At 38.8% G+C, this 144,179-nt stretch overlaps 1 long non-coding RNA gene across 1 annotated transcript; it reads left to right on the forward strand.

The window, feature by feature from the left end:
• Nucleotides 1-28,213: 28,213 nt before the first annotated feature.
• Nucleotides 28,214-96,961, forward strand: LOC309438302. The gene is made up of 3 exons (XR_014183751.1): nucleotides 28,214-28,291; nucleotides 91,370-91,430; nucleotides 96,693-96,961. It is a non-coding gene; the product is annotated as an uncharacterized lncRNA (long non-coding RNA).
• Nucleotides 96,962-144,179: the final 47,218 nt, after the last annotated feature.

Here is a 144,179-nt window from a genome sequence, read left to right on the forward strand (position 1 = left end):
CTTTGGTAAATGCCATAAAATGCAATTCTTCTCTACCACACCTTCATCATAAAAACCTGGCTTCTTATTTGGTGATATGTTGCAGCAGAGAGCCTTGTAACATTACCAGTAGGAGTCAGTGAGATATTGAGGTCATCCCTCACTGTAAATTATTAGACTGTTTTAATGGTCAAATATTTATCAGTACAGCATTTACAGTCTAGGGAGGGACTAAAGGTTTTCTATGCATCCTCTGCTTTAGTCATTTTTTTTTTAATGAGGAGAAACTTAAATCTCAAGTTTATCAACACAAAACCTAATGGTAAGCACCTCCAAAGAAGTCTTTTTCCATCACTACACTTAGTATGCTTACAAAAATATATTTTGAAAGTCCTTCACTTGGGAAACTAACAGATCAGCTTGGGTAACCTTGCTGTGGAGGTTTATTACAGTGTTTCTGCCTCCAACTGTCCACTTCATGCTTATGTCAGAAACTATTAAATGATGCTTATTTTTATGGCTGAAGTGGTTTATGTCACTTCATGTTTTTCCCAACTCCTCACTTGACAATAGGATGATAAACTCTGGTAAGTGGCAGAACAAACAGCTAGGGTCTTACACATCTTAAACTGCCACAGTGTATAAAATTCTCCAGACTTGCAAAAATTATATATTTGTCTTCCACAAAGCCACCCTCATCTGCTGTACAAAGAGGAATAACAAGTTGAGCCTTTTAGCTTGAAGCGAGCTGCTGTGAGTTTGGTTTGTTTTGGTTCAGAAAATGGAGAAACCAGTGAAGTAACAGACCTGCCTGAACAGCAGCAGTACTTGCTAGTGTGACACAGAAGTTTAGGTCAGGATCTCGCACGCGTGGAACAGTAGAAGCAGGAAATCCTCCCTAAAACATGATGGATTTCTGGTGGCTGAATGAAACCAGCTCTCTGTGTAACCTAAGCTTTCCTAACTCTATGAATTGCAATAAAACTGTATTCCAAAAAATGTATTGCAATTACACATGGGCGTGGCTCCACAGTAAGTCTTGTTTTTCCCTCATTAAGAATTCTGATCCAGAAGCAGGAACTGGCTTCATTTGGCTCTGAGGGAGTTTTTCCCACCACTGTTTATTCTGTTATCCCATGATCCTAGCTACCCTGGAAGTCAGAGCATAGTGTAATTTATCAAAACAAAACAGCATGGATTTCAGTTTTCCAGGCTTAAGTTTGTTGCAGTTCAGTAGCTGGTACTTGAGATGTGACTGAAGCAGAGGTGGGCAGACCATTACAATTGGGAAAGAGTAAGATGCTCTCTACAGCACAAGTAAACTCTGGGCAAAATGCTGAACTCAGTTGAAAGTTTACTGCCTTCATTCTGTTTTTATGCTCCACAGGGTTTGATTAGCTCCATAGAGAAAAATTTAAATTGTTATTGCTTTGTATCCCCAGAGTTACTGTTTACACAGCAAAACAAAGGTGCGATTGCAGCATGAACTAAAGCATAAGCCCTCTGGGCATGAAGGTTACTACATGGCATTTGCAGTCAGTGCTAACATCTATTCCAGCACGTCCTCATTGTTATCATTACTTCTGTGAGCTGTTTTGATTGGTTTTGGTCTATCTGTTGGTGCTGGAGTTGCCCAATATGGCAAAACAGAGGCATTTTCTTGCTTAGACCTGTCCTAAGGAAATTTAATCTGGACCAGACAGCATCACTGTGTGGGTTTCATCTCACCTAATTTTAGCTCTTTAATAGTTAGGCAGCAAGTTGAACAAGTCAACTAATAGTCACTGGAGAGGGATGCCCATCTCCAGAGAATGACTTGTCCTGGCCTGTGTCTATGGTGAATCATTTTTTATAGGCATCCGTCTCTCCCTGTTGATTGTTAAGGACTCTAGATGACTAACTTAGATGATGACTGTAATTTTTCAGTAGCAGAGGTTTTGTAAGATGAATTGCTCAAAATAATTTATATCCAGGCAAGACATGGTTCCCATCTCAAGATACACAGCATGTAGGCAATGCGTGACATGCAGTGTCTACAGAAATGGCTACAGGAGCTGTGAACACAAAGAGTGTGATATGCTCTTCATGCCTTCTTTAACCTGCCTAGAGAACAGGGCTCATCTTATGTTTTCATTCTCCTTTTTTGTATAATCAACCTTAAGCTGCCTGTTTCCCAATGGGTCTTTATGAACCACACACAAAAGGGAATGATATCTCTGCTCTTCATTCATTCTTATACAGTGCTCTGCAAGCCAGAGAGAGAGGCTTAAACACACATTCAAGTCATCAAGAATTAAAGTTTGGGGCCTAGTCCATCTTGGCATAAGAGCTGCAAATAAGAAGAGGACAGTTCTTGCCCCAGGGACTTAAAGGAATTTGACAATAGATGGCTAAAGTATTCTGGATATGACCAAGGTATGAAATGGACCAGTCCTAGTGAGCAGATTCACACCAGGCCCAAACTTAATTTTATTTGACTAATGCCAGGCTGGCTCAATTATGTTGACTCACAGTGTTTTCTTGTAGCATGAACAGAAAGAACCAACCTAATGTTTAGAAATGTCTGACTTCTCCAGACTTGTTAGAAACGTAGCTTATTTCTGTTCTGAGGAGATGGGAAAAACAAAAAACAGCCCTCCAACCCGGCATGTAATGCTGCTATTCAGCAACAAGCAATAATTTCCCCATTGCTTCAACGATCTTTTGTCATGCTTTTTTTTTTTTTTTTTCTTTCTTCCAGCTAGCTCAGATGCTTAACATGGGAAAGCTGAATTTTTTGTACACTCTGAGTTCTTTTATGAAAACTTTCTGATACATGAAAGGATTTAGTTTCAAAACACCGATTTTGTAGGCAGCTAACAAAGATGTCTTTTTTCTCTGCTTTTTCTTGGAATTGTTTCTTAGAAAAAAATCACAGAAGTGGGTTGATTTTTACATAAAATCTGCTACTTGTAGGAGACCTTTACATGCTTAACAATTTAAAATAAATATTGCAACTTTTGACACACTACACAGAGAATGCCCTTCACATGAAAATCACCATTCAAATGCCATATAGTCTTTGTATCATGATAATCTCCTGCATAAAACTGAACAGTCATAAAAATAATCATTTAAGCAAAAAGTTGCTATTTCATCTGGCAGTACAGTTATTGTAATAATAGCATATCTGAGATATGAGTGACTTTAAGAAAGGGGGAGACAAAAAAAAAACAACCAACTTTAAAGCAGCCAGCATCTATTTCCACTAAGCTACTAAATCACATCTTATTTCAGACCAAGGTACATGTTTAAATTTCCATCTAAATTCTAATCCAGTGGCTTTAAGCTAAGCTAGTATCTGCTGCTAAACTGGATCTGCTCTTGGATAAGGTTCCAGCAATGCTTTTTTCTTAATCGTGCCAAGCCACTTGGCAAACTGTGTCCATACAGACCCAGGGCACAGAAGTCTTTCTGCTGCTTCAGGTTCGTGTATCTTTTCATCTTTCTCCTTGTGTTGGTGACACAAGATCTCTGGATAAAATAATCTGTTTTAAAGCATGCATTATCATTGCAGCACTATAACATTGCTAATATTAGTAGAATAACAGCATACTTTTAAATGATTAATATTCAAGCACACTGTTAAATACCATATAAGAGTACACACCCAGAGGGTGGGTATTCACCATACCTAACTTTATACACTTTTTATTGGAAGTTTAGTTCAGTGCTTAGTCTGTCTTTGTAGTGACACGTGAGAGACACTTCTAAAGGTTAACTTTAGGTGAAGCGTCTTGATTTCTAGAGGTGCCTTTGTGTCTCCATCAACTATCCAAGAAGTCTGTATTGTTTCATGCTTTAACCAGGATGAATCTAAGTTAAAATGCATTTTCAGCTTGCACTTTCGAGTCCCCTAATTTGTGAATGCCAGGCTTCACAACCCCAATGAGATCTTTTTTTTTAGACTGTATTTTCAGATATCAGTTACACATTAAAAAAACCCGAACAAACGTGGATGGGTCAGTCATGTGTAATATATGTTGTTACAGATTTCCATGATGAGTTTTCCCCCACACACTCATTCCTTCAACAGCCTCCATGCCTCTGATCTCCAACAGCCTGATCCCATTCCACTGCTAACCATGCTTTCTCCCTATATCTCTCTCCCCATGACAAACAGTCCCTGACAAACCTTAGGGATGATGCTGGACATGTGCCTTTTCAGGAGGCTGAAATGTTCAGCTGCTGTTTATACCTCCTGAAAAGGCTCATGTCCAGCATCTTCCCTAAGGTTTGTCAGGGATTGTTCATCATAACAGTTAACTTGTTACTTTGAGCTCCTTTTTCCTTATACCCCATAACCTTCTCCCCCTTCCCTAGTCACCACAGCATCCATCAGTTCTCATCTGCATCCCTCCAGTCCTTCAATGTCAGGATACTTATGCTGAGAGGTGGAAATTTGTTACCTCTCTTAAGAGAGAGAAAGCAGGGCAACCAGAACAGTAGAGCAGCTGAATTTTGGGCTCTGTATGGGAAAACAGAGATGGGTTTCTTTTGTGTAGCGATTGCTGTAGAGTATTGCAAATGTCTGTATTTACAAAATGCTTCGAAGTTTGGAATTTGTTTACCTATTCCTCAAGCTTGAATTTCCTTTATCCCCAAGTTTTAATTAAGTTGAGGATACATCTCATAACTTTCCCAATCCTGAAGTGAAGGGTTGTAAATACGTACAGTTTGTGTTTTGTCCCGATCTAACCAAATATTTTAATTTAACCCTAAGCAGTTTGAGAAGGTAGTAACACAATTTTAGTTTGGGATACTGAGAAAGGCTTCCAAGCATTAGATAAATGTATATCTTCTCTGTTATTAAGTGATAGCTAAATAACTACAAGTAAGCAGACTATTTGTATGAGAACAAAATATCAGAGTGCAGTACAACGACTATCTGCAGAAACACAAAGAGCTGAAGGAGAAGATTTGAGGACTTGTGCCTGAATCCTTGATATCAATGCATACCTTTAACGCCCATCTAAGAAATATAAAGTTTCTAAATCAGGATAATTCTACCAAACTTTTTTATAGTTAAGACCTTCAATTTTTAGATGAAAACCTGGTGGGAAGAGAAGAAAGCTTGCATAGCTTTTATTCTCTTTGAAGTATAAACTTCACAGGTCAAATAAGGATTTTGCCCTCTTTCAGTTTAGGTGCATGCAAACACAAACAGTGGCAGATGGACAACAACATCATTCCATTGTATTTGTACATTGTGCTTATAAACATGATCAAACTTATCCAGAAAGTTTTCTTAAACAGGGAATCTCCCTGCTGAGCAGTAGATTTCCCTGACCCCTCAAATAACTCTACATTGAAGCAAATAAACTTTAACTATAAAACTTTCCAAACACAATATTTTGATTTATATTTCTCTTTGCCTTCCTGGTGGTACAGAGAAGATCTATACAGTCCGGATGAAGTCCCACTCAGGGGCTTGGTCGAGCCACTATAAAACTGCTGCCAAAATATCCGGTCATTTATTTAACTTAAAACATGCTAGAAAAGTTGACTGCTGAGCACCAAGAGGCCCAAAATATTCCTACTCAATGGATCATGGATTTCCCTATGTCACATATCTTACCATTTTAGTGCAGTACCATATGTTCCCATACAATTTTGTAATGTACCCCATATGTTTGCTTTCCTTGATGAAAACCAAGGAGGCAGCAAATTATCTGCAACACTGACACACAAATTGTGATTCTTTTTTAGTTCTGAGCTTAAGTTAATTTATTTTACTTTTTATATTTGGCCAGGTAAGTGCTCTGCAGTGAATGCCCATGTTACATGAAAAATTGCGAAAAACTGTTCAGTGAATGAGTGTGCATGAATGTTCCTAACTAACAAGGGTCACAACAGAATCTATTTCATTTTTAAACTGTGGATGGTATTTACAAAAAAATATAATCTAAAACTTCTATAACTGTTCAGCTCCATTCTGCAAAACATTAAGAGAAAACAAACTGAGGATCTAGTTTGTCCTGGTAAGCAGAGCTATGTCAGAGGTGAATTTGGCCAAAACAGAGATCTGCCTCTCAGCTGTGAACGTGGAAATAAATTTGAGTGTTTACTGACAAAACTCTGACAAGGTTTGAGATGAAAAGGACAAACTGAATGCAGCGAGGAATGGTTAAGAGTTACTCAAGCCACAACTTTCTCCGCCTCTGTGTGTATGCATGTGCCTTAGTGTTTTTATGTGAAAATAACTACAAAGCTTTAGTCTTAAGCGGGGTTTCTGATAGCACAATATCTTAAGCTTAATGTGGCCCAACTAACTAACTACACATGGATCAGTGACATAGATGTGACGTTCTTTCTTTTGAGACAGAAAAGATTGACTAAAGATCAAGATGATTTGTTTAAGTCTTATGCTGTGTTGCAGAATGCTTTATTGACTGTTGTGACTTTTTTTTTTTTTCTTTTCATTGCATACAGGATGATTGTTATTGTTTAAACAGCTACTAGCATTTTTTATAATTACAAATTATGGTACAGATCTTCTACTAAGGGACGTTTGGAAAAATTAACCTACGTAATATAAATATGTGAACTCCAGCCATATTTCACGCCTATGTGGACACTTGTTCTGGTAATGAAAATGTCATTCATTCAGTTTAACTTAAGTAGCTTCCAAAATAAATTAAAAGAAATTGTATTAAAGCCACCAGTTCACCAGGAGGAGATCCACAAAGAGACCTAAGGCAGATCAGCAAGTCCACACAGAAAGCCAATTCAGCATAATTTTTATGATGTCTGGAATTTACAGTCACAGCAACAGTAAGTATAGTCCCAGCAGATCTAAATCTTTCCCTTTCTATGTCCTGAAAATCAGGTAAAATAAGGGTTAACAAGAAAGTCTTAATCCAGCTGATAACTTGGATGTTTTTGAAAGCTTTTTTGCTATGCAACTTCCAAACACTGTACTCTTTTGTCTCAAGCACTGCAGGCAAAAGAAGATGGAATTAAACTGAATATTCACAGCATTTTTGGAGCTAATGCACAATGTAAATGCTACTTAGCAAGTTTTTGTTTGTTTTGTTTGTTTGTTTGTTTTTAACATATTTGAGTAGTTAATGAATGGTTCCAGACTGAGCTCCTTCTTGTGCAGTTTAGCAGGATGTATGGATGCCATGGTGAGGACTTCCCCTGAGGCCCATTACTTCCTGATCTCTGCTATCAGATCAGATTTATGATATGGATAAAGAAGAGTCTGGGTCCATTTGAGGTTTACTGCTGATTGACCATTAAAACTGCTAAAGTGATTTCTAGCAACAGAGAACATTATATTGGAGATCGGGATTATGCAGGACCATTGTATCTCGGGGAAGTGTTTATACTTTTTAAGGTCTACCACCTTTATGGTTTACTGTACTTCAGAGCAAAGACCTTCTCTGGCTCCAGCAGGATTTTCATAGTTGAAACATGTGCCTGAAAATACTAGAAATGCATCAAACGTTTTGTGAAGACATGTTAATCCAAAAGTAAAAGAAATCAAAAGATACAGCTGAATCCTTTCTGCTTTAAACTCAGCAGTCCTTGGAGGCTGTGTGTCAAGCTCAATGGAGGCAAGGTTAATGGACAGAATGGAGTTATACTGCAATTTATTCTGTGTGTTCATTTTATACTCCCTTCAAAAGGGCACAATGGCCATTTATTATTAGTCCAGAAATGGGAAATTGCACTTTTTGCTATTGTAAGGGAGGATTTGTTTCTGCTGTTGTTCTTTGGGTTTTAGCTTCAACTCCTTTCACTAATTTAGCTTCATTCATCTTTCACAGATTTATGTTTTTAATGTCTTTGTGTGGTTTTGATATCACCCACGTACACTCTTTATGCTGCATTCAGGGTTTAAAACAAAAATCTGGGAAACGATCTCATGTTTCTGCACTGACAGAGCCTTAATTTTAGACCATTACTATTACGAAATGAGGTCTGCATACATCATAGTCTATTTTGAATAGTTTGCCATTTATATGCTCTTTCATGGTGTATATCAAAGTATGTGATCTAAACCCTGGGTGGGGTGAGCACCTTGGAGTCAGATGAGCACTGAAATACCTAAGTGCTTTGAGTGTTCAGAACCAAACTATTCGAAAAGCAAGCTTTCCAGTCTATTTCTGCTTTAGTTTGGCCTGGAAATACTGCATCACCAACACTGGAAACAATAGTTCCTTACTCCATCTTGCCAGTGGGAGCGCACCTGTCAAAACTGGTCCTGGCCAGGCCTAGATCATTCTCTAGCACTGTAAATGAAATTAGAGAAAATGTACATCAAAAGTAATGAAAAAAAGCTGTGGGAGGCCCTCTGAAGATGATGTGGATTTTTACTATCAGTGGGCAAGTTTCTGAAAGCAGTCAAGTGACTTCAAAATGTAATCATTAAGGTGATTTTGAAAAAGTTACCCAGTATCAGGAAAGTTACAATCCTGTTGTTTCTTAGTATTGTGTTTTTAACATGTTGCTGTGGAAAACATAAAACAATAAATAGAAAGCTAAAAATCAGTTAAAACTAAAAATTATTTTGCTCAGGTTAAGTTCTAGTTTTTGGCAACTATTCGGTCTACTAAAATCAAGCCGCCTAGTTTTATTTGAGAATTGGATACTACTACTGTTAGTCTTCAAAATAAGGTAAGAAATGGGTGAATGGCTGATAAATCAATGGATCATTCCCACTTGATTCAGGTTTCTTCTGGTACTGCATGAGTTAGGGCTATGGGTGTTCTTTTCACTGAACAAGTCTGGAATGGTTGGTCCCATCAGGCAGAGATTCTAATTCTTGATTAGTATAACTTCAATGAGATATTACATCAAGAGAGTTTCTATTAGGTATAAAGGCAAGAGTCAAAGCCCATGTCCTCAAAATAAAGGTGAGTGAGAATAACAGAAATTGTACCATTACCTCAGTTTTAGTGTTTAGTCTTCCACTAGTTTATACCCCACCGTATAAAGGCAACTCAAAATTAATACTGGTTTTATTGTAACTGTGATGGTTCAGAAGCTGCTTCACAGGCATTTCAGCAACCTATGGTAGAGAGGCTGAACATATATGTATGTAGTCAAGGATAGGGACTATTCTATCCATATTTAATCTATGTTATAATACATGGTAAGCTTGCTTCCCGCTATCCCCTGACATCCTCTTGTTGTGATAACTTGGCTATAAGAAGATGTCTGGGGATTTCTCTATACTTGAGAAGAGTTGGTTGGGAAAGCTGTAATACAATAACTATGCCAAAAAGTGTCCTTAGAGGGGACATTCCTTAGGCCTGGAGGAGATCTTTTGTTAGCATCCTCAAAGAGAATTATCTATAATAACAGAAAGTCCCCTTGCTGCAGTGGTAAAAATGGTTTACTGTTTTTCTGCAAACACAGTTACATCACACAAGGACTATGACTTTTTTGTGTTCATAGCTGATTCATTTATACCTGACATATGTTTCAAATCTGTTAATTCTGTCACCAAAATCTTACTTTCTTGTCTTTTCAATCATCTCTTTGCTCGAACTTGTATTCTTTAGTGGACAGTTTATCCCTGTGCCAGATGTCACTGTGGGAATAAAGAGCACGAGACTCTGCAAATGCCAGTAACACAAAGAGTCATGAAGATAATCACAGTATCCTCGTGCTTGAGGGAAGCACCACTTCAAAAGTAGTACAAACTCAGTGTTGTCTTTTCCCTCTTTTATGGTAAGACCTACTACTATATACACTATAATTATGTAAGTATTTAGAGGTTTTTTCATCTTTCTACTGCTATCTGGGTAAGAATCTATCCCAATGCAGCAGATCTTGCATGTAATCAGAAAGGAACTGAGATATAGGGTTATTCTGTCATTTTGGGGATCAAATAATAGGCTCACAACATGGTTTTTAACCCGTTTCCTTTAAAGCATAAGGTCTACAATGATGGAAATTTAGTTCATCTACTGACCATAAACAATAGGATAATTAATTAAATACTTCAGCTTTGAAAATGAATCCTTATGATCTAAAGAATTATGAGTTGGATTATAATCACTCTTTGAACCATTTAATGGACTTGGATGTAACTACTGCCTCATAAGCCATGGAGCATGTTATTACTGAGTTTTTATTATATAGCTTTTGTCACATAACTACAGAAAGATTGCTCAGGGACACATGCTTCATAAAACTGAATGAAACAAAATATTTATTTTCATTTTCTTATGTATTTTTATTGTTCGATATTTTCTCCATCAAACTGTTTGCAGGTTCTAAGGCAGGAGAATTGTTTAAGTGCACTTGGAAAGGAGATTTCTTTGCAGGTTACATGAAAAAGAGCTTACAACAATGGCTCCATTTATTTCTAGACTAGGCAAAAGAGAAAGCACACGATAAGGTTTGTATTAGTAAAACTATAAATTCCACAAGTGAAATTAACTTTATCTCTTAGGTATTTCACCTGAAGGCCTGAGATTTTTTTTTGTATGTGCAAATTCCCCTACATTCTGCAATTATCTTCTCTTGCAACAAACTAAAACCAGGTCTGATTTCTCATTAGTACTATGTTTTTTTCCACCAGTCTGGTGCAGGGAAAAGTCTTAATAGAAAATGCAAATGTGGTGGTTGATATAACTTATATCCACTTAAACAGCTCTTAGCACAACCAGTACGATATAAAGCATTCAATGTTAATGAGTTTCAGGCCAGGCACAGACAGAGATTCCAGTAGTTATCACTGCCTTAATTGGATATTCTTCTTGATTCTACGTGCCTCTCCCCAGGGGTGTAGCAACTAAGGCCAAGTTTATTCTCAGATCGCTTTACTTGTAGGCTGGCTGGTAGGTAAGGCATTCTTCGTGTGGGCGCGGTTAGCCTGGCATTGTTGTGCCACAGAAACACACCCTCCCCTGAAAAAAGAAGACACAGAGTTTGCTGGCATAACTGTCTGAATATGAGGAGTTTCTGTCAGCGCAGCTGTGCCAGCCAGGGATCAAACCAACACACCTGTGGCAAAAAGTCAATTGGGGAGACAGAGCTTGGGAAGGGTGTAATTTGGTCCCTATGCTGGGAACAATGCACAGCACTCACTCCCTGGGAAGAGGAATTAAACGTATGCAGTATTATTTCAGATAATTCCCTGTTCTTTTTCCATATATAGCACCTCTCCCAAATGACTCCTCATTGTAATAAAATAAATGTATTGTATTTTATCTGATGTTTTCTCTCCTGTTCTCAGCCACCTCCCTATCTTGTATTCTTTCATCCGTGTGACTCATCTTCTTTCCTTTAAAAAAGCAAGCATGTCAGGGCATTCAAGATATAGTGGAGAAAGTAAGAAGCTAGTGAATTTATTTGATCTTTCTTCCAGTATTTATGTTGAGTTAAAAAAATAAAAACCAACCAAAAAAAAATAGAGTGAGCAATTGTTTGTTAAAAGGAAAAATTCTGGATGAAACATCTCCCATTCCTTAAATGGAATCAGAATGGAGACTTTTGGAAACTTGGGAAAATTAGATTTACAGTGCCATTATGCCCTCATTTTCTAGTGGGATTTCAAATACATTTGCTGAATTTGATTATGAAAAACTTGTATTGATGCAATAAGCTACCTAGGAACCTCAGCCACAGTTCAGAGCACATTGTGAGGCTCATAGAGACCAAACGGAAAAATATTTTGTAACCTACGTACGTTATAAAATGAATGGAAAATCAGAGACAATACAGATAAAAACAGAGCAGAACACAAGGCAACTGGTGATCAGCATTTTTTACAATTTCAAAAAGAAATAGGTGAACCTGCCTTGTGAGAGGAGATTGAAAGGAGAAAGGCTTGTTTTACCCAGCAAAGTCAAGGTTGATTGTACTATTCATAGATAAGTTTTGGAGATGGAAAAATATCAGAGAAAGAGAAGAACTGTTGAAATTTAAAGATACTTCGAAGCAAAATGCACACAATTTCATACTAAAAAAATGTTAGCTAGAAGAAGGCTTGTATCTCTTAGAAGCACAGAAATGGCCTTGCAACATGAGAGGTAAGAGGAAAGAAATTAAATGCTTCAAGACGGAATAAGAGGCATTTACAGCAGGATAGGGAGGATCCGAGAGTTTGTGTCGACAAATTGGCATTGGAGACTCTGGCTTTTTAACTTGCTGATACCTGCAAAAGGGGCTGGAGGAAGACTTGATTGCTGTTTGTTGACCCTGTCTGCTTGCACTTCCATTCATATTATATTTTATTAGCTCTGTGCTTCAGGGCCTCTGCCATGTAAGTGCAAGAACGAGGAAGAATGTCCTCTTTTTCCCCCCTTCAGTGCAAAACATGGCTTCTGGGAAAGATGGGGTTTCACTTCTCATATGTCAGCGATCAGTGGGAAGTCCTTGAGAGACTTTGGTCGTTTTGGCTCATGTGCCTTAATCATGTCCTCAAGGCTAAAACTAGGCATTATATTTCAGGGTTTGTACTGTATTTTCTGTTAAACCACTAATGGATTGGGCTTTGGATTTTGATGGAGGAATTGCCTTCATCTGTTCTATTTTCATCTGACAAACCCCCTGCCTATAACAGGGACCTCAGACACATTTCCCCCAATTTTGCCTGGTCTCTTCCTTTGGGACAGGGTAGTTTTGGCGGCCTTTTTTATGTGAACTTGTCTAATAATGTTCCAGATATTTCAGTGTATTTTGTGGTTTCTGCTATATGGGATCATGCAGTGCAGAGCTCTCTGGACTCTGTTGAATGTGAAGTAGTTGGCTGGCGGCAATTGCAAAGGATTTATCTTTTTAGGATCTGCAAAGAGACAGTGAAGTAACTCTTTGGGTTCTTTTTATCATGGGGGAAGGGAGGACAGGAGAAGGGCATGAAAATGCTTGTCTAAAAAAACCTGCATGTTAATGCTGTAGGCTGACTTCCCAGAGGCAATGTTTTGGTAATTAGAAAGCCTGTATCCTTGGCTTTCCAGGGCATTACCTTCAGTGGTCTGCAAGTACAACAGAAACAGTTTTTGTGTGGTGGAGGAAGGGAATGATTGGGGAAAAGGATGTGAAGCACTGTATCTTCAAAGAGCACACCATGGGGCGGGCCATCCTTGGAGAGATTTGCTGTGAGAATGAGAATAAAGCATCCAGGCATGGGGAAAATCTGGATTTTTGCTCCCAGAGCTCAGAAAATCGTAGGTACCTGTGTTCAGACCAGCAACCACTGCAGGCACTGACAGCAGAAAAGGATGATTTTCTGTCCATATATGGAAGCTGCGTGATGTTTCCTTGAAATTATTTTACTGCTGCCCTTCGCAAGAGGTAAAATGGGTTTAATAATCATAGGAAGAACTACTAAATATTTCTGTGGCAAAGTCCACGACACCTCCATTGACGCCATATAAATTGAAGTATTTATCTGATGGACAGATGAAGGCAGATTGAGAGGTGATCAGGAGTTCACAGGCCTGGTAAGGTAGGCTATACAGGATGCAAGCTAATGTCATCAAATCTCCTGTGCTTTTTTTACTCCGCCTTTCAGGCAAAGGTTTTACCGTAGTACAGATAAAACTCACACACACACAAAAAAAACCAAAACACAAACAAACAATTGGAAGTATAACATAATTCCACTAAAAGTTTCAGTTTTGGCAAAAGAGTTTTCTTTTGGAGATGCATATATTTTGTTTAAAAACTTTCAATTATAGCTACTTATGAGACCTTTTACTTGAGGCAGGCAATCTGCTGGGCTTCAAGGATAATATTGCTGGTCTGCCACTGAACACAGATAAGACATGGCCATCCTTTGGCATGCAGGTAGGGGTTTCCCAGACCTACCCTAGGGATTCAACAGCTCTTTTCCAACAGAGACTCTTCCAAACAAAGCAGCCTGGCTGAATACACCATCATTTTTGGTTAAGGTTTTACCTCATTGGACCATTCCCATCTAGAGCTTATTTCAGTGCTGGATCAAACTTGATAAAATTCCCAATGAATGTGCAAAAGGCAGTTAGGAAATAACTTATCGAAAGTTTCCTCTCAATTTTGTTTCAATTTCAAATTATTGTAGTGTGTTATCTAACTGCAGACATTCTCATTTTCAAAATGAAATTCCATCTCTTATTTGAGTTCTGCTCAGTTTTTTAACTCAGATATACCTCATGATACTGAGTAAAACAGATTAGCTGTGAGTAAAAGAGATTACATTCAAGTTCTGTCTTTTATTGGCCTTAAATCGGTGTCTTTCAAGTTCCTTCCTCTTCCTCCCTGGTAAGAGAAATGGAAAACCTGTTGACTTTGTCTTTGCTATTAATTGTTTGATATAGCCTCCCAGATTTCAAATGAAGTTGTTGCTACACATAATATTACGTCTTGATACCTGGACATTAATCCATTATTTGTGAGAGAGAAGGCATCTGTTTTATACATTTTAAAACCTGTTGAAAAATGTGTCATAGAAAGTGAAAGGAAGATGCATAAAACTATGGTATGTTCACAGTATAAAGCTGTCCTGAAACAATGCTTTTCTTCTAAGTTCTGCTGACAAATACAAGACTTCTGTGTGTGAAGAGCTTTCAGGACTGAAAACTACAACTTGCAGAATGAGTAACAGGTAATCACGGGAATCCTGACAGTCATTAGAAATAACTTACTCATGAGGGTAAAACAGCCAGTTCATTTGTTGATCCTTAAAAATAACTAAAAGGCATGTAAGCCAGAGATCTGGTTAATGTAGTTACTATCAAAAGGGCAAGATTAATCCTCTGTACTGGAAGCAGATACTCACTTTTTTTTTCTTTTTCCAGTCAATGTATGTGATCACTATGGCACAATAATATTGTCATGTCATTACTAAGCATTTCCCAACAAAACACAATTTACTCTTGAACTTGTGTTCATTTATATTTGACAACTGAGATGTTTCCTTCTTTTCTTTTTCTTTATAGAGGGAAAAATTCCAACTCTGTTGGAAAGTGTTTTTCATATGTTTTTCATCAGAGACCAACAATTATTGTTTATGACCTTGGATTTTAATTGTAAATTCAAAACCATCATTTTGGAAACTTTATGAGCCTGGAAATAGACCTTGTGTAAATTTTCTTTGCTTGGAATCAGAACACTTATTGCACCAGCAGCCGATGCTTGGTCCTACATATGTATAACCTTAAGCGTTTAGCTTCATGCTGAAAATATAATCAAGTAACCTGCTAACTTTCAAGATATCATTATTATAGCCTTGATTGTATACACATCGTTTGGCTGAGGAAAGGAGTCTTTTGAAAGTTCTTGAAAGTCACTCAAGTGATTTCTTCCATTCCCTCCTGGCCAAAGAGCTGGGTGTTGACTCAATGATAGGGTTTGGGATTGTGCAGTTATGCACTGGATTGTAAAAACATTTAACTTACAAGAAATTAAGCCAAATTACAGAAAAATCAAATCACATAGCATCTGTAAATGCAGTCCTCATAGAAAAGAAATCCTCTGTCCCCAAACTAACATTACTGTTGTAAGCCAACAGAAGCATGTGGTTATAGGCTGTGCTATAGGAGAACTGAGGTCCCACCACAGACTTCCTATATAATTTCAACAAGTCACTTTTTAATGTCTCTCTGCCTCAAATCTCCATCTTTAAGGGGTGAACCACAATACTTGGATTGTTTTGCCTGTGTAGCTTTTTGTGGCACAGACTGTCTCTAGCTGATAGCACAGCACTTAGTACAGTGGAGCTATGACCAAATGATGCTTCTCTAGAGACTTCTGCAAAAAGTGTGGCACACACTTGCCATGGCAGAGTACATGTTCTTAGCCAGATAGCCAGAATCTGGAGCTTTAGTAATGACATGTATCTATAGTAATGCCATGATGGATGTTTTCTCTCACCATCTCTGTACAGAGCAGACTGACAGTATTTTGCAAGCTTCTTTCACTCTTCTGGTTGCCCTTTTGCGGGAGTTAAAGGGTCCTCTCAGTCTGAAGGCTCATTGCACATGAAAAGGCCAGAGGCTAATAACAGCATCTTGAGGTCCCTGCTGTGACCAGCGGAGACCTTCAGATGGAATAATTTTAATGAACTTCACGTGTTTGTAGTGTTGACATTTACTTGAGAGCTAGTTTCCTTGACTCCTTTTATAGTCATTGCAGACAAACAGACACTTCCAAGAAGGATTCATCTGCCCTATTTTAGGTTACTATTTTAGGGTGAGATAAATCATCCCCTGCAGTTTCCTATTTATTTTCATTAACTACAAAGAGAGCCCAAACAATTACCTCATGTGTAGTCTTCTACCCTGTAGTTCTGGCCTTCAGCTTGTGCTCATACAGCATCTATGGATGTCACCTTCCCAACAAAGTCAGTAGCATTGTCTCCATTTTATTTTTTTGTCAGTGGGGAAACTGAGGAGCAGTGATGTGACCCCAGTGTTCAAGGTCATCAAACAGTCCTATATTAACCCAGTGTTTGATACACTGAGTAACAGTGCAGACCCAGAACTGCTGTTTTGTAAAGCTTGGCACCACTCAGTTCAGGCACTCCGTGTTTAAAACTGCCAAATACTTGGATCTAGAGATCCTGCTACTCTAAACTAGAAACACCAGTTACACCTCATAGCTGATGTTGATCAATAGTACAATGACTTTGAAATTTTGAAGAAATTTTGAAGAAAAATAAATCACCAAAGGCACCACAGTAACAGCTATAAATAAGTACCACCTGAACTCTGTAATTTTTAGACATTTGGCACCTGGCATTGAGTGAGAGCTCTTCCGAGTAATTTCTAAACCAAATAAAAAGCCTGCTGTATCTGTAATACCTGGGTATCACAGCTCTTAAGACAGGTAGTTCTCATGGATTCAACTTATTTTGAATTGCCAGGGGATAAACAGAAGGATTAGTAAAGATGGTATAATGTGGCATGTGTAAAATAAAAATATGTTAAATAATTGAATAACTGTTAATAAGTAATCAGCTAGCTTGTCAGTAGCATGCTAGCTAGCTGCTGAGTAACTGGCTGCCTAAAGTATGTTGTCCATTCCTTGCAACAAGTTGGATCAGAGCAGCCTGTGGGAAGTGCACTTTCATGTGGTTTCTCTGAATTGCTTGAATGGATGTGACTATTTTAATCATTTGGCGAGATCTGTCTGGGGGATGAGATAAAACACACAAAATCTTTGCCACCTATTACATGGCTGTATCAGAGCATGATTCTAATCACTGGCAGACTGTGTCCCTTTGTGCAGGCTGTTAGTGACAAGTACCAGCATTGTGAAAGGGTTAGGTGATGTAAGATCCAGTTCTAGGCGTTTGCACGCTTGACAAGTTTCTGAGGGCCAAATACTAAGTCTAATATGGATAGATAGACCTCAGAAGGTAATATCACAAATAAACTAATGTAGGAGTCTAGTGTGGATTTTTTTTCCAACTTGGTTCCGTGTCTTCATGTTGTCTGTGTCTCTCTGTGTCAGACTCTCTAATCTCCCATAACAAATTCAAGACCTTGTCCAGCATAAAATAAATGCACCAAAGGAGTAAACTTTACAAAATATTACAAGTTGTTTAACACTAGAATGGCCAAGAGAAAAGAGAGTTGCTGTGAGAGCATAATCTGAAGGAAAAGATAGAGAAGACACACAAACTCTTATATTACCAAACTGAACAAATTAATTTGAATGGGCAATCAAACATCAGGCATAAATCTTCAGGAAACTAGGCACTGTTAGTATCACAGAACCACTTGTTTAAATCTTCAGCAAGGAAAGGAATGAAGAAGAGACGAGAAGAGAACAAGTTGGGAAATGAGGCAGAGTAGTGTCAAAAGGCATTCTGGATGCATAATGCCTATTATTAACATGAATTTCACTTTTTGTCTAACTCCATTAATGATATGTGCTATGTAAATCAGGGAAGAATCTTGCTTCCTATATCTTTACAAAGCTAATTTCTTCTCATTCTTGAAGAATGATGTAATCGAATATGAGATTTTGTATTAGAAAACCCCATGTCGGGATAGGGAAAGGGGAGGGCACTAAGCTTCTATACAGATTTTGTTTCTGATTCAACAACAGACCATGCCAGTGTAAGCTTTTTAATGGGCACTAGTATTCTTGTAATCATGAATCATAAGTAGTTTTGCCTCATTGTAGGGAGAACAAAAGCTGATAGCCTGATGTTGATCTGGGATGTAATTACACAATGAAGACAGTTGAGCCTATATTGAGACTCTATGACTTGTCATTTACTCTTACTCCCAAGTCTTCTCTGCAGCTACCACAACCATGTATATGCACATATTTCTTCAAGTAAACTCTCAAGTAATAATATCAATACAATAAATTTTGCAAAGTTGAGTTTCCAAGAGTTAATGGCAGAATTAAAGTGTTTTGTATGTCTTTAATCAAGTCCCCAGATCTGTATGTTTGATGACACTAATTGCTCAGAGCAACTTTGGCTCACTTAATGTGTACACTTGCTTATTCACTCTGGCTAATAATTCTTTAATCTTATTCTCGTTACTTAATGAATTTATATATATATATATATATTTAAAAATCTGATTTTCCTGTGGTTTCCTCTTTTGTGCTCATCACTATTTGACAATGTTCCCAGATTTCTAATACAATATTAGTCTTCATGGTTGGTTGACCTTGGATGGCTGCCAGGTGCCACCAAGCAGCTCTATCACTCCCCCTCCTTAACTGGACAGGGGAAAAAAATATGACAAAAAGCTTGAGGGTCAAGATAAGGACAGGGAGATCACTTAGCAATTGCCACCACAGGCAAAACAGATTCAGCTTGGGGAAATTAATTTAATTTATTGCCAATCAAACAGAGTAGGATAACGAAAAATAGGAACAAATCTAAAAATAACTTCCCCTCACCTCTCCCTTTCTTTCCAGACTTAACCTCACCCCCAGCTCTTCTATCATTTTATTTGAGTGGTGGAGGGGGAAAGACAATGGGTAATGCAGTCAGTTCATAACACTTTGCTTCTGCCACACCTTCCTCATCACACTCTTCCCCTGTTCCAGAATGGTGGGAGACAGTCCTTTACAAACTTCTCCAATGATAACGGATATTGGGTTTTATTTTTATATGGGTTATTTACAGAACTCTTAGTAAGCACAGGGCTTCATTCATGGTTTACATGGTACAAGCAACTGAAAAAAGCAATAAGTTGTTTCCCAGCATCATATACATCAGGCTCCTGGGTCTGCTTTTACATCCAAGCACATAGTCATATCTATTTGGTTTTTCACTGAAAAGTGGCGGCCAGTGTAAACTGTGTCTTTTCTTAAATATCTGTCCTTTGAACTTTAGTTGCAGGATAACTGTCTCTTGGAAGCCTGTTTGACTGGATCCTGTCCATTGCCTTATTGTCCAAAATTAGTTTATTTGGAAATACTAATTTGTCATACAAATACAGTAAGTTTAAAGTGGAAGCATATGCTCAGGTAAACAGATACAAGAATAACTAAAAAATACTATCGCAGCAACAGGAATAAGAATAGGTATTAGGAATTGAAAAAAACCATACTACAGTTACGTAGCTGCTACTGTCATGTAGAGATTTCAGAGGTAAGGTTTTTTACTAAAAAAACCCAAACTTTTCCAGAAAAGGTCATTAAAAAATAAGGTTATCGAAACCCTTAAGTCTGCCCTGCAGTAACTCCATCTAATGACCAAAGGATTCAGACAGATTTTAGTGTAGGCAGCCTCAGATGAAATGAGAACAACTTCCATAAGCACATTCATTAGGCAAGAAGAGCCAACATGCAAACTAAAAAAAGGTATATGGAAGAATCACAAGGAAGTCTGGGCAGAAAGCCTGCTGATGTTTCCCTTACTGGGAGTGTGAATTCCCTGGAGACACTGCAATGTGAATGTGTTGCACAGACAAGAGAAAGGCATGAGCCCAGCTCCATATAAGTTTCCAGCAGAGGAGCCCTTGCTTGGCCCGGCTGATGGGCAGCAGCAGCCTGGCACTGTGCACCAGCTGCGGCCACACTCGTCCCACAGCAGCAGCTAAATTTTGGCTGAGCAGCAAGCAGTGTGCTGGGACCATGCTGGGGCACAATGCTTCCTTCTTCAAGCACCACTGGGGCTTCTGGGACTCCTGTGCTGCCCTGGTTGGGTCCAGGGTCATCAGCTCACATGAAGGGAACTGTCTTTGCCTGTTGCCCCCCCAATTGGCCCATGTCATGGCCCCCCATTACCAGGTGCGAGAGGCCAGGCTGCCACGCAGCACCCCCTGCAAGCCCCCTGGGGCTCATCAGCCCTGGTTCCCATGTGCTGAGATGGGGTCATTTATCTTTGCCGCTATTTGGTTTTCTCACTTTCAGTGAGGAGAGCAGCTGGGGTAGTCAGCATCTGCAGAATCTAATAAATGCTAAGAGATACCAGGGGATGCGCCTGCTCTGAGAAGCTGAACAGATGTGCTAAAATTGAGCTGTATCCCCAGAAGGCTTTTCATGTTGATTTGTTTATTTTTTGGACAATATCAGTCAGACTGAATTGTGCTATCTGGATTTTATGTTCCTGGGAACCAGTTTCATTCACAGAGCTTATGCCAAAAAAATAAAAGTTATCTAAATCTAAAGATGATTTCTAGAAACTGCAAAGGCTAGAAGATATCTGAGCTCTGCCTTCTCTTCCAAGAGGAGGAAATAGAGCTTGAGGCTTTGGAAATACTGGGTCCACTTCAGAACTCATTCACTGGAAACTCATTAACCAGACTCAGATAGCAATATCAAGACAAGTCAAAAAGATGGAAAGGCAGGCTTACTGTTGTGATAATCTGGTACATGAGCCATGAGGTGCACATTGTACAGATATCAGAGGACAAAAAAAAATCTCTGGCCTGTGGGCTGATAGTCTCAGAAATTTAATGAAATGTGTAGTCTTTATCAGTTTAACAGAGATAATGGGAAAAAAGAACACCAACAATGCTGAGCACTACACATTTCTTGTGGAAGTTCACTCAGAAGGAAAGTGGCCAAAAGGCAAAATTTGAACAACACTGGAGACATCCAAGTGACAAAGACTGCAAATCAACTCTATTACACACCATAATCTCTTTAACTGCAACCAATATCCTAAAAAATGGGGTTGTACCCAGATGGCCTACTTAGCTCTTTGCTTTTCCAGTCATCCAAATCTCTGCTTATTTGAGTATTTTGATAGTCTTATGGATTGTATTTTACTGTAACTTGGTTAGGCTTCAGAAAACAGACATATTATAATGGTATGAAAACAGCAATTTGATTTTTTCATAAATGTATCTGAGACCCTTTCTTATATACCAGAAACCAGAAGTATTTGCCGAGGTAACATGTTTGGATGGAAGTATATCTGACTAAAGTCCTCTGTGCGTAAATTGAGACACTTCTGTATGGTAACACATTACATATTATAAACTAGAAAATAATAGATATTAATAATTGACACAGCTTCTGTCAGTTTTATGAAAGAGTAAAAATCTTGGATATAGAAAATTATTTATTCTTTCAGGACTAGAAGAATCACTTTCTTTTGCAGAACTGAGCACATGAATGGGACTTGGGAAGATTTTTTCATAATTCCCTCTTTCATGTGCTGTGCAGAGTTGTCTTTGTTCATTAAGGTTAGTGGGATGGTACAGATTAAACCTAAAGGTAACCAAAAGTTACACTTCTGTTCTGGCCCAGTTGTTTAGCTTGTACATCACACCACTTTGAAGGAACAGTATTACATGTATCTATTATGGAACCAGTTCATTTCTCAAGTATCTTACCTTTTCTCTAGTGTAAATCTACTTGGTTATTCTAGAAAAGGTACAAATTACAGATATAAGCTGCAAACACAAGTTACAACTAAATACAGAAAACTTTCCCTTTCCCTTTCCCTTTCCCTTCTTAGCACTTCCAGCACTTCTCAGTGACAACAAACAGCAGGACAAGGGGTAATGGGTTCAAACAGGAACACAAGAGGTTCTACTTAAATTTGAGAAGAAACTTCTCAGTGAGGGTGACAGAGCACTGGAACAGGCTGCCCAGGGGGGTTGTGGAGTCTCCTTCTCTGGAGACATTCAAAACCCACCTGGACACCTTCCTGTGTAGCCTCATCTGGGTGTTCCTGCTCTGGCAGGGGGATTGGACTAGATGATATTTCGAGGTCCCGTCCAATCCCTAACATTCCGTGATTCTGTGATTTTTTTTTCAGGCTTAAAAGGAAGTATTTGTGGTATTGATCTCCGTCTTTAAGGCTGAGTTTCCTGCACAGCTTTTATTGATCTTAGGGACAGACAGAGAGGGAGATTCCTTGTATGATTTTAATTCCTTGAAAGTTCTTGATTCAGTGGTCACTGAGCACAAGAGTTCTCCCATGTCATCTGCTGATAGATTGCATGTTCCTAGATATTTATTATACCTTGGAGATTACAGTCCTAGTACTCATAGACCCAGAGTTTTTGAATTCAAACTATCTATTTGCAAGTAAAATCATACCAGCAGTAAAAAAAATGTAAAATCAGAAATTCAAACTGAATTTCCAGTAAGTGCAAATAACTACAGTGAACTTTCTTTCCTAAGGCAGTTCCAACGAGGTATTCAGAAGGTGTCTAATGGCAGATATCAAATAATAATTTTAAAGAAGTCTTCTACTTTAAAGAAGCAATCAAATATAAAGTGACTCAGAAATTTTCAATGCTATTTAGCTGGTTTTGGTGTGCCACTTTTCGAGTCATGCAGTCTGAGATACTTGAAAGGAATCTATATTCTCAGGAAAAGATGTTCAGTCCTATTTCAGGAACAAGTTACCTTTAAGATGTATCCAGGAAAGAAGTATTGAAATTTGAAATTAGTGGATTGCTTTACAGGACCCTTAGTCTTGCCAGAAGGAATGGAAAAATCAAGAAAATACATTTCCAGAACTTTCCATCTTTTCTTTAAGATGAATAAAGAGCTCGTTCTTAGTTCTTCAAAATCTCTTTAGATTATCTATGATGTAAATTAGAAAAAAACAGGATTTTCTAGTTATAATATTTATACAGAGCTGCCTATAAGGTAACTCAAAGAATTCAGCCATCTGAGAGAAACCTGAGAAACCTGAAAATCCTGAGATGAACCTTACTGTAAGTGGGTCTGGCAAAGCTGAAAAACATCTTCATGCCTAGAGAATCTACCATCAAAGGGATGGCCTCTTTCAGAAATGCTTATCAAGGATGTTGCTGGGCATCATTCTCATCTTGTTTGAATAATCAGCTTGTAAAAAACCAAACCTGCAAAACATGGATACAGAATTAGGCTGTAGATCAGGATTAACTCCATCCACCGAAGTCACAAGTTTTAAAGCAATGAAGATCTGTCAAACCCGTGTGCCGTGTTACCCATTACCAACAGCTTTCAAAGTATGCTTTCTGAATGCATTCAAACTACCTGGTGCTCGCCAGATAAAAGTTTTCTTATAAACTGGAACAGTGGTGGGGTGTTACTGCTACTCTAACACCTCATGACACCAGTTCTTTTTACTCTGCATTGTACGCTACATTTGCAATGTACTGGATGTACTATCAGCACATTCCAGTAATTTGGTGGCACAGCCAAAACTGAGAGAGAAAAGAAATTGTAGTTATCAAAAGAGGCAACAGTTTGAATCTGTTAGTTAACTTATGGCTCAGGATGTTTCTAGACAGGAATGCTGGCACCAGTTCCCTAAAAACTAGTGTGGCTCTGCCAACACTGTGCAAGTGGTGCATGAAATTTTAGTGTGAGGGCTGTTCAAAGTAAGCTTTTGATTCAGGATTAGGAACAGTGAATGCTAAACCATGGGACACCCCTGCAGTGTGCCCTACTCCACACTCAGAATTGCATTCCAGTTAAACAGAGGTCTGGGTCAAGAAAACATGGCCTACATGATGTCATCTCTTTCTGACATGATCTTGAAATGACCTTGTTTCTTTGAGGCAAGGGTGAATATATCTTTTCTCAGTGACACACAGTACTTACCTTTGTACTTGTATTGTCAAGCTGGCTGGGCTGTGCTCACTTTCCATGCAGACTGAAAATGACAACAGCAAGTAAAGTCTTACACTTTCAAGACACGTCTCCTCTTGAGGCATCTTCCAGAAATAAAATCTAAGCCTATTGAAAGGAAGGATTTCTATCAAGAGTCTCATTCATTCTATCAAACTTCATATTATAATTCGATACTCTCCAGTTGATCAGCAAAACTGCTGTAAGTAGGGTATGCAATGATTTGGGATGCTAGCAAAATATTGCCCTGGAGACCAAATCTGAGAATCTCTTTTTTTCTTTCCTAATTCAAAGGCATCTCAGAGTTTTTCTGTCTCTTTCTATGAAGGAGCTTAACACCGACTTTCTCTGCTAAGGCTGCTTTATTCTTACAGGCGCAATGAAAATTTCTTTGCTTATGGGTGGAAAAAGGAGGCATTCCAAAATGTTTACCAAAGAATAGCTGTTTACAAAGCTAGCATCTTGCTTTTTGTCTTGGGTAACTTAGCATCCATAAATGGCAAGAAGATTGTTCTGGTACTTCAAGTCCCTCTGCATTATTCATTAGGGAAGCTCAAGCTGAATAACTTTCTCTGTGACAAAGCTGTTGCTAAGCTTAAAGTTTGGGAGATCTAGAAATGCAATTTTGCTTATCCTTCTCCCCAGGAAACTCTTCTACTCACATGATGTGAGGATACTGTGACTTGGCAAAATCACACTTTCTGCTACTTCCTGGATACTGGACAACAGGACAACTATGTGAAATGAACAGAAGATTTATTAACCCTGACAGTTCGGCAATGAATCAAAATGAAAGGAAGAGGAGTCAGAGAGGGAGGAAAGGACGCGAGGATAAAACTAGTTCTCCATGGCATCCTAAATATGGCATGACATGCCTTTTCTCAGAATGAACAAGAAGAGAAAACCATATGTATATATACATTTTGTAACACATATGCCAGCTTGAATGACACATGCAACTTCACCTCTGCCAAATAAAGGTCTGTCTTCTATTTTTATTATAGGATAAGCAACAACATTCAAGATATTAATTGCTTTTTTTCAGTCACTTGTCTACAGATTGACTGAGTGCATGATTTCCTCTGTTGCAATTTCACTTTGAGGAAAGGGGGATTTCACTTTTGGATAGCAAAAGGAAACTTCTGTGTTCTAAAAGAGTGGAAAGGACTGAGGTTCAAACATGAACTACAGCTTTTGCTGATGGGTAGCTTTTGGTCACAGTGTTAGCAGTGTGATCATGAGAGCAAGCTCTCCCAGCATGGGGACTTTGGCAAGGGATGAAGGGTGAACTCAGCTGGGGAGGCATACAAGAAAGGTGAAAGGAAAAAAAAAATCTGGAAACAGATCTGCAAGTAAGAAATGTTACAGAAGCTTAAAACATCTCTGCAAGATTATAAAAAAGAGAACAAGACTCTCTGTCTCTGTGCATCAGTCCTTCAAGAAATTCCTAGACATGCATAGAAGAAACAGTCTGAAATTAAGTCCAGCACCACTGTATTGAAAGAAAGCACAGTAAACAGTGAGTTAATTTGGCTGCAGTGATATGGAACATTTGCCAAAGTACTACTCTTGTGCATTTTTCTAAGCTCTGACTCTCCAAGGGTGTTCTACCTCCTTTCCAACTTACACTGCAACGCTGAGAAATGACTTGTTGTTTCAAAAGCTCCCTTCAAAGGTTAGGGGCTCTTGGAAATGTACTTATTCTGGCATTCTCAGCAGAAAAAACATGGGCTGAGTGAGCACAAAGACTACCTGTTCATCTCTATAAGTGGTTTCTCTGTGGCTGTGTGGAAATACACTGGCAGGTTGTTAGGAAGAAAGCTTGCACGACTTTTCCCTTCACTAGACTGCTTCTGCAGATAAAGCAATCAGATCTGCTTTCAGTGTTGTCAGTCCAGGACTGGACCAGTCTGTGAACAATGACTTTGGAGATCAGGGGAAATCATGCTCATACTACTACTCAGATGTACCTTTTATGAGGCTTACATATGCTGTAACTTTGTTTAAAAACCAAACATTTCAAAATCCTTGTTGTCTGATTTTCATAACGTTGTGATATATTTTTGTTTGTTTTCTTCTCTGTTCTTCTTAGCCACCGTCCACTCTCCCCCCTGTTAATTTTCCCATGGATCTTTTGAGAAACAGCTTATGAAATTCTGATGGGAGATAAAATTAACCTTTTTCAGTCAGATATTTTCCAGTATAGCTACTTTTTTCCATACAGACACTTTCATGCAGCTAACTCAAATTTGCAGAATAGTATGCATGAGCATACACCACATATGTTAAAATAACAACTTATTACTTTGTTTTGGGGGTCAATTCTGGTCAGTTAAAACTAAACATTTTTGTGCTAGAACAATGATTCAATAATTGCAGTTATCTATCTTACAATAGGTATGAAATTATTAATTATTTTGACTTAATTGAACACAGAAGATACGCAAGTTCTCTGTCAATGGTTATTATAATTAGTATTACATTTTGTATAAAAAATTGAGATAATAGTGAAAAATTAACAAACTAAATCTACAAAATTTTTAATCCTGTGCTGATTTATCTCTGTTTATAACCACTGACTTCCTTTACAGCACAGTGCAATTCTCAGTAGACTGTGATTTTTATATTCACTTGTTCTACAAGTTGCCTACAGTACGTTCCCATTTATCTTAAGTATCCACATGTTCCTGACACGTAACCATATGCTGAGTACCTGCATAGCTGACTGTATAAAATAGGTGTGTCCCAGGAATAACGGTGTACACTTAAGTAAATTTATTTTGGAAGCTATGTTTGGCATTCAGTACTGCACATTGTACATTTCACCTCAATGTCTGCAATTCATGGGCATTTCTTAAAAACACTTTGTTAAATAATCCATCCATATGCATTTGTTCTTTGAGTCTAAGTGACTGTAGGTGACTATTAGTACTACACAGCTAGTAGAATGCATTATAATCAGTTCAGAAGAACTTTAAAACGTGTGTTTTGTCTTTTAGGCTTACAATGACATAAGAAAACTGATCATGACATGTGAATTTAAAGGTCATACTGACAGCACTGAAAACCCAGCATTGGAAGGAAAATGGGTCACACATCCAATCCATTTGGGACCATTATTCTAGCATAATTTAAGAACAGACGAGACAATCATCACCAGAAGGCCCGAAGTTGGAATTCATGTGTTTGGCCTCCCCCGACAAACCATAATGTCACTAAGGACTGGAGGAAAAGAGTTGTTTGCGTAGGACTGCTTCTAAACAGAATGCTTTTCAAACTTTTCCATGCAGCATCAGCTGTTTTTAAATGATAATATTTTATCTTCCACTAATCCACTTAAGGCAAGACATAACATTCTTGTTCTGTTATTTTACTGGAATTCTTATTTGTTCTAATTTATTTTGATGTCCCCACATCACTTCTTTAATCAAATTTCAGTCTGAACGGCAGCGCAGTAACTGGTTTATAGTAATGGAAGTGGCTTGTGCCAAATTAGAAAAAGCACATTGTTGTTATTTTTGCAAAGCTGAACTTGTTAGGGAAATTACAGGGGTAATGCTATGACAAAATCAACCACTGAACCATCATTCTTCTAGGTCCAATACTAAGACACTTTATATGGGCATACAAGGTCCAAAAACTGTTTAAAAACCTCAGTGAGAAAGAGCCAAGAGAAAATCAACATAGAGCAACGAAAATCCCTGAAGAACGAGATTGTACTTCCATGTGTCCTCTATAGGAAATTTCTTTTGTAAGTTTTTGAAGCTTACAACAGGCAAGGGATAGAGATGTTTTGACATTGCAGGACCACAGCAGTGGCACTTGTCCCTATTCATCAGTTTATTGTGGTCAGCCTGTAACCCCCTCATGTTCTTTTAGAAAGTGTAAATCATCCTAATCCAAAAAGAGCAAGGGTACTTTATCACATTATTTCTTTGAAGACTTGAGATCGTATTAAAATGCTATGTTCATAACGTGATTCAAGATGTTTCCAGGAGGCCATATAGGAATTCTCACTATTTTTATCCATATGTGAAGTTCTGGTTATGGCTGCATTTGAAGATTGTTCATGGTGACACGTCAAAATGAAAGGCCAGATAGTGATATTTTCCACAGAAACCAGAAAAAGGAACACTGTGAGGAATATTTTGTGCTCTGTTTTAACAATGACAGCTAGACATTGGAGCTGACAGCTAGACACCCTGAGAAAATGTCAAAAACAGAGGCTAAAATTTGAGTTTGTATGGAAACAACTAGGGGAGACTACCACAGAGGAGAAGAGGAGACAAGGAAGGACAAGAGAAGACACAGACATTAAAGGAAGAGAAAAAATGTGAGTAACACGAAGGACCTTAAGGAAAAACTGGGAGTAGAAGAGCAACTAGGAAAGGAAGGAAGCATAAAATCCAAGAAAGAAGATGAGCTAGAAAAGGAGCACTGTTGATGTTAACAATGACAGTTGCCAGGTCAGGAACAGAGAAGGGGCACTAGTGCTTCTGAGCTTTGGTTTGTTAGAGACTTTAGGGAGCAAAAATTTGAGAGACTACCCGACCAGGAAGTATCTAGGATTGAAGAATTCCAGACACTGACATTGAGATGAAAGCTGAAAAAATAAAAGATTATGGAGTTTAAAGCTGATGAGGGAAGTTGAATTAAAGGTAACATTTCTAAGATGTAACAGAGTAATGGACTACTGTTGTGTGATAGAGAAAAGTGGGAGGAGAGTCAAGGTTAAGGGGAAGAACATAGGACTGTTGGGAAAAATGTGATACTGTACCTGTCTGTTATTTAATGGGAAGCTATATTTCTCTGTTGGCAAATACATTATGAATAAACCATAAAAAGACACCTTTAAAAAAGAAAAAAACAGTGATTCATGCTATATAAGAAAAAGATCATAGCTTCATTATCCAGCTCCTTACCAGTAGCATAAAGCTGGTTCACATTATTTTTCATCTTCACTTTTACCACTTTCCCTCTCTTCTTGAAGTGTTACCATATGTTACACAACTTATTTTCCTGAAAAAATTATTACTGGAAACCCAGTGGCACATGTGCAATGTTAAAGACTGATGTCATCCTATACCTAACATGCAAATATATAGCTACTGACTGCTCTCAATGGGAACTGCAAACTTGACTTGGTCTGCTGAGCATCTCTTAGGACTCTTTCAGATGCCTGAATGTGGATTTAATTTTCTAACTACGAACATTCTGGTAGCATTTTGAAACATGTTGAAGAATAGCTTCCAAAATAGCTTTTAGGAAATTAAAGCAAAGATTAGACAAAATTTAGGTCTTTAAATTCAAGGGGGCAACCCTTTCCCTGCCTAAACCATGTAGTTGTCTGAGATACCATTTAAGCAATTAAGCTTTATACGTATTTGGATGGTGTTAGTGCATCTGCCTGTAAACTGAGTGTCTAGATGCGTATTTTCTGCCTGTGCACATTTTAGAGTTTACTAATCTGATTAGGATCCCAGGCTAGAGTAGGTTCAGTGGTTGTGAATGTCTTCTTTCAGAAGCAGGGTCAAAGAGGAAAAATTGGTGGTGATGCTGCTGCTACTGATTCTGCTACAAATAAAAACAGTAGAAAAGAACTGTAGGCTCTGGTCTTTGCTCCCTGAATTGTTAAGGCAGTTTACTTCAGACAGGCACTAGACAAAACCCAGAAATGATCCAGAACACTGGGATTCCCTATTCCAACAGCATGCTCCAACCCCCAAGCTCCCTCTTGTTTACTCTTCTGGTCCCATGACTCCGTTAGTCCTGGATACTCTTGGCCACACTTGAAAGAAACAGTTGGTGTTTGCTTTGATCATTGAAATATTACCTAGGTTTTCTACTTCACAGATGTTGACTATTTGTTGATTTGCTGAAAGCCTTTAAAACAACCTTACTTTCTTCCCCTCTTCTCTTTTCAAAGTCTAAAGTTGGACTGCTAAATCTACACACTTTATGCAACAGGATATGAGAAGGGTTAGGAGTCTAAAAACCTGAAGCCAGTTCTAGGGGAATAGGAGATGTTGAGTCCCTCTGGAAATCAGAAAATATCAGGAACTTCAAAATTCACGTTGGAGCTAGATTTAGTTTATGTTCCATCCAAATCATTGCTTCTGATGTTGCCATTTTTTTTTTTTTCTCACTGCTCTAACGAGATATGTGGCCAAACATGTACAAAGCACAAGTCATTATGCAGTAATGAAAAAAATTAGGAACTCTTGGTCCTCATTGGAAAGCTTCAAAATGAAAACCGAGGTGTAGCTTCCACATATAGGCCCAGGAACTTAAAATCTGAATCTGTTCAGCTGAGTAGGATCCATTTAATTTTGATCTGGTTTTTACTTATCAAATGCAAGAATCATCTAGTAAGTTTGTTCATAGACTTGTTTTATTAGCAAATAATTATTCTCTGTCTCAGTTGTTTACATTCCTATGTGGCCTGTTTTGTCAAAAGATGTGCAACCTTTGCCAAATGTACTTCCTGGAATTTCATAAGTGCACTCTGATTTGTTTCCTCTCATATGTCTCAGCATTTCTTTTCAATTTAAAAAACAAAAAGCAAAGAAATGATCTAGGCTTAAAAGGGCTTGTTTGCATCAGCATCTATGTGTTTTGGGGATCTCACGAAAACGAAACAACATGAGATTGTGTGGAGTCAGTTACATTATTGACCATTATATTTAGAAAGAAGTGAAGGAAGTGTTTCACCTCTGCATAGTACGGACTTCATATGTGGAATCCGTTACTGCAGGATATAGTTCCAGTCAAATATTATGGCTAAACTTTAAAAAAAAAGACACATATAAATATTGTCTAAGAATAACATCTGTTGTGACAAATGTTAAAATAAGAGTACTTCAATGCACTTATCTCATTAAAGAACATTGTAAATAACATTTCTCAGCCTGGGAAGAGCACAGTTTTGTTTTGCTCATTGGGTTTTATGACAGTGAAGGACTGGCCAGCCTGAGGGGAGGTACGTGGAATCACAGGATAGCTGAGAGGGAAAGGCCTCTTGGTGATCATCCAGTACAATACCCCTGCTCAGAGCAGGGCTGCCCCAGACTATGTCCAGCCGGGTTTTCAACAACCTCTCTGGGCAACCTGTGCCAGTGTTTGACCACCCTCACTGTAAAAAAGGTGTTTCTTATGAATTTTCTGTGCTTCTGCTTGCACTCATAGCCTCTTATCCTCTCAGTGGATACCACTAAGAATGACCTGGCTCCAACTTTATTTTGCCATCATAGACTCATAGAATGTCCTGAGTTGGAAGGAACACACAAGGATCATCTAGTCCAACTCCTGTTCCTATATGTGACAATACCACAGTTCACACCATGTGTCTGAGGGCATTGTCCAGTCTTTTCTTGAATACTAGCAAGCTTAGGGCCATGACTACCTCCCTGGGGAGTCTATAGATACCATCAGGTAGCTATATACAGATGAGGAGCTGCTGTGCCAGACTCCTGCGACCTTTGCTTGATATTCTGCTCATGGGAATGGACCACTCTTGAGCAAAGAGAAGGTGATCCTTGAAATTTTCTCTTGCATCCCTCTTTTCTTCAGGGCTGAATTTGATGGGATTCTTCTACACAGATCCCTGAACAGCCTAAAATCTACTCTCCTGAACACAAGAGTTGTGATCCTGTTTTTTTTCCCTATGTTGTCTCAGGATCCTGAACTCTGCCTTGTCATGGTCTCTGCATCTAAGGCTGCCCTAAACTTGGCATTCCTGAAAAGTTTTTCCTTGTTTGTTAGTGTGAGGTCCAGCAGAACAGCTTCTCTCATCATCTGCTCAATTATTTGTGTTAGGAAGATGTTATCAATGCACTCCAGAAACCTCCTGAAATGCTTTTGGCCACTGTGTTGTCTTTGCAACAACCCCTTTTGCAGGGCCTGTGAACTTGAGGTTTCTTTCAGTTGTTTGAAGAAGGCCTCATTTACTTCTTCTTCCTGATCACGTTGTAGCAGATGCCCACCACGACCTCACTGCTCACAACCCTTACCTGTCCACTAGTGCTGACCCATAAGGTCTCAATTGGTTCATCATCTGGCCCCAGGCATTCCAGCTTCTCTCTCTGGTAAAGGACAACTCTGATCCTCACTTCTCCCACCCCAGTCTGCCCTTCCTAAATAATGTGTATCCATCCCTGGCAATGCTCCACTCCCTAATGAGACTTCAGCTCTGTGACAGCACACAGATCTCAAATTCATCTGGTTTGTTCCCTTTGCTGCATGCATTAGTGTACAGGGACTCCAGAGAAGCATTGGGCAGTGTTGATTTTGCAGAAAAAGTACAAGAACTTCCTTAATTCTATCAGCACTTCTTTATTCATGTAATGAGACTTGGAGTGGGTCCTGTTTGGACCTACTTTGTTGATTATGAGGTGTCTCCTGACTACATCAGTTGACATACTTTGCTTGCCAACCCCATCCACCATTTCCTCGCTTGATTGTAGGTTGTCATTTTCATTCATTGTCATTCTTAATTTAAAACTCTCCTCATCAGTTTGTCCAGTTTTGGTTTTGTTTTGTTTTGTTTTTCAAAAAATGAAATGACCTTTCTAGGAAAACAACACACTGTACCAGCCAATGTTTAAAAGATCCAGCTGCAACTTATGAGGAGAAAATAGATCATATCACTTGAAATAAACTGTGCTGTTATACTGCTTCAGGCCTTGTTGGTGGTTCCTAGTAGGCAGGGACCATGAGAGACAGCACAGGCAGAAGTTACAGAACCACAACTATTTATTACTGCAGGAGAGCATATGATTGTCCTTTCTGCTTCCTAACGTTTCAAAACCAGATTCTCTATTTCCTGTAAAAAGGAATATATACAGATCTTCAAAGCTCTCATTCTAGAGGGATTCACAGTACAGTGATCTTTATTCATGACTTTTGGTTAGTACTGCTGAAGGGTTTTTGGATCAGTAGAAAAGAAAACAGACTATACAAGTAGAACTACTAAAGCCTATATCTGTTCTTCCTCCTTTCCTTTCTGCTGACACCTTGTTGAATCCTCCCACCGTAATCTGAGTTCTTACTTCTACATCTCACAACACTATTAGTCCTTGGTACATCCTTTTATCCTTCCACAATACACACAACTTCCTCCTTTCATTGTTTTCCTCCACTTCAGGGCCTCGCACTGGACATTGTCTCCGTGGGCAAAATTATAAAAGGTGATGCTGAAAGAAGGAGTGGTCCAGGAAAATCCTTTCTTAGAATTTCACATTCTCTCACCATTTGGGTGGCATTCCACTGAATTTATGAATATTCTTTACAACTGAAGATCTACAAATTTCAGGGAAAGGGCTGTTCTTTTGGTTCCAAGCATCATGGATAGCAACCTCCACTTGATCCCCTGCCCTTTGTATTCTAAAATATATCCCCACCATGTGCCTGTGTTGTGTGTGCTCTCTGGAATCTGTAGAAACAGTGTCTCTGGAATATGTTTCTAGAAGTGTCATACCTGTGAGTTGGTTGGGCTATCAGTTATTTTTCCATGTTGAAATTTTGGGAAGGTAGGAAGGTACCATGACTGGTTTTCTACCATACTTCTATGTGATCCTAGTCTTTTCTCTTAGACAATCCCATCTGGAAACAATGACTGAGATTCCTTGAAAAGGGTCAGTGGAGAACACAGAGGAAAGGCAAACATGGAAGGAAGGTACATTACCATATACAAAGAGGCTTAATATGCAGCGTGGATGAACCCATACAAAATAATTTCATTGACTTTATGCCTACAAAATACCCTTTTCAGGGCTTCCTTAGTCTAAATTGACAGTATCTTAATTAATTTTTGATAAGCAGGAGCTATGTTTTAAAACCACTTTAAAGTGTGGGATGTTTTTAGCTGATATAGCCTGTCAGAAAGCTTTTCTATTGCACATTTTAATCCCTGAACATAAGGGGACTCTTTGTTACAAATGCGTGGTTTATTTGAACAGAAAGCTATACTAAAATCTGATGTGAAAATGACCCTACAAATCCCTCTATGCTTGTAGACCTTTTCTGTTGTTTCTAGTGTGTATTTTCTGAAAGTTCCAACTTTCTGTTTTGTACACTGTCCTTTGTGCTCAAAACAGAGGCTGGCAATTGCTGTGACTTCTCTTGTCAGGCCTGGTGGTAGTCTTGAAAACTGTATGCAGAAAATAAAGATTTTATTTTTTCTGTTGTTATGAAGATTTGCATTTTTTAGACCTATGAAGTCCACTTATTATTTATAATGTGGTATTCTTCCAGGGACAGCTTTGAGAAAGCAATGCATTCTCTGTTAACCCTCAACCTGCTTGCTTGGGACCTTACTCTATTTTTGCTCACTTGGGATAATACTTAAAGCAGAAATAAGGGTAGATCTATCATTAGCAACAATGAACTTGAATTCTCTGAGATCATGGGACCATGGAGGGATTGTTGAACAAGAAATAGAATCCTCATCCTTCAGTAATTGTGTGTGTTTTTTTGTTTTTTTTGACCACTTCTTCTCATTTTTTTTTCCACAAAAACAATGTCCTGCCCGAAATAAGCACTTGCATGAGCCAAATGCTTTGTAAATGGTTAAATGCCACAAAGCAATAAAATAATTGACTACAATAATTTTGAAAAATAGTCAAGGTATCATATTGATGTAAATCCAGGCTGTGGTAATCCAGTTAGAAATATGTTAACATAAATATAAAATTGCTTTTTGGACTCATTCCCAGACCAGAGGAATGCTTAGCCTGCTGATTTAGCCTGTTCTGAAGCAGCCTGGTCAAGGTTGACAGATGGGAATACAGTTGGAGGAAAACACCTAGGCTTGAGTTATTTTCATATTTTCTAGCACTCTGAGGGAAGGCAGAGCCAGAGCTAGTCCAGATCTTGAAGAACACATTCATTCAACAAGAACATAGCACTGGAGGGAATCTCTTGGGATCAGTTTAAGTACATAGAAAGTGATGTCCTAGACCATCTTGGACATTTTAAACATCCTACCTAGTATGTGCCTACCATCCCAAAAGGTTTCCTGCAGATCATACGTCTTGTATGCTAGTCTCATGAGGATGTGCCAGATATAGCCTAGCATGTCTACAATGGCATTTGCTGCCTATGGTAGGGCAACAGAGTTGCTCCTCTAATGGCATGACATCCAGCTGAAGCTGCTGTCAGACAGAATTCAGTTCCTGAGTTGCCTAAGCCCCACTTAAAATCACCTAGAATTTCTGACTGTATCCTGGAAATCATTGTGTGGTTCTTGTGGCTCATATAATGAAAGAGAATGGAGCGTCAGGTTATTCCTCATGACTTAATTTTCAGCTTCAAAAAAATCATTTTCTTATCTTCAAAGAAAAAATCTTTCAGCTCAATTAACTTCTGACTGTTAGCATGAACCACTCTCTTGTCTTCCTGATGGCTATACTCTTCTCAACGTGAACATAAGTATAGAACTTGTTTTGTTAGGCTAAGTAAAACTCTTCTGAAGACTTTTCATAGATGGTTTCTCCAACTTTCAGAGCATCCCAGAAGCCTTTTCTGAACCATGTCTGATGTCTAGTACTTTGAGCATGGCTGGATACAACCATGCAGTTTTACCAGTCCCTTGCAGACTAATGTTAACAAAATCTTAGTTCGCTCTAGAGTTGCATTAGCCTTTTTCATATCTTAAAACAGTATTCAGAGCCAAGCTTTTCTCTTCTGTCTTTTTAGCTCTATGGATACAAGTGGTGCACATTACTAACAGGGTGGGTGCTGGGTCAGTTTCTAACAAAGAGTGCAGAAGGAGTATGTGGAGACATAAAGATTCAGTACTCAGAAAGACTTTCCTAACTAATTTTATGCATATTAAATGTGTTAAATGAAACTCTATCTGGAGGCTTAACACAGGGAAGTCGATGGCATTCAAAAGATATTTCTTTCTAGAATAATACTCTTTAGTATGGCAATAAATGTAATTAAGCCATTCCTCAAAGTTCTTTTTAATGACTGGCCTGTGCATTTAATGTTTTACAGTTAAGTTCAAATTTAATATATTTCATTGAAATGATGTAGCATTTAATTTTTTAGGCTACTATAACACCATTCTAGGAAACTTTCTACCAGATAATAGTATAATAGTAAGCCTGGTTTTCCTTCTATTGTTCTGCTGTCTGCTCAGAAGATGTCTAGGAAGTTCACACATAGCAGAAAACTCTTGACACTTCTCTATCTTCATCTGTTTCAAAGACTAAAAGACCAAAGTTACAATGAGCTTTCAGAGACCTGCCTGAAATTATATTTTTTAACCACAGAATGAGAAAAAACTAAGGCAGCAACTACATGGTTTTCTGGATTGTTTTATGACAGTTCTAACTATAAGCAGTGTCTGTCAGTATGTCACCTCATTGGAAAGGCTACAGTGACAGCATTTGTATATTTAGATCTTATGTGGCTCAGGAACAGTGCAGACTCAATGGTTAGCCTTAACGGTCAGTATTACACAGAATCACCATGGAAGGCACCTTGAAAGATCATCTATTCCAATAGTGGACCACAGCTCTGGACTTCACTATGAATTTCTGACAAAAAATTGTCTTGTGTTTGTACTGACATTCAAGTGGCTTTTTGGCATGGAAATCACTATTGTTTATTCAGAAGCAGCTCTCTGGCTTGAAGGCGAAGCCTCAGCTATTTTTATAATTGTCAAGCTTGTATTTGTAAACAAATATTGATGTTCTATTATGCAGATACTTTGAGATGCTGAAACTCCAGTGTCACTTCTTGTACGGAATGCTCATAGCAATTCTGGCACTTACCCATGGGATTACTTTCTGACATATGGGCACTGGAGTGGAAAATGCCACTGCCAATTGTCCTGTACTATAATCTTGCTAAGATTCAAACAGAGAGACCTTATTGACCTTTAAATGTATAACAGATTAAAAAATCTGTCAGTGACCATAAAACTGATAAAGTATCATAAAATGTCATCTTGTGACATAAAAATGTGTCAGAGAACAAATAAAAGCCTATTTAAAGTTGTGTACTTAGTCACCTGTAAAAGATTTTCATGAACTTATGATTTTTATGTAAATGTCTTTTGGCTTACTTAATAAGACAAGGGAATAAATTTAACCAAAATGTAGATGGAGAGATAAACTAATGAATGTGTTCCTGGTATTTTTTTTAAGCAGATGAAACATTGTCTCCTGTTTCTAATATTTCCCTGTTTTATATGTGAACTGTGTGTTTGCACCAGTCTCCTCAGGTGACCCCAACAGCTTTGAATGGATACTCACACTGATAGTATTTATCTGGTCTAAGAAGGACATATTTCCACATTTGAAACTTCACTGGCAAAAGCACAGGTGTTCTGTACACTTCATGCCATCTTGCCCATAGGAAATACACAATATCTTACAAAGTTTATCTGGTATGGCTGAACTTTACTTGAGATAACACAGGTTTTTCTGAAAACCAGTTATTTTTCATTTTTCAGTTGATTCAGCTTACTCGCAACTGTTTTGTTGTTGTTGTGTTTTTGTTGTTTTTTTGGTTTTTTTTTCATTCCCTGGTCTTGTTAGTAAGTGTGCCTTTTTATTATCTATAAACCTTGTTACTGAGAAGCAAAGAAGAATCCTCATTAGATCACTCACTAACTGAATGTGATATCATCAGTTCCTAGAGAAATATATGCTAGAATTTGCTAAATATTAGTAATCAGCCTGGACTTGAAAATTTTGGTGACTAATATATTTAAACCTCAGCAAGTGGTATCCAGAGAGATGTAGTTTCTGTGGTTTGAAGACTACCTTCCCAGACTTCCTTCTGTTCTAACCCACAAATATCAAGAATTCAAGCTGCAGCCTGCACACTGCCAAACTTAAAATATCTTGGTCTGTCCTGTCTCACCTACAAAGAGTTTGCAGACTCTGCATTTTCATGTACCTTTTTTTTTTTTTTATTTTAAAAATGCTTTCCTAGACCCCATAGCTACAAAGTATACAAAACTTAAATCTTTAAAAATGCACTAGTCTTCATCAGCCTGAAACAGTGATGTGATAAACTGAGTCCCACATCATCTACCCAGCTGTAATATGATGCTGTGAAAGTGACAGCTTTTTCCTGTGAAAGCAGTTTCATCACTAGGTATAGAGAAGAGCACAGAGGTAAAATCTGTTAGTATAGTAGTTCACAAATGCTCTAGGGAAGAAAAAAGCACAGAGGAAAAGTGGAAGAGTAATAGAGGAAAGAACAGAATGTAGGTGTCTCCCTTTACTCCATCCAAACATCTCAGTCGCATCTGTGGGACATTTACTGTAAGCCAAGACAAGCCTGTAGATCAGAATTTATGTTCCAGCTCACAGACTGCAGTTCTTTCCCTGAATTGTTTTGATGTACCCATGTGGTAAGAAACATGAAAGGATATATTTGATTTGGCTAGAAATGTGTGACTTCTCTGTCTGCCATTCATTGGATAAAGTGAACATTCTCATCTGCTCCAAATCCAAGCTATAATGAACTTATCTGTGTTTCAAAGATAATAAGTGCAAATAATACATTAGCCCACAGCAAGAGCTAGTTTGCTTCATGTGTTTTCACTTGTTCAAATTAACTTAAATCACTTCCCACATGATCAAAATAATCAGCCAGTGATATAGCTAATTGTTTCAGCTTTATTGGCAAAACACAAAATCACTATATAACTATGAGGGACTGGAGTAATTCTGAGAAAATTTTTCAGCTTTCCATTTGTGTACATACCATTTCCCTACGGTATATAGCTCTAGCAGATATAGGCTGAACACTCTTGATGGATTGATGGAGGCAGCAGAAGCGATCATTTCCTCAAATTAAAAGGGTATTAGTATCCAAAGAAATGTTAAGAGATATACCTATTATTAGCACCAGATAGCAAGCCTATACAGCAGAGTTCACTGAAGAGAAAGTAAATGCAATTAGTCTAGACTAATTTGGCAAGAAAATACTTTATACAAATAACTGCTAAGAAAAATTACACAATTGCTGGGCCTTGTCTTGAAATTTTCCTTTCCAATTTCTGTCTTCCATCAACAACCTAAAATGGATTTTACTCAGGAGACAATAATTACAATTTTTTTTTCCTCCCATTCTGCATTAATATTTTATCAATAAACAGAAATAGCCACCCTCACTTTCTTTCCCTCTTTTGCCCAGAGATCAGAGAGCCAAGCAAAGCAAGACAAAGTAAAATAAGAAAAAGTTAAGCAAAAGAAACCTTTAAATGAAACACTTACATTTTAATATAAAATTGATGTTCCCCTTTTGAGTTTTTCAGGCACCTTTTTACCTGTCCAAAAATGAGGATTTTTCTTCCCTGTTTTCTATTGAAATAATAGTTTTTAAAGTCAACCAATGCAGGTGATAAAGTTATCACCCCTGAAGGCTGAATATAAAAACATATTCAGTCTAATGAAACAAAGATAAAGCTATGAGCATCATTAAATGACAGCATCAAGATGATGAAGAAGCATTCATTTTGTTCAAGCTGAAATGTTCAGTATACATGGAAAGTTGTGTAAATGAAACATAACAATTCTAGTGTAAGTTACAGTGATCCCAGATGCTACAAATACAACTGAGTGGCTATTATTATGAAAAATAATATTGTGTGCTATTATTCCCCACTTCTAAAATTGCTTGTCTGGCAGATTTTCAGCTTTTCGGGACTCAGCTGGTGCTATGACATGATTATTCCACATTTTCTTCTATGTGAAGATCCTTCTGATATTAATACCCTGCCGCAGTTGAGAAAGTGCCCTCTTACACAAGTGAATGTAACATTAGGTTAATGCCTGGAATAACAATATCTTCCCAGATTTTGTCAGGCAAAAATAAAGCCACACTGGTGTGTGACTCCCACAACTTGACTCTAGAAGTCTCTAGGCCATATTTAGATGTTTGAGAATCTATTAAGTACAAAATATTAGCTCCTCTCTCTCTTTTATCAGACCATTTTTCTTAATATTTAATTCTTCTGTTTTAAATTTATCACCTCAACTATTGCACAGGCTAGAGAGACATGTCACCAGGACTGCACTGTTTTTCAGGCATCTGAGGGGACTTCAGCCATAACTCTCAGGTTATTGTGGACGGGAGCATTTATAATTCAGGAAAGCTTTGAAGACTCAGCCTCTAGGCTTAATATCCCCTTAGGAAATGGAAATTCTTCTCCCATATGGAAGCAATTTCATGTTGTCTACCTCCTCCTTTATCGCACTGGCTTAGTCCACTCATCTACAGAAAGCCGCCAAGTCCAGTTGTGAATCAGTCTATACATGTGTTTTTTTTGCTGAAGATCAGCAGAAGAAAAACCACACAGTGGTCTGTGAACATTTGCTAATAGGTGTGAGAGTGCATCAGCTGATGTGGGACATATTCCATCCCACGCATGCTTCAAGTCCTGGTATCTTTTGCAAAATGCTGAATTAACATTATTCTCTTTACCTGCTGATTTCTCCATTGACACAACTATTCACAAGAAAAAGGATTGAATTTTCAAAAGAAAACTTAAAAATTAACTACCATCCATTTTTTTCTAATCTCTTGCTCTGTCATAAGACTCCAGGTTCTTGCCTGAATTCCACCTTGCTGTAAGTGGAGAGGCAGAGTGTAGTAGGAGATGCAGATATGATCAGCATCATGCCCACAGGGCCATAGCAAGCACAGAGAGAGAAGATGCTGAAAAAAATGTGACATAGTGGAAGAGTGATTATCATACTTGCAAAACAACTTTTGCTTCTAGTTTAAAGGATACATTCGGACAGGTTTTAAAGTCTTTGAAGGAATGGTTAGTTTTATGAACATCAGGGCAGAAGTGTTACTTAAAGTGGTTGGGCATAGAGGGGCAATAAGACTATTGGTAAGATTAGAATATCCCAAGAAGGCAGGGCAACCCCAATAGCTCACAGAGATAGAGAAACAAAAGAAAGAGGAAAAATTCTATTGAAGTTATCTCAATGCACCAGAAAGGCTGGGAAAGACTAAATAAAGATGAAACAAAAATGAAGCCAAAACTATTCAGTAGCAAAGACTGGAGCTATGTCTTGACCCCGTAGCTGTTGCTGAGACTTTTACATTTAATAGGGATGTAAGTTTACCTCCCATCTCAGACATGAGAAAAATCTCAACTTCGGGCTGAGAGGAAGCCAATGAAAAGATTTAAATAGGAGCTGGGGAAGACTGGAGTAGCACACAAAAGGGTGAGACTTAGTAAGTGTTCTAAGAATCACATCAGACTTGTTGACAGTGACTGGCTTCTTGTGTAGTTGCTAAAAGAAATGCAGCTTTGAGCAGAAAACAAAGGAAGCCACGGATATGGAATGATTTTGGAAAACATGAATGATTTTTCAGGCAACAGAGGGGTTGCGGAAGTAATGAAAAAATCCACCAGAGGCTTCTGGAGAAGAGGTTGCTGCAGCAAAAAGGAAGAGATAATGAGAGCCAGAATGAGCTCAAGCAGAGGAGGAAGATATTGACATGGACATGGACAAGCACAGAGTAGGAAGACACACTGGGGAGAGAAAGCAGGGAGAGAACATCAAAATGTCACCAAAACTGTAAACTGACCAGGACAAGGGGAAGAGGTTGGCAATTGCCAGGAAACAGAGCGAGATAATTTGGGGAGGAGTTTGGTTTTCACAGCACCATATTTCAGACATTTAGACAGGTCAGAGAATGTTAAAAGAGATGTTCATCTGAAGGGAGAACAACATACAGGATGGATACTTAAAAACATGTGGTGACTTGATTTGGATAAAGGATGAAAGTGCAGTGGAAGAATGGAAAAAGACTAGAAACAATGTTTTGCAAAGCTGAGGAATGTGGAATTGTTTCAGTGCATTTAATAGGCACAAGTCAAAGCCTGCTGGAATGTGTGAGACCTATCAAAAGGAGATTAAATACCTTTACTGGATACCATGCTGACACAACTGCATCATTATTAATACAAGATGTAGTTAGTTCATCTTTGTGATACACTTTTTTTTTTTTTTTTTTTTTTTTCCCTTACAGACTACTGGTGTAAGTATAGTGTAGGTAAGAAAAGAGAGAAAGACACCTTGAGGGAGAATGCACCAAATGAGTTAAAAATTGAAGGTCTATCTGTTAGGTTATGCTACTGAAGGCTAATCATATATAGCAAAGTACTGTCGAAGATGAGCGGAACAATGATGGTCAGAGGAGCCCCCTTGACCTATTCAATTCAAACAGGGTGTCCTGACCTGGCCACTCCCAGTGTTATTGAAAAAAGGTCAGACCATGGTCTCTGGGAGGAAACACACCAAGAGAACCCAAAGAAAACACTATTCAAACTGACGAGGATTCCTGCCTCCAGGAGCACATGGATTATTGTGAGGTGAAGGGGGCAGAGAACTGTGGGATTGGGTAAAACCTTTTATTAGACCTTTTAATGGGATTGTGGGAAGGCAAAAACTTACTAGGGATGTTTAGGGGATGGACCAAAGGAAAATGGATTCCACGTGAGTGTGCTTTCTAGTCTAAGAAATATTCTGTATGTTTTGTACAACCACTAACAAATGTCAAGTTGGAATGCATTGTGGTTTGGACAAGAGGTCTGAGTACCAGCAACTGTAGAGAGAAGGAGATCATAGGTCTTAGGGGTCCACAGTTTTGTGAGTCAACAGTGGGAGAGGCTGCAAATCTCTGGCCAGCTAGTGCAGTCCCATGTTGCATTTGTGCATGTTTAACTGCTAATGAAGTGTAAGCCAGAATGGCCGAGGAGCAGGGTGAGAGACCTGACCACCCAGGGGCCCAGAAGTGTGTGGAGCAGCAGCAGGGGTAGAATAGGGCCCAGGAGCAGCTCTCGGGTCCTGAGAGGCCCAGGTCAGCTGCAGCTGTGACCCACACCCTCTTTATGTAGGACCCACCAGTGGTCTGGCCTGAGACATCTGGAGAGGTGAAGAGGGCTGGAACCATCTGCACTGCTCATGTTTCTAGGAGTGCTGGTGGGGTTTCTGGACCTTGTAGCCCACTGGATTCAGCTACTTTTGTCCTATTTATATTTACTTATTTATGTGCATATATTTATATTTATATTTATATTTATATTTATATTTATACTTATATTTACATTTATTTTTATATATTCCCTTCATCTGGATCTTGAGTGCTCGTTTGAAAGCTATTTTGCTGTTTTCAATTTATAAATGGTGCCTTGACGTCATTCTTGGAGACTCTCTAATTGTAAATATCTAACTTTGTAAAGACAAGGATATATTAGCAGGGGACTGGTTTGTTTTCCTGGCATGTCTCCAAACATCAGTGATTTAGAGTTGGTGCTAGAAGATCTGGCCTGAATAGAGGCCTATGGGATACAATAGAGTTCTGAACTTCTTTTCCTTTTAATAAAATGATCTTTTCAACATCTGGAACAACTCTCAACTCTCAGTCACAATATCATAATGCACAAAGCATTTAAACATCATAAAATTGTCCCTTAACACTTTGATTAATTGCTGGTTGTCTTGAATCCACTTGCACCAGGGTAAGTATAAATGGATTTAAGTGTTAAGAAAGCCACTGGTTTGGTTTAATAGTTGTGTTTCTTGAGCTGTGTGTCCCCATGGAATTCTTATACTTAAAGAGACTGTTAAATGTCACTTTGTGTGGTATTGGAGAAGTGGTTTTATGTGTAAGGGAGTGGAATGAATTAATATTTGTATGGTTGTATCTCCAAGGATGTGTCAGAATATGCTAATATTAAACCCTGCTAGCTTACTAGAAGTGGCTGAAGTAAATCCTGTCAAACTGAACAGTGTTTTCTTTTATGTAACTTTTAATAGATTCTGGATTACTCCCCTCTGTTTTATATTTGTTATAAAGAATTTCCACACCTGCATAGTATATACACATTTTAAATCTCCTTGAATTTTTAAAAATCTCTTTGGAAGATTGTGTAGAATGTGCTTGTATTGAATAACAATGAAAGCTGAAGGACCTATTAGGAATATGGATTTGCTCCCTGACCACAAGCCCCATGTATCACCAAATCCTATAGCAGGATAGCATGAGTGTCCATAGTAATAAAATTCCTTATTTACAAATGCTGCATTACTCAGATGTACCTGCATGCTTACACAGCATTTTAGATAAGGTTTTCTGTCACTCCTCCTAATTTTTTAAGTAATAGTGGTAATAATAGCTATAACTAAGGTAGGTGAACATATTCTGGATGCCTGAATTTAGTTGCTTACAATGTCACCACAACCATGGAAGCTGGAATTTTTCTGCTTGCCCTTCATTTCAGGCTAAATTTCTTTGGAAACTTAAGAAACCCACTTTTGCCAGTTCTGTGAAGATGGTTATGGGAGCACAGCAAATAATTTTAGCATCGAAAGGAATTTCTGACTTCTTCTAAGAGGAGCTTTTGCTGTTGTTAGATTCTGCAGTAGAAATTGAAGTCTATATGATTTTTCAGTTCTAAGCTCAGAATTCACCCATTGGTTGGTAATAAATTAGTGTACATCAAAGCATTTGTAACTGAGGGAAATCTTTAAACATTTAGTTAAGGATATCAGGAAGAATTAGTCAGATATTTTCTAGAGAACATAATTAAGCAAATGCCCCAAAACACTTCTGAAAGACTCAGAAATAGGAAGAGCCGATTTCTTTGTCAGCATGAGCAGACAGTTCATGTGTTCGATGGTGGAAAACTATAACTTTGCTGTTCAAGAGTCACCTTGATATGAAATTTAAATCAGGAAGACTCAAGTTGTCTTTTATATGTATGTATACAAAATGTGACCATGTCAGAAAAAAAGTCTTAGATATTGCAGGATTCTTAGGTAATATCAGTCTATAAAAAAAAGAAAATAGAATAATGGAGCTTTATAAAAACTATTAGCTCTTCCAGCCTTGAATAGAACAATTATCTAGAGAATCCTTCAGAAAAGTACAAAAATGTACTATTGTAAAAGTACTGAATATACAATTACAACTCTAAACAAGTCATTAATATTAATATATGAGCGAGACCTATGCAGATAATTTCAAAGCTCTTCACAAACTTCCTGGAGATCTTTTTAAATTTAGAAGTGTGTTTTCATACTTTAACCAATGAAACTTTATAGAATATTGCATCTTAAATCAATTTAGCCTGATGGAGAATGGCCACATTATTAGCATGTACTACCCAGTGTATATTTTGGTGGAGAAATCTATATACAATCTATATTTGTTATAAGCAAAAGCAGGTGGTGAAAAGTCTTGTGGAGTACTTGCTGATCTTCACCTGCTATGTAGGTATAGCGTAAGTGCTCTCATGACCCACAGAACAGGTAGAAAGACACTCATTCAACATCCCTTAGTCATGATCCATATGGCAGTGAAGCAATGGGAGCCTGACATTTAGAAGAGGAATGCCTTTGGTGGAACTCCATAGGAAATGTAGCTGATTGATTGCTATAGGCAAATTCAGTTTTCAAGTTGGTGTGGAAATTGCAACAAGACTGTAGAAAGCACATTTATATCCTGAAGAATGGCTGAAAAAATATTTCCTTATTTAACAACTTTTCTTCAGTTTCACATTCCAGCTTTTTCTGGAATATTGGTACCAGTAAAATTCAGGCATCCATATAATTTGTTGGATCAGGAACTGATCCAGCTTAGAGTTAGCCTGTCAGAATACCAGTTAGTTAGTTCTCTGATTCAGCTCATTAGGCAGCCACTGAAAAGTAGGATCAACACAAGAAAAGCAGCAGGAATAAGACCATCCCCTTTTGGCAGTAGCCAGCACTTATGTCAGTATTGAGTGATCACAGACCTATAAGCAGAGTGAGCCAAGGAATTTATTTCACCCAGTTTGTGAATGGCAGAATGACAGATTAATGCAACCAGTCACAATAACTTCTATGCATCACTGCATGAGCCTCTTACACTGTTTGATGTTGCTCTGAAAGACTGCTCTTTGAATCGAGTGTTTACAGGTAATATCACTTAAACTTCATTCTTGTTTTCATAATAACAAAGAGAAGTTTGAGAAGGCAACCCACATATATCTTAAATGTAAAGGAACATGCAGGTTTGTCTTAAGCTAAGCTCATGATGATGATTTTTAAGACCACATAGTAGCTGCTGAATGCTTGACATGGGCATTACTGTTAAGAACATGGGGAACCTTGAAGTCACTGAGGACACAGCAGGAAGAAAATTGTTTTTGCAAGGCTTAACTGTGCCTTGTTTGATCTGCAGGGCTGCTGGTACTGCTGTGGGTGCATAAGAAGGAATGAACTCAGATGTGAGTGTCAAGGTCTAGTCTGTGATGGCAAAGAGGGTATATAGAAAAATAAAACATATTTTTGCTTGTGTGCAAAGTACATGTGCTCTGGAAATCATTGAGAGACAGTAAATGTGGGGACTTGCAGTGACATTTACTGGCTGAGCTTATAAGACCTTGCAGGCTGGTATCTCTGTTGGGGTGTTTGGACCTAATGTATTAACTTGCCACAGCCAGTCACTTCCAGGGGATGTTCTGGGCCGCAGAAGGCAGAATCCTAAGGGTTTGGGCAGAAATCAGAAAGCTAAAGGATGAAAAGCAGGGACACACAGAGTCCCTGGCATCTGGTTAGTTCACAGAGCAGCTCTTCAATTGTCTATAGATCAAAGATCCACTCTCAGAAAACTATTAACACATTCCAGCAAAACAATATCCTTCGTTTTAGCTATTCTCTTTGGTTTTTACAGTACACTGTTGAAGAGAAAGAAAAATCAAGGAAAATACAGTTATGAATGGCAGATGGAGTAAGGAACTATCGGGGCGTGAGAAGAGGGGACATGGGGAAAGAGTAAATGGGTTGTAGGCCCTGGAAGAGGGTCCCAAGGAGAGGGTTTGGTGTTGGGTTGGGACAGAATGAAGAGCTGGGAGGAGAGGAGAGAAAGGCCACTGGGTAAAGTGCGATTGGGGAGTTTAACATTGTGGTCTGGGCATGGGTGTAGCTGCAGACTGGGGAAGGGAGACAAGTCTTGGCCTGGCAGAAGGAAGGCACAGGAACAGGTTAACATGGTGCCATCACATAATATCAGATACATCAAGCAATGGAAAGAATGCCTAAAAAAAGTCTTGAGTACTGGTAAATAAATCTTGGGGGAATAAGAACAATAAGATGGAGATGTGCCAATAATACCACTGGATGGTAGTAACAGCACTTTTACAACAGCAGGAACTTAATCGTACAAGAAAAAAATATGTGTATTTCTGTGTCTTTCATACTGCCCCATTATTTGACTGCTAAAGGTCTGATCTGAAATCCATTTGGTATTTGGCCGATATACATGCACATTGGATAAAGCCTTTAAAGATTAAGAAATTGATCTAGTAAGTTCCTTATTGTTTATAGCAAAGAAGGTAAGAAAAGTTATACATCAGGTTTCAGCATTAGAATAGTCTCTGTTTTAACACATAAATCATTGCTTTGCTTTATTGCATTTCTGCTCTGGAAAACTTATTAGTACCAGAGACATAAACAAAAAGAAAAAGAGAACCACAAGGAAACATCCAGAATACATAAATGCCACTTCCAATAATGTAGAACTAAACAATTTCCTTTAAAGATCCCAGTTTGTCAAACACTTAAATGAATTATATCCTACTGCTAAAATCAACAACTGGCACACTCTACCCTTGACTTCCACATTCATTCAGATGTAAATCTGAAATGAAGTGATAGCAACAGAATTTTGCATGCAAATAATTTGGGAAGAAGCCTTCACAGTTTCTCATACAAGCTGGCTGGATGTGTTCTCATGCAGTTCATGCTGGATGAACAAAAAGTCACTCAAGGCCTGTACCAGGCTTCCTAGTACTTCCAGACAGCATTTGAATTCCATCAGAAATTCTGGTTTTCATTTAAAAAAAAAGGAATAATCTTCAAGTGCCTATGTCTGGGAGGAATAGTTTGCATACCTGGTTTAGATGCAATCAGCACCTAGTTGCCGGCAACCTTATTCCTTCATAGCAATGGAGCACTAACTTCAGTGTCTACACTTTGGTGGGCAGAAGTGCCAACACTGCAAGCTGCAAGGCTCTGCAAACTCTGGTCCCCCGTAAAGCTGTGCTACATGAGGAAATTAACACCCAGCCCAGATCCAGTGACCATTCTGGCCTCTCCACAGGAACAGAAAGTCCTTGACAACACCCTTGTTGGTTATATGATGGTGCTGCACTCTCTTGGGACCTAAGGAATCCTGGAAAAGACATACTGGATGGCAAATAGGGTCAAGTGGGCTTAGGATTCATCTCCCTAATTCATCTTCAAAAGTAAACCACAGTTCAATGACACTTCTCTTGGGAAATCTTGACCAGAACTATGATAATGTAGTAGTAGAAGATGGATTACATACACCCTGAGCTTCAAGCTAAGAAGAGAAGGCTCAGATTGTTGTCTCTAAGTCTCTGGGATGAAGGAGAAGCTCTGGTACCTGGCAAAGAACAACATCGTGCATGGGGTCCCTAATGCCTTAAATATGTGACCATGCAGTTCCTTTGATACCTTGGAAAGTATACCTTACTTTAAGGTAGAATTCTGGATGAGATCCCATTCTTCTGCCTGGTCTGTTCTATTTCCTTCTTAATTTCAGGTGGGCTCTTGGATGAGCATCCAACTAGTGTACTATATTTGTGTGTGAAATGTCTGTGGTGTATGCTGTTTGTTCTCTCCATGTGTCCTTAGTGAGTATGCAGGCTGCTGGAGTTAGATTTGTATTCTTAAGTGCAGTTTAATTTTTCAGATTAGGCTATATATCTTTTCAATGGTTATTTAAGTCAAGGTGAAAGAACCATATAGCTGTATATGCCGTGTATGGCTTGTGAGGTATTCAGGTCCTGTGAAAGGTACTTTAGCCATCTCCAGGAATGTTCTGTGTTTTGCCTAGACAGGCTTAACCATTGTATTGTTCTACTTTTACCAAGGAGCAGGAATATCAACAAAATTCATATTGTGTTATTTTTTTTCAACAAAAGCGATACAGATAGGAATTGGAAATTTCTTATTGCTATAATAATAGAGCATAGAAATGCCCATGAAAATGTAAAAAGAACAGCATTATATTTGGACCAGAAATGAAGTAAACCACATGTCTACCTTATCTACTACTGCTGTCCTCATGAAAAGATGGACAAAACAGGTATTTTAGACAGATAAAAGCATTGAATAAAAACAATGTATGGAACAATAATATGTAAGACTGCACTCCTTTCCAGAGACATGAAGCTCAGAGTTCGACTGATGCTGTTAACAGTCCAAATTCAGATTAGATAATGGCCAAAAGGGTTTCAGAAAAAAAATAAAAAAGTTAAAAACCAGTATCATATCACTGTTTTGCAACGAAATATACTAGAAATATGTTGATATTTTGTATTTTGCTTGGTCTCTGGGAAGAGGAGACATCATTGTTGCATCTATTCTTCTGGGGAGCTAATGGCTTCTAATGCATTTTGACACATGTAACCCATAGATAGAGTACTAACTTGTAAGAGATCTTTTTCTTGAAATTTCTCTTGGTGTTATCATTACAAAGTTCAACCAAAATGTAACGGTTTATTAGTCTTCCTCAAATACCAAGACAAATTATCACAGTAAGTAATAAATTGTAAGTAAATAAGCAGACAAAAGGCCTAGTGATTCTAAATAAATCACTGTTCATCCAAATATAATTTAAATTATCCCAATAACATTAAAAAAAAATTGTTTCTTGTTGTAAACAACATCGGAAATGAAACCATCCCTGACAGAAATATGTTTGGCCACACAGTCCAGCCCAAATAATGCTTTTCTTATTTCTTTGTCTTTTTTAAGTAAACACTCCTCAACAAATAAGTTTATCTTTCTCTGTCTGGAATTCTTTTGTATTAGTCATTCTGCTGCACAGAAAAACAGTGAACATTCAGTGTGCATGCCACACTGCAAGGACACATAAGGCATTTATTATAAATGAATTACAAATAATTAGTGTAAGAGATCATGAAATGTACATCAGAAAAAAGATTGCCAAATAAGAGGGGGTCCAGGACATTGATAGGCAATCTGCACTAGTGCTGTTCCCTCAGGGGTATTCTACAGGTGGTTCATATTTCTGGAGCAGGAATGTATGCTATATGAAATGGAAAATTTATTTTTAAAATTTTCCACTACACCATTTGAGTTTTGATTCTTCTTACCTCTGTTGTCCTTGTAAGGTGGGCGATTGGTTTATTATTGCTCTCATTATCTCATTTTGGAAAAGCTCTGCCTTTTAAAGCTCCACTGTCACTTTAGAGAATCGTCATTTCCTTGCTGGGTCACAGCAACACCCACACTACAGAGAACAAAAATATAATGAAAATTGGGGCAAGAGTTAATGGGATAAGCAAGAGGAATCAAAAATTGAATGTACAGAGACCTAAGCTTTCTAAACAAGCCAGTATAAGTCACAATACTAGTTACTGCAGAGAAAACTTTAGAGTATATGTTTGGGACTCCCCTATCATATCCAAGAACAAAGCTTCCATTATCAGAGTTGTCTGCATGATGCAAAGTTCATTTTTTCTAAAGATTTAGTACTATTTATGCTCTATATGAGGTTAAGCTTATAGCAAACTTCTTTTTCAAGTAAACATCTTGAGAAAGAACTACTGATGTTACAAATGAAGGAGAACCCCAAATATCTTTTGACATTTTATTTTATTTTTAAGAATGGTACATTAAAAAAATCATCTTGCTGGACAGAAAGATGTTCCAAATTTCCAGGAAAGCTCAAGCCCCTTTACTGCTGTGATGTCAACTGTCTCTGTGAAAAACACTGTTTTTCAGATTAGTATTTCATAGTTGCTGGTCCTTGAAATCAGGCTTGAGCATGCTAACATTATTATTCATCCCATATGGTGCTAATAGAAAAAGAAATAAAGGTGAAATTTTTATGAGGGAGGATTTGCAAATTGGCCAGTAAATGAATTTAGCACACAAAAAGTTGATAACATTTACTGGACCACAAAAAGGCAAAGTAAAGCTATGATGCACTAATAGACCATCCTTAGAACTTTCCAGTCCTCTTAACAGCTGAAACAAAACTACCATCATTAAATGACCAGTGAAATGGGAGCAGTAAGATAGGCTCATAAAACAAAGCATTTGATACCTCTACACTTTCACAGGAAAACACCTCAGAGAAAGTAATTTAGCAACTTGAATCTCAATGCTTTTTTTTTCGAAACTCACTAAAACAGTTTTGAGAATGTGTGGATATTTCTTTTCAAATAATTGCCATTCTGCACAGTCTTTCAGGACAAGAAGAGGATTCTTCATGTCTTTATGCTAGCAAAGTTCTTGTTCTATTCATAGACCCATAAATCACTAGGTCAAAGTTTCCCACTAGCATTTTATCATGGCCCTGATTCAAAGCCACTGAACTCAATGCAAAACCTCCTGTTGACTTCATAGGCTTTGGATCAAGGCCCAGGTGGCTACTGAGTGGAGTGCGTAAGAGACTTTCTAACCTGAAAGAATGATCTCATTTATAAACAAGCTCCCTTCTGCGGAAATCTCACAATGATTATTCAGAGGCTTCGGTAGGTACAGTTGGTAGGTGAATAACTAGCACCGTATACCAAGGTTAAAATTCCTCTAACAAAAATATGTGTATCTGCATACTGTGCAGGGAATATGGGGCAACTAGGAAGCATCAGAGCTGCTGTCTGTGTACACAAACCATGTGTCTGTATATGTGTTTCATAACTTTAAACAATGTGTATGCAAAGAGAGTAATGTATGTCGTGTATGCAAAGAGAGGTATGAAGATTGCTATGCAATTTGTCTATGGAAGAAATATCTGATATGTTGAGGAACATATACTTACTGATGCAGCAACAACAGTGCATTAAAATACAAAGGCAGAAAAACCTAGGTTAACTCCAAACTGCGGGCAGAGCAGGGGATCTCATTATGACAGTTCTGTGATTTGCTGCATGGTGGTGCTGCTGATAGCCTTCATATGTTGTCTGGATGCATGAGAGATAAATCTTGCTTAAATCTTTCTAAAGAGAAGCACAATCAAAATTTCACTTTAGATGGCAGGTATGTCAAAAGTAGAGTCCTGTAAATCAACTGTTTTTAGCTGATACAAATAGATGCAGCATATACAGACACATTTTTTTAAATTTATCTCTATGAACAATTAAGCTTAAGATTAGAGAAAAACAGTGAGCCTACTTACCTGCACTATTGAGACCTATAATAAATATAAAAATAATAATATAAAAATATTTTATATTATAGTCACTTTTGAAAAAATGAAACAAAACAACAGACGGGCCCTGAAATGTAGAAAAGAATTCCATGTCTCTCTGCTTATGACTTCCAGAATATTATATGAGGCATAATCCATAGGAAAGTACAGAAGTTGGAGGCCAGTTTCTTGGGGATTTTATCTGCATCTGATTTGTAAAAGCTCAAGATCTGCTACTAAAGAAAATGTATTCCCATATAATATTTAACCCACATGTCAGTGGTTAGATACGTACCACAGTTGCATCTTTTAGAGATGTTTTCAGCTTGGAGGACAATGGTGCACACATTTAGAGATTCATTGCTGGAATAAAGCATGTTCTCAATGGCTCTACTGAAGTCCATTCCTATTTTTAAACTTCTGAAACTAACCTTTTAATGTAATTCCAAGATGCAGTCATCTAGGAAATTAAAGCTCTGATGATGTGATAAACTACACTGAGCTGTAGCAGTTCCATTCGATTTACTTTAGCTGAGACACTAAATAGTTCTAAATTAAATCAATAAAGGTCATTTTATTTAGACAAGGATGATTCTTTACGGAGTAGTGTCTCTTCAGCATAGAAAGCAGAAAATTTGTGTTCACAAGACAATATTTTTTCTCTTTGTTCCAAGTTAAGTGATGAACCAACAACCTTCTCTCCTCTCTCATTTGCTAGGCTTAATATTGGTTAACTGAAGGCAAGTTCAGGCACTTAGAGAGAAATTAGAAAAGCAACATGTTGCTTCTTATCATTCGAGTGGAGAAGATGAGTGTTCTGTCATCCTTCAACGCAAACAGTCATGACTTGACTGAGCAATATGTTATGCAAAGTAAAAGAACCTCTGAGGGGAGACAGAAATATGCTATAAGTTGTTAAAAAGAAAAAAAAAAAAAGCTATGACAGATGTGACAATATGTTTTGGCCTGTTGTTTCACTTCTTTGAGGTTGCTCTTAGAAGTTGACAGTGAGGCACTCTCCAGAGCTGCTTTCATGCTGTGAGAAGGGTGGGAAGAGAAAGAAATAGAGAAGCAAGCTGCGGGAGTGCAGTTTTACTGTTGAGTACATGGAAGAGCAGTATTTCTGAATATCAGCACTTACACAGAAGGATTACAGTTTCACAGTGTATAAAAGGGGAAATTTTGGATGGAAGTCCCCATATTGTCATATGTTCTCCTCAGGGCAAGAATGTTTTCGCTCTTATATTTTGACAGCCAAAACAGATTTGTTGCAAAAGAACAGTTTGTAGACTTTTCCGTTTTAATCGAGCTAGAGCCGCAAATGAAATCTATATAATTTCCTCATGTCTTCAGAAATATAATTTTGGGGTCTGGTGTAATCCTGGATTCCCACATGAACTTCAACGTCAACAGCAGATTAGTAAGATTTCACCTCTAGTATACCCACAGATTGGTGGACTGCTTCTTGCAAAAGAACTAGAAACAAGCACAAACCAAGATAAAATCAAGAAGCAAGAAGAGGTACACCAAGAACTGCTAACAGTGCACTGAGACGCTGCCCTCATTTGAATTTGTCTTTGAGTTATGAAGGGCCTGGACACCCACTGTAGTGGCAGGCCTAGATATGTTGCCCTTCCAGGTACATTCAACCTCAGTTTTGAATGCTAATTCATAGCTATTGTGATAAGTTGCATCACATACTCCATAATTATGTTCCAATTCTGATCTGATAGGCAGCTGCACGTAAGCACAGATAGGAAAAAAATCACTTTTGTGCCTGTGAGAACATGATCAGAATCAGAGCCATGGTGAAAGACTCAGAGATCATCTCCTTGCATGAACTAATATGACTCTGTATTATTTTTTTAACATTGAACCTATAACATTATTTGTCCAGAAAAGCTTACATGGTAAGCAGAAATACATATGTTCTCCCCAGTGTGCTTAACTTGGCTGGTTCAGTGAGGAGACTCCTGGACTATTTTGAACTTCTTGGATATATTGCAGAATACTAATATACATGCTGAAAAGTATATTTGCTATTTAAAAGGCACTCCCAATGTATATATGTATTTTTTCTAAGAGAGGACAAGTTTTCAGGAAATAATGCTTCCAGGGGAGAGAGAAAATGTCAAATAATGACTGAAAAATGGTTTGATATCAGGTGCAGATTAAAGATGTTATCTTATTGTTTCACAGTATGACAGGACACTGTCAAAAATTAATAAGTAAATCAAATGCATAAAAACAACCTCATTTTATCTTTTTGACACAGAGAAGGGAATTGCGTCTTATGTTAATTATTCCTTGATCAATGCAAGTAACAGAAGAAACACTTAAAAGGCAATTATCCTGAAGTATGCCACTTTTTGGTACATAGATTATTTTAAATGACTGTGTAATAAGCTGTCAAATAAAATTTTTGGCGAGACCAAAGTTTTTTTATCTAAACGTCCATAAAGTTTAATAATCAGGTGTGACATTCCTAGAGGATACTCTAACTTGTATAACTGAGTAGGAGAACCATATGCAAAAAGGAGTCAAGAAGACAAGAGACCCATTCCCATGTGAAATTAATGGGGAACAGAGGGCAATCTTCTTTGAACGGACGTTTTCATCTTGCAACTACTCATTAGTTGTTCATCTCATCTCTGGTTTAGCTTATCCCTTTTATGGATTTATGCCATAAGGGTCTTCTTGTGGCTTTCACTAGCATTAAGGAGAACATCTGAAATCAAAAGAACTAGTGTACCAAATCAACATGGTGTAGGTGCTGAGTCATATGGATAATGTGCACTGAGCAAAGGACAAGCATTATATCTCTGCACATAAACTCAGTTCAAAACTGGCCTCTAGCTACCAGCATGCTTTAATGGGAACAGGTAGTAAGGTGAAAATGTCATTACTGCTCCACACTTCAGCATCAAAATGGACCAACAGGAGAAATATATATATCAGTTGCTCAGCCTTGTAAGGAGATATGCACACAGGTACCAGCATTCCTCACCCAAGGCTCTGGAATCACCCATAAAAATGCTTAAGAAAGACAGGTCATTGCTATGCTACCTAGGCAGAAAGGGTGTTGGAAGACAAATATCAAGTACCAGCCAGAGAAAATGGCCCAGATTATCAATTCTGAATAAAGTTGGAGAACATAGCCAAAGTAGAGACAGATTCCTGCCGACAAAGGCGCATTGGTCAAATGTGACTGCAAACCCAAACCAAGATATGTCATAGAGAAAGCAGATGTGGTTCTTCTCAACCTTACCAGTCAAGAACTTGGGTTTACAAGTGGCAAAAGACAATTTTATGGGTACAGAACCTTTAAGGAGATCTGTTGTCTTCCCAAGAATTACAGGTCTCTGATGGTTTATTTATGCTTTGCTTTCCTGGCATATTTCTCCTGGACAAATTCTAACCAAATTCTAATGCCACCACAGAGGCTGAGATTGGTGGAAGAGGAGTAAGGAAAGAGAAGTCTGGAGTGTTTATTTTTACATACCTGAAAAAAGAGTCCTCCATCCAAGCACAGATGAGACCTCTAGTACCTTACAACCAGTCACTAGAAACCACTTTGCGCTTAGCTCTTAGAGGTGCCAATGACTGAGCCCCTTGGCAGCAAAACTGGTGCTGATAATACAGATAGGTATTTCATATTGATAAAACAGTTCAGGAGCTACATTTTAATCTTCTGAGGGCAGGAAGGACCATGGACTCCTCACCCAATTTTGTCCATACACTTGCAAAAAGCACCACTAGGCATACATCTGCACAGCTTACGGCCTGAAGAAGAACAAAGGATACAGCTTTCCACTCCACTTGCTTTCTAAAAACACCATCAACAATTGTATGAGCAACACAGGCTCCTTGAACTCAAGTCTTGGCAAACAATGCAGTTCTTTAGTTCATCTTGAACTGGACAAATGATGCAGAACATCCCCTATTATAAATTCAGTTGAGTTTTATTCTACACAACAGAAACACTTTTTCTGGATGGATGGGCCATTTTTTTCAGACAAAGAGTACATTGAGGGTAAATTAAGCATATCTAATTGGAGAAGTGAATCTCTCACAGTTTCAGAAGACTTTGGTCTCAGTAAACAAGCGGCTCTTCACATGCCAGAACTAGCAGTATCACAACAAAGGGCTTCTTATGCTTTGTGCAAGCCAAATGCCATCAGTCCCAAGATGATCACTACACCTGCTTTTTTCTAGAATGGATGAATACAAACACCTTCTATTAATTCGTTTTCGCATTCTCGTAGCTTTGGTTGGTAGTTATACACACACTAATTGGTCCTTTAGTAAACATTGTGTTTTAGAGTTATGTAATTATTTCAGATGCACATCAGAATTTGTCTTTTAGAGTATGGACAGAAGCAACAGGTGAGGTGTTCCACTGGAGAACGATAGACACTGAACAATTTGTCTTGAAGACTTCACTGGGCAGAGCAGTCAGGTTCAGACTCAGAGCAAAGTTTAATAATGATGCCCCTGCTCAAGGATTTTTGTAGAAGGGTTTGTTAAAAATTGATTTCTGTATGGACTATGATGAAGCATGTTTTTCATTATTTGTGGTGGTGTTTCAGAAACCAAGTCCTCAATCCTTTATGTTGATTTCTGTGCAAACGTAAGACAGAAGGCTGATGTCTGTCTTATGAAGCTTTATAGTCTAGACACAAAACAAAAATAGGTAGCGGGTAAAGACAGGATGGTGAAGATGCACAAGGTGATAATGACACTATGCATGTACAAGCCTAATGTTAGCATATAGCCTAATGACCCAAAAGAATCATATTTGACAGAAATACAGTTATACTACTTGTAAGAAAAACTGTTGCAATTATGTTGCTGTGTGTGAAAAGGTTTCCTAATAACATCAGCTCCATGTAAAAAGCCTCTTAGGCTTTAATTTATAATTAAAGCAGATTGATTTCCAAACCTCACCATGCAGACACTTAAAAAACCTGTGTTTTCAAACTATTAGATTAACTCAATTGTTCACTCAATTTTTGCATAATTTTGGCAGAAACATTTCTACTCTTGTGGTTTTTTTTTTTTTTTTTTTTTTTTTTTTAAAAAAAAAAAAACACCAAACCCTTATAACTATAACTATACTAGAACTAAAGAAGAAAACAATGATCAGATTCAAACCGAAGAGCCAGAGGCAGGAGGTAGAAGAATTCAGGTTCCCAAATTATCTTAATCCGGTCCTAGTTTGATACCCCTTTTTGGATGAAACATGCCTAGTGTGACTGAAGATAGGTATGCCAGATCAAGTCCAGGTTCTAGTCCAATATTTTTAATAAAGCATATAAGCTGCTGTCTTGAAAACATAATGAGAAGTCTGCGTTGCTTGTTTGTTATATGTAATCTTTCTTCAATGAGGCAAGGGATTTGTGACATAAACGTTCCATGGTCATGTAATTAAAGCCTTCATTGTAAAATGAGAAAGAACTAAGATTGCATTGGCAACCCACACACTGGCATTTCCTAGCTTGATTTTTCTCCCAGTATTGTACAAAAGATACTTAATAATTAAAACAACAACAACAAAAAAAAACCAAAATAAAATCCTGAGGCAGTACAGTTGCAGTGGGTCTCATTGTAAAGTCAGAGTTTGCCTAGAGCTTAGTTATGACAATTATTGTCTTTTCTCAGAGGTAATTCTTGGCAAATGTTGACTATACAAAGCACATATTGTAGACATAAGTTGTGGACTGCATTTAAGCACTGACATGAATTTTTTTTATGTTCTTTTCTCAGCTTCTTTGCAATATGAAGGCAGATGTCATGATCTCAGTGCAGTCAGTTAAACACGGGTGTGCTTTGCCTTTTTCCATGTCTCAAGATACCCTGCATGACATTCAGATGCTAGTCCAGAAGGGCATAGGTCTCTCATACAACCTGTGTCTTGTCTGCCATCTCCCTGTAGATGTCTTAGGTAAACTATGGCACCAGTCAGGTCTGATTAGGGAATTTTATCACACTGTATGGTTCTGGACTTATGCAGTGACTTGTTTTCATTTCAGTGAAATATTTACTAAAGTTTCCATGGCAAATCGCTATTAGTCCATTTGTGACTTCTTGCATCTTTTTATAGAATGGCATAAGTCACCAAGCAGTGTCTAGGAGTGTTCACACCGGTGAAGACACCAGTCTCTGAGCAAAGAGAGGAGTCCAAAGCATTTCTCTGTTATTGATTGCCTTGGTGACAAACTGCTTAATTTCCCCTTTCACTTAATGAGGATAATAAACAGCTCCCTTCTAAAATGCTCTGAGCTCAAGCTACTAAGACATATTGGGTTTTTTGTATAGAAGGTGGAGGAGAAAGGGGTTACCAACATGCTAATGGAGGGATTGTCAAGTTTTACTTTTCTCCTTTTTGAGGAAAGAAATGCAAGGGATTGAAATGGGGTGAGTAGAAAATGTTTACCAGAAGCTGGTGGTAAATGAAGCTCTAGCTACAGCCAACTGTAAAGATTTTTTTCTGGTTTATAAAACAGTGAATTTGGGCTCTATGCTGCTCTTCTGATTGTCCTTATGAGGGTGAGCTAATCCAACAGCTTCTTGTTTTAAAATATCTTTTCCATAACCAACAAAAACCCACATAGTTTCTCTAGAATTGCCGCTGCAGACTGATATTAGTGGTCTTGCTTTGAAGTTAGAAAACATGGAAAACTTCCGTCAGAGCCAGCCTGATGATGTGTTTGTTCTTTGTACTGCTGTTCAGCTCACGATGTCACTCCCTGAACTGGCCACAACTGCCAGTGCGGCTGAAATTGTGGATTCAGGTCTCCACAGAGAATTGACCTGAAAAGCAGAGTCTTTCAAAGATCTCTCCTGCTTAAAGTAGATTTGTTTTGGAAGTAGGCTAGCATATTTACCTCTAGCATGGGCGTCTCTATGTGGTTCTGAAATCTTCTGTAAGGATGTATCCAGAAGTCAGACTTAGAACTACCTCTGACTGATTAGAGCAGCAGAGATCAGTAATAGGCAATAAGAAATTGTTTCCATCCTGCTTGTCCAAAAGAAATCGATTTTCAGGATCATGTTTCCAGAAATTGGTGTTGGATGGTGTACTAGGGAAAATACAGATACTAGACCACATTAGAGATGCAGGAGAACAGAGAATGTAATTTGTGTGTGATTACAGTTCTGTGTACCTCTCAGTACTGGGTAGGAGTTATTAGTCCACAAGGATGGTGAGTTAAAGCAGGGCTGCAATTTCATGAGGCCAGATAAACTGACTCAGCAGCTCATACTTCCCAGTCCCTTCTGCTCCTTTTCCTGCTCCTTGCTCTGGTCTCCCTGTGCTTATTGTGCATCAGCTGCACTACTGTGATTGGCTACCCAATGCCTATAGTGGAAGGCTCAGAGAAGATAGGTATTCCACATATGCTTTCCTGGCAATTAGGGCTGTCCAGTGTCATGTCAGTAAGGATAAAGGCACTGGCAATGGGAATCACTTCAGCATCCTAATTTAACTCTATGTTGCAATTCCTATACTGTGCTTGTATTGTGATTTCAGTACATTATTGTATCACTATGCTAATCTAAAATCCACGTAATGTCAAGTAGCTGCAAATAAATAAATTTGGAATTAAACATTAAACCCTTGCCATATAGAATACATAACAGAACCTAATCAGGGAGTATTGAACCCTGACTAGCACACAACATCCCATTATAAGCAGGTTTAGCTCGCTAACACTACAAAATATACCCTTACAAATAGAAGTGTATGGTTTTCTGTCAACTCAGTGATGTTGGGTTTTCTCACGGCTATGTTTTATGGTTGTTGTGAGGCAGGGGGTAGGGTGGAAGAAGAGCAAAAACAAGAAGGAGGAAGAATAGACCAGAAGAGAGCAAAAGAAGTCCTTTTGGCTGTAGTGATTAAGTACACTGATTCAGTTGCTTATGAAATCATGGACTAAGGTTTTATTTTTGAGAACTAAGACAGTGTACACAGGCATTTTCTGCTGATATGTGGTAACTCATGATAATTAGAACCCTAACCCTGAGCTCCAAAACAAAGCCTGCAACAAGTAAAATAAAAATATGGCAGAAAGTATTGGAAGAGTCTTTGCAGGTCATCAATCCTTTCTCAGCTGAACCCTTTGAAAACAGAACATTCTTGAGGGCAGTTATGGTCATATTTGCTCCTCAACAAGCAGATGTTTACTCCAGAAATTAAAATATGGACATATTGAGTACAACCATGTGAGAAATCACAATGATGCTCCCAGCTCTCTCCAGAGACTGGTCATTCTGGCAGAGTGACGTCCCCTGAGCTCTCATTTATAAGTGTGAGACCAATACTTCTATTGTGCATGATCAGTTCCAGACAGGACCTAGAGAATGGGAAATAAAAAAAGCTGATGAAGGGGGCACTCACTGTAGCACATTCTACATTCAAACATATTCGCCATAATCAGCCAACTTCTTGATCACATTATTATTTGTAACATTTCCTGCTTAACACAGGACTGGCTCTGGTCTATATTAGAGAACAATCCTGGCAGTCTTTGTTGTAAAGGCACAGTTACTACCAGCACTGAATGCTCTGGACTCACTGAAAAAAAGTGTACAAGCATGTATTAGCTACTGGACAAGTATTGCTGTGCTTAACACATGTAAAATTGCTTCCTAAATATCTTACAGAAGAGCAGATGTGAGTCATACTTTGTAGCAATGTAGGTGTCACCCTTGACGCAAATTCTTTATAGTTTGCTTTGTTTCTTCTTTTACTGCTTCTAGATCCGTGACAGTGAATGCAAAAGGTTTTCTGCGTGCATTGCATCTGGCATTTAACATTGAGCAATCGTAAGACATGAACTTCTCTATCGCATTGTCCCTGCTGATGCTGCTGCATTGCATTCCTTGTCCTGTTGCTTCATCCTTTACATGCAGCTCTCTGCAAACAGTTGTTCAGCTTGCAGAGGTTCATTCCCCGTTCCCTTGTCCCAAACAAGTGACTCAGCCTTCATTTTAATTACACCAATTGGTTTATGTTTAACTGTAACATCTGTTACTGACCCCACACAAAAAACCAGGACAGATGGACATAGAGGGTCCGTGATGTTCTTGGTTTTCTGAGGTGGTGAGTAGCTACCAAAATGCCTCAAGAACACATAAACCAGCTTCCACAGTTAATATTAACCATAACATGGTTATCATCCTAAACTAACTGAATGCTTCAGTTACAGAACTAGGAACAGGAGTCTTTATCGTAAGCTATCTGAGACTTCCTATTTTCCTTTTAATTATGAGAAGATATGGAATACCAAAAAAAACACCAAAAACCTTAAATCACTGCTTCAGTGGAATAACTCAGAACACAACTACTTCATGTTCTTTTAATCAGTCATCTACTGACTAGGAGACATATAAGGTACATATAACATTCTTGAAAGGAGCATGGAAATGGAAGTGAAGAGGAGAAAGGTACTAAATAGCCTTCAGTAATATTTTCATAACACTGGGTTTAGTCATAACACTCATCAATAGTTGTTTCTCACCATCTTAGTTAATATTCTTTGTTTCCTTGACATGTTCTTTGAAAAAGCTGATTGAAACAAAATTAAGAGGCAACTCTCTTTAAGTATTATACTTCTGGATTAAGTGAAAGAAAATGAAAGCTCTATGTTACAACTGCTTACCTTTACATATATATATAAAAGACATTTTTCTTTCTTAAGTTCTGATTGTTAATCTAAATTTGAGTATGACTATCTGCTCCTTTCACTGACAATATTTCGTTATGCATAAAATTGTCATAAACATGGTGGACTTCTCGTTCCGTAAATTGCCATAAAATAAACTGGGAAAATATTATGTGCCTTTAAAATAGATTATAGATTCCTTTAATAGTGAATAAGAGAAAGGTTTCAATCAAATCCCATCCATCTTTCCTGAACGTGAAGGAAGCTCAAATAAGACTCCAGATGTAAGGTTTGTATTTTGTTTCTATTTTGTTAATAGAACAAATATGAATCTTGGCACAGATCAGCCATAACTCTATTTTCTACTCCAACAATGTGTGGAAGCATATGCTTAATTTCAAACTTGTAAATAATCCCACAGATGCCATAGTTCAGGACTCAATGTGGAACACAGCTTTGTGGGTCAGGTGTATTCCCAAATTGAATAATCAAAGTACAAAGTCATAATCTTCTTTTTTTTCATAGATGGACTACATGAAATGTATAGAGTAATAAATTCTCAAAGAGAAGCTGAAAATCTGCCCGAAGATGCCTAGCAAAAATATATTAGTAGCTAAAAATATATGTGTGGATAAAATGACTAAAGGAATTTCCATGAAACAAAAAGTTATGTAAGAGGTGATTTGCCTCACCTATATGCCTGGTGTCATAGGAGTATGCTTATTTTTTTTTTTTTAATTCAGTTTTCTTTAAGAAAATAACAGAATGATCTGGTAAAACACATTTCCAAATAGATCTCTTTTGGCAAGTGTCTGAAATGAAGTCCTTTGAGAGGGGAGACTGCAGCCTGAGAATTTTGGTTCCCTGTCTGCTTTGGAGGCCTCCTTGCATTCCTTGTTTCCCACTCAGAACAAAATTTTAAAGTTGCTGAGGCAGCTTCTTGCAGTCCCTCTTCCTGAGAGGGCGGGAATGTGTGCTTGATTCCCAGCCCATTGGACTCAGAAGAAAATCACTTGCTGGCTTCAACAGTCTCCTTGGATTTGACTTGTCCTCCCCAAATTAATAATTTATCTGCGCAAAAATCTGCTGTGTGTAAGCGAGAGAGACCCCTGATAGTCATGGAGAAACACTGGGTCCGTCCCCCAGTTCCATTGAACTCAGTGGAACGCTACTTCCGAAATAAGTCCATGGTACTTGGGTTGCATTAGTGTGTAGCTATTTCCTCCTTTGAAAGAAAGCTTGATTCTGTAAACCAGGACATTAAAAAATCCGAAATGTATAAATGAAAATAAACTTTTAAGGAGTTTAAATGTAAATTTCTCACATGGCCTATTTATTTTTATGTTCAAGTCTCAGCAACTCTGCAGTTTAGCTGATACCAGAAACATAAAGCATTTGAAATATAACAAGAAGAGGGTGTTTTTATGAGATTTCCAGATCAATGTTGCAGGCCCAATGTATCGGCATTCAAATCTTCAGATTCACATCTGAGCCAACATGCTAGGACAGAGATCCACTACTTCTTAATTACAAGTTTCTCTTCCTTCTTTATCTGTTTATGAAATATTGAGAACAGAACATCTGTTTTAAATTAATAACTTGACCATTGTTCTGAAGCCAGACTATAAAATGCTCTTTTTCATTGTTTTTTTTCCCCTATTCTCTAAATTTCTTCTTTGACTTTATAATAGCAATTTCTTCTGTGAGTAGCAAATTAATGAAGTCCAGTTTCCTATGAACTGCCTTTTATCCCATGGATACTTTGCTAGTCAAATACAGCATATGAAGCAATTTTTATGTGGTCTGGTTGCTGGCAAATGTGTACAGTCTCTGGCCATGCAACTCTGGCCAAATGGAGTCAATTCTGCCTGTGTTTCCTCAGTGGAGACAATAATTTGGGCCTTTCTCACTAACCCCGCATTTAGTTCATAGGAATTGTGAGTCTTGCATTCCTCCTTTAAAAAAATTGCTCAAGAGGTTCAAAATACATTTGAAAATAGGAATTGCAAGCACATATCAGATAAACAATATGGTTACATCTCTGGAAAGCTAATCTCCCCTTAATACCTCTCTCCAAATGCTACTAATTTCAGTAGGTTACACAGGTATAAACTTCTCAGAGGGTTATAGAGAACAGACAAACCAGCTTCAATGGCAGTTACTGGAAATGTCTTAGTTTCTTTCCAGGAGAGATGAAGTAAGTCATAAGGGGAAGAAATTTTCCTTGTCTTTCGTCCTACCCTTGTCAAAGGAGAAAAGTTGGAGGAATTTAGTAAAGCCCGTACAAAACTTGTTGGTCTGCAAAATCAGCTTAACTTCGGGCTAGTAATGTGTTTCTGCAATTGAACTGAGCTGCTAAAGAAGAAATTGGTGTCAAGATATAGAAAACAATTGGCAGCTCATTCCTTTCAGAAAGAGTATTCTCCTATCTTAGGTCTGTATTTCAGTTTGGACTCTGTTAGCTCTACAGGTGATTTTTAAACATGAATACTTTGGAAATATGCTTCAGCATGCTGTGGCAGCTAAAAAGCTTCTCCATTGAGTCCAGTTGTGGGGATGTCACCTCTGGAGTCACCTGGCAGTGAGGGATTGATATGTTTAAGGCTCAAGGCTTCCCAAGGAAAACCAAACCTTTTTTGGATGCTACTATGCATACTTGAAGTAAGTCCATGAAGAACAACTACAGTTTTTATTTTCTGACTGAAGCCATCTTTGAGTTCTGGAGGAATTATTATGAATAAAGCTTGAAACCTAATTTTGTTTTGTATAGGTTTCACTTATAACCTTCATGGTTCTCAGTGACTCCTTTTACTTCCCTGCAATGAAGTCTTTCTGTAAGCTTCCTAATTAAAGAAACTCTGAGCTTGGCTGGTGTCACTATATTGGAGGGCACAGTGGAGGGCATTGCTGGGCCAGCCAAGCAAGGCTGGTCATGCACCTTCTCAACAGAGACAAGATAACACTCTTACAAGTCTTTTGCTTTCCGTACCTGAACGGGACCTGAACAGTACTTACCCATTGGACTGCCAACAACAGCTTAAATGTTAATGACATTTCCACATTGTGGATTCTGGCTCAGGATAATTTACAGATACTGAAATGACAAACTAAAGTAATGAAGATGCCCAGTAAAATCAAGAGGAAGCACAGCTAAGCAATGATAGATACTTTTTTTTTTTCTCAAACAGACCTAAGGGTTCAGTCTGAGTTTCCATCAGCACAACAGCACAACTGGATTTTTGTCAGTCAGTCACAAATATTTTACTATTGAAGTTAGTCTGCAATTTGTTAAAAATTTACTAAACCAATAATAATAGCAAGTAAAAAGAAAATACCTCAGCCTAACTTCATTTTAGTCTGTCTCTGTGCCTCCATGTTTCTGATCTTTTTTTATTTTCCGCTTTCCATTTGAGACATAATTTGAGCATAACTTCTGAAAAACAGCAGCGTCGGGTTATAGGCTTCCTGTGTCTTCATACTAATAACTCTAGGTTGTCTATGACATCTCTCTGTGCAATGTAAACATACCCTGATTGTTGAATTTCCATTTGTTTATCAGCATTAAGGAAGAATTTGTACTTCAGTGGAAATGATCGATTCTGCCTGAGGTAGAGTGCGAATCAGCTCACGAGCACTTATCTTTGTCAGCTTTGTGGTGTAACTCACCTCCAGCATGTCCTCTTTACTCCTCTGTGCCTTAATACAGGGGTCATGACTCTGTTAATGTTGCAAGTCTTTTTGTAAATGAAAACAGATCATATGAACTTAACACTGAAGGGTTCTGACTAAAATCCTGTGATAACACTTAACATTTGTGCAAGAGGAATAGCTGTTTATAGAGAAATCTCTGCTGTGTATACTACCGGGGTGCACATGTGAAAACAAGGCAGAGAAAATCAATCTAAATAATGGATCATTTATAAAATGGGAGCAGTGGGAAAAGAGAAATAAAATGGCAGCTTTTCATGAACCATAACTGAATGCTCAGAGGACAAAATAGAAAGATTATTGTTTGCAGATGTGATTGTGGCAATAAAAGAAGGACATAATAAACTGACAAACAAACTAACCACTCTTATTTAAAATTGCTACAGAATTCCTCAATAAGCATCCCAAACACTGTGGTGTACAATTGCTGTATTGATAGGGTAATTACGGTGACTCTTGTAGTAAAACCTTTTTGAGTAACTGTGCTTGAGAATGTTATTGCAGGAAGATTTAGACTGTTTTAATAGGGAATGAACCAAAGGGAAGTGGTATGGATAGACTGGGAAAGGAAATCAGTATAATAAAAAACAAATGCAAAAAAATGTTGGAAGATAATAATGGATCGTTAAATATGTCCACATTTTGTCTGAAGAAAAAGATGACTTGGTGACATTCAAACAAAATGCACTATGCTGAAGAAAGTTAAACTAGTGCAACAAGTCAATAAGGAAGATGAAGGTACAGTTGTACCATGTGCTGTCGTAATCTAAGCTAGGTAGTGGTAGCTGTTAAAATGTGACCATGTCAGCTTTAGCGTGTGCTAATAACCAGAGTATGAGCTCTTTAGGAGATACAAGTACAGTGACACAGGTGCTTTGACATGTCAGCCTCATGGTATGTTGTCTTCTCCTGCTGTTGTTACCCGGACCAAGAATAGGCTAGCTGTAGCAGGCATCTGCCACAGCCATCCTTCATTTTGCTGGCAGACATATTTTCATGGCGTAGTTCTTCTCACCCACGGTGAGCTGAGCATGTAAACAAGTAGTGTAGGTTCCCTCTTTAGTCAGTGGAGAAGATGCATCTTCCAGGAAGTGATTCATTTCATCCCAGAACAATTGTCCTGCTGGGGAAATTATCCAGTTGCCTAAATATAGGAGCTCAGTACCATTTGAGGTGCCCTACAATATCCAAAACATCATCATGGGGCTGGCAGGCACAACACAGGACTTAAGAGAAACCTTGGCCTTCTGAATAGTCAGTAGCTGAAGGCCAGGTTCCTATGGTGTCTAAAACAACACTAGATGCCTCTGTTTAGGCAACTGAAGCAGGCCTGGAGTATAATTTTTCTTCAACCAAGGACTAGTTAGCAAGAAATTCTGTGCCAACAGCACAGCACCATCTTAGATACAAAGGAGCTGCTTCTTTTCTGGGGGAAGAGAGGTATTTCTGTTGCTAATTTTCTGTTTTATTTCCAGTTCACTAAAAAAAAGAAAGAAAGAAAAAAAAAAACAACAAAAAAACAAAAGAAAAGTCCAGGACAAACATGTGCTGAACTACACTTTGCCTTGCTATGTTCAGGGTGAGGAAGTGACTACTACAGAAATACAACCATTATGAAGAGAAAGTGTTGCTGAAGAACATTAAATTCGATGGCAGAAGGAGGCGAAGAAAGATAGTGTTTGACAGAGTGAGAAGAAACATTTCCCCAAAAGAAGGAACTCAGGTGCTGCAGTTGAGGAAGGTGACCTATGTCACAGCTGAAACACTGGGAAATTCAGAGGCTCAGACAGAAAAGACCTACAATAAGGTGCTAGGGAGGACAGAAATCATGAGGTGCCAAAACAACCAATAAACTGAACTGGCAGGTTAGCACCCCAAATAGAAAAAAAGAAATCAAAAAGCAAAATTAAATTTATCAGAAGGAACAAAAATTCTTAGGGGAAAGTCCATCTTTGCCAGACCAGATTTTGACAAACTGCTTGGATTCTACAATATTATATTTATGGTAGGACAGGGACCATGACAATACAAGTGCCTATACTATGCCCACAGATGGCCATGAAATCCACATCTATTCCATCCTTGGTCCTGAAAGGGTCAAGAAAGATCTGACTGCATTTCTGATCAGAGCATTAAAGTCAAGATCAATAGCTAAGGTAGCTAGTATGGTATGAGCACTCTACAATAGGGCATGAAGGATAACGTTGCTGCATCTCAAGAATTTCACTGTCGACTGGCATTTTCAGATTTTCCAGTGGGTAATTCTATTTTATTCACATCAGCTGAGGTGGTATGATGTTATTATCTTTCATATTATTAATGGCTTGTCCCAAATTCTCAGATGCAGATGTGAGCCACAATAGCATCTAGCTGGAACAACCATATTCTGTTTTTTAAGTAATGGCAATCCAAGTGTGTGGGTAGGAAGGTTCATGTTACATGACCCTTGGTTAGGAGTCAAAACGCAGTATGGTGGGTCACACATAGCTTAACTAAATGTGAACTCAAGGTCCAGAGTTGAATTCATAGTGAACACTGTTCATGGTATGATTTCATAAAACGTTTTAATAATCTTAAAAGTATTCTGACCACCTAGAAGGTCATAGGACTCCAGGCAGTGATTAGAGCCTTAATTAGCTACATTTGCAGAAAATTCAGTGTGAAAATAAAACCATATGACAGAGGAGAAAGTTCCTCCTAGAACAAAAGAGCAGAGAAGATGTGAAGTTTTTTAGGGGAAATGAGAATGTGTTGCCCACCTACCTCAAGGCAAAACCAAGAAAGAACGTTTATTGTTACAAATAATCTAGAAGAGAGGAGTCTCTAAACATGCATACTTATGCTATTATTTAATTGTTAACCCAATAACAAGTGAGAATAAGAATAAAAATCTTTCTTTACTAGAACAAACTTCCTGTTTCATTCTAGTTTTTAAAAACACTGGCAATTTGGAAATGCTTAGGTTTCCCTAAGCATGAAGAACCCAGAGGAAATCAGAACTATTGATCAGAGGACTGCACCTTCAGAACTGCAGCTGCTGGGGAAAACTGGGTACACTAAACAGGGAAAACGTTTGAAGAGGATCTTCCCTGATGGATACTACTCAGTCCTCCTCTAGAAGGGGGTAACAGCCCAATAGCTACAAGGGACTCAATATTCTTATAAACCATCTACATCAGAAAGCAAACAAGAACATTCAAGGCCTCTACATTGCAGTCGACATCTGGGATATGAATAATCAATAGACTTTTCCTCTGAGCCACTAAATGATGTGTTTAAGTTCACTGGGCCAAGTAAGAGATGAATCTAGTACTGCATTTTACTTACGTCTTTTACTACTGAATAGGACCTGCATAGCAATTATTATGTACAGCTACATTTCAGTGATAATACTGCTTAATACACTATTGCAAATTGTTATAAGGGCCTCAGCAATGAAGAGAAAAATCTAAGAAAAAACCAAAATGAGTGTGCAGTGGGACAAGTTTGCCACATCTTGGTATTAGATCTATGTATATCTTCTCTTTATGGCAACCTAATTGAAGATGCCGAAAAGGCAATTTTTATTATAATATCTAATAGGATAATTAGCTTTGTAAATAGACAAACTGAAGAGAAATAGGAAGTGCTTATAGCTAACTCTTCCCCTACATTCTCTGCAAGCAAATCCCTGCTTCCCAGCTTGGTTTTAATTAACTCAGTGACTTTTTGAGTCCCAACGAGCTCTTACCAGTCCCCTCCGGTCTGGAACAGACCAGGGAAAAGCAAGCCAGACCCTAGAGCAGATTTAAAAACCCCAAACCTCTGGGCACCAGAGGGGCCTGGGCAGAGTTTGCTGTGAGTGAGAAAGTCACTGAGTGAACTATAAAAAAAACGCCTGTTGCCTGCTCTCGCTGCAGTCCCACTGTCTCCTCTACCAGCAGCAGGCTCCGCTCCCCACTGCAACTATTTCCCACTCTTTCCTCTCCTCCACATACAGCTGCCGGTGCCTGCCTTGCTTTTCTTCTCCCCCTTCTTCTTGCTCTCCTCCCCAGAGCAGGCCATGCGACCATGGAAAGGGATGATCTCTCCTTCCCTCTGGGTCCGCTTGAGTCTTCTTCCTAAAGAAACAAAACACAAACTGAGAGGGTGGGAGAGCGCTTAGTGAGGTATCTCATGCACATGCCCTATTCTCAAAGCCTTCCCTCAGCCTCTGTTTTTAGCCATTGCTGGAGCCAGGAAAACAAACCACATCAATCTTTGCTTCAGCCCAGCACAGTGAGTCCTGCCTATGTCCCAGGTGAACCCTCACAGCTACTCATTAGTCCAATATCTTAAACAGGACATAGGACATATAGGTAATGTCACCCAATACCCAGTACGTAGATGAATGGCTCTGACACTGTGACCATCACTGCTATCCCCATACATTGGGTGACTTTGTTGATCTGGCTACACTGAGTTTCCCCTATGAATGTTGCAAAAATTAGTCAGCTTTAAAGTGTCACAGCAACAGCAAGCTGCAGTATGCAAAAAAAAATATCACAGAAGCAAGGCTCATTTTTTGGATTATTCATCTGCTCATTGTTTACCAGCATGATCTTCAGTGTGTGCCTCAGTTTGGTATTTGACTCTCACAGAGCTAGAATGTTAAATCCAGAATTGAGAAATATATGTATTCTAATTAATATGTTTTTTCCTCTGCTTAAATGTCTCTCTACTCTCATGGCCTAAAAGACCTGCTGTTTCTCAGATCACTTCAGAGGTATTAGTGCAATAGCGTTGCTAAAAAGAGACATTAGTAAAGCACAGCAAGCACAGCTCAATATACTCAAATGTAAGACATTCAGTGCAATATCTATTTTTTGCCTTTTTTTTTTTTTTAATAAGACAAACCAAAAAAGCAAGGAGGGGAAGTGTGCAGTGTGCTAGATGCTACTTTAAAAATCATTAAATTAAACAAAATTGAACTTACACAGCAAAATTGTTATGTTTGCTGAGGAGATAAAGAGAAAAGCAAGGGAAAAATAAAGCCAAGCCTCATTTTATGAGAGTTGCAGCCTACTTATCACCACTGAGGACAATATTTAAATAATCTTATTGCAATCTTATTGTTTCGCTCCCATTACGGCATTGCTTTATAGTCCTAGTGCCTTATGCAGCATGCAGACATATGGTGAGGCTATGCTCATACCATAAAGACTTAGAGCCATAAAGAAAAGTATATGCCTACTTCTCACAGAAGGTAGTGTCTAAGAAGGTGGTCGTGATGGCCAGCATCTTCTAATCTAAGTAGGTAAGCCAGATAAAACCCAAGGAACACAGAGCCCTAATGGTCTTTTGTCTCACTCTCACCAACTGGAGCAGGGTTTTAGAGTGAGGAGAGGGCTGCAAAAAAATGTTCCTCTGATGGATAGGAAGACGTGTCAGCAGCACTGAGGCAGAGAGATGCTACTGTATAAAGCCACAAGCTGCCTTCATACTTTGTTTAAGTATGTGGTCTTGTCTCATTCCTTTGGATATTCCTTCTGTTACAGTAAAGTCTTATTCCCATTTTACAAAACAAAAGGATTCAATATTCTGCCAAGTGTTATACGTGACGCCAATGGTAGAGCCAGAAAATGAGACACAACTTGTGAATGGCCATGTGGTACCTCAAAGAGAATACTGTACTTTTTTTTTCTTTTTTTTTTCTATGAAGGTAGACATCTAATTGATGAAGAAAATTTATATACCACCAGGGTACCTTAATTCCAATATTTATAACTTTAGAAGTGTGCATTAAAATACTAAAAGAATTTAGGAAAAACCTTACTTCAACATATAAACCCAGTTTCATATACATTGGATTGTATAGATGCAAATATGTGTGTGTGTGGTAGAACATATTATTTTAACTGGCAGGAAGCTCATAAAAACAAAAGCTTATGGGGCTGGCTCAAACTTGGAGTGCGCTTTAACATACTGGTGGTACTTTATGAAGAAATCTCAAATGTATCCCATGTGTTGCAAATGCTTAAGAATGGGCTCAAGATGAGCTTTTGTCTGCATGAGCCATACAACTATTTCAAGAATATCTTCCTTCAGCAGCACCAATATTTATTTTTGTATGTCATTTTTACAGTTTGAATGCTGGATTTGAGTTTCCACATTGCCATCAAAGAAAGAAGTGAAAAAAACCAAAACCCTTAATAAATCTAACAACAAAATCTGGTTTCAAGACTATTTTCCATGACTGCAACATTTTTTGTCAAATCATTTTTCTTAGAGCAGCTGACATATCATTATTGTTTTCCTTGTTTTAGAATATTTGCTTTCCAAAAGTGTCCAATCCATCCTTGAACTAAAAAAGGAATATGTCTTCAGAGACCTGGCTTCTTTTTTTAGTAGCAATAATGTTCTTTTCCCCGCTCCACCACCATTATTGTATTAAGTGACTGCAGGTTTCTGGGGTGTGAATAGAAATGTACATAAAAACTGCCATAACTACTTGATTGTTCTCCAGCTGTATGGGATCTATGACTAGAAATAACTTAGGAGGTGAACTCCCTTGTTATCCTCAGTGGTCCACTTCCATGCTCCTATTTCTACTCTGCTTTGAAAACCGATTTCTTTTGGTGGACTTTTCTTCTGTCATCCTGTGTTCATTATCTGATGTCTTCTGCCTTCTCTGTCATATTCAGTGGAAATTTCTATTGATGGCTACAGTATCATGTCATATAATCCATTACTTTTTCTCAAGTGACTTTAGAAAATTATTTCAACTTAAACATTTCATTTCAGCCCCTTGATACCAAAGGGAGCTCAAGAATGACAAAGTTTCCCCCAAAGTGCAGGCCTGACCTAGGGACTGAGCAGTTAAATTATGGGTTTACGTTTTAATTACTGCTTTCTCAAATGGAAATTGAAAAGAAAAAAACAAAATCAAACAAAGTAACCCAAAAGACCCGCTATCCTTCCAAGTAGTTGCTTCTCCTGAGCAAAGAAACATTAGAAATAAAACCCCAAACAACCTTCAAACACATAGGGAACAAGTCAACAAGCCATGAAAACTTTAATACTCTTACTGTATTTTTCCAAACTTTATTACTCATGAAATCACAGGGAAGCATGATTGCACACTTTTAAATATTTCAACAGCGTATGAATTATCTTTTGTTGACAAGAAGACCAATTCTGTACATTCTAATTTTTCAGTAGCTGCACAGTACCCCATAATCATTCCCTTTAAATGAATTAGGGCTAAAAAAACAACAGGAACCTGTGACTGGCATCCAAACTTTTGGTGGAACTTCAGGAACCTGAACCTCATTTTTAAAAGTCTTTAACTGAATTTTCAAAAGATTTTCTGACTGTTCAAATACTTCTTCAGAACATCTGTAAGACAATTCACTCATATGAGCAATTCCGTAGGGAAAGAAAAGACAGAAGCACTCTGAACTACAGAGATTTCATGATGATTAAGAAATTCCCATGACAAATTATTATAAACACAAACAGAAAGGTCACTTGGGTGCAGAATGTGAGCTAATGGCCAAACTGCAAGGACTAAGTATCAAAAATTCTGTCTCTATTTTCAGTGATTCTGTCATTCACAGTCTTTCTGTGACAATTCTCATTCTTTTGGAAGACAATTAAAGATTTAGGATTGATAGTCCAAGGAGTGCAAGCGAAAAACCCATGGTGTGGCATCCATTTTGCCTGACCTATTTATCAAAACTTCAGCAGGAACAGGGTCGCCCATCTAGAGGTCTCCATTGTTTGTAGAGGGAACATGGGTACTTACGTTAGGTCTGCCTCAAGCAGGTTTTCAGAATCTGAGCACATACAAGGTTCCTAAGCCAGAATTCATTTCATGAGCTCAGCTCAAGACTGTGTGCTTGCTGGTCTCCTCCACCCTGTCACAGGTTTCCCCACAGAGCTGGCAGTAATGTTATGACAGCTCACAGCCATCCCTGCTCTAGTGTTACACATCTGTTTAGATGGCCTGTCATTGGGGAATACAGGCTGGAATCCCATTTTGTCTATTGTAAGATAGGGTGCCCTCTGACACATTCTATATGGTAAGCCTGAAGCATGGGTCTTCATTACTGCGTTTTCATGCTGAATATATATGTATCTTTTCTTACATTTCCGGGACTTTGATTCCTGTTACACACTAAGGGAGCTGAGCTGGATTCCTAATGACAGCAGTGTCTGTTGCTCTGCTATGTTCATTTTCAGACCTTCCTGTGCTACATAAGTGTTATTGTTTAATTGCCTATTCCCCAGTGTAACGTGATTTTTAAAATTAGCTTGACATTTTATGTGTTTCTTTTACAGCTCATCTCAGCTGTTAATGAGCCCTTTGGTAAGTGTCTTCAGTACAGATCATTATAGCTTTTTAGTACTGTCATTTGAAAGCTAATACCAATAAATAGAAAAATTACTCAGCAGGAGGAAGGTAAGTGTGCTATGTTCACAATTCTTATTTTGCAAAGGTTAGGAACTATTCAGCAAAAGAAAGCATTTTATTTTCTAAAGTTAACAGCAATCAATTAATGTGATTTGCTCAGCTGGGCATTACAGGTTGCCTGGATGACAGGCCCGCATCATTCCAGTCCTGAAAGACCTGTGTAGATACACCTTGAAAGGTATCTCTAAAATACAGGCTAGTCCTCTGCCTTCCCTAGATACCACGAGCAAGTTTTATTTTAATGTCCTGGAGATTGCATAAGTCTGGTCAAGTGAAGAGCATCACACAGAAGAGGAAAGCCTAGACCCTGACAAAAGTTTGAGCCTGCCTGTGTCCATGCTGAGATCTGAGGAATGAAACCTCCAACCAGAGTGGGGAACTTTGAAACCTGCCTGACGCACAGATGGTTCCAGAGGTTATTTTATTTACAGACTTTGTTTCTGAACTCAGGAAAAACCAAATGATTTCTTATGGGATATTTCATTTATTTTATTTTATTTTATTTTATTTTATTTTATTTTATTTTATTTTATTTTATTTTATTTTATTTTATTTTATTTTATTTTATTTTATTTTATTTTATTTTTTTCACAATACTTTCTCCTTAAAACTGGAACAGGCTGCCCAGGGAGGTTGTGGAGTCTCCGTCTCTGAGACATTCAAAACCCACCTGGACACCTTCCTGTGTAACCTCATCCAGGTGTTCCTGCTCCGGCAGGGGGATTGGACTAGATGATCTTTTGATGTCCCTTCCAATCCCTAACATTCTGTGATTCTGTAAATACTGTTGGAGCCTGGATAACAGTAGACCCATAGACACAAATAAAGCTCTGACTGCTTTTTCCTAGGCTAGCAACACCCTTATAAGCCACACACCTAACAGAAAAGTGATGGAATTGCTAACTCACTAAGGCATGATTCATTATTTCAAGATAAATGAATATTAACTGATGAAAGTTTTTGCAAAGTCCTAAGTGCAAATGTTTTACAGTAGTGATTCTATATATTTTTCTTCATAATATCTTTAAATATTGCTTTAGGAACCATCATAAGGCCCAGGTCAGTGAAAATTTGACTGTGCTAACCTATAATATTTGAGTCCTCTTGTTAATGTTGGTAAGAACAACTAATAAAATTCCTTTCAGTATACAATGCAACAAGAGTTTAAATTGAAAAACTGTAATTCTGCAAAGTGCTGGAAAGCAGCTTGTAAAAGACAGGACTCTGGTGGGATAGTTCTCCACTGATAGACAGCCAAACTGTAAGATGGATGCTTTAAGCTGTACACTGATAATAAGGTAAACACACAAAGATTAACACAGCTGTAATTATGAAAAGTGACGGCTTGTGAGATAGTAAAATGAGACTGGATATTCAGGAGCAATACAGAAGATGTCAGCGGTGCAGATCAGGAGCTACGGAGCATGACTGTGTAAAGCATGCTTTTTGTGAACAGTCAAAATAATTTCTTTTTTGCATATATAAGAATGGCCAAGAATGGTAGAATCACAGCCTTTATAGGCCATGATTAAGTCTAAATCAGTATAATTCTCCCTGTAACACTAAGAACTTTTATAAAGTTCAAATCGAGACATAAAAAGGTGGTGTTAAAAATGCTGGTTAAGAAAAGAGTAACAAATAGAAAAGGTGACTGCTGTGGTACAGTACCAGAACTCTCCAGAACAAGGATTTCTGCTGCATTGCCTTTGAAATAAACCAGAATTTTGAAAGGGGAGGCCTGGTATTGTCAAGGCCTGAATGATGTTTAAATAAAACAATGCTTGGAGTAGTACATGGTGCTGTGATTTTAAGAAAACAGATTTGTTTCACAGGAGAAAGCTGAAATGTTTGCAGAAAAGACAAAAAAAAAAAAGTCACTGCTTTCCAATAAATGAAATAATACTACATAGATTTACAGAATATTCTCGTTAAAGGCATACTGGCAGTCCTGTTTCTAAATTGTTAGATGCTCCTATCTGGAAACATGTGCTTGAGAACAATAGTATTGGCTCATATGCCACTGATTTTAATGGTGTTAGTTATCCCATTAAGCTGAATAGCTGGTTCTATTGATTTCAATAATCCTGGGAACACGACCAACCATTCAAACCTTTAATGGCCCATCACAGTTAAAATAGCTATGTTTTGTAGGTGTGTGCACAGCTAATAGGAAAGCTGATGGGATAATGAATGCTCACATGCTAACAGTAATGAAGTCACCAGACACCCACATTACATGAGTTCTGCACAGCATTAAAAAAAGGATGACCTTATAGAAGACAAGAAACAAATTGGGTAATTTAAAAGTAAATTTGTGTCCTCTCCATCATAAAAAACCCATTAAGACAGAGTGATCATGCCACTTATTAACCCTATTATTATAAATCACATTGTCACATGAAACATATTAGGCTGTATTCCGCAACTCTGATGCAATTTTAAACAAATATTACTAAATATTCTTAAGGGCAAAAAATAAAAAAGGCCTAACATTGGAAGGTGTGCAGCAATGCAGTCATGTGCCCAAGATGGATCCAGGCCACATTTGTATCACTGGATGCACAGACCTAGTTTAAGGATAACAGGCCCATGACTGCAAACTCAAAGTGAGTTGGGAATACCTCACACTCAGCGAAGCAGGGTTGATGCAATGCTAACTCAGATTCAGGCCATGTTATGCTGCAAAGTGTCTGTTGAGAGTCTTCAATTTCCATTGGCTCCAAGGCAGAAGATGAAGTGGTTCTGCAGTGCGTTTTGTAGTGCTCGTCAGACAAAATTTGCTGTGATGAGTGCATCTGTACCCACAGCATAGGGGCTTGTCCTGTGCCTTGTGACTACTGACTGAGCTGCTGTGCCATTAAGTAATTCTGATCACCAGGGTCATAGTCCAATAAACATGAGAAGCAGTCCAAAAAAACCAATCAAACAAGAAAAAAACCACACCCAGAGAGAAAGGTGGCTGGTTACTGAATATATGAATTACACCGGATGAAAAAGCGGGGGAAAACATATCTTTTACAGCAAGAAATACAATTAGTGACTGATAAATTCTTCTGAAGAATGTTAGCCATGCTTCAAAATTTATATTAAGCAAATGAACAAGAATCAGCTATTCCTTTAACTATTCCACCTCCTGATAATGTGGTAATGCCATATAATTATAGAGATTTGAGCATTGTCTCCTTTGGGAAGTCAGGTTGTATCCAAGGCTCACTATTTCTTACCTCTCTGGCCTGAAGCAGTTCCCTGGAGACTGAAAGCCTGTGCCACAGTGTCAGTGGATTTAGGTAGATAGTCTTCTGGCAAGCATTATGGATTTTATTACCTTTCGTGTATCACCAATTTAAGACTGTCGTTTTTAAAAGAAAATGGTAATAAAAAAATGCATTGTACTCAGAAGATCTATAGCAATTTATAAACAGAACCTCAGCACTTAGAGATTTTCCCACTTCAGACGGCCCATGGAAGCTATCAATCAATGTAAATGTGGGTGTTTCACAAAGGTCAAAGCATGAGAGAAAGAAGAGATGTGGAGACTAAGTCTCCAGCCAGGATTTCGTCTCCCAGGTCTTCCCTCCTCTCTGGGTAGCTGCTCTGTTTACAGTCCTATAACAATGCATGAGCAGTTTAGGACCTCAGACTACTGTTGCCTGTGGTTTGGATTAACAACAGATTAGCGTGGCTCCTGTTTTCTTAAATCTGATACAAACTTTCTCAGAAAGGAGCTGTTAAAGTGATCATCCTGGAGTTACTGTTATCGTGTACAAATAGGACATTTTCCTACTGCATTTGCTAGCCAAGATGAAATAAAATCTGTCTAAAAGAAAGATAGCTATCCCAGTATTTAAGTCCACTCTGCAAAGTATTTTGTGTTGAACAGGGATCCACTGACAGGACACCTCTTCCAAGTTCATGATGAAACTGAATGATATTTCTGGAATATATTCTCAGTGTTCATGCATTATTTTGTCCTTCAGGTTTCACAGGAGTGTTGGCCTTTACTGTGAAACCCTAAATCACCATCATTCTGGGTATCTCAGAGTTTTTCCTCCGTTAAACACAATGACTTTCCTCCAAGAGAAGAAGGGACAGCATGAATACTGCTTAAAATATGTTAAATTATTGCAAAGTCTTCCTGAATATAATTGATTCAAATGATTTAATATATTCCAACAAGAGATATACTTCTTTTAATAATACCTGTACTTTGAGACCTCTGCACAGTATGCATGTATCAGATCTGGCAGATGCATTTCAGCTGGAGTCACTGATTTTTGTTGTCCTCATTCATTAGTCTATTAGGAACCACTTGTTATTGAACTGGAAGTCAAGAGCTTTCTTGCCCTTTTCTTTCACTGCAAATATATCTTTAAGCAAAACATAAAAAAGAAATATTCGGTCGGGAGATTATGATCTGGTGGCAATTAGAGAAACATGGTGGGACAGTTCACATGACTGGAATGTGGTCATGGATGGCTACGCCCTTTTCAGGAAAGACAGGCCAGCCAGGTGTGGTGGTGGAGTTGCTCTCTATGTGAGAGAGCAACTACAATGTACTAAATTCTGCCCAGGAGCGGATGACGAGCGAGTTGAGAGTGTATGGGTCAGGATCAAGGGGCAGGCTGGCAGGGGTGACACTGTTGTGGGCGTCTGTTACAGGCCACCAGATCAGGCTGAGGAAGTTGATGAGGCCTTCTATGGGCAGTTGAGAGCGGCCTCACAGTCACAGGCCATGGCTGTTGTGGGTGATTTTAACTTCCCTGACGTTTGTTGGAAGGACCATTCAGCCAGCCAGCCACAGTCCAGGAGGTTCCTCCAGTGCATTGATGATAACTTCCTCATGCAGATGGTGGAGGAGCCGACTAGGAGAGGTGCACTGCTGGATCTCATCCTCACTAACAAGGAGGGTCTGGTCGCAGCAGTAAAGGTTGAGGGCTGCCTGGGTTGCAGTGACCACGAGATGGTGGAGTTCAACATCTTGTGTGGCAGGAACAGAATAGCAAGTAGAATTGCAACCCTGGACTTTAGCAGGGCTAACTTTGGCCTTTTCAAGCAATTGCTGGGGGAAATCCCATGGGCAAGACTGCTTGAAGGTAAAGGGGCCCAAGATAGCTGGATTGCATTCAGAGATTGCTTCTTCCACGCTCAGGATCAGAGCATCCCCACATGTAGGAAGTCAAGGAAGGGAGCCAGGAGGCCTGCGTGGTTGAATAGGGATCTGTTGGGTATGCTCAAGCAGAAGAGGAGAGTTTACAGGTCATGGAAGCAGGGGCTGGCCACTTGGGAAGAATATAAGGCTGCTGTCAGAGGATATAGGAAGGCAGCTAGGATAGCCAAGGCCTCCTTAGAATTACAGCTGGCGAGAGGGGTCAAGGACAGCAAAAAGAACTTTTTCAAATACATAGCAGATAAAACTAATACCAGAGGCAATGTAGGCCCACTGATGAATGGGGTGGGTGCCCTGGTGGCAGAAGATACAGAGAAGGCAGAATTACCGAATGTCTTCTTTGTCTCTGTCTACTCTGCTGGAGGCTGTCCTGGGGAGCCCTGTACCCCTGAGACCCCGGATGAAGCCAGGTCAATGGAGGAGTTTGCTTTAGTCAATGAGGACTGGGTTAGGGAGCAATTAAATAGTCTGGACATCCATAAATCCATGGGTCCAGATGGGATGCATCCGCGGGTGCGGAGGGAGCTGGCTGAAGTCATTGATGGACCGCTCTCCATCATCTTTGCCAAGTCTTGGGAAACGGGAGAGGTACCTGAGGACTGGAGGAAAGCAAATGTCACTCCAGTCTTCAAAAAGGGCAAGAAGGAGGACCCGGGTAATTATAGACCGGTCAGCCTCACCTCTGTCCCTGGGAAAGTAATGGAACAGCTTATCCTTGGTGCCATCTCAAGGTATATCAAGGATAAGAGGGTTATTAGGGGCAGTCAGCATGGCTTTACCAAGAGTAAGTCATGCTTGACCAACCTCATAGCCTTTTATGAGAATGTAACAAGGTGGATGGATGATGGCAGAGTGGTGGATGTGGTCTACCTTGACTTCAGTAAAGCCTTTGACACAGTCTCCCACAGCATCCTCACAGCTAAGTTGAGGAGGTGTGGTATAGACAACAGAGTAGTGAGGTGGGTTGCAAACTGGCTTAGGGAGAGAAGCCAGAGAGTGGTAGTCAATGGTGCGGAGTCTAGTTGGAGGCCAGTATCTAGTGGAGTGCCTCAGGGGTCAGTGCTGGGGCCAGTATTAATCAATATATTCATTAACGATTTGGACGAGGGAATTGAGTGTACTATCAGCAAGTTTACTGATGACACTAAGCTGGGAGGAGTGGCTGACACGCCAGAAGGCTGTGCTGCCATCCAGCGGGACCTGGACAGGCTGGAGAGTTGGGCGGGGAATAACCTGATGAAATTTAACAAGGGCAAGTGTAGAGTCCTGCATCTGGGCAGGAACAACCCCAGGGTCCAGTATAGGTTGGGAGATAACATATTAGAGAGCAGTGTAGGGGAAAGGGACCTGGGGGTCCTGGTGGACAACAGGATGACCGTGAGCCAGCACTGTGCCCTTGTGGCCAGGAAGGCCAATGGCATCCTGGGGTGTATTAGAAGGGGGGTGGTTAGTAGATCGAGAGAGGTCCTCCTTCCCCTCTACTCCGCCCTGGTGAGACCCCATCTGGAATGTTGTGTCCAGTTCTGGGCCCCTCAGTTCAAGAAGGACAGGGTACTGCTGGAGAGGGTCCAGCGTAGGGCAACGAACATGATTAAGGGAGTGGAGCACCTCCCTTATGAAGAAAGGCTGAGGGAGCTGGGTCTCTTTAGTTTGGAGAAGAGGAGACTAAGGGGGGACCTTAATAATGTTTATAAATATATAAAGGGTGAGTGCCACGAGGATGGAGCCAGGCTCTTCTCGGTGGCAAACAATGATAGGACAAGGGGTAATGGGATCAAGCTGGAACACAAGAGGTTCCACTTAAATTTGAGAAGAAACTTCTTCTCAGTAAGGGTGACAGAGCACTGGAACAGGCTGCCCAGGGAGGTTGTGGAGTCTCTTTCTCTGGAGACATTCAAAACCCGCCTGGACATGTTCCTGTGTAACCTCACCTAGGTGTTCCTGCTCCAGCAGGGGGATTGGACTAGATGATCTTTTGAGGTCCCTTCTAATCCCAAACATACTGTGATACTGTGCAATAAGGAAAAATAGTATTTGTAGTGGAATAAATTGCTATGTCAGACTATTTTTCGTGGTAATTATAAATAAAACTTTAGTATACAGACTTTTTGTATTACTGACTGTTAGAATGATCATTTTCTACTAAAGCCTGTTGCTAGAGGTACTAGCTTTGACAGTTCTTTGGCACATTTTTGGAGCAATTGCTTTAAGAAAGAAAAATAACTACCTGCTTCCGCCTGACCCACATCAAAAAGTGTCATCTACGCTGTTCACTGAGTTGTGGCAGACCCTGCGTCTTTGCCCAGTGCTTGTTCTGCAGGCTCTTATCCGCATTACTACCTGTTGTCTCTTGGGGTGGGCTATTCCAGAGGACCACTTCAATTTTTAACTTTGTCTTTAGTGCCAAGCAGACTGCTGTTTTTGTAAGTACTTTATCAGCTCAATTTCTATTGATTTTAGAGAGCACTGTAACTAGAGCTATGGAGCGTGACTTCCATTCTGCTGTAAATTTATGGGTGTGATTTTCTACTTCTTGCAGACAGGAAAAGGGATGAGGAACAATTTTTCCTTTCTTTGCTTATGTCAGGGTTAATGAAAATGTACACTTGGAAAGTCTTTTGACTAGTATATTACAGAGTCTACTATAGCCCAACATAGTAGCAGTTTCTTTTCTGTTGGCAGGTTTTGAAACATTTGTGAAAGCCAACATATGATGGATTAATAGAAAAGCAACTTCTGCACAACTTTCTATTGTAATAAATATGGAAACAAAGATTTAATCGCATCCTTATATCACTCCATCTAGCAATGATGGAAAGGGACTGCTAAAGATAACGGCTAAGGTGATCCAGAATTCTAGATTTGGGTCACTGTGCCCCATATTTCACCAGATATATCTACTTTTCTGCCCTTAATGTTTGAGACAGATGGATTTTTGGCATGTGCAACTCATGTTTCTTAAATCCCTACTATAGCAGGAGCCAGGGTTTTGTTTCTGTAAAAAAAAAAAAAAAAAACACAACCAAAAACAAAAAACAAAAAACCAAACCAACCAAACAAACACAAAACAAAACAAAACAAACAATCAAACAACAACAACAACCCAAAAAACCCAACAAACCAAAAAGCCCAGGTAGGTCTTCCAGCTCATCTAAGTGCAAGTGGTCTACAGGAGATCTTCAATAGTTATCAGTCACCAGTCAAAGTGTGGAAGGAAAAATGAGAAAGGAGTGGCAGTCATAACATCTGGCAGGTAAAGCCAGACGGGGGAAAATATAAACAAAGTGAACTTCAAGATTTTTTTGAGAATTCGGAAGACAGGAGGTTCTCAGAAGAAGAAGGCATGCTTCTGGGCAAACGCACCTCTAGGCTATGAGAAGCTGGCTTGCTGTGGGGACAGACCCTGCTCTTTCCTGTTCTGGGGACTTGAATAGAACTGCTGTGCCCTCTCTTTGAACTCATGACCTTGTTTTCCTGGCACCTCCCATGGTGTCCTTCCTGTCCTACTCACCACTCCTCTTTGCGATTGGAAGTGATATGAACTGTTTGTTCCTGGTTCTATTCCTAGTGTGGCTGAATATAAGTCAATTATTTAATATGGCTGAATGATCCATCAATGTGTCTAATCATATGCAATTGTCTCAGAAGAGTGTTTTGAGGCTCACAGATGTTTGTTAAGGGATTTTTGATCTTTCAATGAAAGTTGTTTATTTTTTTTCTAAGTGCTGTTAGAGTGGACCTGGTGGTGTTGTTTGACAGCTGGCTCAGTATGAGCTAGCAGTGTGCCCAGGTGGCCAAGAAGGCCAACACCATCCTGTCTTGCATCAGAAATAGTGTGGCCAGCAGGACCAGGGAAGTGATTGTCTCCCTGTACTCAGCACTGGTGAGGCTGCACCTTGAACACTGTGTTCGGTTTTGGGCCTCGCAGTACAGGAGAGACACTGAGGTGCTGGAAAGAGTTCAGAGAAGGGCAACGAAGCTGGTGAGGGGCCTGGAGCACAAGTCTTATGAGGAACAGCTGAGGGAACTGGGGTTCTTTAGTCTGGAGAAAAGGAGGCTGAGTGGAGACCTTATTGCTGTCTACAACTACTTGGAAGGAGGTTGTAGCGAGGTGGGTGTTGGTCTCTTCTCCCAAGTAGCAAGTGATAGGATGAGAGGAAATGGCCTCAAGTTGCACCAGAGGAAGTTTAGATTGGAAATTAGGAAAAATTTCTTCACAGAAAGGGTTGTCAGGCATTGGAACAGGCTGCCCAGGGAAATGGTTGAGTCACCATCCCTGGAGATGTTTAAAAGACTCAGAGATGAAGTCCTTAAGGACATGGTTTAGAGGTAGACTTGACAATGTAAGGTTAGTGGTTGGACTTGATGATCTTAATGGTCTTTTCCAAACAAAATGATTCTATGACTTTGTGTTTATGTTTCTATAAAAATATAATTCATTTTATGTATAATTCATGCAGAAAAGCTCACTCTTCATAGTTCTTCATTATGTCATTTTTATTTTAAAATATATAGATATATAGATATTGTATTGAGTGTATGGGCATACACAAATATTATTTTTAAAAGCGGATGATTTTCTTTGAGCCAAAAAGGTGTTCAAGCAAAACTTTGGAACAATTAAAAATATTTCTATTGCAAATTAGTGTTCTTGGAAAAGAATGATGGAGTATTTACTCTAAAACCAAATACATGAATCTTAAGGGAATGCTTTAGTATCAGTGGAGAGGGAGCTGCTTCAGAATAAAACTTCTGTTAAACTTTACAGATAATAGTTTTAATAATACATTCTCATGATCAAGGTGTGGAAAAGCATTGCATTTTCATTTGGAGTTCACATCTGCTTGGAACAAATCTAGCATGTACTTCAAGGTAGCCAGTCGTTAGTCTTTTTTGCACCCTCATTCTCTGAAGTATTAAGGATGTGGTTTTCAACTATGATGTTAAAGAACTGTTTGAGGTCAGTATTTTGATGAAAATGTTTGTTTTTACAGATGTATTAAAAATCAAATAGTTTTACGGCATAGCTTATGAGGGATGGAGTTGCACTGCAAGTTTTCTGACATGTAGTAAACCACAAAACATCCATTTAATCTGTGAACATTGATGAGCTAGTGTAAACTGGCATGGCTTCTTTGATGTTTGTGAAGTTGTGCCAATTTACACCAGCTCAGGAATCTGGTCTATTGTTCCTGCAAACATCCTATGACATTTTAAATTATCAAGACAATCATCTTTGCAAAGACAGCCAAAGTATTAGAGTAACAGTTCCTTGCCAAATTCTCTTGGGAGACTTGCCTTATTAAAAAAATAAATTGCACGTGTTCTTTATATACAAATAAAAATTTATTTCATAAGAAGGCATGATTTACTAGAAGGCTGAAGCCGCGATTTCCTAGTTATAGATGTAACTTTGTGAATCAGAAAGGCAGACAATGCTGTCCCAGAACTCGGTGAAGCAAGGGATGTTTGCTCAGACCGGTAGGATATAAACAGTTTTAGTGTGCTCCAATAAAGGCATCTGGGAGCTAAGCTCATCTTCTAGGGCCCCTTTTAGGGGCCGCTCCCTGTCTTTAGCAGCTATTCCTCCTCATCAAGAGTACACGTAGAAACATGTCCAAGAAGGAAAGAAAGGCAGCAAGTATTATGTCTTACATTTTCTTTCTCTATCTTTACCGAATTAACAGGTTTTTACCATGATGTCATGTTTGATCTTGAAGCTGATTTCAAGCAATCCAACTGGAAAGGGATATTTCATTTAGGGTAGTGGTAAAGATATCAGAAGCTACAGAAATACTCTACAGAGTGCAAGGCAGGTACCCATGGGACATTCGTGTGTGAATCTGCAAGGGTCTACATACATGCTGATCAGTGCCAGTAAAGTTTTCTGTGTCCAGTGTTAGCTGGAGCCTTTTAGAAAGAAGGGAAAAATGAGGAAAGAACTGAATCTTGAAGGTACAAACAAAGAGAAGTTCACCACAAGCTGGCATAGAAATGTTAAAAGCCAGAGCTATATCCCCTCTCTAAGAAAAGGTAGGTTAGGTTGATGGCAGAATTGAGCAGCAGTAAGAATTCCACATAAGAAGATTTCATGTGACCAAGGGAGGACACATAGATAAGGGGAACTGGAAGTGATGTGGCTTCAAGAAAATCTATAAGCAATCTGAAGATGTTACCAGCTCTGCCACCAGGCTCACAGATCCGGTTTGGTGAAAATTTTTTTGGCAAGACTTTTTTGTATTGCAAGAAAAAAAAAAATCTAGTTTTTCTGATAGCTAGACTCCATAAAAGGAAAGAAAAAGCAGTAGAAAAAAAGAGCTGAATTATTAATGGAGCCTTTTAAAAATAACAGTATGTGGAGATACAGTTATGTGTTTTGGGTGTTGTAATATCAAAATGGTGAAGATCATGACAGGCTTATTTATCAGTCACTCAACCTTGGAAAACCTTTGGTGCATGAGAATATTAATCCCTTCTTGCACACATTTGTATTCATTTTGAGTTTATGCAGATATAGACAAACATGGAGGCCAAAACTGTTACCCTGAGAATGAATTTGCACTGACTGTTTCACTGTTTGGATGGCTTCCAAGTGGCAGTGAAATGTAATTTAGGTAAATTCACTCATGCTTTTACTTCCACATTTCAGCAGAAAAAAAGCACTGTCTTGAAGAACAACAGGGATGAACGTTTTTAGGATTCAAATTGGGTAAGCATCATGTTGGACAAAGAAACCCAAACCAATATAGTTCTGGGAAGCTGGTATTTTGCTGGAAATCAAGTGGAAACAATCGTTCTGTGTTATGGAGAATTTTTGCTATTTTGAGACTTGTCTTGATCCCAGTATGGGGTGAAAAGCAACAATTTAGAAATTCTCAGATTTGGAGAATAAATAACTGTATGTCATTCCATTGGTCCTGGGGTCATTATATACTGGAAATGCTGGAGATTTTTGTGGAATACATTGTCTTGCAGCCTCATAAGTCGGAGACTTGAGAACCCAAAAATTCTGGCCCGAGAAGTAGGCAGAAGATAATTGAATTTTTGATGGGACCTCCTTTTCCACTCCTAAGCCAAGTTGTCTAAGTGCCATAGAACAGCAGGCACAGCTACCTTTGGAAAAGATTTCAGCCAAATCAGTAATTTCATTTTGTCTGTCATGTACATCTGTATAACAATACAGCAGAAACCGGTAAGGATTGTATGGCTATATAACAGACAAGATTCACTATCACTGTGATGTTGCTGGACAGTGACAATGGCCAATAAAGAGCTGAGCTGAATTAATTCTTCTCCTCCAAAATAATCAGTAATGAAGACCTCTACCCCTCAAACCCAGATGCATTATTTTTTTAAGCATTCTGAAGTTACTAAAGCAACGTCTGGGAAATGAAAGGATACATTTGAACTGACACTGATGTTGATTAACTGACACTTGGAGGGAGAAATACATAATAAAATTAAGGAAATACCCAGCTGAGTAGGTATTTTTTATAAAAGCTGTAGAAAATGTATACAAAAATGGGCTCAAACTGAACAGATCCGTGCAGCAACACCTTGAAAGCAGAGAGCTCGTAAAAGACTGATATTCTGTTATTTAAGATTTATGTAGCCCTGTCTACTGCTTGGAACATCTGAATTCCGGGTTGACTTAAGATGACCGAGAGCTGGATTTGGAAATGTTTTCATCTGTGGTGTGTCTTTGGTGATAAACTGGCATTCTCTTAACATCATAGCTCTGCTTACAACTGGTGTAAGACCTCCTTTGGATGTGACACATTCACTCATTCTCATACAGAAACAAAACAAAAAATACAGTAAACCACCTTCCATGATATGCCTGCTTACAGTTAGCTGTCTGTACAATGATGAAATTTGTTATGGTAACTCTTAAATTCAAGTTAAGGGAGAGAAATGTGAACCATTTCTGACTTAAAAAATGCAAAAAGTAGTAAGGAAAATTCTGCAGTAATGTTTTTAGTGATTTTTTTTTTCCAAAAAAAGAAATGTGACTCTTCTATAAACATCTTTAAGTGGCAGTTTCTAGATTTCCTACAGAAATGAACTTGTAATGTTTGAGGATCTATGTTCTTGGAGTGATTAAATTTATTGTGGTGATAAATAGGCTTTCTCTGCCCCCTTCCCGCCCTCCACTGCTGTGTCAATATTGTGACTCAGAGTATTGTAGAATCATAGAAACATTTAGATTGGAAATGATTTCTGGAGGTCATTCGTTGCAAGCCCCTGCACTCAAATCAGGGCTTACTTCAAAGTGAGTTTTTAACATGCTGCTCTGGGAGATATTGACATTCCCTGGGCTGCATGAGAGAACTCTGTTGCACAGGTGGTGGCTGCACATAGTAGCCAAAGGCACCTTTGAAAATAACTGATTCAGGGGGTTTCCTTTAACAGGGCTTAGTGATCAATAATCAATTTTTAGTGTAATGAGAAAAAAATGAATGTAAACCATACAACATTTTTTTTTTCCTAGGGCTTAGATTATGTCAAATCAGGTTTTGAAGAAAACTGTATTGAGAGATATAGAGGATGTCAGGAAATGTAACAGTCCCTGTTTTAAGTCCTTTTGGAAATTCTTGGAGAGAGTGTGCTCTAAATGCCTCTGTCTGTAGGTCAGCAAAGGCAATTACATAGACTTCAGGGGACTGGTGATATATATGACAACTTTCCATTGAAAATCCCGCTGCCCCAAGGGGCCACTGCAGCAAGCAGTCCCGCTCTGAGGAGGATACTTGAAGCACCGATCACTAACGTTGAGTGAACAGCACAACATTCCAGCAATAAAAACTAGCTGTAAACACAGGGAAAGGCCACATCTTTGATAGCTTCCTGAAATGATCGCAAGCTTCTATTTACATCTTCCTCTCACTTAAGCATCTCAGGAGGTTAAGGTGCAGGTTACTGTGACTTTTACTTTTAAAATGTTTACCCATGTGAATCTTTTTTTTTTTTTTTTCTGGAGCTATTTACCTATTTACTCTCTCCTCTCCCCTCCCCTTCCCCCTGCCCCTGGTTGTTTCATATTCTTTCTCCCTCACAAAGGGAAGCCACTACAAAGCCCATGTGATTTTTAATTCAATTTAAGGTCTTGATGGGCTCAAGGGAATATTATGTAAGATATTAGGTGGTTTTGGTGTTGTTTTTTTTTTGGTGTTTGTTTGTTTGTTGTGTGTTTTATTTTGTTTTCTTCTTTCACAAAAAGTATATTACTTCCCTATATTTATTTTATATTCTCTGCCTTCTGTCATTCATTCGCATATTTCAACTCTCCTAATTCTTTTTTTTTTCCTCTAAAAAGATGTGACTGATGTAGGTCTTTTATGCCTTTTCCATATGTGTGTCCATATCAGATCATTTATTAAAGGAAAAATGTTTGGCTAAACAAGAATAATGTTGTAATAAGGGTGGAGTATATTTCTTGTTTTTAAAAGTTCCTTCCAAGATTTTCATCTTCATTTTTACTCCAAATGTTTAGCCAAAGAAACAAAATAAACAGAAAATCCCAAAGGGTAAAATTGGTGTGAAATACCAGCAATGTTTTTTTTGTCTTTGCTGGATACAGACAGGTTCTTAACTGAATTTAAAAAACAGGTCTCTTCAATGTCTGCTATTTAAAATACTTTTTACTTTTTTTCATTAAGATTTAAGACCACAGTAATTGTGGGAAAAAAACCAAATCCATAGCAGGCGAGATCCTTCAGCATGTTGGGTCATCTTTATACCACATTCTCTCTGTCTACACCAGTAATTGCACATAAACTTAGGGTCACCCTAAAGCCTAGTCTCACTAAAAATCTGTGAGGCAAAAACTGTGTAACCCTTCCTCAGCAGTCCATGCTGTATCTGCAGGCTCTGTGGCAACCAGGTGGCAATAGTCCTTCAGTCCCTTTGGAAAGCATCCACATGTACAGACCTGGCACACTGCCAGTCCATCAATAGCAAGCCCACCTCAAGTTTACTGTTGACTGTGTTCCTGTAGCACAGATAAGCCTGCGCAGACAGACCAGAAGCCCACAAGCCATTTCCTTGGAGGCCTAACTGAGGGAATCCTGGAGATACCTTACTGCCATGCTCTAAGAGTGAGAATCTGAACGTGGTTGGCCTCAGTGAAAACTGGGGATTTAACAGGGAAAGGAAGCCTTGTGATTGGGCTAATTACCCTGAGTTCAACCTTGTTACTGGTTCTCAGTGGCAGAAAAACCTGGACCTTACAGTGTTCTTAATGTTCAGAGAAGACTTATTCCCCTGCAGAGGTGAAACATGCAGTGGTCCACGGTCTGTGTGCCATTTCTTTCCCATCTGCAGTGTATCAATGAAAAGAAGAAGGAATTAGTTGAATAGGGTCCCTGGTGGAGTCATCTCTGAAATATGCTACTCTGTGACTTTAAATGCTGGCCTCATGTGGCCATTGCTAGTTGGGGAACTTTTCTCAGGAATGTTTACTGAAAGACCACATTTTAAACTAATAGGGAGGAATACTGGCCAAGTGGAAGCATTCTTACCCATGTCTTGTGACTAATGCATCCAATCAAAGCAGTTCAGTTTTCCAGTCTTGGATAATGAAACCAGATGCTCTTGAATAAACTACAGAATATTGCAAAACAATTTTCCTGTTTGATTAGAATGATAAACATTTCCTATTAACACGAAATTCACCAACATGAAAAGAGGTGGGATTTGGCTGCCAAATTATTTGTTATGGAACATTTGCTGTGATTCAGACTGTAAGGTGGTCATTTGTGACACTGCCATATTACTTTAGAATCAACATAAAAGGTTTACTGAAGAAAAAAGTTAAGCAAAAAAAGGAACATCTGCCTTCCTACACTGCCTGGCAATTTGTCTGATAGGCCTAGGTAACAGATTATATCCACATTGTTTAAATTATTTTTCAAATGCCAAATGGTAAACCTGAAAGATTTTTGGCTTCTAAGCTAAAGACCAAGGAGAAATGTTGTAAGAATTTCTGAGGGGAAAATAATGGCTATGTTTTGTATAACAATTTCATAAACATACCTAAGAATATAAAAATTACCTAAATATTTTTAAGTCATAATCTGGTCCTAACCACATATATGATGAACTGGTATTCAAGCTAAGTGTCTTCTAAGTCTATTTATATCATTAAACAAAAATCATTCTGACTTCAAGTCAGAAAGACTTGAAAGATACACAATTTTATACTGTTTTGCACAGAAAGACTTGCAGAATTTTGGAGATTTTGCTGATTGCTTATGTGTAGCATATGGTATGTTAATAAACAGAAGTCATGTGTTTGGTTCTTTTTTTGAATGTCAAAAGGAGAGGGTTTAGTTTCCTTTAACTATTATGCAACAGAAGAAGGGAAATGTAAATATCCCACACACTTCCAATTGGTCAGAATAGGCTTTCTGTTGATGACTATTTTGATTAGTAAGAAAATATTTAACTGAACAAATCAGTCTTTTGTGGTGCCTATCATCAAGCTGTAAATATTTTTAAATAAAATATAATTTTATTTGCTGATGATTTTACATGTTCTGTTTTCATTCAAAATGTTGATCACTTCGGCAAATAATAATAATATAAGGGTGTGGGGTAATTAAGTTATATTATATTATTTCTGTTTCCTGGCTGAATAACTATACCTCCTGGCTAGGCAGTCTTGAGAAAAGACTAGGTTCAAAAAAAGAGTCAGGTATGGGAATACCTCACTTGCAGGTGGCTGCAACAGAACATGTAGCTGTCTGCAACAGAACGTGTAGCTGTCTGCTTGACAAATATCTTCTTGCATCACCAATTCTTAGTCCTTCTAGAGTACTTTCTTGCATCTTATTGCCCCCTGCCATATATGCCCTGTTCTCTGCCTGGCCACACAGTTAATCCACATTGTCTAGGCTCCGTTCTTTATTCCCATTCTTCTAAATCTTTTGAAACTAAGCTTGAGAAAATTTATCCCTCACCCTGTCTGTTTTATGTCACACTTTTCCTAAATCTGCACAAATGTATCTGCTCCACTTGATATTTGTCTAAGGATCTTTATACTACCTCACTAATTGCCTTGCTGCCAGTCTGGTTGGAGCCCTCCTTCCTAAAAATAAGTACTGCCCCTTCACGTGGTATTTGTGCAGATACCATGCCACATTGTTGTGACTTGACTTGGCTTGGCTTGACATTGCACAAGAGAAGGACGATGAATATGTAACATATCTGGCCTTGCAGGACTGAGATCCTCCCAGCTGGACAAAGAGGAGATGTTCAAGTCCTAAAGAGGACTGACAAGGTAAGGTGAATTTTTTAAGTCCCAGAATTCAACTTATAGGTGGATATCCTGTTGAAGTCATGCTTTCGGACTGAGGCTGGAAATGTGTTGATTAGTGAAGGCAGGTGATTAACCAGGATCATCAATTCCATTTTGAGTCAGTATGTTCTTGGTGCATTGCTGTTAATAAACATCAGATTTGTATGTGTCGTTAGCCCACAGATGTTCATGTAACATCACTGTCCTCCTTGTTGCATGCAAATCTGAATGAAAGATGTGATGGTAGAGAAATGTTTAAACAACTCTACAGGTAATTTCCTCTTTTCTGGGGTCTTTGACCTTGAGAGAAGAAAGACTAGCGAAGAAGCAATAAAGTATTGTCAGCTGGCCACTGGTCCAATTTCCACACAGCAGTGGACATCCATCTTCAGATGCACAAAAAGATGGCTATATATTACTATTCCATTTTTTACTGTTACCTGCAAATACGTGTTTTGGATTTGAAACACATAAAAAAATCTTTGGGCACAAATGAGAATGTGAGACAGAACTCCTATGTGAATGCTTCTTATTAATTTAATTTTTGAAACTGTAGCATTCATAAACTATGGAGAGATGGTTTAATCCAAATTGAGATGGAAGACTACTGTGCAAGTTTCTTTTTCTTATAGGCCAGTCATCTGCCTCACAAGGAGCCTCACTTTAGAATTCAGAAGGAGGAAGATATGAAACCTGGAGTCTGATATTCTTTTATGACATCTGCAGTATTTCTGCACATAAAGAAAAGTGACCCTAATGTATGCAAACTACATTTGAAAAATAAAAAGCTATGCTTAAAAGCTCTAGGAAGTGCAGAGTATGGTGGTAAAATTAAAAGACAGGCAAACTCGAAGAGATATGCTTCATTTAAGAAAAAAAAAAAAACAAGCTTACAGTCAGCATGTGGTTACCCCAGAACATAACACTCCATCCATCTCTTACTCCCTGTCATTAAGCGGTAGTGCTTTTCCCCCCACTCCCATTCCAGTCATGCCATAGTTAAGTTAGGCAGCTGTTTCCAGCTTGCAATATTCTGGTAGATAGTTAACGATGTTGCTGACAAAGAACACTTGCAAATAATTAAAATTTAAGACAAATTAAGGGCCTCAGTGCAACCAATGAATATTATAATTTTATTTTAAGATGTAGCCACCGGTTTCTTATGGTGGAGATAGTAGACGGGGGTAGAAAATTGTTCCCTCTGAGTTATTTAGCATCACAGTCTCTGTCAACTTAGAGTTTCTTACAGTCTCAGAATCTATGAGAAGGCCTTTGGAAGATCTGCAAAACTCTTAAAAGAAAGCTACATACCACTTATATGGAATTATTGGAAAATGAGTCACATTTCAGACTTGTATTGGGATGCAAAGGGAATCTATAGTTGTGTATGCAACAAAGCTTACATATTGCTTTTCTGGAAATGTCTTAAAGGATACAGTATGGTACAGATCGCTTTGTATGAATAATGGCAGCTTTCAAATTTATGGCAAAAGTGAATTTAACGTGGCCTAAGGTAATGGAATTGGTATTAGCAATGGAATCAGCAGTGAAGAATATTGTAAGACTTGTGCTTAGGACAGAGGGAAAACCAAACTGACTTAGTAAACAGAATGAAAAACAAGCTGAAAGAGTCTCAAGCTCACAAAGGATTTTTCTGCTCTGGAAGAGCTAGCTTACTTCAGGTGAGTGTGTATATTTTAAGTGACGTCGTGTCAGAAATGCCTCAAGATTAGGCATGAAGCCAGAAAATGCAAAGCAGTCCATCAATCATGTCTCCAAATCAGTGAGGTAGAATCCTAAAGAGAGTAGGAAAAGGGAAGAGTAAAGAACTTTCTTATCCTGGGGAAATACATATATGTCTGAAAGGAAAGAAAGTAAAATCTTGCCAACTAATGACACAGATGAATAATTAGATACCCAAGATGTGAAAACAGACTTTGGTTACACATTTATGTATCACAGAATCACACAGAATCACAGAATGTTAGGGGTTGGAAGGGACCTCGAAAGATCATCTAGTCCAATCCCCCTGCCGGAGCAGGAACACCTAGATGAGGTTACACAGGAAGGTGTCCAGGTGAGTTTTGAATGTCTCCAAAGTAGGAGACTCCACAACCTCCCTGGGCAGCCTGTTCCAGTGCTCTGTCACCCTTACTGGGAAGGAGTTTCTTCTCAAATTTAAGTGGAACCTTTTGTGTTCCAGTTTGTACCCATTACCCCTTGTCCTATCATCGGTTGTCACCAAGAAGAGCCTGGGTCCATCCTCGTGACACTCATCCTTTACATATTTGTAAACATTAATGAGGTCACCCCTCAGTATATATGGAGTATATATATCAGCCATGCATAGCAGGGCCGATTTTGGCCACAAGTGTAGTACTGACAAAGAAGCTAAACAAAATACATGTTAAAACATAAAACCTAAAACGTATAACAAAATAAATATCTAAGGAATGAAAAGACCAGAGTCTTATCTGATCCTTGTGTCCAAGGGACCAATATAAATTTATTGGGTAGAAGGTTGCCTGTAGGAAATGAAATTGAAACTAGAGTAAACCTTCAAATAAGATTCTATCAGACTTTGAAGATGCACATAATGATGTTGTTGAAAGTGGTTAATGAGTTGTATAGATCAAAATTTATATCTAGGCCAAAACATATGACTACAAAATGGGCTCTTAACATCCTCAGAGAAAATCCTGAGCTTAAATTAGAGAGTCTAGATGATAGGCCAATATAATTTCACCATTGTAATATTCTGAATGAACCTCCTCTATCATTAACCGAGACAAAAATATTCACATCTGAAGAGGCTACATAAAAGTTATTGACTAATGTCTCCATGTTAGATAATTCTATTATGTGTACAGACAGAGGACTTGACAATGGACTTAGTTGAAAGATGATTGTAAGAACAAGATGTTTTAGACATTCAAAACATTTTGTTTATATTGATGTAGTAAGTTGTTAAATGAACTGTAATCATCTTCCAAAATTTTCTAGAAATGTGATTTAGCAAGTGCTGCTTATACACTCACCTCATGCAGAGGTAATACTGATAAGCCAAGCAGTGTACTTCAAACACATAGGCACTGATGTCTCCTGTAAGAAAAAAAAACCAAAAAATCTACATGATTAAACTACAAATATGGACTGGGATGGTAGCAGAAGAGGCAAAGAGGGAGTCCATCTTGCAGAAGTAATAGGATGAACAGTGAAATGATTCAGATTTCCCAATCATAACGTCTAAAAACATGTGTGCATTCACTTTTATCACCACTTTTTTCTCCTTGTGCTTTAGCAGTTTCAAATCATTTGCATTGCTTGCTAAGAACAAGAGACATGCCTGGTACTGAGAAGAGAACCAAGTGTTTTGGAGCTTCCCAGGCTCTCCATACTGGTTATTTATTTTGAGCAACAATTTGTCTGTAATGTAAGAGAAGAGATAGTTCTGACCCATAATGTGACAGCCACTGAGGAATAATCAACTGGCAGGATAGAATTACCACCAGTTGGAGACAGAAAGTCTAACTGTTATCTTTGGACTTGAAAGTGCCTCAATAATTGCATGGGAAGTCTCTCTACCATTTGGACAGATCACAAACCACTTGTGGGTTTTGGTCGTGAAAGTCAGTGCCAGCCATCACAGCTGTCTGGCTGTAGCATTGGGCTTTGACCAAAGCCTTCAAAACATTTGCTAGAGTGCCATCAACAACTGCTGTTACCAAAACAGTATGGGAATTTGGAGTGCCTATGTTATTTGTGAATACCTGAGGAAGATGCCAATGAAGACTTTCCAAATAAGGAAGGTTTCCTGAAGAAACGTTGAAGATGGCACCTCTTTTTGAGGGAAGATCATGTTATCTCCTGGGTTAGGGTAAATAATTTGAAAACATTCTAAATGGAACAAATTTGTGAGATTTAGTAGCAAAGGACCAGATGAAATGCTGGGAGTGGGTATATAGTGTAATCCAGCAAGGAAGAAATAAAATCCTGGTAACATTATCAGAAGCATGGCCCTGCATAAGGCTTTGGCTTGGGTCTCTATTTAGGGGCTGAACAGAGATGGTCAGAAATGGACACTGAGACATCACCATGGCTTTTGATGAAAAACAGAAGCAGGTATCAACTATATACAAGTTTGCTCAAGAATACCAAATCTCGAGTTTAAATCTATTTGCTTTCACCATTATTGCACAGCTGCAGCTGACCATCTATTAGAGCCTGCGAAGAAGACATAAAAGATACATCTAATTGGAGGTTAGGAGATCTGGCTGAAATTTTTCTGAAATGCAGAAGATGAGAAAATAAACAACCCTTTGTACTTAATTCAGCCAGAGTGGAGGAACATTAGGGCACTGTGATTCCAGTAAGCACTGCAAAACCCAAAGCTGCTAATATCATACCAAAGACAGAGAACTGGACTTCAAGGCCTTGTTTATACCAACGGATCCAGTCCTAGGAGCAGATGTCAGCTATCATCCTAAATCAAATGCAAACTTAGTTATTTAGAAGTATACAACAGTGATGTAAATAATGGGTAATGGGATCAAGCTGGAACACAAGAGGTTCCACTTAAATTTGAGAAAAAACTTCTTCTCAGTAAGGGTGACAGAACACTGGAACAGGCTGCCCAGAGAGGTTGTGGAGTCTCCTTCTCTGGAGACATTCAAAACCCGCCTGGACATGTTCCTGTGCGACCTCACCTAGGCGTTCCTGCTCCAGCAGGGGGATTGGACTAGATGATCTTTTGAGGTCCCTTCCAATCCCAAACACACTGTGTGATACTGTGTGATACTGTGTAAATAAAAAGTGGCTGGATGAATTTAAGTTCTCAAAATGGTGTTATCTGGGCTACTCAGAGTATTTTGAGCACAGACATTTTCTGTCTCTTCCTTTTGCCTTGTTTATTCTGTAGGCATTCTTCTCTCCATCTATGTTTGAAATAAAGTGGCCAGGTCCAACATGAAGTATAGTGAGTAGATAGTCACCCTTATGTTTCCAGCCATGTTTTTTTGAAGTAGAGAGATCTGGTTTTCTCAGATAAGGTCTGAACAAACAGCAAGTCCTTGTGGTCCTAAACAAACCTTTAAGCCACTTAAGATTTTGCACATAACTAAGTACAGGTCATTTTCCATTTATGAAGTATTGCTTGATCTACTCATCCATACTGTGCGGGGGATTAGGAAGCACGCACATTTGAATGTGTGTCTATAAACATTACTTGCTCGTCTTTTCCTGCAGGTGCAAGAGATAGATCAGAAATGCTTGAAGACTGTGATGGTCACTGCATGTCTCATATGAACCCCCAAGAGTCTGCTGAAATTCCATCTCCTCAGAGCTGTTGGACAGAAAGATGTGAGCAGCCACTGGAGTAGGATGATTGTTGGTTTTGGATCTTTTCTGTTGTTATCCCATCGAATTCAGGCTTGCAAGTGTAGCAGAAAGGAATTAAGAAGCTAGTCATGGATAAGAAGCTTCCCAGAAGAACAAAAGTGCTTAACTTTTGAGAAGAGAGGGATGTAGAATAGATATCAGTTTTGAAGCTGAATAATGATCTATGCCTTTACAGATCTAACTATTTTTTTTTTCTTAGTTTAGTCTTCTTTCTCTTCATTAAAGAGACAACTGAATACTAGAACTTGTTGCTTTCATGGTTCTGCTCAACTTCCTTTTTTTTTTATTTTGTGTCCCTAAGCCTTGAGCTTTTAATAGACTACCCATGGGCAAGAAAAGCATAAGGTAACATTACTGCAAAAACAGTGAAGTTCTGCACATAAATATAGATGGGGATGTTTTCCTAAGCCATGGATTTCATATCTGCTACACAGCAGAGCTGTTAGAAAGCAATTTGGCTCTTATTTGTATATGTGTGTGCATGTTGTGTATGTGTGAGAATGAGCCACTACTTTGCATCCACCCCCTCCTATTGCTGGCGGTCTGACCACAATGTCACGACTTGCCCTCCTCCTACACTCATTTGGCTGGGGTACATGACCCACAGCCACCTCTGGACACACGCAGGATGTGCGTGGCAGCTGGAGGATACGAAGCTGTCAGCTTCCAAGCTGCTCCTGGCAGCAGCAGCAAGTGGTCTCGAGCTGGCCGCTCCATGGCACATTGCCCATTTCCCAAGACTGGTCTGCAGCTGCCTAGCACAGGCTCAGGCTGCAGAGGCCTCTCTTGTTTCTGGATAATGAGATCCTGAGGTTCCTTTTGGACTTGGAGAAATCTTCAGCCCCAATTTCTGTTGTTGTTGGAATAAAAAAACCTACAGCCAGTGAGAACCACTCTGAAAAAAGGGCTTATTTTTTCCCATGTACTCACCTACTTAGGTGTTGATTAACATTGGTATAGACACTTACTATTGTGTCATTGATTCTGACCATGACTAAATTGCTAAATTTTATTTTCTACAGACTATGTCATCTTTGCTTGGTGGATTTATTTATTGCTATTAAACTTATGGTGCCAAGTCTTTGCTGGATCTAAGTGGCCTCCAACTTTTTTTTTTCCTTTTTATACTGATAGTCCAGCTAAGTAAAGCCTCCATCACTCTTGCGCCACATTCACATTATTCTTAAAGGCATGACTGAGAAATTGAAAGTACTAAAGCAGATCAGATTGACCCAGTGTCCACTCAAGTCAATAGAAAACATCAAACCAAGTCCATTTTGTATCAAGCCTCAAATACAAGGAATTGTGACTCCATCTCTTCCAATTCCCCAGTTTAGAGGCTTTTAACATCTGGCTGACCTGATGTTAATATAATAATCCACAAAGATGTTTGCCTTCCTTGTCTAAGTCTCTGTGGTTTATGTTTGAAGAGCTCTAGAAAAAACAGCATTGATTTTTGAACTGCCCACTGTTTAGCGATGGCTCAGAAAACTCTCATTTGGAAATCAGGAGGTATAAGGAACTTTTATATCCCTGTTTGAGTACATTCAGACATTTTTTCCTTAAAAAGTGGTTAGACAAGCCAAAGTAAACTCAAACACCAAAGCGAAGGACAAGTTTCCGATTACTTCTTTCTCCCATGAACTTATTTATTCACAATATCTTCAGCAGGAATAATAATTAAGGAATGTCTTCTCTCGTAGCTTTGTTACAAACATCTCGGGTAACACTGTAGGCTTTCATTAAAAGAAAGCTGTCCTTTCAGCTTTTCACTCTGCTCATTTTTTGCTGTATACTAAAACCTGTCTGTAAGAACCCCACTGGGACTGGGGGAAAAAAGTATCCTTTGTAGGCAGGTGGTCTTTTCTTGAGCATTTTCTGATTAGAAGCACATGTTCATGAGTGTGAGGAGGCTTCTGTAATGGGAGAGTAAAGCAGAAGCCAAAGAACTGGTTGTGCTGCACAGGCAATGCAGTTGAAGCAGATCAGGTTTGTAGCGGAGTAATTCTGCACCTCATAACACATTTATTTTTAATTTGATCTGTTGCAGTTCTCCGCTAAATACTGTAAGTTATATTGACAGCTGACAAGTTTTGAACAAGTCAGAGCATGTTGCCTTGCCCTGAAAATGCTGGATACAAGGATACTGTTGCAGGGGCTGCCTGGGGACTCCCTTGGAATGTGTCAGGAAGGTGGATCAGAGCTTCAGGAGCCAATTTTTTCTCTTTGCGTTCCTAAATCACAGTGGCCGTATCGGAGTGGTTGACCTGTAACCATGCTCTTTCCTAAGCGGGAAACACATTTTCCTGAGAATACAGAAAGTTTCCTCATAGTAACAAATGAGTAAGAATAGAAAGAAGAAAGTTCCGCCTCAGTCAGTGGGCTGATTATCAAGCACCAGGGAATAGCAGAGCTCTCAGGAGACCTGTGAGCAGGGCTATGCACCAGGGGAATATGAGGAGTGGCGCAGGAGCCTGTGCTTGTTCCCACACTGCTAGTGCTGTCAACTGGTGCTCTTCATCATCTTCCCACTCTGAACAGCTTCCTCCTGCTGCTCAGAGCCATCGTCACGGCATTTACTAGCAATAAGAGGGACTGGAATGAGCTGTAAGTCATGGGGAGAGAGAGTACTGCTGCTGTAAGTGGCCAGAGGCAGGTGTGATGAGCCAGGGGAAAGCACTCAGGGACTAAAAGGTGTTGAGTGGAAGCAGGTGCTGATGAGGAGCATGTCACATAGGGACTACAGCTTATGGCTCTGTCTCTAAGGTCTTCAGTGAAACAATATGAGATCTTGGCATTCCTTCCTTTTTTACTTCAACACTCAGGTTAAAACATGTGAGTAGTTCCAGTCCTCAAGTGCATTCTGTGTGCCAGTGACAGACAAGCTTTCCTGTGGTTCATCAGGAAAGGATCAGAGAGTGCCCTCATTCAATGTGGCACAGAAAACCAGGGGATATTTCCTGGGAAGTCAGAGACATGTGGCTGTTTAAAGTATTGAAGGGATTCATTCAAAAGGCATTTGCTGTTAATACAGTGAAGAACTGATGTATTGATATATTGGCGGTCAAACTCAGGAGCTAACAACTCAGCCCAAGACAGATAACTTCACAGCTTTCTGCTTTCTCTTGCTTCTGTGCTGACTCTGAGATGTACAGACACTGAAGCACTGCTCCCTACTGCCTGGTAATGCTTCTCGAGGCCATTTAAAAGCTAAAAATCAGTGGAACCTCCTGGACTTGGCTATGTACCATCTTGTCCTGGGCGTTGTGTCTGCAAGATGTATGAGTTAGCTATTTTTCTCTTACACCAGCTGAGGAATCTTCTTTGGCCGATAAATTCTTAGTTGTCCTTAATGTGCCAATATCTGTCCTATTTCCTATTACTGCGGCTGAACAAAGAATGCAGTTCAGGGGAGAAAATGTATCCCAATGTCAAACACATAATTTTTAAGAGACCTATAATCAAATATTAATAAACCAAAAGTCTTAATAAAACACAGTGTATGCTATTCATGGAAATGACACATTTATTAAGTTCACTCAAGGACAAGATATTTTGTTGTAGTCAGTAGTGAAACTCCCATTGAATTCAGTGGGAACAAAACCAAGCTCCTTGTGTGCACCATCAAACAGTTACAGCCATTTATTAATGAAGTCCTGGTGCAGCTGGGATGATGACACATTTTTGTTGCATTGCCTGGAATAAAGTCCTAATAAGCTAAGGAAATTTTACTTTGGATTCTCAAATCAAATGAGCTTTTTCATTTTGTTTTGCTATATGTTCGCAGGATGTACTCACTGATAAGGACGTTAGTTTCCATTCCATCACATAGCACAATATACTAAAAGATTGACAGACTCTTGGTGAGTCACGAATTTTCAGTGGGTTGACCAAAATGTTCCTCATAGAACAGCACAAGCTTTAGCAACACCTGTTAGAACTAGACTTACAGTTACACAAAGAATCCAATGGAACAAATTTAGGAACGTGCCAGAATGTTCATGGCTGGTTTCACTCTGAAGAAAAGGCTTAAAATCCTTTTGCAACACTATCTGTTGATTTAAGGACAGTCTGGAGAATGTATTTAAGCACAGAATGCTGCAAATAGATGCTCTGTGAGATTTTGTAAAATGTCCAGCTAACCTAACTGAGGACACTCAAACACTACTTTAACCACTTTCCTTCAAAGTTTGGAGAAACATTCTTCTTGGCTTTTCGAGTATCTCTGGCAATTGTGAGGCCAAACCACCTTTCCAAGCCAAACAGTGTCTTATATGGAAAGCTAGTAGCCATCTCAGTGCTGGAAAGGATTTGCTAACATAAACAGTGACTTGGAACTATTTCCTGTAAATGAAAAAGCAGATATGTCAGCTTGACATTCCTATGATATATCCACAGTACATTATCTATTTACTTGTTTGTAAAACTGATTTTTTTTAATGTACAGTTATTCCAGTTATTTCTCAGTGAAGATACAAACCTCATACAAGCTGATACAAGACTTGCAAAAATTAAAGTGATGATTGATAGCAAAGTTTTCATTTCAAAGGTTCAGCTAATTACTTGAACATAGGAATTCAACTGAAACAGGAAAATGCAGTCTGCATTTGCAGGAATTTTCTTTAATTATGTTATGATTTGCGCATCTTGCAAAGAATAAAGTAACAGCCTGCAGAGCTTTGTTGGACCTCACAAGCTTTTTTGGGACTAGATATTACTTTGTACTATAAAAAAGCAGGTGTTTAATTTGCAAACACTAAGCAGATGCTTTATACATTTATCAACATTGACCTACTGCAAAAGGTGCACAGAAATTGAGGTTTGGTTCATATGCATCCCATAATTTATGCCCTTGCAACAAGGAAAATATAAACAGGATCTTCTCCCACTACGAACAACATCACTGCCAGATACAGACAGTTTTGGATAGTGTTTCTGGATAATCTTTAAATTCCATCTGCCTTCAGGAGGACTTCCTGACCTACAGGGTGAATTTTATTAACACCAAGTTCTTACGAAAGCAACAACCAAAAACAACCCGCCCCAAAGAAAAACACAAATGCCTCCCTGTCAGCAAGACAGGTGGAGTTATCAGTCTCTAAGAGTTTAACATAATGAAGGTGTTTGAATGCAGCTAACAAATAAGAGATAATCCTGCACCTACAGGTAGGAGCTGAGCACCATTTCCTCATTTCCCCGAATTAGAAAGCCTTTTTGCAGGCATTATTACAATAATATTATAATTAACAGCAATTACTACAGCAACAATGATGTCAGTGAACAATGTTTATGAGAGCCCTTTGAGGCAAATTGGTATTTCATAAGAAAACTTACCTGGGGGGGAAGGACTCTCCCTCCCTCACCATCCAATTTGGGCCATCCTTTGCAGCACGTAATGCACGATGTGTTGGTGGGGGGGGCTGTTCTTCTATGAAACCCTATTCCCCATCCGCACTGAGGCTGCATCTAGCCCCCAGTATTATCTTAAAGATGAAAGCTGGGCATTTTTTCTTACGCAAAGTTAGAAAGAGTCACAATCAGAACTGAGATGAGATCTCACCAGTCATTCCTGATCTCAAGTCTAAGCCACAGGACCCACATTGTGGGTGCCGGGACAAAGTCCACTGAAATAAATGTAAAGCTTCCTCCTTGTTATAATAAACTTTGAATTAGGCCCCAGCCTGGTTTAAGAATGAGATTATTCAGTGACAGAGATATTAATGAACCAAACCCTTTGACTCCCATGTCTTGTTCACTGGACTACCCAGAAGATTTCAGTCCCTATCAGACTATATTCCAGCTAAAAAACTTTGGGCCTAGAAATTAACTTCGGCAGTTACTCTCTATAGTAAAAGCTACGCAATGTCAGCGGTTAATTCATCCAACACAAAATTCTTATGAGAACTGGTACCTATGCTGTCAGATATGAGGAGGGGTATAAATAGCTCTGTTCAGTACTTTATTATTTTAATTCATTTTTTGTTTGTATTATAAAACACTTAAAACAAATTAGCAGGTAAATAGTATACAAAGTTAATTAGGCATGATATTACTTGCTTCTTAACAAATGACACTCTATTTCCTGTACCTACTGAAAATACTAAAAACATTGAAATCTCATTACACCAGGGTTTGGTAATACCTTAATGAGAAAAATATTAAATACATGGCAGAAAAAGGAAGCACCTGCACTAAGTTTGCTACCATGACAGTGAACAACAGAATCATCGAATAATCTATTCTGTCTGCAGGGGCTGTCTGGAGGGCATCTGGTCCCAGCCCTCACTCTGAGCAGGGTCATGTTAGGAGCTGCACTGGCTTGCTCAGGGCCTTGACCAGCGAAGTGGTGAGCATCTCAGAGGATGGAGACTCCACAGTGTCCTTGAGCAACTGTTCTAATGCTACATGCATGCTGCCCTGTAAATACAGTAAGGTCAGAATTGAACATGATTTCAGTGAAAACATTTCAAAAACGATTGGGAGCTCAGAAATAAAGTTAATAACCCTAATGCTGCAGTGATTGTTTAGAGCTCTGGAAAAGTCTTTAAGCAACACTACCAGTGCTATGACTCAATAACACAGAAAAAAATCTCATAGTTAGAATTTCATTGCTGATGTGAGGAAAGGTTGTTGCAGCTGGAAAATCAACCATTTGTTTCCCCTCCTACCTCTTCTCCCCTAGAAAGTCCAATGACTGGAATTCAGAAATGGTTAGTGGGTTTGTTGGGTCTTTCAAAGGAACAACCTGTGCCAATTTTTTAACTCAGACTGCCTATGGTTTTCACTGTAAATGGCCCAATTTGCAAAAACTCCTGAGTACTCACAAATATCAGTGCTGTAGGAGTGGCAGATACTCAGCCCATTTGAAAGTTGGGCATTATTCTAGTTGTGTGACTTTGCACGAACTCATGGGGTTATGTTCAAAACACTGCAGATAGAAATCAGGGGTCAAAAGCATGGGATTTTTTTTGGTCAGTAAGGGAAAACAGAATTGGAAAAGTATTTCTGAGTGTAATGACTCGAAGAATCCAAATTACTGTAAAAATACCTCAAAACACGTGGCAGTTCTTCAGAGCAGGAGGATAAAAGATTCAGTCATCAGATGCCTGGGTGCAAGCATGCAGATGTCTTTTTTATTCAACCAGTTCACAGTTAACAGCATGTCGTGCTCTAACATTGCAGCAGAAGATTTTCAGGAGACCCTAGATGCTATTCATTTTTTTTTTATAACTTCATTGGATCAACACGCAGCAACAACTGTCTATAGAGATGTAGCAATCTTGTTACATTTGTCACACATACTGTAGTATAAGCTATGTGTCTTTCCAGAAAAGCGGGCTGAAACTCAATCTGTATCTCCTGCTGAAATCACTAACCACAAAAATAAAGACAGACATACAGTTTCAGTCTACATGCTATGCTACAGCAAATGGCAAAGTAATGATTTCTGGGGAATATTTGTTTCAGTTATTTTGGAAAAGGTATAAAATGAGGGAGAAGGTTCATTTTGAGTCTGAGTTAGTACAAATGCACTAATATAGGCAAGACATTAATCTTGAGATATACAGAAGAACATGGAAATGCTTGGAGATGCAAAGAAAGAAAGTTTGAAAAACTAGTCTAAGTCACAGCTAATCAAAGAAAATATTAAAAAAAATGTGATTATGCTTATTATTTGCACATGAAAACATATTTTCCATGCTTACTTTTTCTTTTATTTGCTTATAGAGGGAAACTCAAGTGAGCAAATGCTTTTCTATAGTCATTGTACACCACGAAAGAATCATAGTCAGAAAAACATTTTCCTTGAAAGATCTTTTGTGGCTATTTGGCAACATATTGCTGTTTGCAGGGTGGAAAAGGGAGAAAGAATCATAAGTTTGTAGGTATAAAGAAATTTTTGAAAGATTTTAAAAAGAGGACAGATGAGAGGTTATCACTTTTTTTTTTTTTTTGAAAGTATGTCCAGCTTTCTCTTTTGAGCTCATGTTCTGCAGGAAACTATGAGAAGTTGATGAGCAAGATATCTAAAATAAGATATCTTTGAACCTCACGCTCTGAAACCTTGAATGTTGGTATTAGCTTTGTACTTGGCTTCTGTCTCTTTAAGAAAATCATGTTTGAGCTCCTTTTGGTTGTATAAACTCTATCTGGGGGTGAGAACACAGAGCAAGGGAAGATTTCAAACAACTAAATAAGAACAAAACATTTACAGAATGTAGACCTTTGTGGGTTTTTGACTCTGTAAATAAAGTACAAGACTTTAAAATGACAAATTCAAGCATTAAACAAAATATTGAGTAAAAATGCATTATAAATCATGCACTGGTATCATCTAGTTACTGTGAATCATAACTTTATACACCTTGTCTGTAGTACAACAACAGTCCTGAAACATAAGAGTGCTGCTTTGATTTTTGAAGAGTATTGCTTTCATGTTCATGACTTTTAAAATAAGAACAGACTTTCCTGATATGGGTGTGGTTCCTAAATGGGAGTGTGGTGCCTGTAAGTTTTTATGTGTACAGCAGTGGATGTATCACACTTGGAAAAAAAAAAAAGGGAAAAATAAAGAAAAAAAAAAAGTCTAAGTGTCTTCAGAGTAACAATTATGAGTAACACGTTTTCCAGGTTGGGATTCAGCTAACTTCAGGTTAGCCCAAGAAAGAGGCAGATGCATCTCAATAACAGTTCCTCTCATTTTCTGTAAACACCTGCTGGAACATCATCAGCCTCCTCCTGGAGACACCACTCTTGTCCCAGTGCTTCCAGAGCCATCCTAAGCTCCAAGCAACATGGGACAACTGTGAGGTGGCTAACGCCGGAGGGGACTAATCCTATCCAAAGTCAACTCACCCACTGGGATGCACTGTGGAGGAAGGGGAGTTGGTGGCATTGGACTGTGTTTGCGTGGCAAGACTAGTTCTGTGGACAGTGATCTTGAGGGAGTAAATGTGTCAGTGCATTGTTCTACCCCCTGCCATTACTTTTTTTCCCCTGTGTTGGAGAGCAGCCATGGGAGGCTGGGGGGAGGTAGCAATGGCGTTTCAAAGCCTTGTCAGTGTAATCACCACACAAACCAGCAATTTTTCACTGTAGCTTGCTTTCTACATCTGTGATCAGAAATCCTGGGAATAAAAAGTTACAGGACTTCTCTTTTTCCTCCTGGATGGAGGACGGAGGGGATTTGAGGGAGACAAATCCCTGAGAATGTGGCTTTGAACCACACATGTCCCATCTTGCTTTCTGGATATTGTTCAATGCGTGCCCTCCCTGCTCACCTGAAACTCTGAACTGCAAAATATTATAATCTCCTCATTAACAAGAAAAGCCTGTGCTATTCCAGTGTTACATCTGCACACCTCATTTGAAATGGCAGTAATGTGGTGATTAATCTAAGCAGAGTGTATTTTAAAGTGGCTGATATGTTCTCTAATGATAGGCCAGGCATCTACTTTTTATCACTTATCTGTATCTATCTTCAGCTCATTTAAATTCTCATGCACAATGCTGTCTTAACCAGGAAATATATTCTTATCTGCTTTAATGCTGTGTAAATATATTCACTTTGTGCCAAGTTATGTCTAATGGCTCAAAGCAAATCTTTACCTCACCTACGCTGTAGTAAAATCTTTCTTTCCAATAGAATAAAAAAAATTAGAATATTTGTCATCAAATTTATATTATCAGGGATAGCATGCAAGGAAGAGCAGGTTACAGAGCTCTCCAAACTCTAAGTCTATAAATTAATCATAGTTGACTGCAGCTGTGCTTGCAGTTTCAGAATCACTGCTACTATTTTTATTCCAATAGGTGGTGCTGTGTTGAAACCTAAATAATTTTCAAAATTTGTGCTAATCTATATGCCTTCCCTGAAATTATTATCAAAATACTATTCATACAAATTCTTTTGTACAATCTGAAGGAAATGTTCCTATTTTGAAGAACAAAAATTGCCTTTGCTAGAGGACAGTTGTAGACAACTCAGTGAATTTCACCCTTATTGCAATGGTGCATTTTTTTTGTGTGTGTGTGTGTTTTTTTTTTTCCTCCTTCAGCAGTTGCTGTAATCATGTTTTCAAAACTGAGCAACACATATTCCCAGGATAGGAGCATACTGTGTCAATGAAGCCCATCCCTTATTGTTACTTGTGACTCTGTCATGTAATCCTTGCACAAATGTATAACGACTAATCTTAAAACAAGTTGTTCCAAAAACCTAGTCTTGCAAGTGTAGTAAATCTTCTAATCTCCATCATAAATTTATTCACATCTTGTTTTTCTCTCAATACCTTCTATTGAGAAATGTCGTATTCTGTCCAGGCTGTAGATTTGCTAGACCTAACAATGCAAAACTCTTTTAATCACTTCTTTTATTTTCAGCAGCCTTTGATTACCCTTTCACTATGCTGATGTATTAGTTCAAGATCATCGATCTTGAACACAGAACTGAATGCTGTATTTCACACTATACCAGTAGCTTACAAGAGAAGTGTGCAAAGCAATGCCCTTGTATGCCTTAATATCACATCTCTTTTATTATGGATGCATCACTCTGCAAGTTCATTGTCATCCTGTCATCAACCTGTAGACACAGATCTTTTCATCTCGCTACATGTTTCCGGTTGATGAGCTCCTCAGTTACGTGGTGGTGGCTCCCACAATTCACTCTGCCAAACTTCGTTCTGTTGCAACATCATATCCACAAGTTCTTCCTGTTTGTGTCCGTGGTGTTTCCCAAATTAATGTCCTCAGCAGATTTCATCAGAAAATTTCATCACTACACTTCTTCCTATTCTGTCACAGACAAAAATAAATTAATGGCCCCCCTGCTGTGAACCCATGATAATTCCAGCAGTAATTCTTGCACCAGAATCCTTCTTTCAGATTAAGTTCCCTGTACTTGTTGTTTATTGTTGTTCTCTTTTTAGCAATTACTCAATTACCACTCTTCTTCAAAACTAAAATGCACTTGAATTAATTGAATTATTAAATGAGTAGAAAGACAGAAGTCTCCAAAGTTCCTAGTTTGCTAATTTTTTGAGGATTTTATTTTATTTTTAAATTAAAAAAAACATTACCTCACTGTACACTTTAACTGTTTTTCCTGGAAGCTGATGAAGGTTTTGCCTTTGATTTCAATTGTACCTTAGGCTCTGATGTTGTCTCCAAGGAAGTAAACAACAATACCCAAATGACTAATGTTTACTGAGATTTTCTATGCAGTTATGAACAGAAAGGACATTAGATACTTAATTTCTCTTGATTTAAATTAAAAAAACCCTCTGTTACTACCTATTTGCACCTTAGAGACAAATGGGTGCCTCCTCTCCCTGCCAAGTTTTGAAAAACAGACCTGAAGAGCCTATTATTTGCAATCAGGTAACCAAATTAATCTCTGAAATTTGTAGGAGGTTTATGTACAGGATCAAATCCGTGGCTTTTCATTCTTTTGATCCATGTTTTAACAACTGGAGTAGCTTACAATTACATCAACATTTCCAAATATAACTGCTTTAGCTTAAAACCTATGTCCACTTTTCTTTATTCAATTTTGTATTAATAGGATTTAATGAATTTTGAAGTAATTAAATTTTAAATTAATTAAATTGGTCAATTGCACTGTGCTTCTACCTCCGAAAACCATATTATTTAATTCAGATGTAAACATGACCAACATGTTTAGAAGCTAAAAGATCTGTGTAGCCCAACACTCACTTGATTTATAAACCATTGAACACATATCTTTTCAAAAGCAGATACACTTAGGCATCTTTAAAAAATAAGACAACTAAGCTGCTCTGAAATATCCTAATTCAAATTCTCATTTATAGTTCCAAAATTTCACTTTGAAGATACTGCCTCACTAAATGTAATTTGTCATGGTCATTCAGTGGCCCTGACCTAGTTTGTAGTGCCTTTATGTATGAAACAGCTGCTCTGCTGTTTTGTCTTTGTTTCTGTAAAGACATAACATTTTCTCTTCCATAAGGTATTGGAAAGTTACTCTGTTGTTAGCAGTTTGGACTCTCCTGAATGTTTCAGTGTTGGAAGAAAAACACACTTATTCCTGTAGTTCTAGTAAGAAAAGTGAGTTTCAATTTTCTTGACAAAGTGAAAGTTATTCAATTACAACTTAATGCAAAATGAATAGCTGTGGGTATGTGAACAGTGAATATATACTAAGAAACCTGTGAGCCACAGTGTATTGTGCCTGACTGACATAGAGATGGAAAATTAAAGGTGATTAGAGGCTTTCAGTCTTGTTTCCTTCCATTCACAGAGAACTACCCAAAAAGTCTTTCATCTTTGTGCACGCTGGATAGTCTGATTGCATACAGATTGCATGGAGTGTCACTGTCTGCCTGGAGAAGGAATTCGGGAGGATTTACATTCCATGAACCAGGAGGAGGAAGATACCAAGAGCACGGTTGGGAAGTGGAGTGCACCTCTGGGCAAGGCTGAAAGAGCTTCCTCATTCAGTTCTACAGACTTTTCACCCTAAAGTTTCTTAGGTACTTAACTCTATCTGAAATAATCAGAAATTAGTTGCTTAAACAACTTTGGGTATTGAACCAACATCTTTGGGAACTCCTGATAGATTTGAAGACATCCTTGTATTTATTCCTGCCAATAGCTAGCACTGAACATACCACAGTGGAGTTCCTTCAGCTACTACACCTAACACTCAGGTCTTCAGTCTTAAGGACAAAATCTGGCTAACCACAACCTTTTCTGTGAAGGGAAAAATTATTGCTATTTTTTTTTTTAATTTCTTTTTGATCTTAGCTCACCAAAAGCTAACCTACAGGAAAAAAGGGTTCTCACTGCTAGCTGATTTTCATAGAGCAAAAGAAGGAAGCTCCTGAGGGTGCACAAGCTGGGGCAGAACTGTTCCTCACCCAGCTGTGGACTTTATAATTTGCAATGCACATTGGGTTTCCAGCATGTGACACTGACTGGTCCTACCCTGATTGCATCATTGCTGCTGCAGGGAATGGGAAGGAGATTGTTGACAAACCACCATTCCAGAAGAAAGTTGTCAGCATTCCCAAAATGTGTTTATGAGCATTAATAGTGTTAAATGTAATGAATCACTAGCCAGAATTGTGTGAGCAAAAGGGCGAGGCTTCAAGAGCTCTTGGCAGTCAGATGAATCAGAAGTTGACTTCATCTGGCCTTTTTGTTTCCACAAACATGAAAGATACGGCAGTGCAATTATTCCTACAGAGCCCTTTGGACTAGTTTGATTCTGTGTGCTGAAAACCCCCATATCAGGTCTGAGTTCTGGCAGATGCCCATGGGGAGGAGTGAAAGCTCTCCTAGATAAGTCTATGCATAAGCAGATGAAACCACTATCGGCTTACTCCTGTGCCTTGCATATCCATGCTGCTTTGTATTCTTTCTCACAGTCTTTGCAGCTCATCCAGGGTGGTACAAACTAGCTGGAATAACTGGAATGGGTAAATACCATCCAGCTTGCTAGGACAAGTAAAAGATCATGCCTCCCAAGAAGGGCTGCAGGGAGCTGGAATGCAGAGTTTCCTTCCAGATCTGAGAAGAGCATTTACAGAGACAATATCCACAGAGAGCCTCACTTATTAATAAATAACATGTTTAAGATAATTATGGTCAGATTTCTTAATTTTAATTTTAACAGTATGGTCTGTTTTATCTACTCAGAGGAAAGAAATAAATTACAGTGAAAGGTTTTCCATTTTTCAATTGATATTGCTTTAGGCTTCTTGTATATTACATAGATCTCACATAATACCATAAACGCTTTGCCTTATTAAGTTAAATGCCTTAGTTAAAGGACATTAATGATGTTTCAAGTTTTTCTGATGTATCACACATACGTGCATGTTTTAACATTGCTGCACATTTATCTTGTTTTTGCTTGGTTTCTCAGTGGTTGATTTATAACATTTTTTTAACTGTCCATGTGTATAATTCTCATACATTGTGTATTCATCTACTTCAGCTTTAATTAAGATAACTTGAACATGGGAAAAAACTGACTGCTCACAGAACAAGTAGCTCCACTCAAATTACCTTACCATGTCAAAGTAGGGCAGGGCAAAAGTAAAATCTTCCCCAACATCCTTCATTTATCGGCTGAAACTAAGACATAGACATCAGAGAAATATACATATCTGAAATTCTCCTACAGTTATGTGGAGCAGGGTCTGAGTCTAATTGGGATTTAAGTCACACCTTGGCTATGCACTTTTCCTCTGCTGAGGGTGAATTTTGCTTGCATGAAACAGAGGAAAGATTAAGTATACCAAATGGTGTAAGCTCCTGGGAATCAGAACCACCTACTGGAGATCTCCTAGAGTGGGATATCTTGCTAGCAGCTGCAGCAGCTAGAACTGAGTGGGAAATGTTGCACCTCTCCTACGAGGAAAGTCTGAGAGAGTTGAGGTTGTTCAGTCTGAAGAAGAGAAAGCTCCAGGGAGAAATTGTTGGGTCCTATAAAAAAGATGAGGCTGACCTGGCTACAACTCTGTGCCCAGGACACAGCGGGAAGCAGCAGCAGCAGCTGGCCATGCCGCTTGTAGTTCCCAAGTCAGCAGCTCCTGTCCATGCTGAGCCCCGAAGATCTGTCCCAACCCTCTCGGGGCTAAGCTCATGCTGAGAGCAAGGCAAGACTTCTCAGATGAAACAGCATCTGTGTATCTTCTCTGAAAATTGAGACAAGTATATGTCATATAAGTTATTAAGCAACCATAGGATTTATACCACAGGGAGGACTGGAATTTGTCCTTGGTGACCTAAGGAAGATCGAAAAACCCCATTTCATAATTGCCAAGCACCAATCTTTTTTTTCTTATATTTTTTTTTCTTTAGCTTATCTGTCACTTTCAGATAAAATGTTAGATCATTTGCATAAGAAGTTCAAAATGTTAGTGCCACTATGTCAGAAAAGGTTCGTATAGCTCTAATTACAGGAAGAATAATTTCAGTACTTATGGGTAGAGTACGATTAGAGGATATTGAGAACACATACATTTCTCAAGCTAGAGTTTTGTGCACTTATAAATCTGAATTAATACAAGATCCTATAATTGGAGTTAATATTGAGAAATCAATTGAAAATAGTATACAGAACTCTACAGCTTTCAGTGTAGCTGAAATAAAGATCAACATGTACAATTTTTAAAATAACTTTTACAGTGGAGTGCTTTCCATATGCTATTGCTATGGAGCTCATCTGCATATAAAACATGTTGGCTATTCCAGTACTGCATGTCAATTCATAATTAAATACAGTAAGTGTTGCAGCTATAGGAACAGGGTACTGTTTTTCTTCTGGAGGGTCAGATGAATCATAGGAGTAATAACTTCATTGTTTGTGGTTGGAATTTTTAGTGTCAAATCTTATAACACTGAGGTCACAAGTAGCCTTGTCTATGTCTTTGAGAGTGCTAAGCATCAGAAAGATTAAAATATATATATATATATCTGTAATCCTTATTTTCCCTTCTGTGCTTTATAGCTTTTTTGTTTAAAGTTACAATGCTATCACAAAAACAGTGGCCAGCATATAAGAACATGCTTTGATTATTCTTAGGCATCTTTCCTGCACATTGTAAAAGTTTGGTTTTGTTCTCCCTACATGCCTTGGCGCTTCTGGTTCCATCTGGAAGCGGACATCAAAGCACTGCAGTCCCACAAGCAAGCTCGCGTTTCTCTCTTGAACTGAAGCAGGAAGCACTGGAAGGCGTACAAAGAGATGTGCCGTCACAGGCCTGCATCCAGAGCCCTGCAAAAATTCATCACTCCAGCTTACTTCAAGGGGCACCAGATCACATTTTTGAAGACTGATGTTTAGGTACACTGCACGGACCTACCTGGACAGGTTATGGCCTGGTTTTGTACTCCATCATAATACATACATTTTAGAGGGAAGGGCCCCTTTTCAAGCACAATATTATAGCAATCAGACAGAAAGCAGAGGAGAAGCTCATTCAAGTTAACTGGCAACATGCTGTGCACATTATGAGACCTCACTTTCAGTAGACTCATAAATTCCACAGTATTATGAATGGGGCTATGTTGAAGAACAAAGCAAATTGGACTGCCTTTAAACATGATTCTGTTCCTGTGCTTCCCTTCTCCGAAGGTTTGTAACTTCTAAATTAGAGTAATTACTACAGCTTCTGGTTTGCAGCAATTAGTCTCCTTCCTGCTTTAACATACAGATTATTGGAAAAGGTCAGGCCAGAAACAGAGAGATTATCTACTAGTGTGTAGCTGCCCACATCACCCTGAGTGCCTGCATACATATAGTCTATCTATAGATGTATATTTGTCTTTATAAAAAGGATCAAACGTAAACATACCTTTGGTGTCTTTCAGGAACTCTTCAGAAAAAGTTTTAGAGATGTACTTAGCTGAACTTTCACATTATTTTGTGTTTAGTAATGCAGAGTATGTACAGCCACCATTACTGTCGTTCAGAATGACCCCTTTTTAGAGGTATAAAGAAACATAAAAGATATGGGTACAAAATTACACTTTAAGAGTGAAACACTAATTTACCTAATCTGATCATTTGAATTCTTTTGGTACAGATGCAAAGATAAAAGACAGAAAGTTTCATCTGACAGGGAAAGGTAGAACTGCTTGAAAAACAGTTTTTTCAGTTTGCTTAGGGTTTGGATTAACAGTTGCAACTGTGAGCTGAACCAACAGCTTGCTGCTGCCAAAAGGGGGAAGCCTTGCTCTCTGCACCTCCTTCCCACGTCTGCCTCCCCACTCCTGCCTTTCCTCAGCCACCAGTCAGCCACCCTGCAGCCGACCCTGGCATCCCCCTGACCAGCAGAGGAGCCAATATAGCCCCTGGCAAAAAAAAAATCAGAAAAATAAAAAAAAAAATCTTGTTTTTATTTGGGAAGGTGAGGCGACTGTTTTTATTCATTTTTTTTTCATTTTTTTCTTTTTTTTTTTTTTTAAATGAGTTGAATGAGCTTTCTCGGCAGGCAGATAAGTGCAAGAGATGGCTGCTGGGGAGAAGGGAAAATGGGGCTGAACAGAGCAGATGGATGCCAGGGGCAGCAGAGTCTCCTCCCTTTCTTTAGTGCAAAACCATGAGTTCAGCTCTGAATATTTCAAGAAATGATAACCTTGTAACACAAAGGGATCGGAACAAACCATTTTGGTTTTGTGGATCCAAACACCAATTTTTGCTTATATATGTTTTTTTGCACCAAGCCAAATTTTTAAAGAAAGTCAGGTCTCGCAGAATATTTCCTTTTACATGGTTTTTAGGTCTTTATTTTTTAATTAAATAAATACAGAGTTTCAGATGAAATGTCATCTAGAAAGTTAACATAGGAACACTTGTTTTGAGATTGTCAGAATAAATGAATTTCAGTTAAATTTCACTTAAAAGAGTTTGGCAGATTTGGTATAAACTCAGCAAATCAGATGACCTGGCTGAAGTTTTTCTGTCATCTCCAAATAAAATTACGTGAAAAATGGAACTGAGACCAGATGCATCTTCTGGTGTGTAAATGTGAGGTTGCAAAGATGTTATGGGGAGATGTAGGGGCTTTTGTGATCTTTTACTTCCCTCTCCTCTGCTCTCCTCTTTCCTCTGAATCATTTGAAGCTGACTCCAAATCCTGGATGAGGGTTAGTTAATGAAGTCCAACTAAGACTTAAGTCTCTTTCCAGTTAAAACAAAGATTAAGTACCTGCTGATCTTTATTGCCTGTATAGAACAGAAATTACTCCACTCAAATCGGTCAGTCAAATGGTTGGCTTTCCTGATTCTTCTCTCTAGTATGGTAATACTTGGACAACCTTGTCAGGACCAATTCTTCTCTGTAATGGACGTGGTACAAGTATGTAGTGATGGGCACACCAATTTATGACTGATTTTCTGTGAGTTTTGGCTGCATGCAGTGAATGTCTGCACTCAAAAAAAATGGGATTAAAAAAAGAAAAGTTAATCCTGTCTCCAGACTTACCTGTAGCCTAATACAAAAAGAACAAACTGATCTGTCTGAAGGGATTCTCAGTGGGGTGTGCTGTATTAACTTCAAATTGGTGTTTGCCTGAGACCTTCTGGCCCTGAGCTTTGGCACGGAGAAACTGTACCCTGCAGCAGGCTGTATTCTGCCATCAGGCGGGGTCTTTGTAAAGGTCTTGGGGCAGGGGGGAAGGAAGCAAGTGAAGACATGGTACTAAAAACATTTTTACATTGTTTTGAAACTGAAGTGAGGTGATTATTAAGTTTTCCATGAGTCATCTGGCATTACTAACTTACACAAAGCTGCATATAGCACTTTGATCTTCAGTTTACCCCTTCTCATTCTTCCATACCAAATTTTCTGGTCTCAAACATTTTACTCAAAAAGAGGACGTTACTGGGAAATGGGGCCGTCCAAGCCCTGTGTCCCTCTCTGGCAGCTTTTCCTCGTGGAAGGCTTGCCTGAGATTGCATGCCATGAGATGAAGGATTACAGTTTTCCCTCGCAGCAATGGTGTAGTTCAGTGTTCACAAATGGCATCTGGCCTCACAGAGGGCAAGGAGCTGCCTATTACAGAGCAAACATCCACCAGTGCTGGTGATGGTGGCTCCTGCCAGCACTGCTGTGCCAGTGCCAGCACCAGGCAGAGGCATTGTGGGTAGCCCTACTTATTCTCCGCTGTTACTGATGAAGAGCCTTTCATGGCTCAGTATGAATATACTATTTTCCCTAGCATGGGTGCCTCCAGGATCTCTCCCTTTCTCTCTGCAGATCCCTCTGTCTCTTGAGTCTGGTTGTTCGGAAGCTGGAACGTTGCTGGTATCTATCTTGCAAATATGCAACCTCCTGTGCCAGGAAAGGGTTTTAGGAAAGCTTTCCTGAGCTATGCCATCTCCTTTTCCTGCTGCCAGGCTCTGAATATCTTTTTCTTTCCCACTCTCAGACCAGACCTTTACAGCTAATGAGCTGGGGCTGGGCAGCCCCACCCTCTGCCCTCCCAGACACGGAGCCCCACAGAGCAGAAGCCTCCAGCACTTGCTCCAGAAGAGATTTCTAGCTTCTTCCTAATCCCAGCCTGCTAAGGATAATGCCCAAGGGCCCTGGTAACCACTTCCCTTGTCTTCTTAGATTCTAAAGCTAGGAAAGAGATGGAAGAGTACTGCAAACATGATAAGAAAGGAAATTGCAGTGCTTCTATTCAGTCCAAATACCTCCAGGTGAGGCTGTGCGAAGCTTGCATTGCAGCAAGGACCCTGAGTCCAGCCTGTCAATTCATAAATGATAAGTAAAGGAACAGTTTTGCTGAGGTCCTGATGGCCTAAGTACATAAGGGAGAATTTAAGATCTGTAGAAAATGGTCATATTTTGTATTAGACCAACAGATATAATTGGAAGTTTTTTCTTTAATGTCTTTTGGTAGTGAAGAGGATTGTACATTGCTTTGGGTATGTAGGACATAGCAGTAACCAGCTGCTGTTTCCCTGTGAGCTGGTATACTAGGCTCAGCTGGGGAAGTTAATTTTCTTCATAGCAGCCTGTATGGTGTTATATTTTTGATTTATGACAAAAAGAGCATTGATAACACATTAACTATTGATAAACAGTGCTTGCACAGTGCCAAGGTCTTATCTGTTTCTCAAACTGCCCTACCAGCAAGTACGTTGGTGATGGACAAGAGATTGGGAGGAGACACAGTCCAGGCAGCTGAACCCAAAGGGACATTCCCTACCATTTAACATTGTGCTCAGAAGCAAATCGAAGGAGGAGTTCGCCAAGGGCTGCCATTGAGTGGGGACTGGCTGGACATCAGCCAGCTGGTAGTGAGTGATTGCTGCATCACTTGAATTTTTTTTCTTACTTATAAAATGTCTTTATCTCAACCCACAAGTTTTGTCACTTTTATTCTTCCGATTCTCTCCCCCATCCCACTGGGGGCTTAGATGCCTACTGGAGTTAATGTACAACAGCTGGGTAATGAGCTCTTACTGTGAATACAACTTTCTGCAAATGTCTATGCCTTTGTTACTCAGAGATTAAACAGTGACATGGCTTCATCAAGGATAGGGATGTGCTGGTGGGAGCATACCTGAAGTGTGTGTGAAAAACAATTCAAAGAGATTTAAATCACCCCAAACTTTGGTCTAACACATTCACACCTTCCGCTGCATAAACTAAACTGGAATCATCAGGATAAAAAAGGAAGTTCTGAGAGAGGAAAAGCCAACCCTATCAAAACAAGGAAAACAAAAGTAATGCAGAGTTTCTCTGAGGAGCTATAGCATGGCCTGTACATTTCTGAATGATGATTTCAAGTTAAATGTAATGAAGGACTCTACAGTGGTTCATTGCCTGGAGAAAGCAATTGTGATGCTTCCTTCATTGTGCAACTGAGACCAAATAAATTTGTATCACAGTATCACATTTGCCATGAACAGTACAACCAGCCACTCAGAAAGCAACAACAACAACAACAACAACAACCACAACCAACCAAACAATGACAACAACAACCAACAAACACCAAACATCAAAATATTTATTTACAAAGATAGTGTCTGTGACATGGAGCTGTGGTAGGTTGTCTTCCCTTTTCCCGCTCAACACGGTTGTTTGCTAAGATCTGAATGCTGGGGGGTGATTGCAGGCTCCTCATGCCTTAGGTGTATTCAGACTCACCAGTTAACTTCCCAGCACTGTGCTGCCACAACTGAGCTTGGAAAATTAAACATTTCCTCATTTAAGCAATGCTTAGAGAGCACTCTCTGCTGCTGATTCCACCTGCCAGGGAGTGACAGCGGTATATCAGGGGACAAATACAGTACACAGAAATTTTGGAACTTCCCTAAAAGCCATTTCTCTCCTTCCTGCCACGCTACTTTTCCTCCTATCCGCATTTTCCGTACAATTGCTTCTCGGAACCAGGCCCCCAAAAAAGTATTGTTTGAAAGGGATAAACATAGCAGGGCTGGATTGTTAAACATTTGACAAGTGTTTGTGATATTTCACAGCTGGCATACAAAATACCTTGTGGAAAGATCAGGCTTAAAACTTGTTAGCAGCTCTTTGTGGAGTGAAAAGACGTTGTTTGTTCTGAATTCGGCTGCTTCTTTTTGATCAGGAACATACTCCCAGGCACTCAGAGAAGGTAAACTGTAGTTTTTCTCCTCCTTCATCTCTTGCCTTTTTTAACACTTGACCTCTTCCCACAATACACAACTCTCATTCTTCAGCATCTCTCTCTTCCACTCCTGCTCTCACTTTGCTCCAGGAAAGGGCTTAGATCACACTAGGGCATGCTGAAGTACAAAACCAAATGTAGTCAAGAGAAATGAAGTTCTTCAGCTACTCTTGGCCATTCTCTTCAGTGCTGGTGTTGCTCCAGTGCTGACACTTAAATATAGATAAGGCCATGTGTCCTTTTGAATTATGTTTCCTCAGCTTCAGCAGTGGCAGATGCATGCTGTGCTTGGTGCCCTGTTGGCTTTGGAGCCCTGTGACCACGTTCTCTAATACTGAGCCTACCTAACTCTTCACAGTGCATCACTTCAAAGTCTGGATATTAGCAACCAGTAAAGGACAAGCACTGTCACTGGTTTTGCCCCTCTCCTTCTCCACTTTTTCCTGCATGGGGAGTAATCAAATTCCTCATAAAATGAGCAGGCCATCTCCTCCTGAATTCAGTGTTTGTGGTGTCAGCTTCAAATACATGTTGCAAAGTGTCAGGTGTCCCAAGAGCTTTTGCTCTTTTACAAGGATGACATTTTACTGATCAGCCGGAAAACTCTTTGCTCTTACTCCAGCTTTTGTGGGCCAGGAACAATCTATCCTTAAGTCCTCTACTGTGTTTACAATTTGATAAGATAGAATAGTAGATGGTCAAAAAAGGAAGTTTTCAATGTGTCTGTATTTCCACATAACTGGCACATGGCAAGTCCTCTGCCAGAGTGTGCCTACTGGCCTGCTAACAAAATGAATCATGGATGTGGGTGACTTGAGAGTCAAATATTTATGGTGGATCCAAAACAAAAATGTCCAGGCTTGCTGCCATACAGAAAAAGCTGTAGAGCCTTTTTTTTTTTTTTTTTTAAGTTTTCATGAGTGGGAGCCTAACAACATAGAGTGATTTAGCATTTGGGATTTGACATGAGGTCATGAGCACCATGAAGATTTCTTCTTAGTTTCATTATCAGGAGGAATGCTCAAAAGTGAGTGGTTTCCTTGTTCTCAGCATGCCTGCTATTATTGCCCACAAAGTCTTTGAAATAACTGCAAGGAGATAAACCTAAGACAGAATTTTGCTTCCTCCTACCCTTCTATTTTTCAGTCTGGGCAGGAATCCTGTGGTATTTTCAGTAGAAATACTGAGAGACAACTGCTTACAGAGGGATTTCCATCAGTTACACAAGGACAGGAACATAGCTTTGGCTATTTATCAACAGAGAAAATAAATTCTAATATCCATGCCAGTCAAAGCACTTGGCGCAGGGCTAGATTAATCTGAGGATCTGCGTTTAAGGAGGCTGGAACTGACACAAGATGGATGTGCTCATTATCATTAGCACTTTGTTTGCTATTCTTGACACCACAAAGAAGACAAGGGTTACGTACATAAAAAGTCTAAATCGCTGTTCATTTGGACTACACAAGCTTCCCGCTTTCATTCAGCAAAGCTGGCTTTCTTTTGCTGCTTCTCTGTTCACTGGCAGAGTGTCAGGGTGGTTGATAGGCCTTAGTCATGTACAAAGGCACAAGCCCTGCACAGGCAGGCTGGGACCACTGCAGCATCCCACACTTTCTCATTAGAGTAGAAAACAAAACAGAGGACTCAGTCTCCTGCCCACTGTGTGTCCCACCAAGATGATTGATGGCAGTAAACAACATATGAATGGACATAAAGTTGTTAGTTAGGAGCAGGAAAGTGGGACAACAGGAAATTTTTCTACCATGAAGAAGAAATTTGTTTACTGTTATTTTTTTCCGTGTGATCCTGTGGTAGCTTGGAAATGCATGAAACAAACAGAAGCTTGCCTTTTTGTCCCATTTGCATGGTTGCTTAAGTTATAGTATCATTCTACCTGTGGCTCTAGGGCTGGGTAAGGCATTTGCAAATGGCTTGCATCGTTTTAATGGGTGACTCACTTTCCATGAGATTTGCTTAGAGGAGAGCCCCAAGAAATAGTCTTTGAATAGGATAATACTAGCGGAAGATCTACTTCCTAAGGAGAATTTATAACTTCCAAATGGCCCCAATTTAAAAGAAATTAAAAGGGAGTATGGTCTATTGGCTACAGCACAAAATTAATGCCAAGGAAATCCTTTTGGTAAGGGCCTATATATCTTTCAGTTAGCTTGGGTTTAGCTTTCTGTCAATGCTGTCTATTTGCCAGCATCCTGTGAAGATTACAAGATACAGGAGACTGAAAGCTCGTCGGAAATTTTGGAGTCAGGGTATATGCACATCACCTTTACCTGTCAATGCGTTCTTCTGTGAGTGCTGTAGTCAATATAGTCTGAGAGTCTATGCAGTTTTCTTTGCAATAGGTTCTCTGTGCCTAATAAAGTAATGGCTTTGAGTAACACCTTTCCAGCTGTTGACATGCCCTGTCTATTACCATTTGTGGATTTGGTGGTGTTCAAAAGTAGCTGAGTTTTTACAGTATCATTTGCCTCAGTGGAACTTTTAATGGATTGGGGGGGTTCATTGTTTTTGGGGTGTATTTTTTTGTTTGTTTTGTTTTTTGTGGGTTGTTTGTGTTTGTTTGGTTTGGTTTTTTGTTTGTTTTGTTTTGCTTGTTTGTTTTCTGTTTTGTTTTTCCTGCAGGGCTTCAAGGTTTCAGGACTCTTACAGAAATATTATTACTTCAAAACCTCTGTTGCTCTCCTGATTCAGCCTAGAGAATTGAAAAGGACCGAAGAAGGGAAAACTAGCAGACAGAAGCACTTTGATGCACACAGCAATGTGTAATTCATATAAGCCTCATTTCCTTAAGAAACAAGACTGAAAAGTGCTATATCTATACCTGATATTATTCTATAGCTGGCAATGTACTTTCAGCTTCCTATACTAATGGCAAAATCAGTATGTTTTATTAATTTTGTTGAAGACCGTCCCAATCTCTTCTCCTTCCCCAAATCTTTCCTATTATTTCCTTTCATCCAAGAAAATCCCCACAAACAGTCTGTTCACCATCCACTTATAAAGCTGGCACTGCTTAGATTAAAAATACATGTTTTTTTCCCCTCTTTGATTTTTCCAAACTTTCTCACACCTGCAACAATTCACTGGTTAAGGAGAAATTATCCTAGGCATAGGCCATGTCAAAAACGTAAAACATACCTTCTCATCAAGAAAGCATCCAGAATATGTCAGTTCCACTGGGAGTAAAATGGTCATATGACATTTGGATAAAGCAGACAGACTTTTCAGAGACTGGAGATCTAGCAAATATAAAATCACTTGATCTGGTGGATGAAGTTATTTGCATGACAGCACTTTTGGTCCTTTTGGGTCAATCCCCAAATGTATTAGATTGCAATGTTCTATCCCCTGTTTTGTAAGAACATTACATGAAATTAACTTTGTGATATTTATTAAGGAAATTAATATCTTAATTATTACAACCATAGACAGGTGAAAGTGGTATGTACAGGTATATAATTCCTCTTTTTTTTTTTTTTATAATTATAATTTTGGATACTGACATCTATTGTTGTGAAACAGTGGCATTAGGCTTGCAGACCTAGGAACTGCCCCTTTTGTAGCTCTCTCCTCCCCACGAAAGGCAGGAGCTGCAGTCTGCTGTTGCTGGCAAGGTCAGAAAGCAGCAACGGTGGAATCCCACCTCACTGCGCAGGAAAGGGTCCAGTTTAGCAGCACAGGAAGCTGTCTCCAATATTAGATATTAGTGTTCAGGTGATGAGAAACATTTTGTTTGTCTTCTTGAGGCCAATGCATCTGGTGTCAGCTAAGTTTGGGAAGATAGCCCTAGTTTTCTTCTCCCACTGTGCTCTGCAAGCACAGGTAGCTCGAATGTGACTCATGCATGTAACAGGAAAAGTTGTGTCTGTTATTGGAAGTTTGGTTGTTTCTGAGGTGCAGCATAACAACTGTTCAACAGAGAAAAGATGCAAAGTACTTAGTAGTGAATGGAGCTACAGCAGCTTTATACGAGCCAAAATTCTGCACCTTAAAACAACAAAGCACTGCAAAACCATATTTCCAGCTGCTGGAAGGGGAAAAGGCAGAGGAGCATCATGTGTTCTTCTTCCACAGAAGTTCCTGACACAGACGTATGGCTTTTCTTGGGAGTGAGAAAAATAGCTCAGCAGTTCTGGACGTATTAGTCAGTGGTTTAAAAGTTCAGCAGAAGACCTCACCACTTATTTTTTAATCCTTATATTTAACAGATTTTCATGCTGAAGTTCTGAGTAGCACAACTGAAACAGTCAGGGAACAACATGACTCTTACCGGCACTCCAAATTGGGAGACAAAACTTCTTTTAAATTATATTTTGTATTAGCAAGGGAAAAAAAGTGTTTCTGGTCTGAAAATTTATATGGCAACTTTCACCTCAAAGTAATGAAAACAAGCTGAGCTATAAACTCTTCAAAACTGGGGTTTATGGAAAGGCTGACAAATCCTTTACTGCAGTGAAGTGGCTGGAAGCACTTTAAAAGATTCCCATGAAGCATCATTGATCATGATCGCACACTCCCAAACACCAACACCGGGAGGCGGCAGGCAGAAGGTTCCCTGTTTTCAATTACCACACCATCCCGGCAGCATGTCCGGCTGATGGTGCTGTGTTAGCGGCTGGTCATCTGCCAGGTGGGGGCCCCCTGAGCAGCCCCAGGTCCATGTGCTTCCCGACTGTTCCTCCAGCCACATCACGTCACGTGTAGCCCTGGCTGGGCAATCAGCCCTCTGCCACGTTATTTCTAACAAAGGCTTTTCATACCATTCCCACAAGGAAGGAAATTGGTTTGGGAGAATGAAAGGAAGCGGGAAAAGTAAGACACTCAAGTTTTGGTTTTCTTCTTTTCATTGAAATTAAGCATCGCACATAGATCACGTAAAAGGAATTAGCTTTTAGTGAGAGAATATAGCTTCGCTTCTCAGCCTCTTTCCTTTGGGTTTCAAAGTGAAGCCATCTGATGTCAGAAGCAACAGCAAGAGATGGTGATTGGACCTCAGGAAATTCACAGTGGTGTTTTTGTGCTTCTAAATGAGCAACGCTGCTGCTTGTGAAGACCTGAGGTAAAATCCTGGCCCTACTGAAGTCCTTGGCAAACCTCCTACTGTCTTCTGTGGGGCCAAGATTTTACCCTGAGTCCTGCAAGCCATTAGTCTTTTGCGTTTTTAATGGGTCCACTCCTGTGCAGACAGACTGCTTTTGTAACAAAGGGTTAGCTAGATTGGCTTGGATACTACACGATTTAAAACTTAAAGGAAAGCAATTTTGTAGTGAAATTAAGGACTATAAAAGGAATTTGGCTTTAGACAACTTGCTTCTGTTTGGATTTGGATTAGGCTGCAATCTCCTTGTCTGTTTTTAGAGTACGTGTCTCTGCCAGCATCAATAATCTATTTTCCTTAGTGCAAGTGAAAAGCTCTGACGGCTCAGAGGTGTAGTTTGGTATCCAGTGCTGCTCTGGATTTCTTCTTTGGTTTAGAAATCAAGCTAGAAATAGTCAGAGATGGCAAGCTGCTCCTTAACATTTATGTGCCGCCAACAGCCGATTCATTGACACGTGGGCTGACACACTCCTCCTTTCCCGTCGCTCTGCTTCCAGTCATTCCTGTGTTTTTTCCTGACCCCTTGAGCTAATTCAACTCCCCAAATGCTTTCTCTGCCCATGCAGTCCCTCTCAGCCCAATCTCAGCACTCATTTGCACTTGTGTTTTCATTGGCAAAATTCCTTTTATCCTGTCCACCAGCATATTAATCCTCAAGTGCTTTCTTGAACTTTTCAGGTTCCCTCAAATACCTTTTTTTCCCCCACCTACTCCAAAGTAAATAAACCAGGACTTTAGATAATGCATATCTAATATATCGTTTCACTTCAGGTCACAGTGTCATGTGCAATTTAAGCTCAGGAGGACTAGAGGTTGAAGGCGGAGATTACAGAGAAAGCTGGGGAGGAGGAATATGTAGGGGTAGTCATCACTCCAGAGGAGCCCATAAAAGATCCAGTGCTAACATTAGAAGAAATAGTGCGTGGGGGACCTCATCTCCTACCTGCATCTGCTGCTGCCTTGGGGGACTGTGCGGTACAGCCTGCCAAGGCATGGTTCCACTTGTGCTCTCCAAGCAGCTGCACTATGAACCTTAACTTCATTCATCTGAAGGTGTCGCCTCCTCCATCTTGTGTGAACTGTATTTTTTTTTTTTTTAATTTTTCCCCTTACTGGGCATATGAGGGGCTGCATTTTGCTCTTATAGCAACTCTGCTTGTCTTTGGCTCATGTGACGAGTTGGAAGGCTGGAAAGTCTTCCTGGACTTCCCTGAGCCTGTGTACGTGTGAAGTCTGAGGCAAGTCCAGCAGGCATTTTTCTTCGGTACTCTGACCTGGCATGAAGCATGCAGTGCTGCTTGGAGGCTGCCTTGTGGAAAACACTGAAAAGCAGAGCCCCAACAGCCTGTGACAATCAAAGGTCCTGCCAGTGTCACACAAAGTAGCTCCTCACAAAGTAGCTCCTCACAAAGTATTGCCAGCTGTATTTTGCTTTATTTAAACAGCGTCTTCCAAGTTGAAGGAGGGTCTCTTGAGAGTGGCCTCTACTATGAAATCTTTGCTCAGAAGTGGGGTGAAAGGAATGTTTTCCTGGTAAAATTAATGGATTATAAAGAGACAGATCCTACTATAATGGGAAAAGACCATCAGTTATTTAATCTGTGTTGAAAATACATAAATGACGGGCTTTTTTGCAACATCCCAGATGTTACATCTTGGCCTTGTCTGAAACTGCCGTCTGTCTCCTTTAACATTCCCAGTATTAACTGAAGCCACTAATGCTTGTGACTAAGTATGATGGAAAGTCCCCCTGTGCAGGAAGACAGGGTTGGGAGAGAGCAAGCTGCAAAGCGTGCTTCTGACAGGGCAACGAGGAAAGGTGGTAGAGGAAAGGTGAGGACCTTCATCTGTGGGATCCTTCATGTGTTTAAGAGCTGAGATTTAATTACTACTCCACAGTTTTTCTGTAGGAGAGAAACCCATCCTGCTCCAACACCCTGGTGCAGATACGCGTTTGTAATTTTGCTGACATGGAGACCGACTGAGTCAAATATAAGCAGCGACTGTAGTAGTGGTTTTACAGATCTGTGTTGGTACAAATGACAGATGCTTTACCTCTGCCAGGATTTTGTAACGTGATACTCACTACATGTTAATTGATAAGATCCCAGCGAAGAGTTGTATGGGAAAAAATATAAGGACAAATAGAGTAATTGCCCTAACGTGCTGCAAGAACCAGATTGGAAACAACCTACTGAACATGCAAGATAAGCATAGCCATTTAAGCGCAAAGAGAGTTTACCTTTTGTGAATGCTGCTGTGCTAGTCATGCGAGAAAAAATATTTGAGCTTGGCTCCAGCAGTGATCGTCAGTATCAGAGAACTCTTGGACATTTAAAAAGTATGTGAAGATTTCTGGAGAACAAAATATATAAAATGTATATAAAATGTCATGGCTTCTTCAAGATTGATTTAAAATGTATTCTGTTCTTCACACAGTGACTCTCTTCCCAAAGAACCTGACACCCAAAGAGGTCTCTCTGCATAACCATTTACACCTTGGCAAACCAAGACAAAGTACCTAATAATTTGTAGCTTACACTGACATGGAGTAGTGCATGAAGATTGAGGAGAACTACAGAGAGTTAACTTTTACTCAAGCATCTAAGAGAGGAAGGAAAGAATACTGTAGGCAATTTGGCCGACTATAGATTGTGTGAAACTTTCTGTGGTAATTTTTTTTCTTCTAATGATGATTAATCCATTTTGGAATGTGTTCACAATGTGCCTTATCTTAATACCTTTCCTCATGGTGACAATATTTTTCCTAATGATTTCAAATGCAAAGGAACAACGTCAGGACCTCAGTGAATGTTACTGACACTGATAGACAATGGAGCAGGAAGAAAGGCAGCTGTCACAAACCTCCCCGTTCTCCCCATTTGATCAAGAACTTTCCATCACTGCTGTGTTTCTCAGCGCCCCCCCCCCCAACAAACAGAGAGAATAACTAATGAAATTATGCATGCCCTGGCTTACTCTACAGCTGATTGCTCTGTTTCACTTGCATTTCCTACTTGTACTAACTGCTGTACTGTAGTTATATAGATTATATGACAAGTCAATTTTGGGTTGAATGGAGTGCTGCCATCTCTTGGTTATTTTAGGCAGATACACTTGCAGATTGTTTCATTTTCCTTCCACTCAAGAATGGTATGAAGTAACAGAAAAACAGCTATTCTGGATTGAAACGTTTAGGCACTTAGCAAGCATAATTGTGGTTTTTATATACTTAAGCATGGAGAACAGAGTACATTTGCTGGTGTATCGGATCTCTGCATAACTTCTATTAAGTGTTTTTAGCAAAACTATAAACCATGAACAGTTGGAGCAGTTTGTATATGATGTGAGCACCACAAAGAAAGAGAAGTGATGTTTTTTATAGATAATTGTTGGCAATAAAGACATTAAAATACATGCATTAAGGAGTTCTGGATTAGTAAGAAATGCCTATCTTATACTATGTAATTTCACTGTCATAAGAGGTTGAATTATTCATACTCCAGATTTGACAAATAATTTATTTAAAAATGTTTTGGCAGTTACAAATGTAATTTTCTTTCCTTCTTTCTAACTGTGACAGGAGCCAAAAGACTTACTGTAAGTACTGTCATGATAGGAATCCAGGGCCACTTTCTTCCTGGGCCTTTCCAGAGTCAAAGACCAGAAGTACATGACTTCCTTTTCTCCAGTAGTAGCAGGAGCCAGATGTTAATTTGATTGTTCGGTTTTCCTTTTTTTTTTTTTTTTTTTCAAATTGAAATATGGAGAGAAAAGAAAATCTAATTGGATTCAAAATAAAAGATAAATACTAGAAACTTTCACTGCTACAACTTCTCCAACCCAGATCCCTACCATATTACAAAGAAAACAACATATGACAAGGATTTTAAAATAATAATAATGCAGCAAACACTTGAAGGTGTGAGACTCCTCAGAGGACCAGAAGGCTCACACTCTGAATTTTGGTGAATGCTAGGATGGAATTTCAAAGCCATTGGCTTTGTCAGTGCTCCTCAGCCATCACCATTGCATCTGTTCCAGTCATCCCTCCTAACATGAGGGCAAAAATCCAGTAGCAAATGCTCAAGAGATTATTGCCTCAGTGATGCCACATGTAGGACAGAAAAGCATTGACTCTCGTGCAAGCAGAGAGCACTCAGTGTCTGAGACTTGCAAAAGCCTCCTAGCAAGGACGTGAGTTCTTGGACTAAAGGCATTGTCTGCTGTTGCTCCTGCTCTTCCTTCTGCTGCAGCCTCTCACAGCTCTCCAGCAGCACATGAGTTCTCAGTAATGTCAAGGACTTGAACTACTTTTGTTCCCTTATTTGGGCCTTCTGACACTTATAATATTAGGTTACCCCTACTATTCAGCAGCAGTTCAGAAGAATTCCTTAACATATATCTCTGAACATCCAGTCCTAGCTGCTCTCAAAGAGTGATCTTCAATGAATCTGAGTTAAATGAGGGAAACACCACTTTTTAAAAAAATCTGAACTAGGAAATCATCATCTGAATAGCAGAATAAACTGCTTAATACTAGCTTACTCTATGAAACACATTCTGGTCTTCATTCTTATTGATTTCACCTCTGTCCTGCAAGGGCAGGGAGAGGGGAAGGTGCTGCTTGTTCCCTACCCTTCCTGGGAGCCCTGGGGCACTAGTTTGCCTTTAGAATGAAAAGATGCAAAATCTCTTTTTAAGTGAACATGTTTCTGGTTCTCTGAGGAGCTTAAGAGGTACCAAGTTTCTCATTTAACTGTGGAAGCAGGAGCATAAATCTATCTGCTTAGAAGTTGCTCAGCAGAGAGGTCACAGCTATGGTATTGCTAAGGTTCCCTGAGGCATCTTCCCCCTTATAGCTGGCACAATCTCCACAGCCAGTGCATGTAGCTTCTGTGCCTCATGGCAACTTTCCAAAGTCTTCTACCTAAAACTTCACCTCTGAACCAGCCTAAGGAATATGATAAATTAAGGTCAGGTCTCAAAAGTATGTATGATTTGCCTTGGCTCCTGCATGGTGTCTCCTTGTCAACACCCTTGATTCCTCTCTTTCTCCTCAGGCTGGTGTTTGTGGTTTTTGCAGGTTTGTTCTTCTGCTTACTTTTTTCTTCTTGCATTTGAAAGTGATCACTTCTGTCTCTAGCCAAGTTTCCTAACTGTTCGTACAATACAGCCAACAACTGAGCAACCTGATAACTATATCTTGCTAAAGGAAGATAATTTAAAAGTGTTATGACTGTGCTGTGTTTACGGTGTTTGGACACACTGTGGTACAGTCTCTGGAAAAGCAAGCTTTTCTTGTATAGGTTTTCTTGTAGTAATCATAGAAACAGTAACAACTAATTACTGAGCTACATTCTAGGGTCAATCCTAGTCCTAGGCAAACTGCTTGCCTTTCAAACAGCCATTTCTTAATGAGTTTTATATATATATTGAGAAGTGAATCACAAATAAGGGCTTCAGTGGCTCCTACAGTAACAGGCAGTGTGGAGAGGTTCCTCTGACATGTGCTGCAGACATCATGAGGCAGTTGCAGAAATGTTAACAAGGGTGTTAACATGGTACTGCTTTTGCCAGTTTCTTTTAAAATGAACCTTGACTTTTCCAGGTTTTTTTTTTTTTCCACTGTAAGAAATGCTATGTGCATATGTAGACACGTGTTTGCTCTATTTGAGCAAAGAAGGAATGTGTATAATGCCAGAATAGTTTGACAATGATGAGACTACAGGTCACAAGTAGGCTTCAGGCATCTGTTACTGTCTGAATAAAAGAGCAGTTCAAGGCACTCCCTCCGAACAAATCTTTATCTCTTCCTTCAGTGGTGTTGACTGCAAGCACTAAGGAAATCTCTGGGTGGCAATTTCCTGGACAGCCCCGGAGGAATAGGGATGCATTTGAATCAGAGCTTGAGTGTGGGTGGTAGGGTGGAGGAGGGAATGGAGATACGTGGTATAGCTGCACTTATCTTCATAGCCATTCATCCACCAAAGCAATGACAGCACATAAAAACGGCAATGTGATTTCACAGTTTTAATCTGGTTTATCATATTTTTTTCCAAACAGTGCCTCAAAGCAGTCAGGGAGGGAAATACACATTAACGCTCTGCCCTGGTTCATGACTAACCATGTTCAGAATGGGCAGTGTTTTCTAGAAGAAGTGACGGTCTTATGCCTTATTGTCTTTTGCATAACCGTACAGAGTTATCTACAGCTGATATACGTACATATATATATATTTATTATTATTTATAATAATGAACATGTGCCTGTTCACAGGAGGAAGTGATCCAGACATGCAGAAATACAGTCCTCTGTCTTCCTCACAGGAAATCTTCCTTTATTAATGAAGTTCGCAGTTGTGTCTAAACCCATGGATAGTATAGGAAAGAAAATCAGTTTAATAGGGTAAGGCTGGAATAATGTATTCCTGTGTGGATACATTTGATCAGAACTCTGTGCTATGTCTCAGGATAAGTGACAAGATATAGTCAGGTAGGTGTGGATTTTGGCTGAAAACTAGTGCTTGTTTGTGGTAGAATTTGTTGATAAATGGTTTGCAATGAGAAACAGATCCACAGCTTTAGAGACAGATATGATTTGTTTATCCTGCAGTCAACACCCTCACGCTCAGCTTGTCAGCTGTCTTTTCCCTGTTACAGATAAATAGCTGAAAATCAGGAAGGCTGTGCTTTCATGGATCGACTGCATTAAACAGTTGTCAAGATGAGAGCCAGTTTAGTCCAGATTTACAGCTAGACCAACCAAGCTTTTCATAGTAGATCTCTGCTCTCTTACCCGGGCTCATCTTTTGACCCTCTCAGTTTCATAAAAGATAAATTAAATATTGTAGCAAAGCAAATGCAATGGATAAAAATGGATTATCTCCAAGAAGAGAGTGAATAAAAATAAAGCCAAGTTGTGCATGGCTGTGGATCCTGAATGGGACGTAAACAGAAATCTTTAGAGACAGCAGTTTGCAGAACAACTCCAGTGCTGTTTCAGGATCAAGATATAGACAGCAAGAAAGGACATTTCTAAAATAGCTCTGAAGCTCCCTCATTCCCCTCTATATACTTGGAGTTCTGCTAGCTAACAAACATAAATAAACTGTTTGTGTCTTGATCAGTTGTGTGAATATTACATTAATCAGTCTATTTTTAAATAATTGCAATTGGTGCTTGAAGACCAGAGTATAGAAAGTTGAGACTTCAATTGAATGAGATCTAGAAATGCCTGCCTGCCAAACAAGTCTATGATAGTGAAGGGCTCCTTATCAGGTAAGAATGTAGGAAGGTCTGTGGCTAGAAGCTGAAGCTAAAGTAATTCAAGCTAGAAATAAGGCAGAGTTTTTGAAAGGTGAATAAAATTAACTTTTGGAATTGCTTACTTAAAGACAGAGTGAATCATTTAGCCATTTGACACCTTTAAATTGAGATAGATGTCTAAAATATATACTGTAGTTCTGCCACAGCTTACTCCACCTAAGGTAAACTACCAAGGTAAATTATTCTGCAACCTGTATTATGCAAGAGCTCAGACTAGAATATCCATATGATCCCCCCCTGGCTTTTTGGAACTGCGAATGTTCACAGCCACAAAGGCAAGGAGGAATGGATCCAGGCACTTGTGAACACTATCACCTAAGCCTAAGGGAGGTGCGTGACTATGAGATAGAGGATGAAAGTGCAATTCAGCTTCCAGACACTGATGTTAGATGCAAAAGTGAATAAAAAGGGTTCCTGTGGTGACCCTTCACTTTAAGTTCCCCATAGTCCTGATCAGAGCAACAGACCTCTGAAGGCACCAGCAGCTGATCAGAGGTTTGATTTAGTTTAGTCTTCTACTTACGATATATCAGCTCTGAGTTACTCGGTGTTTTGGCTGAGATGTCTGCTTTTAGGATTTGTATGTTGCAGCTTACTCTAACTCAATCACAAGTAATATTTCAAAAAACATCTCTGCAGTGTTAAGTCCAGCAAGATATTTTTACAGTACTCTGATTTTCATACCTGGTGATGGGCGCATAAACCAGAAGCCTCATGCAAATGCAGATCAAACACTCTTATTGAAGGATAAAGCAGTTCAGAAGAACAAACAATGTCAGTGGCCTCACTGGTGAGTAGATGCCTATTTAATTTTTCCTGATGCACTTGAATCCATTTAAGATCCAATTAATATATTATTCTAAATTTAGGAACAATGTAAAAAAAAATAGTATATCTAATCTCTCTTTTCATACCTTTTCCAAAGTGCATAATTATGTACTATTTTCTGTAGTTTTTATTATTTAAGACTGACTTCATTCCAATGCAATCTGGCTTATAGAGATAGACTGATAAAAAGTGAGAAGTGAATAATGAAGAACGAATCAACTGAGTGTTAGAGTTCCCAGAATGCCCGGACAGAAGATCCCACCTGTCTTTCGAGGACTGCCTTAGGCATAAATGTTATTGATATAACACAGGAGGTTGATTCCCTTAACATCACCTCTGGCTGCAGAAGAAATTATGAAAAACTTTGCCCAGACACAGCAAATTCTGCAAAAATTGCTGCAATACAACTTTGTACACAATTGTGGAATGTTTGTATGATCTCAGAATCAGAATTAGACACTGAAGGCTTTCACAAGAAGGCATCACACTGTTTTTAAGCTGGGGCACTGACGATAAGGTGGAAAGGAATTTGTACACTATTCACAGAGGCACAGAAACACATACATCTACACTCACAGCTGCATTTACCGTGGTGCTGCACCACTAAATGTTATGGCTGATGGACCATGCATCTGCAAGGCTAAGTGGGAGCACTGCCAAATGCCAGCAATTTCACCTTAAATACAGAGCACATACATAGGGTCTCACCTGCTCTGTGTGACAGCACTATCATATTCTTACTGGCTATCCAGGCAACTTTTTGCCACCTTCAGAGTGCCTCTTGATATGCTGCTTTGTAGTGTTTCTCTGAGTGGTGAATATGCAATTCTGGTGCCAAGACATTATGTCTAAAGAGTGTCCTGATCCCAGCATGATTCTGGGAAGGTGAGAAAGTCTTGGAAATGCTGAATAACTACTAGTCAAAAAAGCTTTGAGGTCTCAAACAGCAGAAAAAAAAAAAAAGTCTAAACAATGCTTGGAGGGGAAATGTACAAGTAAAGCAGACAGGAAGGGTTGGCAGTTTAAGAACTGAATATAATTCAGGGCAACAGCAGAGTCTAGCAGACAGCTAAGGCAACATGTGCAGGCATGAAATTAACCTGCAGTGATGGATAGGAGGGAAAGTTCCTTCTGACAGTGTCTTTTCCTACAGTATCACTAATGCAGATAAAAGGGGTGGAAGGTAGATGTCCATTACATTGCATCCTTAGATTTAGCATTCTGACTTATAACCATCCCTTACATGATTTATTTGGGAGGACTAGGAAGACAACACCTTCTGCCTATGTGAAGAAATGGTAGAAGCGTGTATTTAAAGCCAACGTTAAGCTACTATATTGATTTCTCAAGAGAAGGCAATAGCACTTTGAGATATTAGACTGCAACACAGGATTTTTATCTGCTTTGGGATGAGAAGTGGGATCAATAATGAGGACTGGTACTGTGGTGTAGGCTGGATAATAGCAGACTGGAAACTTGTTTAAAATAATTCACCCATTCTCTTCATTTCTCCAAGAGATTTAATTGAAAGGAATTATTACCAGGCAGTTTGTATCAGCAGAGGAACCAAGATGATATGATAGCTGGTTGGTGGCCCAATGAGAAATAGTTGGCAAATACAATTAAAAAACAAAAGCTATTTAAGCTGTGCAAAAAAAAAAAAAAAAAAAAGAAAAAAAAAATCTTTGACTTGGAAAAAAAAAATTTATTGCTCTTGAACATTATTCAGATGTTGGGACCCCTGTCTTTGCCCAATATAGCTACTGCATTCAACAGACAGCTGAGCACTGCAGCTTTAACTTATCTGTGCTATGGGTCTTGGCATTTTTAAAGTCCAATGTTGTTTTACTTCTGCTAAACAGTGACTCCAAACATCCTTTATGTGGGAATGTTACTTAGGCAAAACAAATATTTTGTACATGCTAACAATTCACTAAACAGTTTCCCCTTACCTTTAATGACCTATTGTAAAACACTGGAATGATTCATTGAGGAGAAAATCAAGATAACACGGTCATTTTGTAAACCCAAAGATAAGAAGAAGATTTTTCATCTCTGGAACAGACAGCACTTAAGCAGTGCTCACTGTCCTGTGAGAGTTCAGAAGGGTTTGTCATCTTCCCACTATGTAAAATCTGCTTTTATTGTTTTATAACTTCTGCCAAAATAATTACGCTGAACTGCTAAAAATTAGCAGAAGGAGGTCTTAACCCAGAAACAGTCACTTGAAATTCAGTTTGAATAACCTTGGTTAGGCTGACTTTGGGGCACAGGAGGTGGAACTGCTTGCAGATTTACAAACACCTTTTTTTTGTTTAACTTCAAAATAGCTCTGGATATGTATTTTGCACATTTGGCAAACACACACATTCTGGAAGGAGAGGAAAGCAAACCATTAATCTAATCACAGAAATGCTGTGCTCTAAACAAAAATCTCTGCTGTGCAATAATGATTATTTTCCAGGGTTTTTCCTTTCAGTCTGAAAAATTAACTTTGTTTCTTTGTTTACCATTAGGAAACAGAATGATTAATACATTGTGCCTTTTTTTTTTTTTTTTACTTAATAAATATACAAGCCTTTAGGAAGTCAATATATTACTGGCAGCAGGCTTCTCTTCAGTTCGTCTTGGCGATGACCAAGTAACAGCTGGATCCAGTGCTCACTAAAGTTACTGGAGGGATTTCTACTGACATCAGTGGACTTTTGTTCAGTCTTGACGTGTCTTTGGCATTTGGCACTGAAGACAAGGCACTGATGAAAAGATCCAGACCAAACATGTAGACACTCCAGTGAAGGTGTGGTTAAGAGGAAAGCGATGTAGTCTTTTTATGTTTGTGCCTATGGGAGGGCTTGTCCTCTTTTTAAAGGCAACTTGACATTAACATTTAAAAAGCAAAACATAACTTGTAAAATAAAGATTCCTGCAAGCCCAAGACTCAGTCATAGGTGTAACATTTGTTTATGGACAGTGAATTCCTCAGGCCAGTGCAAGGCATCTGTGTTTGACCAGCTTCTGAAGGAAAATCAGGCAAGTGCCTTGCTCTCAGGGCTCATTTCTGTGGAAGAGCTTTTGATATGTATACTTGTCACTTACAAGATCTTTTGCTTCTTTTAGTATATTTTACTCATTGCATACATGATCCTTGTAGACAATATCTACCACGCCAATCACTCTGCCTGGTGCAGAAGCTGGACAAGTCCAGAAACTTCCCCAAGACTAAGAACTGTCCTCAAGAAAACTGGAAGCAACAAGTTGTCTCCAACAGATGAAGGAAGAAATTATTTTCCTACAGGAAAAGGAATGCAGGATACTAGTGTAGGTGGCATTATATGGGTGATACCACTTGCTAACTATATTGCTGCCAAAAAGACCCAAAACTTCTAATTAATTTTTTTTTCATCACAGGAGAAACCTGCTGAAATATCCAGTTATTACTTCTGTGATCATACATGCTTCTGACTTGTAGGCAGGAAGGGCAGTAACTCCTGACCAGTTTGGAAGCTGCTGCAGCAAAGATGAGCACAAATTTATAATATCTTTGAGCTTCCCTAGAAATTCTTCTGTTATTTGAGACAGTCATATCGTCATTCTGCAAACAAAAAGGAAATGCTAGGTCGCTGGAAGTACAAAATAAGCCCTCATAGACTTTGATGAAAGAATAGAGGCTTTCAGATAAATTACTTTTCCTTGCTGGGCCCTCTTTTGCTGTAGTTAATTATGAGTGACATAGAAAAGGCAAGCCAATAAGAAAAGTTTACATGCAACACTAAGGAAGCGTCCTAATTCCTCTGGGTATTTTAGCATATTGTTGTACACCACTAACCACTGGCTTTCCAAGTGATCTCACCAGGGTATCGACAATGTAGATGTCTTCAATGAATGCTTGTTCAAGCCTAATAATTACAGTTTGAAGAACAGTTGGCTATGCATTGTCTCAGTTAAAATTAAGACACACATTTTGTTCCCACAAGAGAGTTGACTGTGGGTTTTTTTCTACTGAGAAATGTATAATACAAAGTCCTGATGAACAATAGGAACCTGCAATTGAGACATGAGTTTTAGAATTGCTAATGTGGCTGAACAACACAAGAGTGTCCTCTGATGTCACAAAGGTCACGAGGCAGCAAAAAAACCCCATGCATGCATAATGAATGGCCAAAATAAGTGAGTCTACAGAAAATAACATTTAATTCCTAACAAATTAATTTATTTCTTGTTCTCAGAAAATTAGAATAAGTTAACTGCATGTACAATTCTTTACAATTTAGACATGTCTTTGCTATAGGGAATGAAAGCAGAAATAGTGCAAAAAGATATTCACTTAAACTGATTTCCTACAAAATGAAATGGAGCACAAAAGGAACTGCTCAATAGCAAACTCTGCTTGCTCAAAGGTAGATTTGTTTAATGAATGAATATTGCACCTACCCTCTAGTGTTAGGCTAAGCTCTTTTTGCAGTCCAAGGAGAGAGTCAAACAGGCAAAAGACCATCTTCAGAGGGTGACTCATTCCATACACTGTAGATATGCACCTAATATGCAGTGAATCACCTTCTCGTGATCTCTGTCTCTTACACTAAGAGCTAGCTTGGAAGATACCTGGTTCTTAGATGGCTAATTTGACTTGTACTCATTTTCACATTCTCAGTAAAACTGGGGCACCCTCTCTGAAGCTGACTGGGTTTTGCCTGTTTCAGTAATTCCAAGAAGGAAGATGGCTCTGCTTGGTCCTACTTCTGAGCTGAAGAACTCCCAAGCTGACCTCCTGCTCTCTCTGCCCAGGACCCACCATGGCTCTGCCTGTGTGGGCAATATTCATGAATTTTGCGTTCCCCAAAATGAAGCTTTACACACTGCATTACATACTGACTTTGCAAAGGAAAACCACAGCCCAGTAAACATCACCAGGACTCAGCTGTCTAATTTCTATGTATGATGGGAGCGGAGGGAGATAATACAATACATTCTCCTTTTGTTTCTCCTAGTACTAACCTCATTGCTAACATTTAGGCACTACTAATCATCCATTGTAAACTATATTGAATATAGTAAATTCAACAGAAGGACAAAGAAAAAAGATAGGAAATACACCCAAACATATAACAAAGATAAGATGTGATGCAACTTAAAATGCTGTAAAATATTGGATCTAATACTTCATGTCACAAGTGTCTAGGTATGTAACAGATAAGCTATCTATCACTTACAGTTATTAAGACCATAAACTTGAACTTCCTTTCTTTTCAAGATGATAGTATGGAATGATTAACAATTCTGACTTTTTTTTTTCCCAGAACAGTTGATGGAGATCAGTTGAAGAGTGATTGTTGGCAATTTTGCTGCAGTAAACCATCTGGAAATAAGAAATACACATTCTGAATTGTTTACAGCTTGAACTAGTCACATTAGAGAACTTTAATATTGAAAAGAACTCCTTAAGAGGCAGAAATATAACTAATTGAGCATGCATTTCACTGATTATTTTCTGTGAGTGCCTATTGTAGGTCAGGCCATTGTGAACTACATTAGCTACTCTGCTAGTGATTTGCAAAAGCAGAATGCAAAGAAATGTGCTGAGATCTTCAGAAACCATCAAATTGTCCTAGAAGCTTAATCCATTGGAAATGATTGACCATATATGCTAAAAGAACATCAAGAAAATCAGAAAGCTCTTAACTTTATTAGTTTTTATTTTCATTGGGCTAAAATTGGCAACGACATTACCATCCTAACCAGAGTGGAATTTTTAGTATGTTTTTACTTTGGAGATCTTTTTTGTAATCTACTTGCATATTTCTATTACTCTCTACTACTGTCACTGATATTGATTTAAGGGCTCAATGGCCTGAGGTCTTTCTTACCTCCAATTCCTTCCTGAAGATTTTTGCAACAAACATCAGTGCTACAATCTTTTACAGCTGCCAAAATCTCTACATAACCTTAACAGCATGTGAGAGCGTCTCCTTGGCAACAGGCACCAGTTCGGAAATGCATAAAATGTATTTTGGTAAATTCCTGTCCCCTGCTTCTACCTACAATGCCATGTTTCCTAGACCAGAGATTGTGAGGAATTTAATATAATCTGGATCTGCTAGCTGCAAGTCATTTAAGTCTGTAGCTAGCCGTCTGGGTTCCCTGGGCTGTGTACTAGAAATACAGTGCCAGATTCTGGATTTTACCCATTTTTTTTCTTCCAAATTGAAACCAGTAACTGTGCTAAGACAAGTTTCTTAATTTTAATAGGAAATTTTCTAATTCACTTTTTTTGTTGAGAAACTAAACCCATGACAGTAGTCATTCTTACATAGGGGTAAGTGCATGGGGAGTCATCTCCCTCTGAAACGGAGAAGTGAGATATGTAGCTTTGGAAGAAGTGTTGCTGCAGGGGTCATGGGTGTGAAGTGAGGGATAATAACTGAAAGAGGTGTCTGGCTCAGAGATAAAGCACAAAATTATGGCTAGGTGGCCCCAGTTCTGGAGCAAATAAGCTGTTTCTGGCTATGAGGAAACTATCCTGTTCAGATATGTTGTTGTGATCAAGTCCCAGTGCACTGAGATCTTAAAAGGCTCTCAATAACCATAAGATTTCTCTGCTCTTCACCTCATTGCTGTCTGGTGAATGTTTCTCACCCTGCTTCATCTATAGGATCACTTCTACCTTCATGTGTTCTGCCCTGCTTCCCCTGATTCCTCTCCCAGTGGCTTCTAAACATGTGCCCTCCTGAACTGATCCACAGGGAGCCAGCCTGAGTCCCTAATTCTTACAGGGTCTATGTGAGGGAGTAAAAGGAAAAAATATTTAAGAACTTCTGGTCTCCAGAAAACTCATTCTGCCTAAAGTAGCTAATAACAGCAAGCGTGAACAGAGAAGGGCGGAGATAAAGCTTTCAGAAGCCAAGTTTCTTTATGATGATGTTTCTACAGGAATAGTTCTGGGCAAAGGTTGAGGTATTGTCCTGCATCCCATTGTTTTCTAAGGGCATTTCACCAAGACCCTCAATAGGAATGTTTTTGGGAGGAGATCACAAAGTGCCAAGAAACATATCCATGAATATCTGTCCAGGGTTGCTCGAATGATAATATACACTTGGCATCGTTTCACTTGATACTTTCTGGAACATTATTTTTGTAAAAAGAGAGAATAAAAAAAATTTCAAAGTCAGGAGAATGACCTGAACAGAAGAATACATTTGCACTGGGAGAATAGGTGGTGCAATACATGACCTGGAGAAACTGGACATAGTGTATATTGAACCAGTAATGTTAAGTGCTAGCCAGTAACATTTTTCACCTGGCTGCTTTCTTGAAATGAACAATGAGACGTAATTGGCATTTTGGGAGACAGATCACTTTTAGGTTTGCATAAAATAATGAATAGGCTAATTACAATTTACTTTGGTGGAAAGACTATGCAATCCACATTTGGTAAGAAAATCAGTTAACACAGAAGATTAAAAAATAATTTGGTCATTTGCCATTTTGGCCATTGCTTGGAACTAAATTTCTTATACACACTAGCTGTGTGAGAAATGACTCTTGAACTTTACTCAATAAGATCAAAGAAATGAGCTGGAATTGTGACAAACACTTGTCTGTTTCTTTCCACAATTGTAAGAATCTGGTAGGCTTTTATTCCTCTGAACATCAAATAAGGTTATGTCCTCCTTTCTTCTCAAAGAGTAATTGCAGAAGTTAGATCCGAAACTGGAATTTAACAAAGAAAAAGCCATTCACTCTACATTACTTTTCCAAAATAAGGCTGTTCATGTAACCTGACAGAAATCAATCCAGGGAAAAAGAAGGTACCAAATGTACAGCTAATATTCAAGTCAGCAGTATAACATTTTACTGAATCTGTAAGCTGTTGTTAAATAAGAAACAGTTATCAATTGTCACTGTCAAAAGAAATAAACCATTAAATAAGATTGGCTACTGAATATGCATAGCAGCTGACTGAGGACATTGAAGACAAGATTGTCTGCTGTGAAGGCAAACCCAACAGCACACTGGGTGGTTACAACCTGTTTGTTGAAACATCACATCCCATGAGTAGTGTTGATTCAAAAAACAGTACTTAGGATGAAATGATTCTTGTTGTGCAATGTCTTCAATTGCTATTAATATCTTTTCTCTCTCAGGCTAAATGAAATAAGTACACTTTAATTTCTGTCAGGGATTAATTTCCTTCCAGTTTTCTGAGTTTGCAAGTCATTCAGGAGGAACTAACTAACATATTTTAAGTTTGCAAGGTATTTGAACCTTTATTTTACAAATAACTTTGATAAAGACATCACTTTTGTGTGTCTGTGTGTCCTAATTGCAACTGAAATAATTTGGCTGCTGTATTATTCTTGCATGGTATTAACTCATAGAAGTGAATAGCTGGAGTTGCAGCTTGCAGGTTACCAGTACAGAAATAAATCAGAACCTTTACTTCATTTCATTATGAACAAATCTAGCCTTGCCAATTCTTGCTGCTTTTCTCACTTCATTGTGCAGCACAGATGTTTTAAACTTCCTCAAAGGATTCGAGGCTGATCAGCTGGTATTTATTGGCTTCAGAGAATATGTTAGTGGTACATACTATTGATGCTTAAGAAAAAAACAGTGTTTGTTATTAAACAGTTTTGGAAAATGTTTTAACCACATTTAAGAGGGTGACAAATAATTGTGCTTTAAGGGAATGAGTTTTAAAGAAAGTTTCTTTCTGTTTCCCAAAGGAATGCTTCTTTTGAAAAGATTGGATTTGTAAACTTCTTAACAAGCCGGTACTTCAAATATGCTTTTGTTACTTCTCTGGTGACTTAAGATTCCTTTTCACTCTTAGATAGTTTCCAGAAAAAAGGCAAGAGTGAATATGTTTCCACAAGTGGAACTTTTTCACTTCTGAAAGGTGAAGGAGGAGAAAGGGCAAAGCCCAAAATATATTGTGTTCTGTAAGCCTGGAATTCCAAAAAGATTTTCAGGAATCTCAGCTAAGCAAATGTAATATCCTGCAGCATCACTGCTATGCAGCAGGCAATCAAAGCAAAAGCTGCGTAGTTAGGATGAGGCTTACTGCCTCTTTTTACCAAGCTGCTTCCCATGTTTTTCTCAAGAAGACAACAGAAACTTTGGAGAATCAATAGAAGTTCCCTCCCTTCTTGCTATCTGGTGGTTCTGTCTTTCTTTTTTCTTTTCACTGCCAGTGACAATTTTCAATTAGTCATGTGCAGAACTTCAAAAAACACCCAAAATAACAAAACGAAAAGGATTTCACTTTTAGTCTTATTACCCTGGATACATGTTCAGTTCAAATGTTAGACAAGAAAGAGAAGCCATGACACAGAAATCCAAAAGATATGGGAACTGATTGTCTGTCCTAATTAAATCCTGGTATCACCTGAGTGTGTGTGTCACAGATGTTTATGTAGCTCCAGGCAAATACAAGCACTTAAACAAGAAACCCAGCTCCAGACCCTCTTCTCTCCTGGTAAAAATCGCTCAGCATCTGTAAGCCCAATGGTCAAGTGGAGTTTTTATGACCATTTTAGGCAGGAAATTTTTGCAGTAACATAATTTTATTCTAACCATATGAAGCAATCTGTCTAGTGTGAAACTAAACGCAATTATCTACTCTGTCTATGAAACATTTGAACATGAAACAATGACTTTTGTATAGAGTAATTTAATTTCAAATGCAAAGGGTATCAAAATATACTTTCCTGAATGAAGTCCCCTATTTTTTCACAATACTTGGTGTCTTGAGTCAGTCTCCCTCAGCACAAAAATTTAAATCTTTCATGTAAATTATTTTTTTTTTCTTAAAGCCAGTTACATTTTTTTTAACTCATACTTGTACATTTCTTTGGGCTTTTACAGAGAAAGTAGGAAACAGATTTCCAGTTTTAAACTTTAATTTATTAATGGTCAGTTTTCTCCTATTTGTTCCTTTGCCAGCATTGTCTTTCCCTGTTTACTACTGAGCTGTTCATATTTTATGAGGAAGAGTCATGTCCATTTTTACCCTTTGTTTTACTACATTACATGAGCCAACTTCTTTTTCCTACAACTTTACTCTTTCCTTATTTATCCTGAACTACAAATTCCTTCATTAGATGTATTGTAAAAATCTTTTGTAAGAAACCCTAGGATTTACAGTTTTTCAAGCTTATAGTACACTAAGAATGTTTTCCTCCTAAGTCTTCTTACGTGCTAATGTCTTATTTGGTATTGTGTAAGAATTTGGGAAACCAATGTGAAACAGTGATTCATACAGATGTTCCCACGTATTCCTAATCTGATTAGAGTAAAGGTTATAACACCTTTTATCAGGCTTCATTGTCCTCTATTTACTTGCAATGTCTTCCACTCCAGTAGCTGTAGGAATGATATCTATTATATGTGCTTAAATTTACTGCCTAAACAACAGCAAAAAACATCACCAGAACAACTAACTCTCTCCACAGTTTTCATAGAGCTCTAAAGCAAACTCTTTGAGCACAGTTAAACTAAAAAGTTATGCTCTTAACTGTTGGCTCGACTGAACAACAGAGATTACAGTGCCATGAATAAGACTTATTGTTCAAAATCAGATCTGCCCATGTAATCATGCATGGTGGAGAAACTGAGCTGTATGGCTTGCTAATGATTAAAAAAAACCCCAAAATTTCAAAGAAATTACCTGCTTTTTTTTTTTTTTAATTGTCTGACATTCACCTTGATCTAATTCCTGGCTGTGTAGAAATGCTGAGAGGTTAAAAGAACCTACAGATATTTAACCAAAAGTATATTCATATTTTGTGCATGCTCATGCACAAAGATTGTGTCAGATATCTCAAAAACCCCTCCAAATCTTCTGTATTTAAACCAAAAGTTTCTATACCTACTTTGACTGGCTGAAATATGTTTCTGCCTCTAACATCTGAGATCCCAAGTGATCTTTTGGCTGATATTAACTATATGAAGATATTTGTTGCTTATACTAAGGATTCTTTAAATAGTGGATTTACAAATAGAACAAAGTATGCTTTGGAGACGCCTACTGTTTTGTTTTGTTTGTCTAATGGGTGTAAAAGTATTTTGACCTTGAAGACACAAATGAGATAAGTATAGAGAGGTTTACTTGAATATAAGGTTTTATGATTGCTATGGCTGATGAATAAGCATAACATCTCATGCTATATTTGAACATTTAGTCTAAATATTTGTAAACTAAGTAATGTGGACATTTTAACCGTAAGAACAGAAGACAGGAAATAATGCTATGTTCTCCAACATGTGCAAAAGAAATCTCTACCAACACTATGTCAGGGGATAATATAATGCGAATTAATGTTACCTAACAGAAGGAGATATACGATGTATATCATGAAGCACTGAAGTAAGGGCTGTGGTTTACAAGTTTGTGTTGGAGTTTTGCAGCTTACAGATATAAATAAGACTTTTAGGAAAAGAATAAATTGTTGTTTTGGGAAGAGATCTGTGACATTTGTCTTTTATCTTGCAATCATATGAGAGAGAAAGCGTGTAATCTTGTAATAAAACCTGCAGGAGTTGCTAAAAGTCTGTCTTTATCAGAAAATTTATTTGACAACCAGTAATAAAGAGAGTTAAGTTTATATTTTGTTATTTTACTATGCAAACATATGCTATTTGTAATAAATATGTTACCTTTCATAATTTTAATGTGCTTGTTTAAAAAGAGAACTCAAATTGAGGAGCAAGTATTTAATGGGCCTGTTTTATCAATGCGTTTTATCTAATAGTTTACAATAATTTATACGACATTATGTGTCAGTAATTGGCATAGTATTTTAGAGAAAGACTTTACATCTGGCATAGGCTGTACTGAGTACTGGAGTTTAATGTCAAGAAAGATGCAATAAAACAGAGAAAACTTAAAAGAGCCTTTCCCCCATCTAATAAATCCAGACAGAGAGTCCTGTTTTTGTTCCAGTGACATCAGAGCACTGGACCAATACCAAGTCATTCTGAAAAATGCCTTTAAGAAACATATCTCCGCTCTCTGCAGACACGAGATGTAAGAATACAGCTTATAAGAATACATTTTAGTACAACAAATCAAATAAATAAGCAATTAAACATTTTCCCACAACAGATAATCAGAACGGCTTACTTTGTTATTTGATTTATGGGCATTAGTTGAAATTTTCTGCAAAACAAGCCACTGTGTCTTCTTTACAAGCTAATGAGCAGCATGTGACTGTTTCTTCTATTTCTTCGGGGATATAAAAAGTCTAATTTAAAATACTTTGTTTATTGCATGTCACATTTCATTCCATATGTGCTTATGCTCAGCTGTATCATATCAAGCTGACTTCTAACTGCAACATAAAGCAGAGCAAGACAATAGGCTAATATGCACCAACTTGTCCCTTTAGTTATGTGCTTTCCCACTAGATGTAACTGTTAATTTAGTGTCACTTGTGTGGGGAGGACACCTTTGGGTGCATTCGTTGAGAGGGTTAGGCTGTACTCACAAAGCTTCTTCTGGATTCAACATAATGGCTGAGACAGGTCCCACCCATAGAGCTTGTGACCACTCTCTGCTGAAAGTTATCGACCCCTCATGTTCACATGCAGTTTGCTTCCTAATCCATTTTAACCAAATGAGTTTGGTTAGCAAAGACCTGTTGCTTAAAATAATTAGTTTGATTTTCCTGAAACACTTCATAGGGCTTTCAAAAATGTGGTGCAGCTGAAAATGGTGACTTCCCAAAGGGAAACTGGAACACAGCTGCCTGTGGAAGGTGGTGTGTTAGTGCAGCTGTAGGCTATGGAGGAAGAAGGTCTCTGAGGTGCCCATCAGGTACACACGTGCTTCAGAAATCTTAGCCATCACGTGCATATTTACATAAATTAACATGATTAGACATTTGTGTTCTGATGCAA

Source organism: Streptopelia decaocto (genome assembly GCF_964273445.1).
Source record: "Streptopelia decaocto genome assembly, chromosome: 3".
Taxonomy (NCBI): Eukaryota; Metazoa; Chordata; class Aves; order Columbiformes; family Columbidae; genus Streptopelia; species Streptopelia decaocto.